General features: G+C 39.9%; 1 protein-coding gene across 1 annotated transcript; it reads right to left on the reverse strand.

Moving 5' to 3' along the window:
• Positions 1-28,124: 28,124 nt before the first annotated feature.
• On the reverse strand, positions 28,125-112,172 carry TBX15 (T-box transcription factor 15). The gene is made up of 8 exons (XM_070736157.1): positions 111,968-112,172; positions 74,844-75,057; positions 60,717-60,818; positions 59,533-59,704; positions 58,126-58,293; positions 53,598-53,662; positions 45,685-45,782; positions 28,125-28,915 (listed from the first exon to the last, which is right to left on the reverse strand). The coding sequence occupies exons 1-8, from the start codon at positions 112,170-112,172 to the stop codon at positions 28,125-28,127; spliced, it is 1,815 nt and encodes a 604-aa protein (XP_070592258.1).
• Between the last annotated feature and the right edge of the window lie 14,508 nt (positions 112,173-126,680).

Here is a 126,680-nt window from a genome sequence, read left to right on the forward strand (position 1 = left end):
TTCTTGCTTGTTCTGGTTCGGTGAGAGTTTGGGCAAGTCTACGGATCTCTGCGCCGCAGTAGTTGAGAAAAATAGCCCGTCTGCGATCGGCTCCGGCGTCCTGCATTCCCGCCGCCTCGAGGAAGATCTCGAAGGTGGCCATGTACTCGTCCCATGTCATTTTCTCGGGATCGAAGAGTTCCGGAGCCTGGCCGATCTGGATTTTGTCCATGTTGCACGCGAAGTTCTTCCGTTTGTTCGTCGCCAGTGAAGTAGACCCAGAGACAGGGTTTTGAGCAATCGGTACTTTTATTCAGCTCAGAGAACAAGTGACAGCTCAGCAAGGTAAAGTGACAATTCAGCGAGTACCGACTGACTCTGCCTGGAGAAACCGCTTCTTTTATACTTTTGCGGTTCCCGCCAAAGCTAGAGCCGGCCGCGTCTGAGCCAATCAGGAGCGACTTCCTGCTTGGGCTCAGACAGCGCTGGAAAGAGGAACAAACTATTTACAGAGTTACAAGGTAGCCATTTCAGGATACAACACTAGCCAAATAAATAGTTTTCAACTTTTATTTTATAATTTTTATTTTATCATTTCAATAATATGCAGAAATCTCCTTGTTCTTTTCCCTCAGTTATATGACTCAAGCAAGAAGTCAACCAGAGGAAATATTCTATCTTTGAGGTCAAGACAATAAGGTAACTGAAATTAAAATATGAAACTATTGAATGTCTATTTATATTTTTTTCACTTCTTTCATCACTTATTCACTTAGTCCAGACTTCCTCTGACAATACCACATTTGCAATAAAATGCGAGTTAAGGGTTTTTTGGGGGGAAGGGGAAGTGGGCAGAAACACAATAGCATTTAAATAAAGTATACAAATTTTTTGTCCCAGTCTTTCATAAAAAGGACAATAGATGGTTATTTGGAGAAGAACTGACTTCTGCACAATAAAGTCTTGGGCTTATTGGGTGCTTGGCCACCACGTTGTTCCCATAGCTGCCAGCTGCCTTTGCTTCTTCACTCCAAGCCCTCTCCTTCCTAAATTCAACACAAAGAGAACTCAGAGGAGCCAATCTCCAGTTATCCAGAGAAGCAGCACTGCTACCACTCAATAGGAAACACCGAGGGAGATGGAAACAAACAAACAAAAAAAGAGTTTCATGCTTTCAGATTTTTTCAGATTTGTCAAAGACTTTTCATCTCTACCAATTCTACCAGTTTCCCTACAGATTCTTCCATTTTAGGTATTTAACGTGCTTCCAGCTCTTGAGCATACAAAAAATCTTGCTGCATTTATCATATATAAAAGCAAAATTCTATAAGATATTTACATTTGTTTGTCCATAAAGTCCCCCCCCCCAAAAAGCCCTGTGGTTTCAATTGTATATTCACTTTTTAATTTTTTAATTTTTTTAAATACATATACAAATGTAACAATGACAAACAAAACAAAGAATAAAGAACATAAAACATAAATTTGGGGAATTTACATTCCCTGCTAATTCAGTTTCAATCGGAGAGTTATCCATTTTTACCTTATTTTTTTATGTAATGCTTTGTATTTTTACATATTTGCATATTTATCTTTGAACGTTATTTATTAATTTCTTGGATTATCTTTCAATGTAATTTCTTTTCTTTTATCCTGTCTTTCCTCTAGCCAATTATAAAAAATTTCCCATATCTTATAATATTCTGAGTCTTCTTTCCCTTCTAGCTTCTTTGACAGCTTATCCATCTCTGCGCAATCCATCACCTTTTTGATTACCATCCCTTCTTCTGGTATTCTATCGGATTTCCACTGATGAGCATATATTATCCTTGTGGCTGTTAGAACATGAATAATCAAATATCATACTTCTTTTTTGAATTTCTTATTAAAAATACCAAATAAACATAATTCTGTTTTTTTCCTCCACTTCTTTTGTAATTTCTTTTATCCATTCCCTCACCTTGTTCCAATAGTTTTTGACCTCTGGACATGTCCACCATTGATGATAAAAAGTACCTTTTTCTTTTTTGCACTTCCAGCACAACGCAGAGACATTTGGGAACCTTTTAGATACCGTAATCTTTCTGGTGGTAAGTGCCATCGATTGTATATTCACTTTTAAAATTTTGCCAAAATACATACTAGACCCCAATATATTCTAGCTTTGTAATTTGTTATACAGTATGTCCAATGACAATAAATTTGAAGTTTGATTGTACTTCCAATAACATTTCCAACAAATATTTGAAATTTCCTTATACTTTTTGACAATGTATCCTGTGTCACATACCAACAATACATCACTTTATAAAAATACTCTTTAAGATTATAATTCAATATAAATTTCAACCCTTTCCCCACATCCTCTCCCATTTGCCAAATGTACATTATATTCAAATTTTATTGCCCATTAGCATAGTACAAACATCACTTGTGCAGAGCCTACATCAAATTCAATTTTAGTTTTTTCAAATTCATAATTATTCTTATCCAACTTAAATAGTTTCATTACCCTTTTTATATACTTCAATAGTGCAAATTGTGCAATAAATGAATCCCAGTAAATTAAAAACCCAGTAAATTATAAATTACAAAGTTAAATCATCCACGGGCTGCAAAAATATAGACAATCACTAGAGGGAAGCAAAGAGTTGTGGTTTCCTGAGCTTTGTAACCCTGATGATGTGATAACCTTACAGCTTAGTTTTGGGAGGGGTTCAAAGGATCACATTCCAAAAAGAAAGACCATTCTAAACTACATAAGAACATAAGAAGAGCCATGCTGAATCATGCTAAAGCCCATCAAGTCCAGCATTCTGTGTCATACAGTGGCCCACCAATTGTCCATGGGGATCTTGAGCAGAAGGAGAAGGCAAAACCCTCCCTTTCCCTTGGCTCCCAACAAATGGACTCAAGGGAATCCTGCCTGCCTCAACCAACAGAGAGGTGGCACATGGACATCTGTTTCAATAACCACGGATACACTTGGCATCCATGAATCTGTCTAATCCTGCCTTGAAGCTATCAACTATGTAATGACATCAACGTAATGCAATGACCATATATGCATGCCTAGTCAAAAATAAACAATGGCATTGATCAGAGAAGCTGTTTGTTTATGCCTTCTCTAATTTATTTATTTATTGTATTTATATGCCGCTCACTCCAAAAGGACTCTTAGTGAAATCACTGCAGCTTATTCTGAAGAAATATGTTAAAATCACACTTTCTTCATAGAAGGTTAACACCCAAATAACAGCCTCTAGAAAGCTCCTCCAGGCAACCCCCTTTTACTAGGCTAATATAAAACAATTTATAGCAATTCTGTCTTGTTCTACAGAATGTTAAATAATAGAGAAGAATATTTGTAGCTCATCGTTGAAATGAGAGATTCTTGAAATTCTGTGAGCTTGGGGTGGTTAGAGTACAGCACTGCAGGTTACTTCAGCTAACTGCTACCTGTAGTCCAGCAGTTCAAGTCTCACCACTGCCTCAAGGTTGACTCAGCCTTTCATCCTTCTGAGGTGGGTAAAATGAGGACACAGATTGCTGGGGGCAATATGCTGGTTCTGTAAACCTCTTAGAGAGGGCTGTAAAAGCACTATGAAGGGGTATATAAGTCTAAATGACCTGACCTGACCTTGAGTGTTCTATCATAGGAAGTTTTTAAGGAGAGTTTGGACAGCCATTTGTCTGAGTGGTATGGGGTCTCCTGTTATTGGGTTCCTTTCTGGTTGTGCTCTGATGACGTTATCTAGTATGGGCAATGAAATGTCTGCAAGAAAACAACTAAACCTAGAGAGCACCAAGGACCCTTCAGCATACTAACTGTTATGGCCTGGTTCAATCTTACCTGATATGGGCTTGAGTTTCATAAGATTTAGCCCTAGTTAGCAATAGCACTTAGATTTATATTCTCCTTCACATTCTTTTATAGCCCCCTCTAAGTGGTTTACAGAGTCAAGCATGTAATAAGTTTGCAGTCTTACTATAGGAGAATTAAACACCGCAAACAGATTCAAATGGTATTGAGGATTGATTGATTGATTATGTATCAGATTGCATTTATGATTTTGCAGCATTTCTGAAATAAACATTCCATCATCTCCATCTGCCTCCATCTTCTGCTGGTTTATCGCATGTACTGTATTTTTTCGGAATATAAGACACACCGATGTATAAGATGCATCAAGATTTCAAAGAGGTAAGTAAAAGAAAAAAGCTTTTGTCCTCCTCGGCCCCAGGGGCACTCTGAAAGCCTCCCAAACCCTCTGCGCACCCTGTTATTTTGCAAAACTGGGGCCGTTTTTCACCCATTTTTGTGCAAAAATCGGGCATGCAGAGAGTTTGGGAAGCCTGCAGAGTGTTCTTGGGGACTGGGGGAAGGCACAAATGTCCCCATATTTGTGAAAAACAGCCCATTTTTCACCTGTTTTTTGCAAAAATGGGATGGGCAGAGGGTTTGGAAGGCCTCCTAGAGGCTGGGGAAAGGCAAAAATGGGGTCTGTAGAGTGCTCCTGGGGGTTGGGAGAAGGCAAAAATACCCCCATTGGGGATGTTTTTGTCTTGCCCAGCCCCCAGGAGCACTTCACAGGCCTCCAAACCCTCTGCGCACCCCATTTTTACAAAAAAATCCAGGCCCATTTTTCACAAAAATGGATTGTAAATCTCGCTAGGGATGTTCCTACTGTCTTTATCAAATTCTGCTGGCATTCATGATACCTACAAGAATAGCCTGCAATGTTACTTATGAGATGCCATCTCCTTTGGCTGGAAAAGCAAGATAGAAATGAATAAATGTGACATTTCTACCAGAGTAAAAAAAACTGTCTAATAGTCTTTATTGATTTGTTTTAGTTTATGATCTGAAGTCCTTTGCCTTAGTTGGCATGGTTTAATGGCAAAGTGAATGCAGCTGAGGATTATTTACTGTAAATCAAACCTGACATCCCCTACTTTGTTTTCTCAACCTGCATATTCCACACATTTCTTTTTGGTTTTGACAGAATCTATTTTCGCAAAGCTGCCCTAGAATAACAAGTTTTTTATTTTTTTAGAAGGTTTTATGGGTAGCCTTGTGGTGTGGCAGCTTGCCAAACAGTGAACATATTACAGAGAGTGTTCACTATTGGGTGGTTAATTTGACATGCAGAATAGAATAATTAGGCTCTTTCTGAACATTTTAGGCTCCCAATATTATTTCTAACACTTGCTTTCATATTTAAGCTATGCCAGTACAAAATTTGACTTCAGCCAATCTGATCTATCAAATAATCATTCTCTTTGACTCAATCAATTTACTGTGCCACATTGTGTAATATTAATTGCATCTTTACAGATCTATATGGATCTCATCAAACTGTGATGTATCATAGGCGGAAGAGAAAAAGTTGGTATGTGGAAATAAAAATGTCCAATATTGCGAATGAGCAACCCCTAATTCTTTAAAAGTGTGGAGGTGAGGTTTAGTATTGCCTTGATTTTTGATTGGTTTAGCCCTTTTCCCAGAACCTCCAGAAAATGAAGTTCTCTTAAAGAATGCTTAGAGAAAAAGCTTATGCTTATTTGATACACCTCTATGGACAATTAACCCTTTTCCTCCCCTTCCATACTTATCAATTGCTGGCATCTGTTGTTTTTTTCTCTACCCGATTACAGTTTTCTTCATGTCTATTTTCTAGGACCAAATATATAAACTGATTTAATCAGCAAATTAACAAGGCTACATGCCAATTCAAAATTTTGCAATGAATGGGTGATTGCAAGCCTTAAGGTTTTCAATAAGTTTCCTTTTGCATACCAGTACCGTATTTAGGAGTAAGGCTAATAGCTACTTTTGTATTAAAATGAGATATTACACATAGTCCCATTGTCCTCTTCATAGACTAGAGGTAAACAGGGAAAAGGCAGTGGGGTACTTGCTGAGGCGCCCCCATAGGAAACTTATTGTGAAGTTCTAACCCTGTGGCAGATGCCATGTTCATTATAGAACTAAAGATTGACAAGATACATCAAAGACCAACTCATCCCACTTATTCCCTAAGTGTGGGATTCCATAAATATTTTAGAAGTGGCTTAACTGATTTATTTACTAGTTATGGGCTACTATTGATGTAAATTAGACATCCTACTCAACTCACTTATACCGAGTAGTATAGAAATTTAAATCATACTATAACAGTTTAAGCACTTTCTCGACTCATCTCAGTGGCTAAAATGTTTGAATGACTTCTAGTCTTTTTTAGTAGTATTAGTCTTCTAGCTGAATTCTGTTCAGCTATTAAATATAGATTTCCAGTCCAGTTCACTCAAGCACACTCTGCTGGTAATATCTCCTGGAGTCGTTCTTTGGAAGATGCCTAGCATTGCTTCTGGCACAATTCATACATATGACATATAAGACTAAATGTTTGTCCAAAGAGCAGTGAGCCATTCCTTGGAGCATCACCTCTGCTCTCTTCTTTTGTTTCATTATTTCATTGTAGTTGGTCTTTTTTTTTAATGGTTGCCGCAGCCATGGATTAACCCTTAGGCAAAATAACCATGTGCTTAGGATACCCAGGTAAAAGATGTAACTCTATACCCTGTTTCCCCCCTCCCAAAATAAAACATCCCCTGATAATAAGCCCAATTGGGCTTTTGAATGCATGGCAATAAGGCTAAGTGCTTATTTCAGGGCTCAAAAAAATACAAGACAGGGTCTTATTTTTGGGAAAACATGGTAGCTATATCATGCCCTTAACTCTTTCACTGCCACATTCAAATTTAGTTTTCAGCACTTGCCTAATTTTAACATCTTATCAGACAAGTACTGTAAATACCAGGAGGCATCATTGCTGGGCTGCATCAGTCACCCTTAGTCTGGCTTTAATTTGCCTGCAGGGTAGTCCTTCCTTTTTACTGTTTATCTAGAAAAATAAAACATTAAAAAATCGGGATAGTGGATGTGACAGTACTTGGAAGTAGCAGAATTGAAGAGAAAAGAACTGGAAAAATCACGAAATACAAAGACCTGCCAGGAAAAAAAAAAGAGAATGGATGTGGCAAAAAGAAAACAAAGTACCAATGGTAATAGGCATCTTGGGTACAACCGGAAAACAACTAGAGCACCAGTTGAACAACCATTGATAAAGTCATCAGTCAATTGCAAAAGCAACTTTTACTTGGATCAGCATAGAATATAACACCATCAAACAACATCTACCTGCTCCAGGACCATGGGAAGGACACCACAGGTGACTAAAAATGACAAATTCATCTGGTTGGTGTTGCAATCAACAATAATATTTATTTATTTATTTTATTTATGTTATTCAACTTCTATGCCGCCCAATCCCGAAGGACTCAAAAGTATCAAAATACTTTCCACAAAACAAATATCATTTATTGATCTGATTGTGGTAATAGCTACATGTTTTAAAAACATCTATAATGCTCTATTTACTGTATGTTCTTAATCTTTTGAAGCATATATATTTTAATTCAGCTTTGTTTTCATGAAAGCTGGCTTTGAAAAATTGCATACATTACATGAGCAATGTCACAGATTTTTGTTTTAGTGGATTTTTTTGCATTTTGAATATTTTACACCCTGCATCAAAATGAGAGGCTAGGAATACTATAGGGGTGGGCAAGATGAAGAAATTGACTGCCAAAACCTGGCAGCTCGGATGTCTTTTCTCCACCTCCAGGTGAAGTGTACTTGGTAGATAATTTAGGGTTCGCACTTGTCATTCACGGTCTCTATTCCCTATCCCTGCTTTCCCTGGTGGTCTAATGTCAGCATCTTAAGCCTCACACCTTTTTTTCCTTGAGGAACCAAGGGAAGAAGACCTTGAAGTGTACATGATAAAGCAGAGGACCTGATGCATAAATCAGAAGGATTTTAGCATCTGATGACAAACCTAATTCCTGTCAGAAAAAAGCTGGGCTGACCCCTCCCAAACTGTCATCGAAGCTAGCCCATAAAAATCATAGCTGTCACCAAAGAATGCTTGGCCTCTCTGGAGCATGCCATCCAGGGGGATCATCTGTTATGTTCATGGCCAAATTCCCAGCCCACAAGCACATTTCTCTTGACATTTTGTCACATCTTTCACTGCTGCATCTGTTCCAGACTCTCTTACTCTTCCTAAATCACTTATTCTCTTTTTCTTCTGGAAAAGAATAAGGGCTCGCAAGATGAGCCCTTGATTTGAGAAGGCAAGGTAACGCTTGGCTTATCATTGTTAATTCCACTCGTATTTAGATTTGTGAATCAGCAGGTTTCTATAGGATCAAACAATTACTTAACAGGCCCAACTGAAAGATCTAAGATCTAATTTTAAGATTTTGTTTGTTTCCTTTTAAAAACATACTAATCGACTTTGACACTATCCCTTTCAATCTTAAGGATTCAAGGATAAGGAGCATGGACAGAGGTGGGCTGCTAAGGTGGAATGGTGATGTGTGCTTGGCCCCGTGGCTCTGAGTGCTAGCGGAGTCCAGCACAATTATGCTACTGCACCTGGGCAGGTAGTGAATTGCATGTGGACATGTCTGTATGCGATTTCGCTACCTGCTCAGGTGCAGTAATATAATTGCGCTGTACTCTGCTAGCACTCAGAGCCACGGGAGCAAGCACACATCACTGTTCCACCTTAGCAGCCCACCTCTGAGCATGGATCATACGGAAATGAGTGCAAAAAATCTTCCTAGTGCTTAAAACACCTATACATCCCTCCATCATATATAAATTATTATGTTACAGTGGTTCACAAGTCCTTTTTAGTGAGATGGTAAGTTGTTTCGTTAGAACTTCAGAATTTATATTGGGGTGAATTCTCATGAACAATAAACTAGTTTGTCTGGGATAAGTTCAGTCCAGGATCTTTCTTCATTATTTCTACATTTATATAAGAAAAAAAATGTCCTATAAAAGATGATTTTTTAAAATATATTTATTTTGAAATTTAAAAGTGCAAAGATAAAAGAAACAATTCAAACTAAGAATAAGAAGAAAAAATGTGCAAAAAGGAGGGAGGGGGGAAAATACATTATGCAAAATATAGAAAGAATTAAGTTCCCCTCTTCATCAAGACAAATTTAAATATGTTCAATAGCTTAACAACTTTTCTAGTATTTCAGCCAAAATGTTCATCCCATATCTCATGTTTATTTGGCAAAACCTCATCTTTCAATCATAATAAGCAAAAGTCTAGGAAGAGCTACCTGAAATAACAAATAACATTAAACAAGTAAGTCAGTTTTATAATTCTTTCCTTTCTTTTATACAATACTTTATCATTTTGTCAAAAAATGCAATGGGAAACCCCCCCAAAACTCTTCTTCCCATGTCTTACCTCATATGTATGAACACATCTTTAAAAACATATCATGCAGACTTACTAACACTCCATTAAATGTTACTGGGAGCAATAAATTGAAAATTAATATTTTTAATTTATTACTGTTAGTAACACATAATGGGAGAATCCGCTCAAATGTCCCACAAATTAACTTTTTTATCATCATCTCTTCATCTCTCAGTTTTAATAACATAGCTTATCACTTTCTCTAAAAATAATAGTTTCCGGACATGGTCTACCTCAAAGTCAACATACTGCAAATTCTTCTCAAAAAAATAATAAATACTTTCACTAAACAAAATATTTAAGTTGTACAAAACATAAGATTAAAAAGGCAAATTTCCATCCTCAGACTTAAATTTAGCTTCAACATAAGTATATCTTCAGTCTGAAAGCTATTAAGTTTAAAATCCACGTATTTAGAAAACAGATAACCACTTCTGCCATTCTTCATCTTGGCTGCATGCTGGCTTCTCCTCTGGGATCTTGTCTGGCAGAGAACAAGAGTAGCCTCATTCCTAAACTCAAGAGCGAGGATGCTGACAGGGTCTATGTAGAGGAGGCCAGAAGGACAGCAGGCAGTGTTAACGGGAAGCCAAGCAGCATGGGTGCTGCTGAAGCTGTGCACTCAACCTGCGCTGGTCACTTCTTCACTTGAAGAGGAAGAATTTAATCAGTTTGTATGAACTATGCCAAACCAGGTATGCACACCCTTCTGACTAATTTATCAACACCTTCAAGAACACAGACTAAGGTTGGAATGAACCTAGAATGAAATTTGTCCAGTGCACATTTGCTCTACATCTTTGAACTAATTTGCAAACTGAAACCCAGTTGCCCTTCAAGAGTGTGTACTTCTATGAATTTTTAGCTGAACTGCAATATTTATATCAATTAATTTGTTTATAAAATTTCAGATGCAGTTCAGCTGGGCATGGATGGATCAGAGTTATCCTCTCATAGATTCTGACATTTCTCCATTCCCATCATTTTCCACACTGTGATGTCAGTGGAAAGCAACATTTTCCCAGTCAAATCACCTCATCTTCTTTATGCAAGCAATAGATTTGTTGCCAGCCAGCTTCTTGTTCAATGATGAAGGGTAATGTCTCGAACTGTCCTAGAGATAGAGATAGAGACAAGAAATAGATAGATGATAATCACATCCTGTTGTGGCCCATCCGAGTCTTCAGAGAGGGGCGGCATACAAATCCAAATAATAAATAAATAAAATAAATCTGCATCCCGCACAGCTGGTCATGGATCCCAAGGATCGAGAGACAGGTGTGGGCTGGTACCCCAGGCCTATGTACCTGGCACCCAAGTCTGATAGTGAGGAGGTCAGAGAGGACGTGGTGTCAGAGGCTGAAATCAGGGCCTTATGCACCTGGATGACTCAGGAAAAGAGGAGGAGCCTCTTTTTGATGCTAGGGTATGCAGAGCTGCCAAAAGAAATGAGTGGCTAAGCAAGAGGAGGTCTCTGTGTGAATAGATCACTAGAACAATTGGCCACGCCCTTAGCTATTTAAAGTTGAGCCATGCAATGCTTCAGTGCAGAAGTCAACTTTTGTTATGTTCCAGATGTACGCTCAGATTTCTGTCTTGGGATATTATTATTTCAACGATGAATTACAAATTGGGGAGTTGGAATCATTATCTCTGGGCTTCTTGCCAATCCAAAGTGAGTTAGTTAATGAGAGCTGTGCGATCAAAGAAAATATCTGTGAATTTTTGGTTGCTGTTACTGCTGCTGCCTCTAATTTTCAGCTGGCACCAAACAGACTTATTTATTGCTTTGTTGCTGAATTTCTAAATCCAAACTTACCTGCTCCTAAAATATTAGAATGACATGCTTAAATCTTGTAAAATCATTATGTGTGGGCCTATTTCTTGGAGGGCTCGTCACTGGGACAGAACACATCCTACCAGAGAATGTTTCTTCAATTTACAATTTAAAGTGAGTTCTTCCCAGGAACTGACTGAATATGTAGAAAATATGTACAAGATGTTTACTCGAATTTGACACCATGATCTAAAACAGTGATGGTGAACCTATGGCATGGGTGCCACAGGTGGAGCCATATCTGCTGGCATGCGAGCCGTTGCCCTAGCTCAGCTCCAACATGCATGTGTGTGCTGGCCTGCTGATTTTTGGCTCTCACAGAGGCTCTGGGAGGGCGTTTGTGGCTTCCAGAGAGCCTCCCGGGGGGATGGGGAAGGGCATTTTAACCCTCCCCCAGTTCCTTGGAAGCTTTTCGAGCCTGGGGCAAGTGAAATACAAGCATACTGGGCCCACCAGAAGTTGGGAAACATACAGTTTCCACCCTCCAGAGGGCCTGTGGGAGGTAGGGGGAGTTGTTTCCACCCTCCCCAGGCATTAAATTATGAGTGTGGGCACTCACACATGGCACGCTCTTTCAGCACCCGAGGAAAGAAAGATTTGCCATCACTGTTCTAAAAGTTTAAGATATATCCTCTGCATGGATTTTTATAAGAATCTCATGGTGCCACAGAGGACAACTCGCCACAGGACAACTTTCTGTGGGACAATTCAATTAATCATTAATCATTTAACGTACTTTTATTATTGGTGACCACATTTTTGTGAACATTATTGCAATTATTGTATTTCTGGATTGACTTTATCTTATTATTATTGGGCATAGTTCTGTGTAAATTAGCTTAACTTTGTATTTCTTGAATCGTCCTACAGCCAGTTGGCCATGGCAAGTTGGCTGTGACAAGTTGGTCAAGATGAGTTGATCCTGGTGAGTTGTCTAATTCCAGCCACAGAGATTGCCAAGGATGAACGTCTAATGTCTCTGTAAATGTAACTCCAAGTTTTTTTCATTTTGTGGTTGATTCACTTCATCTGTTTTGAATGAAATCTGACATTGTATATTCTAGAAATTACATTCTTAGATATAAAATCTGTTGGGAAGGAGAAAGGGAAAATTTAGATTCTTATCCCAAGATTCAATATTTTCTAGCAACTAACTGACCTGCTTGATAGTGAATTTTAAGCAGAGTCTGCCCCATCATCCTTTAGAGTATTTCTTTTTAATCCTTTTTACATTGATTTTAAAACAAAAATTAAAAAAAAGAATATGTATCAAAAGAATATAAAATCAAAAAATTAGTTTTGGAAGTGTCATCTTTATTATGCATTATTGTATTAGTATACTTCTCTGCATATTGGTTACTTTGATATATCTTATTCCACTTTTTCATATAGTTCCATATTTTCCCCAAATAGGACAGTAATTATTATTGAATAACCTGTTTGTTTTACATTCTTTGGTATGTCAATGCTTAAATATACAAATACCTCCTAGACTTCTTTGTGGCAACTGAGAAGAATAGCAAAACAGCCACCCAACCAGGGGGTGGAATCGATGCAAAGCAGGATCAGTTGACACATCTTAATGAATTAATTAAGCAAGGTAAAAGATTATTGGGCCATCTGCCTTTGTCATTTTTTTAAAGGACATTTTAGTAAAATTAATTTGATGCTTTGAAGCAGTCTAAAACAACTCATTATTGTGTATATCGCCCACTGAAGTAAACAGGAATTGCAAAATAATGAATTTTAACTCTGTCTGGGAAAATAGTAAAACACATCTTAAAATATTTCATAACTTTTAAATTATAATGTTTGTGAGGTTAACATTATGCTGAATATTTGCAGTAATAGATTTTCAGCTCTTAAAAATACCTCCCGCTTTCTATATATATAGTGCCATTTCACAGCCTGTTTGCTGTGGGATCAGCAGCTGCTTCAATGTCATTTGAAAAAAGAAACTACTTGCTGGTTACATGATCGCAGCCAGGCAGTCAATCCAATGATATCACATAGCACATTTAACCAATCAGATCTGAGAAACTCATCAAGATAAATCCAAAGGAAGGCAGGGTGGCCAAAAGGGCATTTTCCCTACAGTTTCAAAAATAATATTCAATCTTTCAGCTGTAAAAGTTCAGATTCCTCCATCCTAACCCTAACTCCAGTTGAAATAAGTAAATTGGCAGAGGCTTTCCGGTCTATGCATGTCAGTATTTGAGAAAGAAGTTAGGAAATCATTCCAGCAGAAGAATGAGAGAGCTCCTTTTTATGTGTATTTTAAAAAGAAATGGGTTGATTTCCCTGGGTTAGTGATCCTATTTTTCTCTAATATCAGTTCACTATTTAAATGACCCCAAAATTAAATGGTAGTAGCTTTTATCAGTCTCATTGTGACAGCAGCTACCATTTTCCCTACCTATTTTGACTACCATTGCCTGCCAAATTTCTGCAAAGTGTATAATTTGCCATGGAAAGACCAGAAAAAGCCATTAAAGATTAATTTGAAATATTACTACTTTTAAGAAAGAAGAGTTGAAATGAGTTCTGTCCAGGGCACCCTTTGCTTTATAATTTTCATAAAAGCAAGTACTTTTTCAGCTGAGGATAGATTGCAACATGGAATTGGCTGATGAGAAAGTTAGTGCATGGTCTCATTGGTTTCCACTAAAGAGCATAGACAGAGTATGTTGGACTGGACAACAAATGGGAAGTGTTACTGACATGAAATGAACAGCCTGCAAGGTTCCAGCTGCACCAGTCCTGCCTGTTTCTTTTAAAGGAAAACATCCTGATTATTCTTTGTTTGTCATAAAGAGGTGGGGGGGTGAGACGAACTGAATTTGCACTCCATTACAGGATTTACAGTCAAGCTGCAGTACAAGGGAAGGCACTTCTCTCAGGAACTTGAAATGCACTTCTGTCATTTGAGTTCCATTTGTTTGAAACTAAAATATTGCTCAAATAGATCTTAAAAAACAAACACTGATGTCTTGAATTCCATCCAAGCTTTTACTCAGAACTAGTCTTGATTAAAGGTAACATTTCCTTGATTTTAGGTGGACTTCTTGGATATCTCCATGTAGTCTCCTTACACAAGGCAGACTGTAGTTTTCAGTTCTCTCAAGTTTTATGTTTTGAAAGGATAACTGAAAAAAAAATTGGAGCTTGGTGTTGTGAGAGTAGGAATCCTAACCCGTCCTCACCCCATCCCATTTGCCCATCGTGCTGCCTCCCGTAGCTGCACCTCCGGCTCTCCTTCCATTTCCTCTCATCTGGTGGTTTTCGGAATAATCTCATCCACCTGTTAAACCCAGGAATGTCATCTTGAATTTACAGCAGAGACTGGAAACAGGAAACGCCAGAGAAAGAATTTTAATTAAAGTCCTCTAATTGAATGCATGCTTCTCCACTGGGGAAAGCAGCTGGTCGGAACGAGCCCATGGTGGCACCAATTCTCCTCCTGTGTCGGTTTGGAAGAAATGGGTGGATAGTAGCAATGGGGGCAGGGGGAGCACCAGAAGAGGTTCCCAGAGAGGACATTGCCTGGATCCACCTCAAGAGGGTTAAAAGACCTTGTCCAATTTCAGCCTCAGTATGATTTCTATTTGCATAAGTGCTTGTGCATAACACTTGATCACAGTCCAAATTATACTCAGCTGAAAATATTCCAGGCTCCTAATAGCAATAGCATTTATATACCTCTTCACAGTGCTTTTACAGCCCTCTCTCTAAGTGGTTTACAAAGTCAGCCTATTGCCCCTAACAATCTGGGTCCTCATTTTACCCACCTCAGAAGGATGGAAGGCTGAGTCAACCTTGAGCCTGATGAGATTTGAACTGCCAAATTGCAAGCAGCCAGCAAGCAGCAAATGTAGCCTGCAGTACTGCACTCTAAACACTGGACCACCGTAAATATTAAATAATGTTGGGCTGACAACATGGAGGAATCTTCAAAATGGTTTTTCAACTGGTAGAGTATATTTCAATTGTAACCACCAATTCTTAGGTGAAGTGCATCTATTATCAGAGGCAATATACATCAGAAGTCTGGCTCAGGAAGGTTGTAGTGTTCCTTCCTCTGCCTAGACACAGAAATCTGAACTAAATGTGGTAGGTCTCAACTATTTGTCATTAAATAGCATTGGCTACTGGTCATTATCTAATTGTATTACTAAATTCTGAAATGTGTTTAGAGTCCTGTTACATGTAGCAATTTACAGAACCATGCCCAATTAGGTTTTTGAGTCATGGCAATTAGGCTGAGCGCTTATTTTAGTCTTTCAAAAAATATAAAACAGGGTCTTATTTTGGGGAAAACATAGTACTTTTTGATGTACAATCCAGTGCAACAAGGAGGGTGTAATTATAATGGCTAGTTAAAGGATCCAGTTTAATACTATGTTAAGTTATTTTTTAGCTTCTTCCACGGTGGCCATCGAGTGATGATGCTATCTCTGATGAAGACTGCAATCTTTTTGGCATGGGATAGGATTCCCCATGAAGTATTTGTGTGGAACCAAAAGAGAATTTGGTTCAGTGGTTCTCACATGACAAAGTTCATCTGTATCTAGGTCCACACTGTTTGAGTGTTTTCAATTCAGAGGCTATAAGCAATCCTATACCACAAAAAAGTGTAGGTATTCACATTCTAATGGGAATTGGAGGCATGGAAACTAAGAGCAGCATATTTGTCTGCCTAGAAAGGAAACAGAGAATGAAGGATTTTGACTTCAATCTCTATGACAAGTCCTTACAACCCAGACAGCTTTTGTCTGAACAAAAATGGTTTTTATGGGATTTTTTCAAAAAAACAGAGGTTGGGGCAGGGAGAAGCAAAAACAAAGAAAATCTAAGTTCAAAAGATCAGGTTTCGTTTTCATTGATGTTAGACTTGTAAGAGGTGCTCCATCAATCACAGTTGGCTAAAAACTCCCATTAATGGCTCCGAATGTTGGAGTTTTCCATATGGTTTATCTTTGCAACATTTGGGCTTTTTCACTTGAACCAGCATGTGAATCTGTCAGTGTCAGAACCAGATGCTGGGCTTCAGCTCCCCTTCCCATGTTCTTAGTAATCGTCAAAAGAAATTGAGGGAGAAAAGAAGCTCACAGAATTGGGGAAACTGAGAAGTTCATATGATAAACCACTGCTCTATTTAGATGCATATGTAGCTTATAGAATGTCTGCCTCCAGAAGATTCAGCAGGCACAGAGTCCTGCTTGAGAAACTAAACTACAAATCAGTCTTCCCCAGTTAACTGACAATAATCTCACCGAGGTGCCATCAGGATTATTGGGTCAATAATCTTAGTGCTGTTTTCCAAAAAAGAATATGGGATGTGTTTGGTCCAGTGGTTAAGGCATCAGAGTAGAAACTGGGAGATTGTGAGTTCAAGTCCCACCTTAGCCATGGAAGCCAGCTGGGTGACTTTGGGCCAGTCACATTCTCAGCCAAACCCTCCTCACTGGGTGGCTGTGGGGAAAGAAAGGGTTAATGGGGTGTTGGATACGTTCACCATGTTAGTTAAAGGCAGGATATAAATTTTGTGTGTGTGGGTGTGTGTTTAACACAGCCCATATGTATATAGCTAATTAGTAGCCAGGTTTGAAGTAAAAGTGAAACAAATCAATGCCCTATCAATTTTGTTGCCAAATCTGTAAGAAACTGGTGCTGATTCACAATGTTCTCTAACTTAGCGGACTTCAATCAATATTGATTGCACTTGGTTCATAGCCTCAGAGTTATCGTTTCAAGCTTTTTCACCAATTCAACATTTGTGCACTATTTTGGAATGTTTATCTTTGAGAAAACTGAAAATATCTGAAAGATTGTCAAAGAGAAAAAGCTCAAGCCCTTCTTTGCAGAAACTGAGTTAAAAGCAAATTCTGATTAAATATAAAGAAAATATTCTCTACCAAAAAGAGAATTTCTTGTACAAAGGACAAATGAAATATTTCAGGACATGCTAGGGATTGATGTGTTATTCTATTTTTTTCAAACATTTCTTAATGTTTATTCTAACACTTTTAACCAAAGGCAACAATATAGTGTCCCAAACTTTCAATGTATTGAAAAAGTAGCTTTTTACATAGACATGATCATGTTATAAATCAGTCAGGTATTTCTAGAGTCAAATTAAACCAGGCATTTCAGGAGTGACATTTGACATAAGCAATCTGCACTGCAGTCAGTAGAATCTCAGAATGTTCTATATTAATATTGTATGCATTTTTATGATACTATATTATTTGGAACTTTCTGAATCCTTCACAAGTTCAAACAATGCACATGAACAACAACAGGTTATTTCTGTGCATGTTGAGAAAGTGTCAACAGAGCAAATTATATTGACATATAGTCATTTACTTGTTAGGATTGCAGAAATAACAATTTATTAAATTTATTTAACTTATATTATTAAATATCTGATCATGGTTCAGTTATTAGTTCTTTGCAAATTGGAAATTCCTCTATATATATTTTTTAAATGCCCTTTTTAATATTTCCTGCACAAATCATAATAATTAAAAAACACAAATTTCTACAGTTTCAAAAACGATTAAAGGCTCATATCTGTCTTGTGCTGTTGAATAGCAGGCACCGAAAAAACCAGCAATTTTGTATATTTTATTTCTTTCTTTATTTATTAGATTTGTATGCCGCCCCTTTCCGTAGACTTGGGACAGTGTAAGAAAAAAAAGTTAAACAACATTAAAAAATATTATCTAACATTAGTTCCTTATTCCCTTGCTATGCTTTCTTAGAAATTGCAAAGTAGTAATTATTATAAGCTTATTTTCTACTATACATTATTTTCTACTAAAGCCAACTTGTATAAATATTCTGCAAAATCCTGGAGAATAACCAGGAAAAAAAGCCATCTCAATTAAAGCTGTAATCTGTGTTTCATGAGTGTTATTCAAAACTTTACAAAAAAAATAAGGAGTTAATAGAAAAGCATTAAAAGGTCATTTTTTCTCTCTAATATTTTGTTTGTATAACAAATAAATACATTCAATTCCGAAATATGAAAAAATATGTTTGTAGATATATATATATATATATATATATATATATATATATATATATATATATATATATATATAAATAGGTAGTAAAAATTATCTAGCATACTTACTAAGTGATGTGGAAAATATCATGAACTTAATGTACATCCTAACTAAACAAAATGTAGTTGTTGCAAAGAGGTGACAATTTAAGATTTTTTAGCAAACCGGGAAGCTTTAAGTTTTAACAGAATCCTACAGTTTAATCCATCTTATATAATATAGAAGTTTATCTCAAGAATGTCCTCCTCTTATTGCTTAATTTATATTTGGAATTTTTAGCATGTTAGAGTAGGCAGGTGTGGATATTTGCAATATTATTCATTAAGTGAAGCAGAATTAAATGATTGGTAATTATAGATGGCACACAATCTTCCTATTCCCTATTCAGATTAATGAACTTTTGTCTTTGGTGTCTGGTGAGTACAATATAGGTAAATTGCAGTGAAACAGACCTGGTCTTTAGAGAGTATTAAGAAGCCAAAATCAACTTTCTCTAGGCAGTTTCACTTAGGTAGAAAGGCAATAATTTGCCTTGGGCTGAGAATATTTAGTGTCATATCTCATAGAAATAAATTATTTTGAATTGTTGGGTCTCCCTTGAATAGAATACCTAGGATAAAGTTAATGTTTAAAATTGGTAATGCCTAGGATACTTGACTGTATATTCCTAATGTTTTTTTCAGAGGAAGGTTGAAAGATTTCCCCCCATTTTCATATAGAAAGTTTCAATTAGAAAACAAGATTTAATTTTCTAAAGTTAAGTTAATGTAAAGTTTTTCTTAGAATAGTAAATGGTAAAGTTTTCCTACTTGTCCTCATGAGCCATTTGACCTTTTCCTTTTGAAATTAGCATATTTGGTATACCTTGAGTGTTGGATGAGATTAGGCTCCAATTATCTTGACATATATGAAATTTTCTCTTCTATTAGGTACCCTAAGGTAAGGTAAGTGGCAAACCAGATAAAATTATTATTATTAATATTATTATTATTATTATTATTATTATTATTATTATTATTTATTAGATTTGTATGCCGCCCCTCTCCGAAGACTCGGGGCGGCTCACAACAGTAATACAAAATCAATATAACAGTGAGACAAATCTAATATTAAAATAAAATATATCTAAAACCCCAACAATTTAAAACTATACAACACATACATACCAAACATAAAATATAAAAGCCTGGGGGAGGATATCTGCCTTCCTGCCTTCCGTAAACTCCTTAAAACCCACCTTTGTCGTCAGGCATGGGGGAATTGAAACATCTCCCCCTGGGCATGTTTAATTTATATATGGTATGCGTGTGTGTATGTCTGTTAGTATATGGGGTCTTTTAAATCTTTAAACATTTTAAAAATTGTTGGATTATTTGATTTGTTGTTACATGTTGTGAGCCGCCCCGAGTCTTCGGAGAGGGGCGGCATACAAATCGAATTAATAATAATAATAATAATAATAATAATAATAATAATAATAATAATATCTCAATTCCCCCATGCCTGGCCATAAAGGTGGGTCTTGAGTAATTTGCGAAAGACAAGGAGGGTGGGGGCTGTTCTAATCTTCAGGGGGAGTTGATTCCAGAGGCCCTGGGGCCTGCCAAATGACATTGTTTGGTCGACAGGACCCAGAGAAGGCCAACTCTGTGGGACCTTATCGGCCGCTGGGATTCATGCGGTAGAAGGTGGTTACGGATATATTCTGGTCCAATGCCATGTAGGGCTTTAAAGGTCATTACCAACACTTTGAATTGTGACCAGAAACCAATCAGCAGCCAGTGCAGACCACAGAGTGTTGCAGAAACGTGGGCGAATCTAGGGAGCCCCACGATGACTCGCGCGGCTGCGTTCTGCACGATCTGAAGTTTCCGAACACTTTTCAAGGGTAGCCCCATGTAGAGAGCATTGCAGTAATCGAACCTCGAGGTGATGAGGGCATGAGTGACTGTGAGCAATGACTCCCGGTCCAGGTAGGGCCGCAACTGGTGCACTAGGCGGACCTGGGCAAACGCTCTCCTTGCCACAGCCGAAAGATGATGTTCCAATGTCAGCTGTGGATCGAGGAGGACGCCCAAGTTGCGAACCCTCTCTGAGGGGTCAATATTCCCCCCCAGGATAATGGACGGACAGATGGAATTGTCCTTGGGAGGCAAGACCCACAACCACTCCGTCTTGTCTGGGTTGAGTTTGAGTATGTTAACACCCATCCAGGCCCCAACAGCCTCCAGGCACTGGCACATCACTTCCACTGCTTCGTTGACTGGACATGGGGTGGAGATGTATAGCTGGGTATCATCGGCGTATTGATGATACCTCACCCCATGCCCTTGGATGATCTCACCCAGTTATTAATGTGACAGTATATACTCTTTTTTTCATCTCTTTCAATTGTGACAAGATAGGTGCGACTTGCAATAGCATATCAACTCCAGCCTGATCTTTATGATCATTTTTAATTGTAAGAATTCCAATATTTTTTTTATTTTAAGAGTTCCAATATAGAAATACGAGGGTCACCCAGAAAGTAATGCAACACATTTTTTCTTCAACAATTATTTATTGAACACAATGAAACTTACACATAAGAAGGAATTATGTTTCTTCTACACTCCCTATTTTTCCACGTAATCTTCGTCCCGTTCTATGGCCTTCCTCCAGCGAGACACAAGGGCGTGTATGCCCTGTCAGTACCACTCCTTGTCCTGGTTACAAAGCTATGGAGCTCTGGCAAACTGTCTTCTAATGGCCTCACCCTCTGTGCCCAGTGACTAACCGTACTTCTGTCAACTGCAGATTCTCCATAAACTGTACACAAACGTTTGTGAATGTTCCCAATAGTTCCTTTCTCCGCAGTGAGAAATTCAATGACAACATGCTGCTTGCAATGTATATCACTTACAGATGTCATTTCAAAATACTACTGCAGCTACACTACCTGTCTGAAGAAATGCAAAATTTACACATGCACTCCTGAAATTCCAATAATGTATATCTAAACTTTCGCATTTGTACCATTACTGTAGGCTGAGAAAAAAAAAAGTGGTGTATTACTTTCTGGGCGACCCTTATATTTAGCATAAAAAGTACTGAGTGGCAGTATCCTCAAGTAATGTATCTTTTAACGTTTAGATATTTGCTCCAGAACACTTTCAAGCAGTAAGAGATTTAATATGTTATCTGCAGAACAATATTCACAATATAAAAATGGTTAGGAGAATACACCAAGACAGATGTTCAGGATGACATGAAATGAAACATAGAGTGATTATCACCACAAACATTTTAAAGAAAGACCATTTAGCACATATTTTTATATTGACTTAAAATATATCGGGTTTGGTTTTGCTGGAAACTTGTTTTAAAAAAGAAATGGGTGGGTTTGTAATTCAGCATGCAGGTAAAGTAGTAATACGCTAAAGTTGCTCAATTTGGGAAATAAATTATTTTATTATTTTTTTCAAAAGATGTTGATTTTGTGAGTGAGTATGTACTTATAAGTATACAGTATATCTACAGTTTGGAAATGGTTGTAATCAATATAAATGGAGGGAAAACATTTCATTCTCACAATTTTACAATAGCATGCAGTCTCAAATTGTTACTCTGGGATCTCATTGATAAGTTTGGAATACGTATCTTAATCATAAACCATTTTTATATTACTAAATACACTCAAATTAATAATTATTGTATGTGAGCCATATGCAAAGCTGATATGATTCTTTTTATATATGCATTTTAAATTTAATATGTCGGATGCATTTCTTGTTCTTTTTGGTTTTGGAAAAGATGAAACTAAAATGTTTGTTATGATTTCAAAAATGTATTTGAACAGATAACCACCGTCTCTTTCAACAGGGACTTCATAATTGCTATATTTCCAGAGCAGCACAAATTAGAGGATTATTTCCCACTGTGAGACAGTTGGCAGCCCAAACGGGAAACACTTGAGCAGCAGGTGGCTCAGAAATGTTGCCATGATACCAATAGTGTGAGGAGTTCTAGTGTTGCATCAACACTGCAGAGCAAAGTAGCAAACAGCTGTATAGATTGAGCCCCTCCGGAGGTGGGGGGGGAGACAGTTGCTTTCCCCAGCTAGACAGGTCAGCTGGGTTTCTTTCTCTCCTGCTCAGTTGTAATACAGAAAGGAACTCTGTATAACTGCAGGGCTTGGGAAACTGAAAGTTCAGCATTCTACAATATGCACTGCGTGGCACTGGCATCTGTGCAGAAAATATACACAGCAACAGCAATATATAGCTCAGACTAAACCTCTGACTTGGCTGTTTCAAAAGCAGGGTCCAGCGGAAGACAATGCAGTAAGCACATATCTGCATATCTCTAGATCAGGGGTGTCAAACTTCATTTCATTGAGGGCCACATCAGGGTTGTGTTTGACCTTGGAGGGGCTGGGGGGCATGGCTGAGCCAAGATTGGCATGGCCCCCTGCCAGAAAATATGTAGTTTGGGGAGACGTGTGTGCCCCCTCCAAGGACCCTGTTATCGTCTGGGATTTATTTATTATTTGGTTGGTTGGGGTTGCTTTATTTATTTGATGCCCAACTCCTTCCAGACGCTGAGCGGTCTACAACAATTAAAAACAACACAAAAAAATTAAAACCCTTGAGAAAAAAAAGGCATTAATTTCTTCCTTGACCGGAGCTAGATGGCACTACTCAATGGCCCCAGGCCTGTTGGCAGAGCCAGGTTTTCACGACTTTCCGGAAGGCCAAGAGGGTGGGGGGGTATGGACCTCCAGGAGCAGTTGATTCCAGAGAACCGGTGCCGCCACAGAGAAGACCCTCCCATGCGGCCTCACCAACCCACATTATCTGGCTGATGGGACCCGGAGAAGACCATCTCTATGGGTCCTAATCAGCCGCTTGGAGATATGCGACAGATGATGGTCCAGTGATTAATTGTTTGACTCCGTCTTCTTTGTGGCAACCCCTGAGATATTGGAACACTGCTATCATGTCTCCCTAATTCTTTTTCCCCCCCATTAAACTGGACATACCGAGTTCCTGCAACCATTCTTCATATGTTTTAGCCACCATTCCCCTAATCAGAGGTGGGCTGCTAAGATGGAACAGTGACATGCATTCACCCTCGTGGCTCTGAGTTCTAGCAGAGTCCAGTGCAAATATGCTACTGCACCTGTGCAGGTAGCAAAATCCTGCACGGAGATGGAGGTGTGCCCATGTTTCGGTACGGTTTTTTGCTTCCGCACATGCTAGCACTCAGAGCCACGGGATGAGCACACGTCACCGTTCCACTTAGCAGCCCGCCTCTGCCCCAATCATCTTTGTTGCTCTTCTCTGCATTCTTTCTAGAGTCTCAACACCTTTTTTACATTGTGGCAACCAAAACTGAATGCAGTATTCCAACTGTGGCCTTACCAAGGCATTATAACGATGTCCATGAAGTACTGAGTTGTTCACAATCTGCGATGGTTCTACTTATGAAAGGTGTAGCAAAATTCTAAGCATGGGAAATTGTTTCTGTATTTTAAAAATGCATCAGGTTGTTAATAAAGTTTCAAAATTAGATAACTAGCATTGTGCTGGGAATTGATTGACCTTTTTAAATCTTACCATCCAATGAGATGTTGGAGATCATTTGTGGCAGGATAAAGTAATGCAGTGTTTCCCAACCTTGGCAACTTGAAGATATTTGGACTTTAACTCCCAGAATTCCCCAGCCAGCATTCGCTGGCTGGGGAATTCTGGGAGTTGAAGTCCAAATATCTTCAAGTTGCCAAGGTTGGGAAACACTGAAGTAATGAGTGTGAAACTATGGAAGCTAATGCTCAGCACGCTCAAACTTGCTAAGAAAAGGAATGGGCAATTTTCAAATGGGAGCAGAATTGCCTCATTCTGTTGTCACTACAGAAATGTACAAGAGTTAATGATGTTTTTTGTTTTTGTTCAGCTTCTGACAATGCTTATAGAAAACTGCAGTGGAGCTGAGAAGCCAAAAGAAGACTGGATGCTTGGATAGATTATATGGTGGGAAATGTTATATACAGCTTTGGTTCACTGCTTCTGTTTCCCTTCTAGGCCTGGGAGAAGCATTAGAGCAAGTATTTAGACATCATAAATAACTTTGTTCTATTTGAGCTGTTAAAATGTTGGCAAAAATGAAAAATGGTAGCTGAAAACTGAATTAAAAATCTCCCAGTAGTGCCATTGTGGAAGCAAATGATGAGGGGAAAATCCAGATATTACAGCTGCATGCATGGCAAGAATTTCAGGGTGTTATGCTTCAACTTTAACTGAAGATATACAGTGACATATACAGGAGGCTCAATGGAGTCTTTATTCATCTTGCCGTGTCACAGAACAAGTAAAGAGGGTCCCTTTGCCATTTCCCCACACATACCAAATTGGTCCCTGAGCACACTTTGCAGGAACCGGAACATCCTATTTTGCAATTAAGAAGCAAAATACCCAGCAAACTTAAAAATGTTGCTAAGGGATTTTCTCTTGAATTAAGTTTACACCAAGGCTGCATTTTTCGGGCTGTTGAAAGCTGAAATCAAAACAGACACTGCCCCCATGGCTATGCTAACTTAAGTAAGTAGTTATTCTGATTCTTGGATAGTCCTGAGCCAGAAGAAAATGGATGCCTGATCTGGAGATCAGAACAAAGACTCCAATATACGTCAGCCTTCTTTTTTGGATGGCCTACACAGAGATGTCAGTGAACTAATCCAGGATGTTAGCCTAGCTGTTTTTAGAATGTTTACAATAGTTTCACAATTCTACTTGGGTCAAATACTGTATGAATATTTCCTATTTTGCATGTTAGAAAAATAGGGAATGTAACTGAGTAAACGTAGCTTACAGACCACCCTGTAAACTAGCATAATGTTCCTGTAGCTTTCATTTCATTGGCTGCTGTGAAAAAGCCCTAAGTAAGTGTAGGCACCAAGGCCTTAACAAGCAGGGACCAAAATACCCTCATTGCTTGCAAGGTTACTAAAATGGAAAAAGAAAAGAAACCACAAACTTCATTTCTTTGTAAATTTGTTGCTGCCCTGTTCAAAAATGATCAAAGATTCCGTGTCAAAGAACTTCTTGCGGGGGGGGGGGGAGCCTTATTATTACTTTATTGTTGTTATTGCCAAGATCCTCAGCTTATTTCCAGTTGTTACCTCATTTTTTTACATGGACTGGACTTGGAAACCTATGCATGGAAATCAGGCAAACTTCCACTACTCAGTTGCCTTCCTTAAAACAAGTCATCCAACTGTTACTGCCAAGATAGAACAGACCAAAAACTACATCTGGACATTCTTTCATAATATTTATTCATCTACCATAGAGATCACTAGTGCAGAGTGGACTTCCCTTGCTGGCTTTGAGAATGGGGTTCTTCTCTGTCTATATTGCTTTTCATGTGGTTCTGTTTGAATTTTGGTGGGTAAAAATATATAATGCAGAATTTTCTGGGGGGGGGGGTTGTTTTCATTTAGGAATGGCTCACATTAAAGGCAAAGTTTTAAAATAAGTCTCACATCTTTTAATGTGAGGAAACAAGTATGCAAAATAGGCAGCATCTATCTAGGCCCCAGTTCTATAATTATATTAAGGCTACCTTTTTAAAAAAGATAGTAGAATGAATACATAGATGGATGTTTCTCACCCTTGGCAACTTTGAAATGTGTAGACTTCAATACCCAACATATCCCAGGCAGCATGGTACTTGGAAATTCTGGGAGTGGACTTAGCCTTCCATCCTTCCGAGGTGGATAAAAATGAGGACCCAAATTGTTGGGGGCAATATGCTGACTCTGTAAACTGCTTAAACATGGCTCTAAGCACTGTATAACGATATGTAAGTCTAAGTGCTATTGCTATTGCTATTGAAGTCCATACATTAGAAAGTTGTCAAGGTTGAGAAACATTGGTATAGATCAATGATTGCAAACCTATGGCACACATGCCACAGATGGCATGCAGAAGCATATCTCAGGGCATGCGAGGTGTTGCCCTATTTCAGCTCCAATGCGCATGCGTGCATTGGCCAGCTGATTCTGGGAGGCCATTTTCGCTCTCCCCAGGGTCCAGGAAAGTCTCCTGAAACCTGGGCATGGCAAAAAAGAGCCCAACAGGATGTTCAGAAACAAACTTCGGGTTGACCTGTTGGGCCACTTTTTGCTGTCCCCAGGCTTCAGGAGGCTTTCCTGGACCCTGGGAAGAGCGAAAAACAGCCCAACAGGCCTACCCAAAGTCTGGGGGCTTCAATGAGGCCTGTGCGCATGTGGGGGAGGCAGCACACATGTGCAGGGAGAGGCATTGCATTATGGTTGTGGATGCACATGAGCATTCTTTTGGAACCCGAGCCAAAAAAGTTTTGCTATCACTGGAATAGATGAATAGGATAAATACTATGCTCTAAAATTTAGTCAGAAGCCATCTAGCCTGCCTAAAACTTGTATCAGTGGTAGCTCTCAGCTATCAGTTAATTTGCCGGCCTGAAGAAAACTGGACTCATCTCACTGTGAACAGTTATTGCCATTTTGGTTTTATAGTATATCAATTTTATTTCCTGATGGATAAAACACAAAAAGGGCAAAAGTTTATTTTGTATAAGATCTGTGCTTGGCACCAAGAAACAGAGTTCTCTGCATAAGGCAAATCTTCATACATTTTCTTTCTTAATATATATTTTACATACACTTTTATCACCCTCTTTAATATTCCTAATACTGTACTCCCCACCCGCCCACAAATGCTAGAAACATATTAAATACATTTATCTACAACACATCAAAACAACCTCTCTACTGCAGTTCCTGTATTCACGTTATTTGGCAATTTCATTTTCACACTTTAACTTAAAAGATCACTTTACTCTTTTTTATTGAGCATCATTTGCTTACTTAACTTTCCAACAGATTAAGAAAAAATAATATTAAAAAGAGAAATATTTGAGAAAGGCACTTATTTCTTGGCCAATTTAGCAGACAGAACAGGCCTTCTGTTGTAAACTCTTCCGCAAGGAGGCTTTTGCCTGTCCACTCAACACAACCCCTGACTAAGAGAAATTCTTCCTTTATAACTACCTCCTGGGGAAGATAAATGTTTTGCACATGACTTGCCAACTTTTTTGCATTTTATATAAGCCCCTGAATGTTCAGTTGAGCACAGCTTCCCCTTATTCCTTTTCAAAATGAGATGTGGGCAGCAGTCTTGCCTGTTTCCAGGTAAACCTGCTATAAAAACAATTCCCTGCCTGCATACATCAAGAAAATCTCTCAGGGCTAATGGGCGTTTCCTCTCCTTCTCTTCAGGCAAAGAGGAAAAAATACTGTTCTCTGGCAAGAGCCAAATACCCCCAAAAGAGAAAAGGCAAAATTCTCTCAAGAAGAGACATTCCAGTTAGATAAAATGTTCACCAAGCTGAGTGAGAGATGGCTATGAACTTGAACTAATAAATGTAGATAACAAGAAGGCATTTTGGTAGTTGTCTATTTCTGATAGTGCAGTTATATAGGACAGCTTGAATCTTCAGGGATTGGTGCACACATTTGGGAAGCTTCAAAAAAAAAAAAGGCAGAAACTGTTGGGAACAGTTCACACCCAACTTAGAATTATTGCATATACTGTAAAGCACGGCCCCTATTTTTTGTAAACAGTTTTCTCTATTTTTAAAATGTGTCCATTGAAAATGGAAGCTATTTAGTTCCACATGGCTTTTGATTCCAGTCTGCACGATTCAGCTCTTTGAAATATAGCTATAATTGGCTTAGGTTCCATTGAGCGTTCAAATACAAGCCCAGTTTAAATTTGAAAAGCAACCGGGACGAAACCGCCAGTACATAAAATGAAATAAAATTGTTCACAGTTTGGCCAGGGCGATGGCTCTGAGCACCGTCTAAACCATGTGCATAGATATTTGTGAAGATGACCCTGTGACAGCCCCATACTGCCGATTCTCACAAGTGCTGGCTGTAGGCTGGCTGCCGTTGGGGGGGCTGATCACGTGCATGCTGTGATCCATCCCTGCTGAAAGATATTGCCTCTCTCCAAAGGCCCCGCTGGAAGGAGCAGAACAAAGTAAAGTGCTTTGTGTAGTGGCCAGTTTTTCAGGGCTTCCTGCCAACCTTGGAGAAGCTGAGAAATTGTATCCGTACAAATTATAAGGGTTGTGAAGGGAAAAGGCATTGTAGGAACTCTGCTGCATGTGGCCACCGCTAAACATATGGGAGGAGGAAGAAGAAGACGTGGAGGTGGGGTTGCCAGCTTGCATGACATATTGGAACTGAGAGGTTGGGAATGATCCCATCTGGCCACCGTAAGCTTCCATTTTGCCATTAGTGGGCAGGGCAGAAGGAGCAGGCATTCCTGAGATCAGAGTTGGAGTCCGCTGAGGTATGAAGTTTTCCGACGGCTGGGCAGCAGCAGAAGACCCGCTCTGGAGCCGGCTGTATCCACTCTCACTCAAGCCTGGGTAGCTCTGCAGGGCCGCCATGTTGCTTCTTGCACACGGTGGATACTCAGAGAGATTCAGGTTACAAAGCTGGCTCTCTCGGCAGCCAACGTTGAAAGTGTTGGGGGTCAAATGGAAGGCTGGAGGAGAACAGGATGGAGACAGGAGGTGGGAAGATGCCGAGGGTGAGGGGGTCCCTGTGCTGGAGGTTGTTGGGGAAGTGCCTGTGCTGCCCCCTAGGAAGACAATACAAAAGAAAGCAACAACTTAAAATGGACTTCCATAATGTGAACAACACTTATTTCATTTTCCACTTTTCCTCTAATAATTTGCCGTCTTAGTTATCCCAATGGAAAAATATGATCTTTTGTCCTAATTTCAAATTCATTCCAAAAGTGCTTAGGTAGCAAAAAACTGCAAAGCAAACAAAAAAAGCTCTGCTACATTTGTTTTTTCTTTCAAAAAATGCCTCTGAGCCCCAGATGAGCTCCATAAGCTTTATGAGAAAATGAAATAATGTCCAACTACTTCCCAGGGCTTTGTGTGTGTGTGTGTGTGTGTGTGTGTGTGTGTGTGTGTGTGTTGTATATATATTACAAGAAGCAAGCAGGGATAGTTGAAAATATCCAATAGAAGAGGTAGATAGTAAACTGCATTTCAGTAATACGGCATTTTGTCATCTGGACTTCCTCTGCAAACATTTATTGAATATGATTTAGCTTTACTAGATAAATGATCAAAGCAATAGAAACTGCAGTTTAATGTTTCCAAATGTAAAATAATGCACTTGGGGAAAAGGAATCCTCAATCTGCATATTGTATTGGCAGTTCTGTGTTTGCAAAAACGTCAGAAGAGAAGGGTTTAGGGGTAGTGATTTCTGACAGTCTCAAAATGGGTGTGCAGTGTGGTTGGGCGGTAGGAAAAGCAAGTAGGATGCTTAGCTGCATAGATAGATGTATAATAAGCAGGAAGAGGGAGATTGTGATCCCGCTATATAGAGTGCTGGTGAGACCACATTTGGAATACTGTGTTCAGTTCTGGAGACCTCACCTACAAAAAGAGATTGACAAAATTAAACGGGTCCAAAGACGGGCTATAAGAATGGTGGAAGGTCTTAAGCATAAAACGTATCAGGAAAGACTTAATAGTCTGGAGGACAGAAGGAAAAGGGGGGACATGATCGAAACATTTAAATATGTTAAAAGGTTAAATAAGGTTCAGGGGGGAAGTGTTTTTAATAGGAAAGTGAACACAAGAACAAGGGGACACAATCTGAAGTTAGTTGGGGGAAAGATCAAAAGCAACATGAGAAAATATTATTTTACTGAAAGAGTAGTAGATCGTTGGAACAAACTTCCAGCAGACGTGATTGGTAAATCCACAGTAACTAAATTTAAACATGCCTGGGATAAACATATATCCATTCTAAGACAAAATACAGGAAATAGTATAAGGGCAGACTAGATGGACCATGAGGTCCTTTTCTGCCGTCAGTCTTCTATGTTTCTATGAATAGGTAACTTTTCCATATCCTCCTTTTTCAAAGATTCCTCAGAGCACACTTTCAAAATTTGAAGTAGGCTTTTTAAAAAGCCTCCCTTCTTATGACTCTGTAGCAATCCCTTAATTTAGAGTAAAATTGGGGTGACTGGATGAATGAGCATTTATTGGCTAGATGTCTTTCCTGACACCACACAGAGTTTGCAGCAGTTATTTTGTCTTCGTGCTGTAGGAGAGAAACATCTGCTGCCACCTAGGATTGAACTCTCAACTTCTGGATGGGAGGCAAGCGTCTTCACCACTAGGCCACCACACTGCTCTCTCTGGATGTCTGTCCATAAGGGAAGTATCACTAGGATGGGGATTCTAAAGCATATGGCAAATCATACTATATCCACCTGAGCAATTCTTCGAATGACCCTTCACAAATGTTGCTATTTTGTTCTTCACACATCCTTCTCCCCTCAAAAATCTAGTCAAGAATGTCCTCCCATTTTCATTGATGATACCCAAAAATAACAAGCCCAGATTCTTCTCCTCCCATGAAATCCTGCTTCCCATTGTGAGACCTAAGCTTCTGTTCAAAGTCAACTGGATTCCTAAATAGCAGAATATTCTCATAGACTTAAGTATCAAGTATTGCTTTATGTCCCACTTGTTATAAAGATTAAAAATAGTTTATAATGCAGCGTATAGAAAATAAACCACCTCTATTTTCTAGTTTTGACAGTACCAGCTATACCAGAATACCAGTCAATGTATCTTTAAGAATTCAGCTTAGATGTACGGATATGAAACTTTATGTTTTTCTTACTGAAGAGTATAAGAAATATGTGTCTTTCCTGCTACCCAGTATTCTGCTTTCTGTGTCCTGGGAATCCTTTTAATTCTTGCACTGCATTTTGGATATGTTTATTTTTAAGGGAAAACTTGCTTGGGCATCAATTTTTGTTTGCCTAGACTACAACATCAATATAATGTGATAAAAGGAAGCAGAAGTCAGCAGCTAGTGCCTAACATCTCCAGAAAATAAGAATACCAGACGACGTTGATTGATTTCACTTCTGTCATCATCTTCTGCAGCCTGGACAATGTCTCAGTGCTGAAAGTTGATTCAATTATTTGAAGGGTCATCCATCCCTGATCATTGGAGTCCCACCAGAAAACCACATATGAAGTGCCAAAAATATTTATGGAATCTCTGAGGACAGCAGGGAAAGTGGCATGCAACAATATTTAACATATTTAATAGGAGTGTGTAGGGCAACAATGTTCAACACTGCAAGACATTTCATTTCACTGAGGCATTTGGAAACAGACTGCTACTTAATAATAGTAGCAATATATTAAATTTGTATGTCATTTGACTCTCAATGACTCTGGGCCATGGGTGGGCAATTAATTTTCCCACGGGGTCACCTGAGAGACTTGGACTGTTGTGGAAGGCCAAATCAACAGGCTGAACTTAATTCTGTTCAATATAAATTTTATTGCTTTATTACTGTTGTTAGTCACAAAGTCATGTCTAACCCATCATGACCCCATGGATGATGTTCCTCCAGGCCTTCCTGTCCTCTATCATCCCCTGGAGTCCATTTAAACCCATGCCAACTGCTTCAGTGACTCCATCCAGCCACCTTGTTCTCTGCCACCCCCTTCTTCTTTTGCCCTCAACCATTCCCAGCATTAGGCTCTTTTGCAGTGAGTCCTTCCTTTTCATTAGGTTTTTGCTTTATAAATTATATGATTTTGTTTACTGTGAAGGTGCATATGCACACACACACACACACACACATATATGTCACATGTTTTTGCTGAATTTGAAAATTAAGGGAGACTAGGATAGATCTATTTCAGCCTTGTTCTGGTCTCATCAGCTAGCCATACCCTCACTGGGACTTGAACTTGCAGCCTTTGCCTTGTAAGGCAGAGAATTACCCTCTAGGCTACAGTATCCAATCCCTTCATCTCTGTACCATAATATTGGCAAAAAAGGAGCTGTGATGTTCCTTCAATATACAAGGGTGATTCGACACAAATAACATGTAACCCTTCCCTGGTACAAAATAAGGCCGAAATAGATGTATCCTAGTCTCCCTTAATTTTCAAATTCAGCAAAAACATCTCTCTCTCTCTCTCTCTCTCTCACACACACACACACACACACACACACACACGCATGTATCAGATGTTTTTGCTGATTTTTTTAAAATTAAGGGAGACTAGGATAGCGCTATTTCGGCCTTGTTCTGGGATATATATAGCCTTACTGGGATCCCTTACTGGGATATATATATTATGGTACAGAGCTGAACGGATTGGATACTGTAGCCTAGAGGTTAATTCTGTGCCGTACAAGGCAAAGGCTGCAATATATATAGGCTGGTCCTTTTGGCCTTGTGCTGAGGTGCTGTTTACCCTAGCAAAAGGCCAAAAGGACGAGCCTGAAGATGGCGAGTGGGACCTTGTTGAAACATCGCCAGCAATCTCTGAGACTTACATGGGAAGAAACCCGAATATGCACAGGAAGCAACATTTTGTGAGAGGATGCGCATGTGCAAGAGAGATTTTGGTGATTTTTTTTAACCATCCCAGGCTTCAGTGAGGCCTGTGTGCATGTGTAGGGGAGGATTGTGCCCCTGCACAGGGAAGTGCGGGGCTGCACAGGCATGGCAGAGGAGCTAGCACACGGACTCACACCCTTTTGGCACATGAACCAAAAAAAAGGTCTGCTACCACTGCTCTAGCTTATCTATATACAGTACAGCATACAATATACTATATACAATAGATCTGTATTCATCTATATATCTTTTGGAGATTTGATCCATTCAGAATCCATCATTATCCATCATTTTTAAATTTAGCCATGCTCTTTTTCAGTTAAATATTTCACCAAATAAATTTCTTATAAAGCAGAAATGCGCCAGATATGATTTACCAATATATTTCTAGTCTTTTGTTTTCATTACTGGATTTCAAAATACCTTGTCCAATTGCTTCAGCTTTATCAGCAATATTTTTTTTTTCTCAGCCATATAGTGTGAATTATTTAAAGGCAGACCTGTCACTTGTAATATGACTTATAGTTCATGTCAGTCCATCAGCCTTTTGAAATTCCCAGTCCAATTATTATTGTCTTTATTAATGCATGTTGTTTTGAATGTCTACACACTTGAAAAATTCCCCACAAATTGCTTCAATTTCAGTAAGGCACAAGTCCCGTTTTCTTACTCTTGAATCAACATTTAATTTCTTTTCTGTATTATTTATTTATTTATTAAACTTCCATGCCGCCCAATTCCAAAGGACTCATTACCTTTAAAGCCCTATATGCCTTAGAGCTAGACTATATTTGAGACTGCCTTCTACCACATAATTCTCAGCAACCAATAAGGTCCCACAGTGTTGGTGTTCTCCGGGCCCCATCAACTAAATAGTGTCAGCTGGTGGGCCCATGGGGAAAGGCCTTCTCTGTGGTTGCCCCACCTCTCTGGAACCAGTTACCTCCTGAGATCCAGATAACCCCCACTGTATTGGCCTTCCAGAAAGCGGTAAAGACCTGGCTTTTCTGACAGGCCTGGGGTCGTTTATCTTATGGTAGTAACCAATGAGATCTGACCATGAATGGTGGTTTAATTGTTTGCATTGTAAATTGTCTAAACTGTTTTAGAGTTTTTTGTACTATTATTGATGTTTTATATTTTTGCTGTGAGCCACCTAGAGTCCCTAGGGAGTTGGGCGGCATAGAAATTGAATAAACAAACAGACAAATAAATGATTGATTGAATGAATGAATGAATGAATGAATAAATAAATAAATATTAAAAAAAAACATTCAGAGCAAGTTAGCAATGAAAAAAACTCTGCAAAGACCTAGGGCTTGGAAAACAATCTTCGCAGAGAGTAACAATGAAAGAGTTTGCAAGCTGGGAAGAGCTGGGAAGGTTAGCACCTTGTTAGAGCTGGGAAAAAAAGCTTTGAAAAAAGCTACATTTAGAGTATAAAACGAACCTCTTTTAGGAAGGAAAAGGGTGTATCTTATACCCCGAAAAATACAGTATCTACTTTTTATGCTTCAGCTTTTTTTAAAAAAGCTGCATACAGAACATTTATTAGGTAATTAACAAATCCTTTGCTTGTAGAACCAATCTGAACTTTTCCTATTTGTATTGTGTGGGAAAGAAATTCCATACAGTGTAGAAATCAAGAAAATATGTTATGGAAAAATGATAGAGTATAGAATTACTGGAATTCTGATATATTTTTTTTTACATAAATTCTCTTTATTGGACAGAATAAAACAAAGCCAAATATTTTTAACTATGAGAATTTGGATCATATTCAACATGATTTTTAAAAATCAGTCTAAATTGTTTAATCAATTTTTGGCACTCTCTAACATAACTGAACCCCATAAAATCTAATTGCCATCTGGGAGAAATTAATTGTACATCTGCTTTGTCCCAATGTAAAACCAAGTTGGGGGGGTGATTATATCATTTTTGAAAAGTGGGTTCTCTAATGCCTGGTATTCTGGAATTTCACTATAGTTCTGAAAGAAGGAGCATGAAAAATATTTATTAGTTTAAACTCACTTCTTGTAAAACATTTTTTCCAAGCTAAAAAGATACAGGTAGTCCTCAGTTTCCAACCATTCATTTAGTAACTATTTAAAGTTACAACAGCACAGAAGTGAGTTATGACTGGTCCTCCTCACTCCTGTGACATCATAGTTTCGCCATGATCATGTGATCAAAATTCTGGCATTTGGCAATTAACATACATTTAGAATGGTTGCAGTGTGTTGGGGTCATATGGTAGCCATTTCAGACCTTTCAAGCAGGCTTCTGGTAAGCAAAGTAAATGGAGGGAAGCCGGATTCACTGAAAGACCATGTGGTTCACTAAGCCAGGGTTGTCAAATTCAAGGCCTGGGGGGGCCAGATCCAGCCCACAGGATGCTTAGATCTGGCCCACGGGGCTGCCCTAGAAACATCAAAGGACCAGCCCACACTGCCTCTACCACCAAAAACGGAGATTGGGAACTCCTCTTTTTGGCTGCTACGGCTTCGTGCCAGTGAAAACAGAGCTCGGGACTGTGGGGTCCTGGAGCCCTGGGAGATTAATGGCCAGGTTGGGTGCTTGCCCTCTGCTGCCTAGGGCACTGCTCTCTGGGATTCTCCACATGGCCTGAGAGGAACAGGGAGGCTTCTCTGGAGGACAAGGGTTGAGCGCTCTCCCTGGTCTCACTTTCCTCCACTGGAGACAGTAGATTCCCCCAGCTCTGCCTAGGCTGCCACAGGCACCCGTGATGGCCACACCCACCTCGTCCCCTGAGGTCAAACACAATCCTGATATAGCCCTCAATGAAATTGAGTTTGACACCCTTGCACTAAGCAAATGCAATAGTTGCTCATTTAATAACTATGGCTAAAAAAAGGTCATAAAATTGGTTGCAACTCACTTAACCAACATCTTGCTTTAGCAACAAAAATTCTGACCTCAATTGTGGTCATAAGTCAAGGACTACTATAACCATTTTGAACTGGAAAGGGGAGAAAGAAAACATGACTCTGGGTGCCAATCCGTTCTGTTGAGGAGTAATCCACAAACTTCAGTGACAATAATGCCTTGGGACACTGCATTACTTCTTTAGGAAATCCTATTGTTCATGAAAGTTTCAGAGTGGGGGGAGAAAGGTAATTATGATTTTAGTAATCTTATAATATTAATTACTTAGCAATAATATTCTGATTACATTTACATATGAAATGCTTCTTGCATTCCAAATTTCCAACTTAATGAGATTACAGTGATACCTCTACTTAAGAACGCCTCTACTTAAGAACTTTTTTAGATAAGAACCAGGTGTTCAAGATTTCTTTGCCTAGAACCATTTTCTACTTAAGAACCCGAGCCTGAAAAAATTTCCCAGGAAATTTGAGAGTGGCATGAAGGCCGGGCCGGTTTCTTGCCATTCCCCCTGGGTTTCTCTCTCTGGTCCAGTGTATGGGAGGCGCGTGTTCCTCCTTGCTGCCTCAGAGTCCCTCTGAAAAATGTGGAATGCAGCTGCGCGAGCGGTCATGGGTCATCCAAGATACAACCCTGTTTCGTCAACACTCTGCTGCCTGCGCTTTTGCTGATTAGTTTCCAGACACAATTCAAAGTGTTGGTGATAACCTATAAGGCCATACATGGCATCGGACCAGAATGTCTTCTGCTGCATGAGTCCCAGCAACCGGTTAGGTGCCACAGAGTTGGCCTTCTTCAAATCCCGTCAACTAAACAATGTCATCTGGTGGGGCCTAGGGGAAGAGCCTTCTTTGTGGTGGCCCCGGCCCTCTGGAATCAACTTCCCCCAGAGATTTGAACTGCCCCCACCCTCCTCGCCTTCTGCAAGACCCTAAAGACCTATCTATGTCACCAGGCATGGGGCAATTAATGTATCCCCTTTTCTGAGCATTAAAAGTTATGTGTGGTTGTGACTGTATTGTATTGATTGCTTTTTAATGATAGCGGGGTTTTAGTCATAGTTTTTAATTATTAGATTTTTACTATACTGTTTTTGCTGTTGTGAGCCACCCCGAGTCTTCGGAGAGGAGCAGCATACAAGTCTAATAAATTATTATTATTATTAATTATTATTATTATTATTTTTAAAGCCTTAACGTTTCGGATTTTTTTGATTCCCCTCCCCTCCCCTTTTTCCTTCGGCAACGACTGTCCTCCTCCTCTTCTTCCTCCTCCTCCCACCCAAATTCCGAGTTTTATTTCTTTCCTAGTGGATTTGCACACATTATTTGCTTTTACATTGATTCCTATGGAAAAACTGCTTCTACTTACAAACTTTTCTACTTAAGAACCTGTTCATGGAAAGAACTAAGTTCTTAAATAGAGGTACCACTGTATGTTGCTTGAGTTCTATTAATGTCATTAAAATCCTCTGACAGTCTCTATTTTTTTCAATAAATAAAAATATATTTTTAAAAGACAAAAAATTTCTTATAGATCTATCATCTTCCTTTCCTCCTAAAATGCAATTTATGGGGTATCTGGGAAGCTGTAGGTCACTACTGCATAAGTGCAAACATAGTCATATGGGTCAATTAGTTGGGAAAATTAATTATATGCTGTTAAACATGTCCCGGTCCTCTGTAGTATTTTAGAGTTCCATAGAAGACATATGTTCCTCATTTAAATCACACTCCTGTATAAGCCCTAGCATGTCTGGCATCAAGAAAGTAACTTTTAGTAGTAATTTCAATTGAAAAAAATAACATGGGGAAAAAGAATTACTCCTTCTCTGAGGTAGGATTTCTGAATCAATGTGGTACCAATGAAGTAAACAAATGGGATGTTAGTTATGAAATATTTATACCCTATCTAGTTTGGCCTTAACAATTTATGTAGTTTTAAGGATCCTGCTGAAGCTATATACAGTATATTCATTGCATAATAATACAAAATATTTCCAAGGTGATCAGCAAACAAATATTAACTAATATGTAATGTAATTTCCATCTGCATTTGTCAAACTGTTGTGACACCTTCCCAGCAATTTCAAAAGTGAAATTGAGACCTTTTTCTACAGTAGTCATTTTTGTGATTTTAAGAGAATATTAATTGTAATTTTGTGCCAGACTTCCTCTCTATCTCTTTTACAAGGAATTGAAGATATTTTCAAGGCTGTAATATGATGTAAAAAAAATTACAATAAAAAGTTTTATTGCTGCCATTTTTGATATATTAACAGCTTTTAAATGTCCTGCTATTCTTTTATGAGGTTACTATATAGTTACCATATTATATTCTCTTATGTTCATTTAGGCCTTACTGTATATTCCATCTGTTATTTTATCATACACCAACCCAATACTTTTATAGAAGAGAAGTATATTTGTGTTTGAGGGCACAGGTAGTTTGTATAATTTTATACCAGGAATTTGTATAAGAATTCTAGCATGTGATATGAACCTCCATGAATAAAATCTGTGTAAGTTACTATTTGGATTATCAAATGGCAAGGCTTCTAATGTTAGAGCCCCTTGATAAAACTGAAGGTGCAGAAAGTTAAACAAAGAGTTGTTCCCAGCTTCCCAAGAAAAGGTTGGTCTACTGCAAATATTGACCAAATGATAACCAGATCTGTGAAGAGCGAATACTCTAGAACAGTGTTTCCCAACCTTGGCATCTTGAAGATATCTGGACTTCAACTCCCAAAATTCCCCAGCCAGCCTTTACTGGCTGGGGAATTCTGGGAGTTGAAGTCCAGATCTCTTCAAGTTGCCAAGGTTGGGAAACACTGCTCTAGAAAATAGAAATAAAAACAACCTACCTGTTACAGAGGAAAGAGTTGAAAATAACAGTGAAATTTAAGAGAGGACACAGGCAAGTTCTTTGCATAGTAGTAGAAACTAGGTGTACAAGTATAGGTTAGGGGGAATCTTAGTTTATCAATAGTACATTAAAAGATACTATAATAGTTGTTGATAAACTGAATATGGATCAATAGCAGGGGTGGGTTGCTACCAGTTCGCACCAGTTCAGTGAACCAGTAGCAGCGGTGGCAGGAGGCTCCGCCCACCCACCCAGACATCATGAAAAACGCTCTGCGCAGGCGTAGAGGTATTGCATGCCCACGCGCTCCCACTCCTAAACTGGTAGCAAAGATAAGTGAAACCCACTAATGATCAATAGCTGCAAAAAAGACTTGAGCAATCTTAGGCTCCAAGAGCAAACATGAAAATATCAGCAGAGGTTTCACTTTCTTCTGCATTGTCAGGAGCCACTTACAAAGACAGTATTGTCCAGCTTGGCATGCCACAGTTTAACAAAAGTCCAAAGATGTCAGACCAGGTTCAAAGGAGAAGTAGGAAGAGGATCAAAAGACTGGAACCTGAACGTGTTTGGGTAGATAGAAGATAAAGGGAAAGAAGAATGAAAGAGTTTCACATTTAAAAATGGCCAAGCCTGTCACAGCTTAATACAAAGGATGGTAGCAATATTGCTGAATTACAGGAAGAAGGATTCCAATTGAATATTTAAAAAAAAATATTTCCTAGCAATAGGAAGAGACTGATGTGGAGTCTGTCTTTCTCAGGATTCACGCAAAAGCTACCCAATCACCTCTTGGGGATATTTGAACTTAGATTCTTATATTGAGCAGAAGATGGACCTGGATAATCTAAAAGACCTGAAAGTTTTACTATTATATGGGGAATAAGAAGGGAAATAATTGGGATAGGGTGTTTTTTTTCCAATTTTTGAGCCCCATTTGGGTGTAAGCAGTGAAGAGCTACCAAAAGTTTTACTACCACAATGTGGCCGTGGCTTATGCATTTTCTTTCAACATCTTTCAGTGAAAATTGGGTGCTCTTGAAAGGAGCTCCATTTTCGCTACACCACTGCAGTCCCCCCCCCAATCCGGGCAGTAGCCCACCCCGGGTGTAAGTCCAAAATGTCAAAATGTGTATTTGCAGTTAGAAACAGCACTTGTTTATCAGTCATTTGAAAGATTGGTTAATATTCAGAACAGAGGGGGGTTTCAGCGGGTTCTGATCAGCTCTGGAGAACCAGTAGCAGAAATTTTGAATAGTTCGGAGAACTGGTAAATATCACCTCCGACTAGCGCCGCCCCATCTATTCTCTGCCTCCCAAGTCCCAGCTGATCAGGAGGAAATGGGGATTGTGCAGTAACCTTCTCCTGGAGTGGGGAGGGAATGGAGATTTTACAGTATCTTTCCCCTGCTATGCCCACCAAACCACACCATGCCCAGCAAGCCACGGCCACAGAACTTGTAGTAAAATTTTTGAATCCCACCACTGATTCTTTTCCCTCAATTAGAAGTGGAAATATTGTTTAGAAGCTCAGGCTCATGCAACAGGCACTTCGGGCAGCAAGCAGTTGCTCTTTTAAGACTAGCAACTCTCTGCTTTTGGATCTACTGAATTGTGCAAGATTTTGTAGGAAAAAAGCAAGACATCTGGAGAATCTTAAGATTTCCTCTTTTGCAATTACTCAGCCTTCAGTATAATTGCATGCAAAGTAAAAGGGATCCATTTGGTAAGTGAATAAAGTCAAGATTTTAGCAAGCGAGTTCTGAACTGGAAACCACATTTTGTGCATGCCACCTTTGCTTGAGCAGCCAAAACAACAGTTGCTAGTAGCCTGCAGGGAACTAGCTAGTCACATGGTGTTGGCTTCCTTCCTGGTTTTTCAGCTGCCAAATTACATTTAAAGCGGCTAAAAATACATTAAATATTTTCCTTTCCTTATATTACTTGACTATATCAGCAGTTGCTGTAGCTGCTATGAGCATGTTATTTGATAACCAAGAGGAGGACAGAAGGTTATCAGTGCAGATATTAATACAAGGCACATCTAATCAAGGGTGTAAATGCCACAAGTTTCAAGTCCAAGGATACTCCCAAAGAAATGAGGAGTTAAAATCTGTTCCACACCAATGATTTATGCATTGAGATCTCTTCTACAATCTTACTGCAAGGAGAAAACAAGCTACCCAAGATACAAAAGATATATTCCCTTGTTGATTCTTGCTTTAAAATAGCTCTTGGAAGGTTAAGGAGAAAGTTACATATTTTTTTAAAAAATGCATGCTGTTATCTAGACCTAAATTTCGTCCCTTGCTATTAATTTAAGAAACTTATAGAAAAAATGTATACTATAAAGGGCACTTCAACAATAGCAACCCTCTTTATTATGACCTTTGACCAGCACTCTTTCAAAAAACCCATGATCAGAAATCATCATAAAAGAAGAGAACACCACATCTAAGTCACGGTTTGTGCCATTGTATGGCTTGGTGAAGGTATTTGGCGATCTGAATTATGAGTCAGTGTCCCTTAAAAAGTCATATATGAAAAGTTTGTACGACCCTCAGTTTTAGAAATAATTGGAAAACATGTCTCAGACTATCATATAAAAACACCATAAGTAGATGAAGGCAAGAGTTTTTGTCTCCTTAGAATCACAAGGACAATGTTTCTGAGAATAAGGCGTCTCATGAAATCTTCCCACCGATAATGCAGAAAGAAGAGCATTAAATTATCTAGGCCCTCGACAATCAGGATTCAGACCTGGCTACAGCACGGAAACTGCTTTGGTCGTGCTGATGGATGATCTCTGGTGGACCTAGGATAGGGGTTTATCCTCTATCCTGGTGCTCCTTGACCTCTCAGCAGCTGGTATCCTTCTGCGCCGACTGGAAGGGTTGGGAATGGGAGGCAGCGTTCTATGGTGGTTCTCCTCCTACCTCTATGGTCAGTCACAGTCGGGGTTACTGGGGGAATCAGAGGTCAGCTCCTAGGTCCCTGCCTTGTGGGGTACCTCAGGGGTCAGTTCTCTTCCCCCTGCTGTTTAATACCTACATGAAACCGCTCGGTGATATTATCTAAGGGCATGGGGTGAGGTACCATCAGTATGCTGATGATACTCAGCTATGCATGTCCACCCCATGTCCAGTCAGTGAAGCAGTGGAAGTAATGTGCCGGTGTCTGAAGGCTGTCAGGGTCTGGATGGGTGCTAACAGGCTCAAATTCAATCCCGACAAGATAGAGTGGCTGTGAGTATTGCTCCCAAGGACTCATCCATCTGTCCATTCATGGGGGGAAATTGCTGACCCTCTCAGAGAGGGTTTGCAACTTGGTCGTCCTCCTTGATTCACAGCTGACTTTAGAACACCATCTTTCGCTGTGGCAAGGGGGGCGTTCACCCAGGTTCACCTGGTGCACCAGTTGCGGCCCTATTTCGAGAGGGAGTCTTTGCACACAGTCATTCATGTCCTTATCACCTTGAGGTTCGACTACTGCAATGCTTTCTATATGGGACTACCTTTGAAGAGTGTTTGGAAACTTCAAATCATCCAAAATGCAGCCATGCGAGTGGTTATGTGCCTTTCAAGGCATACCCATATTTCTCCAGCACTCCACTGACTGCATTGGCTGCCGATTAGTTTCCGGACACAATTCAAAGTGTTGGTTATGACCTATAAAGCCCTACATGGCATCAGACCAGATTACCTCCGGGACTGCCTTCTGCCGCATAAGTCCCAGCAACCGGTTAGGTGCCACAGAGTTGGCCTTCTTCAAATCCCGTCAACTAAACAATGTCATTTGGTGGGACCTAGGAGAAGAGCCTTCTCTGTGGGGGCTCCGGCTCTCTGGAATCAGCTCCCCCTGGAGATTCGAACTGCCCCCACCCTCCTCGCCTTCTGTAAAAGCTTAAAGACCTATTTATGCCACCAGGTTTGGGGCCATTAGACCCTAGCCCCCTGGCTGACTAGTGTAGTATGTTTTGCTGTGTGAATGGTAATGAATGATTTTAAATCTTATTAGAATTTTTAAAAGTTTTTAATATATTAATTGGATTTTTAGATATGTATATGGTATATTGTTTTTGACATGTTGTGAGCCGCCCCAAGTCCTCAGAGAGGGGTGGCATACAAATCCAATTAATAAAATAATAAATAAATAAAACAAATTCTAGGAAAAGCCCATGTAAATTTACTCAGGGTTAGATTGTATAAATAGCCTGCTATATATGACAATAAATTCCAGGAACGGTAATGGTGAAATCATTGTCATAATCAATGTTCTTGGTTCGTTACTTTACCATTAATTGGCCTATACATTCAAGATAAAGGCTAAATTATGAGCCTATATAATTCCTCCATACATCAACTACCGAATTCCTCCATATCAACAAGATTGATAGCTGTCTATCATTAACAGAAGCAAAGTCCTCTAGGATCAAACACAATTCTAAGAAAGGAACACCCATCACCTAGGCATCAGCAGCATAAGTATCACAATAAATGGCTTGGAAATAACACACCCACATATTTCAAGGAATGCTGTATTGGAGTTGGGTAGTACTATTACAGGAATAGTTTGTTCTGATATGCCAAATCAGAGAGGGATTTAGAGATTTTTTAGCTTTGATTAACTATCATATTTATATATAATCAAGCAGGATATAAGGGAGATTCTAGTCTTACAGGGCATGTAACAGCAGAAGGGCATCACTGGGAACAGTCAAAAATGCCAGTGGGTTGGGTGTTAAATTCCTGAAGTAGCTCCATATAATTGAAAGAGGGGTTCCAATTGCACAGCTCACACATGTGTCGTAATTGAGCAATGAGGGACTGACCTTTTCATACATCTGAATAAACTTTGGATTGAAAAAAATACTCTTTGAATAACAGATGGACAGATCTAGAAAACCCAGCTTGGACTCTAGTAATTTTAACTAAATCCTGATTTCCCCCACCTCCTCCCTTGGTTATGTTCTATCCGATCCAGAATGGAGGCACAGTAGGGGACATGGGAATGGCTGTTGTTTCTGGCTATAAAAGTGCCAAGAACCTTGCTAATCAAAAGATGACCGTTCTGGGTGCAGCAAGATGCCAGTTTGGTTGTACTATACTGGGCTTTGGTTTGCACTATGTCAGTTCATGTTTCGTAATGAGTTGGGTGGACAAAGGTGAGACTAGGTAAACTTTCTGAATGAATTAAAACTAAAAGAGGAGCACTCTGTACACTGCAAACTGAAGATCTCAACTGCAGTGAAAATTGTATGTCTATATACTGCAAATGCAATATGGTTGTTTTTCGGATTCCCAGTTTAGATTCTCTTTATTCATTACACTACCCTTAAATTGCCGTCTCTGCAGTTATATTGCTATTAAATTAAAATATTTCAAATTCTGCACATGTGCAACAATGCCCTGTATGTTTCTGATAATTTATTTCTGTTGTTTACAATATAAAATAAAATATACAGAAGGAATTCAATAACCTTAATAAAATAAACAATATTCTGCAAGAAGATCCATTTGGAAGTGTTCTTGGCACTTTGTATTCAAAGGCAAAAAGATGCTTTGGAACACTGAAGTATACATGTAGCCGCTGACTGCATTGCTTAGGTCAACTGTGCCTTTTCCTGCATGGCTCCCACAGTTCACCACCCTAGAAACAGGCACATTTGATCCAAAATATTTTTTGGTATTTGAATCCACAACACTGCAAATCATATGTACTCTGAGACAATAAAGTTGGTCTTTCCCACTTCCTTACCTGAACTACAGTAGGCTGAAAGATTTTGTAGAGATTTTGGGGAGGAAACCAGAATATACTATTCTTCCAGGTAGGATCAAATTCCTAATGGCACTAGATTGCTTTCAGGTCTAATAATCCTCTCAGAGCCAAAATAGTTTATCTGTGCTACAGATTTCAATTATTTTAATATCATTTTAATTTCCTGGTGACTTATTTTAAATGTAGACTTTTCTGCAATAGTGTGTCAAATTGCTTCTCATAATTGCTTTATCTGATTTTGTATTTTAAATTATTTAATTGCAAATACTAACCTAGACCTCCATTTTTGAAAAAGTCAGTATATATAATGTTTTAAATAAGCAAAAAGAATCTGGGAAGTTTGCTTTTCAGAAAATGCTTAACACCTGCAACGGAGGTGTTTCCTTGATACTCAGGAATAAATCGTAATAATCTTAACAACTTGCTGAAATATTCTTAAAAGCCACAGGAAAGGGGAAAAAAGCTAAGTTTATTCCTGCCCTCTTACCACTCAGGAGAAGATAGGGATCCTTTAACCAGTTTTAGGATTTTCCAGTGACTGTTTCGAATCTCATCCCTGAATATATTATACCTTTTAGGAATGTAAATCCTGGAGGGATATTGTGACAAACAGAGTGGAAATATTGCCAGTTTCCCCAGGAAATATATCAGCAGAGGTTTATTTCAGAAGTGGCCTTTGCTAAAGGCAGGGATCATCTAACAGTGCTCCATGTTCCTTGGCAGTGACAAGAAGAAGCCAGGCCCAGCAGGGAGGCAAGGTAGAAACCGTAAACATACAAACAAGCAACATCATCAGAGAATTATAGGTGGCATAGGATGGGAGGTAGCAATAGCTTCGGAGAGGGGCAGCACACAAATCTAATAAATTATTATTATTATTATTCTTAATTATTACTTGGAAGAACATCCATTGATCAGCTGAAAAAAAATTATGCACTCAATCTGGTGATTCATTAGACAGGTTTTTACGAAGGCATGAATCTCTTCATAAATCAAGTAATATAGGTTCATATTTTTTAGCATTGTTGACTCTAACCAGTTCTTAAATTTTAGGCAGAGGAAGGCTTTCTGGGTTAGGCCAGGGACAATAGGTTGTGCCTAACTGGGAGTTTAGCTTGGAAACATCTGAATAGAAAGTATGCGAAACAACAGACCTCCCTTTTACCATAGTTAAGAATAGCCCCTTTGAATGGCTCTAAAAGCTCCGTGTTACAATCCCCCCCCCCATTTCTGAAACTAGTAGCTGGACTATTCTGTATTATATCTTTGCCTGACTGTCAAGAGACGTAGGAGTTTCGTGAATTCAGCTGGATGCCAGATGTTGCTTATGACATTCTGAGGCTTTTCCATTGCCACCCGTCTGCTGCCTCTTATAAAAGCGTCTCACCTTGCTGTTTTTGCATGGTGGTGAAATCTTCAAAGGTGAGCGTGCGCACAGGGGGCCTCCAAAATGCATATGTTTCCATAATGGCCTCCAGGCCGGTTCTGAAAAATGAAAAGAGAGAGAGAGAGAGAAGAGGAAGGGAAGGTTAAAAACACCAATGAAGTTGTATTTCTCCTTTAGCAAGTAAGGAAGAGCATGATTTTCTCTACCAACTCGACAACTGTTAATTTTATCGTCCTACATTTCCAATGACACTCTATCCTTCTTCCAAGTTTCCTCTGGAAAATGAGAGAGAATTGGGGCCAATTCATATGTGAAACGGCCCCAAAAGATTAAGTCTGAAATAAACCGTCCACCTGAAGCAAGATAAAAAATTCAATACAGGGGGGGGATGTGGGGGGGGGACGAGGAAGTTGGTGATGTCCACAGAGCAAAATCAAGAGCCATGATGAATTGAGAATATGGTGTTCAGGATGGCTTCTTTATGCTAAATAACAGTTGGGAGAAAGAAGTATTAAGAAAAGAGAGAGCAACTCACTTTCTGCTATTACTCAATCATTTATTGTTTGTTTTTTCCCCTCTCCTCTGTCTTCTTTCTTTTGGTTCATTAACTTTGAGAACATGCTTACCTTCCATTTCTGGAGTTCTAGGTCTCTAAAGGCCCTTGGCTGATGAAAAGTCTGGGGGAGGGATTTTGCAGCTAAAAAGGAGTGGAGCTAACATTCCAAAGTTACCCCGGAAGCAAGTAAAACATAGGATTTTTCTGCAGTTAATTTAGGAGTGGAGAAATTGCCAGGGTGTATTAGCTGCTAAATGTCTGCAAGTAGCAATTGAGAATAGGAGTATAGAATGTTTCATCACAAATCTTCTCTTTCAGTAAAATGACCACCCAGAACTCAACGAGAAGAAGTTAGTACAAAAAAAATGTTTAGACTGCTAAAGATAACAGAAGCCATTATAACCAAAGTTCATGCAGTGGAAAGCAAGAAGTACTACAAAAACGGCAATGCAACAAGACTTGGATTTGTTTCTTTTCAAATATGATTTATGTGAAACGAGCATAAGCACACTCATATGATAATATAGAGTTTGCCAACATTTCTCCTTTGCTCAGATTGGGAAATTACAAGAGACCATCTCATCAGAGCCTGCTGGTGTGTGTTTTTTAATTTTCCATACATTGTTTCCACTTTTTGTCTGAAAAATGCAGCAAAATATAAATATAGCCCAGATGATTCAGATGTTCACAAAACCCAATTACATCATGTCACTACTAAATCTACAAGAGAAGTTCAGAGTCTCCATGGAAATTAGTGAATATTTGGATTACAAACCAAGGACAAACCTCTTTTATATATCTTGGCTGATGTATACTATTAATCTCTTGATTAAGATACAACACACACTCCAATGCTGGTGCCTATTCTATGACAAATTCTATTTTTCATGCTTTTATTGATGATAGCCTGAGATGAATGGAAAAAGAGAGAAAAATATGCACAACTCTAATTTGGTCTCTATTGTTTGGTTTTCATGGAGCAGGGGGAAGACATTGTAATAACAGGTACTATAAAAGGATCTTGTGGTACAAAAATGGTGAATGATATTTGATATTTTTCTTTGTTTCAGTAATGCTTTCCATATGGTCCTTCTCCCCTGTTGCTAACAGCTATCATTGTTCTCTGAAACCTCTGACACTTTCAAACATATCTGATCAGAAATAAATGCCATATTTCCAATGCATTCAATGGGACTTTCTCCAAGACACTTGTATAAAGATTGGACCCTAAAAAGTCTTTTTCAGAATAAAATGACCCATAAAGCAGCACATGTACATTGGCAAATATGCCTTTCATTTACTGGAGTGCATGTAAGTGAAGCTACAATTATAACATGTCAGCCCTTCCCAGATAAAAAGGAGCTTCTGATGAAGGAGAGCTTCTAAAATGAGATTGAAATGAGTTCAAAGAAATAATTGACAATAAACGTTTTTACAAAATGAAGAATTTGAGTATATGAAGCTAAAACTAAATATTTGTGAACAAGATTTAGAAAGTAAGGCCACAAGGAAAACCAGTTTTTAAGCTTGCCACCTCATTTATTTTTGCTTTTTTATATTTCACTAAAATCCATGTCCATTGTTTCACACAATGGCCTTTTGCAACAAAACAAAAAACTGAGGATTGTTGCTTAATAAGAATGCTATTCTAATAAAGCACAGGACACACTCATACAAGCCCTATTAATTCTGCCTTAATACTTGAGATTTATCTCTAATATTCAGTGTTTGACTTGCACTTAAAAATCTATTACTATGGATTGTTTGTTATGAAGGCCCAGCATCACATGAGGATTTGTATTTAAATCCTTTAGCAGGTGACCAGCATATTGCTTAGAAATAATTTTGGATGCTCCAAAGGGAAGCCAAGCCAAATCTTTGCAGAAAACTCAATAACCAGACAGGGGCCATAGATGTTTTTGTACTTGTAAGAAAATCATTTCCCAATACTTTGTAAAGTTTCAGTTTGACCTTGCAATGTGTTAGCAATTGTACATTCAGTGTGATACTTCGTTTCACAAAAGTATGCTCTTTTACTTAATTTTTAATAAATACTTTTCCAGATGTTTGTAGCAAAAAAGCAAACAGAATTCACATTTCATTTACAAACTATGTTCAAAATTATTAAGATAAATTAGAGGTAGACGTGGGGAAATAGATAAAGGGGAGATGAATGAGAAAGAGCTGGTGTGGAAAAATGATGTTATTCCCACTGGTGAACTACAATATAGCATAATCCAGCTCTTACTAAAATGATATGACTTTAATACAAACAGGTTTTACATCACCAACGCATTCTTCTAGATGGACACAGCAGGATGGAAAACTAAGGTCAGGGAGAATTTTTAGCATCAGCTCTACATTAATGGGAAAGAAATTGGAAAAGCCATTTTTACTTTATATATTAAGGCTGCACTGCTCCCATATTTTTATAATTATTTGTGTTACTTATTCTGCACTTTAGATTCATTTCTCTGTATGAGTTTAATGAAATCATTTCACTGAATAAAAAGCCATTGCTCACATATGAAAAGAGGCTCTAAAAATAAATGAGAATGAATTCCAAACTTTCAAGAGCCATCAGTGACTGTATAGGAAATTAAGATGACATTAAATCTATGCTGTTAGTAAAGCGGAAACTGAATTCTAAGACTGAATTGAAGCCTGATGTGGATGGAATTGCATTCCCCAGGAAAGACTATTCAAAGTCTACATTTCTTGATCCATAGGCATCATTTGATTTGCAGATGGCAATGAGAACATTTTCTCAACTACAGCTAGTGTTGCAATTGTAGAACTTCCCAAAGTAGACTGGACTTAGTGGTTAGCTGTCCCTTGGCTTATAATTCAAATGCTGTAGTGCATTTTCTGGGGCTTCTCTTGAAAAGTGTCCACAAATTGAAGTGGTGGAAAATATGGCAGCCAAGGTCAGAAATGACATGGTGCCTGCTCTAAAAGATTTAAACTGGCTCCTAATAGTTGGAATAGATTGATTGCCTACTAGTTTTGACCTTTAAAGCCCTTAACGGCTTATGTTCTAATTACCTGAACCAACCCAATTACCTAACTTAGACAGAGATGGTGCTGAGAAAAAGCCTCTGTTGCTGGAAGTTTGGCTGTTGCTATGAAAAATATATATATACACATTTGGCTCCAATTCTGCCAGAATTTAGGAAGAGATCAGTAATGTGTGTCTTTCATCAAATGTTAAATTATTTTAAAGATGGATTTTGGTTTGGATTTTTATTCAATTGCATAAATATTAATCATTATGATTCATTTTTAATGCTATGTACCTCCTGACGTATTTGGATAAATATGGTACAAATTGACAAATACAGTATTTTTTTGGAGTATAAGACACACCTTAGTTTTGGGGGAGGAAAACAAGGGGGAAATGTGCCTCTGCCTCCTAGCAAAGAGAAAACAGCACAGATGATATACACTGTTTGCTGTGTATTTCTGTGCATGTGTGCCTGACCCATAGGAATAGCAAATAATTGGAGAAATGAACATTATGGCAGTATATCAATCCCAGAATGTTATCTTAAATGTAATTACACTAACTCCTCCCAATTATTGAAATAGATCTACTCCAAATATGACAAAGCAGTTTTTAACAAATAAGTCTAATAATATGAACATTCTATAAACATTTATAGTTATTGACAGACCTCCTTGCATCCAGTTTCAGCAACTGATAGGCACAGGAAAATAAAATTCTGCCTCTGTCTCTCAGCAATTGCCTCCTTGCAGCTTTAGTTTCACTTTAATGTTAGCACATGGGCTTGCCTGCAGCTTCAATCAGCTGCTGGTGGGGAGACCAATAATCAGTTGCTTGGGTTAATCAGTTTCTGCGCTGTTTGTTGCAAGGAGATAAATTGCTGGGAGGCAGAGGCCAAAGGATGGATGTGGGTGGGAGGGTGTATGTATGTTAGGGTGGAGCTGCATTCGGAGTATAAGACGCACCCAAAATGTCACCCTCTTTTGGGGGGTAAAATGGTGCATCTTATACTCCGAAAAATACTAAATGAATAAAAATTATTCTGTTACCTAGTGTTCTTTAACATTAGGCAATTACTGATCTGTACATCACTTAGGGACACTTTATTCTTCAAACAATCAATTGTTTAGAAAGCACAGGATGTAATGTGGGAACTCTGTGAATCTGACTGGCCTTCTCTGACTGCCAGGGAAGAAATACCAAGTCTAGGACTAAAGTACACTAGGTCTCTTCCTTGGTCTAGAGTGCACAATCATGCACTTCTTATTTCTTTTAAAACCGATTTATGAATCTAAATATTTTATCCTAACAAGTTTTATTTATTTTAGAAATCCATTTGGCCACCCACTTTCTGTACCGTAACTCACAATAAAAGCAGTAAAAACATTTAAAAAGCATTGACAAATCAATGTTGAGAAACACCCTTTGGTGCCCTAAAGGGAACTGGAAGCCTCTTTCTATTGAAATTCTTGGGGGAAGTATTCAATTTAACAGGGTTGTGTGGAATAATTGGACCATATGAACAAACTACAGCCATACCATGAATGCCAAGTACACACTTTATAAATGCTACGCTTATCTAATAAAAAATAAAAAAAAACCACACACTGAGAGCAAGCAGACTTCAACTCCCTTTCAGCAAAGGAAAAAAACAGATTGCTAAATAGAAAAGGATTGATGGAAAAAAGAAAACGAAAATATGTTCTCTTTTTGATTCAAGCTACTAGGCAACACAGTATCAAGAATAGAGACCTTCAAATTTCTAGGTTTGACCATATTGCAAGATCTAAAATCGTCACCAAACATCAAAAACATCATCAAAGAACCACAACAAAGAATTTTCTTTCTGCACCAACTCAGGAAGCTCAAACTGCCCAAGGAGCTGCTGATACAGTTCTACAGAGGAATTATTGAGTCTGTCATCTGCATCTTTATAATTGTCTGGATTGGTTCTGCAACCCAACAAGACCGACACAGATTTCAGAGGATAATCAGAACTGCAGAGAAAACAATTGCTACAAACCTGCCTTCCATTGAGGACCTGTATACTGTACAAGTCAAAAGGAGGGATATAAAAATATTTACAGATACCTCACATCCTGGACACAAACTGCTTCAGTTCCTTCCCTCAAGATGACTCTATAGAGCACAGAAGAACTAAACACAAGAACATTTTTCCCAAACACCATCACTCTGCTAAACAAACAATTCCTTCAACATTGTCAAAATATTTATTAAGTCTGCACTACATTAATCTTTTCATCATTTCCATCACCCATCTCCCCCCACAACTGACTGTATTACTTGTATCCTTACAATTTATATTGATTGGTTCTTAATATGATTGGATTGCCTATTTTTACCTGGACTATCATTAAGTATTGTACCTTATGATTCCTGACAAACTTATCTTTTCTTTTATGTACACTGAGAGCATATGCACCAAGACAAATTCCTTGTGTGTCCAATCACATTGGGCCAATAAAATTCTATGTTATTCTATTCTTATATTTCACGCTCAGAGAGCATGACCCAGAGAAAGAGAGAAAGAAATTTAAAAGGAACAAAAGTTGGTAATGGAACATAAGAGTGTAGTGTTTTACATCTTTGTGATCCTTGGTTCCCTCTATGTAGTCAAATGAATTTTTATGGTTCATTTTAAGTTAGGACCAGCTGCTAATATGTTAATGCCTCTCCTGACTGCTGCTTCATAGCCACAAAATCTTACTTTTAATGAAAAATAAATTAAATGGTGGAACTTCTTTGTGGCAACTTCCAACTGTGAGTCTGAGCATATGTAAATACTTCTGTATTGGTAGAAATTTTGCAATTAGGAAACGACTAAAGAATAAAAACCCAGACTTTTAGTGATTTTTCAAATGGCCAGACATAAAATGGTGGCAACTGAAAGAAAAGAGAACTTGAACAAAGCTGTACTATATGCTTAGATCTGTTGATTTGCAAACATGGTCCCCTTCACTCTTAAAAAAAAATGTAATTGTAAGTGACATGAAGTATTAGGGGAAAATAAATAGGCCATAAGATTATAAAAGGTGCAAGATCAGCATGTTTGTTAATTGTTTATTGGATAGTAATGTATAACTATGTAAAGTTTGATATGATTAATGGTCTATGTCTTGATGTATACATGGAGAGTATTAAAAAAATTAAAACTTTTTCAAAAAAATTATGTAATTATTGTTTGTCTCCTGAGAATATCCTCAATTTACGACCATTTATTTAACAATGTTTCAAACTTATAATGGTGTCAGATAAAATTACTTCAAATTTACAACTATTGCACTACCCCCATGGTCATGTGATCACAATTTGGGCACGTGGCAACTGGATCACATTTACAACAGTTGCAGCATCTTGCAGTCATGTGATCATAATCTGCAGCCTTCCCAGGCAACTACTGACAAACAAAGTCAGGTAGGAAAGCCAAATTCACTAAACGTCCATGTGGTTTGCTTAATGAACATGATAAAAGTGGTCATAAAATCATGTCCAATCACAGGATAACCATATCACTTAAAAATCAAAATTCCACATTGTTGTTGTAAATCAAGGTGTTAGCAGGCTTAAGATATCATTGGAACTGCTTAATTGTCAACCTCTGAGTGCCTGGGCATTGCTGCAGACAGCATCTGATAATTTTTGAAAACCCTTGAAGAATTACAAGCTTTGGATGGCTCCAGTGCCATCTTGGTTCTTTTTCTTCACAGAACCCAAGCCATTCAAATGCTTCTTGCCTGGGACCCGGTTTCATTTGGCTCTCTTTGATAATCTTAAAATCTTAAATATTTCACTTCAGTTTTGTATCAGCACAGCATTCAGTTTCAGTTACTTATCCTTTCTAATATGATATTATATACACAGACACACAGACACAAACACACACATACACACACACACACATGAAAGTTTTAGCATATTCAGGTTTTTTCCCATGTAAATTTCAGAGAATATTATATCATATCATATCATATCATATCATATACACCGAGAGCATATATTATATTATACAGTACACTGAGAGTATATGCACCAAGAGAAATTCCTTGTGTGTCTAATCACACTTGGCCAATAAAAAATTCTACTGTGTACTATTCTCTCTTCTCTTCTATTCTATTTGACAATAATAACATTATTACCGGTTCACACGCACACGCTTATGTGATACTGTGCATCCACAGAAACGTCCCAGGTGGGTGGGCGGAGCCTCCCGCCGCCAATGCTATCAGTTCTAAGAATCAGTCTGAACCAGGAGCAACCCACCACTGTCTTTCATCCACCGACTTACAAGAAATTGGCATGCTGAGAAGGGAAGACTTGAAGGAGTTTTCTTACCTGTTTCTTCCAGAATCCCGGAACCCTTTGGCAAATGGGTTTCGGTCAATTTTCAACCTGGTAATCTGAGGAACAGAAAATGATTTAGATTCCATAGTGAATATCTTATTCATCACTGTAAACTTTCACCAAACTTTTCTTTCTTATTGCATTGCCTATATTGATTTTATGGAACTCTGCTTGCCCCTTACTTTCTCCTTTTACTGTTTCCTTATTGATGAAATCTAGCACCAACTTCTAGGATAGGGACTTTGAACAGTGCTATGTATATAATAACTACACTGCTACAAGGATAACAAATGCTGTTTCAGATGGAATGTTAAAATAAATTTCATCTCCCAAATGAGCATTTGTAATTTTGCATTTCTTGACAGCTGAAAAATTTACAAGTCATCCATGTATTTAAACTGGAGCTCAATCACATCATGAAGAAAGATATAAACTCTCTAGTGCAGATGATTTGTTAATACATATACACAGATGTTTTCCAAGTGAATCAAAAGTGCAGGAGGCAAAGGTCAATACATCTGGGTGTGATAGACAGCAGGGCTAACCCACATGACCCATAACCTCTCTTTGGTCCTTTAATGCAAGAAACCCAGGGTGGAGGGAGTGGAGAGATTAACTCCAGAATGTAACTAAAATGATATGAAATATGTTATTCCATTCTGAATGATATGAAAATATATTCATTCTATTCTTAGACATTGTTTTTCAAACATGCAAGACTGCATTCAAGCTGCTTTCTTGCCTTGCCGAAATGAAGTTAAACATGTTTTCCAACTAAATTAAAAACATATGGTCTCTGCTGTCAACTAATGCTTCAGACCATAACCAATGGGTTTTTTAGTGCTATATTTGAAATACAAGAGATTCATTCCGTAGGTCAGGGCAACCTCCTCAGACAATTGCAATCTTTTGTAGTTCTCAACCCTGCAATCTCTTATCCAATGTAGTGATCTCAACAGCTATTGAAATTATAAATTGTAAAAAATATTTTCTTTATATTCGGCAAAAACCATTCAGTATTTAAGATGGATTAATGGATGGACAGATGACAAACAGATAATCTTGATATTCCCATATTTACAGGTGATTGTCAACTTCAAAACAGATGAGACCAGCCATAGCCGTCTTCCCTTATCCCAGATTGCCACACAGTATGGGAGTGGGGAGAGGATGGAATGTCAGATCAAACAATAGCAACGGATCATCCCATGGGAACCAAGGTCATCTCAACGGGTGCTGGCCAGAGACTGGAAAGAGTTGCCAGAGAGATGCCAGAACACCTAATTGGGCAATGTGACCTGTGACAATGACAGAGGAAGTTATCTATTCTTTAATTATACTAAAACCCCAGGAGATGGTTAGAGTTGGTTTTGCTTTTGTGTGTGCTCAGTAAAACAGTTCTTTGAGAAAAATGTTCATCTCAGAGTGCTGACTTGGTTGGAACTTTGTCAGTTGGAACTTTGACAAGTGATCTTATAATTTATCCAATGGTTCCGATTTATAACAAATTTTGTTCTTACAAAGAATGCAGCCTCAGGAATACAGTGAATTCTTCCCACCTGCCTTTTCTTTCAAGATGTTATCCCCCCCCCTTGCTTTACTATATTATAAATTTAGATGACCAGTCTACTGCTCTATTGCAATGGAACCATAGTTACTATTTTTCCTATTTCCAATGAAAAGCAAATTGTTAACATATTTCTTCATTCATGAATCATAATTTATAGATCCATTTCCCAATCTCATTGATAGGTTCATGGAAAATATTATCAAAAGTCAAAAATTCAACTTTGATTGATATTGTTTAATAATATCATCTGATATTAAACCACATAAGCCAAAGTGAAATGCAATTGCAGTTGCCAGGAGTTAAAAAACAAAACAAAGAGTTGGCCTTCTCTGGGTCCCGTCGACTAAACAATGTCGTTTGGTGGGCCCCAGGGGAAGAGCCTTCTCTGTGGTGGCCCCGGCCCTCTGGAATCAACTCCACCTGGAGATTAGAACTGCCCCCACCCTCCTTGTCTTTCATAAACTACTCAAGACCCACCTATACCGCCAGGCATGGGGGAGTTGAGACACCTTTCCCCCAGGCTCTTTATATTTTATGTTTGGTATGTATGTGCTGTTTGGTTTTTTAAATATGATAGGGTTTTATATGCTTCTTTTTTAATATTAGATTTGTTTCGCTATAATATTGTTTTTTATTATTGTTGTGAGCCATCCTGAGTCTTCAGAGAGGGGCGGCATACAAATCTAAAAAAATATTATTATTATTATTATTATTATTATTATTATTATTATTATTATTATTAAACCAGTGGAGGGATCCTGCCAGTTTAACAACCAGTTCAGTGATTGTGCACTTCGCTGCATGGGCATGCAGTTTTACAAAAACTTACTTTCCACTTTACTGCTGGTGAGAAAAACAGCTGAGGTGCAGCAATTCGCTTTGTAGCACGAATCACCTGAGAAGATATAGTTAGTAAAGCTGCACGGAGTGTGCAGGTGGGCCCACTTGATCTTCGGAGCGAACCAGTTCACTCCCAACTGATCGTTGGAGCATCCAGTTCACCGAACTGGTGCAAACCAATAGAATCCCATCCCTACAAAACACATCCAGCTCAACTATATTCCAGGGTGAGAAGAACTCTCCCTTGTTGAAGTACATGTATATCATGCTCTACCAGAACAAGCATAAAGTTTAAGTTACAGTATGTGATATTAAATCCTAAGGGAAATTAAGTCTTAAGTAAACTTAACCCTTTAGAAAGTAAGTAACCTTTCCTTTATTAATGATTTGTTTCATATGTGAAAGGAATGTTCCTGTGCTAGCAAACTGGAGGTCTTAAAAATATCATGATCTGAACATGTTTCAGCTATTCAGTAGTGAGATTTGAATTATAGAACAGAGATTTATGCCACCTAAAGTCACAGTTTTCCCTTTGAAACAGTTGAAATATTAATAATACTGCTTGATTTGGCTTCCATTAATTTTCTTTACATTGTGCATCATCAAATATAAATTTGACTTCAATTTTATAGGGAAAAAAGGAGAAAAAGTTAAAGTTTACCACTGGATTTTATGTTTTCCAGAACATAAATTGGGAAATCAGTTATGTCCATTTTTTATTTAGATAATCTGTGAGATGGCCTTGAGTTTACCCTTTTATAGCTGATGAGAATATGTCCATTTGCATGCCTGCAATCTGTTTCCACATTCCATCTATAAGTGGATGTAATACCAAAATGGCTTCAAGATCAGTTACTTATCTTCCTCTCACCTTTTTTTTCCTTTTTTTGTTTTGCCTAATTCCCTTTTGTTTCTTTACAATCTAATCTTAAATAAACCTTTAATCTGATTCAAACCCATGAAGTTGTAAACTCAGATTGAATAGCATGCTCTCATGAAGCTTGCCAACCACACAAGTTGTAAGACTAGGATAAATGAGGAGATGTCTTTTTCCAATCCTGGCTAGGATGGTCTTATCGCCCCACAAATATCTCTGTTCCTTGGAGGAATATTATCTGTCAACTAGATACAGAAGAGAGAGTCAGAATGTGGGGCAAACATAGTACAGATTACTGTGAGTGGCCCATGGCTGGCTCAGCTGGTCACGGATTTTGAGGAGAATGAGCCAAGTCTGTTTGGGTATCCTAGGCCAGTGTTTTTGCCAGCTGAGTCTGACAGTGAGAGTGAAGGGGAGTTAGCATCTGGGGGATCACCAGAGACTATAGAACCCCTAGCTATGGAAATCTCTGAGTCAGAGGATGATGGGGACATCAAGGACCCAATCTTAGACACTAGAGTTAGAAGAATGAGAGACAGGCATGAATATCTCTATAGATGTAGATTCAGATATTAAATATCTCTATGGACGTGTGGTCATCCCTAGCAGTATAAATAGAGAGGCTCATGGGAAAGTAGGTGTGGAAGATCAACGTTCCTCCAATAGGAAGCAAAGATTTGCAACAGAGAGCAGTTCCTAATCCTCCTGGATTCTGAAATCCTGTCTTTGAATGGAGCTTAGTGAGTAAACTGTCAGAGCTGAGAATTTCAGGACCTTGCTGATAAATGCTGAATTGGCAGTCGGCCTGGCATCCCAATGATCTCATCACTGTTTTTTAGCATTTTCTTCATAAAAACAAATTGTATAAGGTTGCCTTTGCATCCGAGTCTTAATTGTAAATTAATTATTGGTAATTAACTGACCAGAACAGAACACAGATCTACTTTTTTAATTTTAAAATAGGAGCATATTTTTTAAAAAGATACTTGTTCATGAATACTAAGCATTTGCTAGCTCATTTTTAAGATCACTGATCAATCTTTTTTTTTAATATATTCAAAGACAGCCTTCACAAAAAAAAGCATTAAAACAATTTAAAAACAAAATGATAATTAAAAAAATTAAGATCACATAAATAAAAGGGTGTCAAGGAGCACACCTTCTTGCTGTAAAGGCAGGATCAACACAAGTGCTGTGACAGGAAAGGGTTTGAAGAGTTGCTTTTTTATTACCTGTTGATTTTGATAAGCGGTAACTGTGGTGAAGACGGTCTCTGGAAAATGGAAGGTTTTCACCCCATCGCCTGTGGGAACTGGTTTCGTGGGAGACAAGTCACTGCTGAAGTCTTTGCAAATAACATGGACGCGTGGCTGATATTTATGCATTGAATGCAAGATTATCTTTTTAAAAATCAAGCAAGAAAAGAGAAAATCATTTGAATGCATTATTTTCAAAACAAAGATTTGGAAATCAATAAATAAGAATGACACTTCAAATCATACACTATTGATCCATCCTTAAGAGAGAGCGCAAAATTTGGAGCCCTGCTTTTTGAAGACTTCATTGCAGGAATGAATGGGATGAAGCTGCTATCTAATTTGGGCTGACAATATCTGCATCTTCACGATAGAGATAGTTTTATGAAGATAATCTCTGTAGAGGGCTTTTGAGGGACCCCATCCCCAGTTATATCTAACCATCCCCTCAGCTCTGAAATGAAAAGGCATATTACAGGTCCTGTCTATAGTGTTCCAGGTAACATATTTTTAAATTAGTTTTTTCAATTTTTTTAACATTAGATTTCTATCTATATACTATTGTGTTGTGAGCCACCCTAAGTCTTCGGACAGGGGCGGAATACAAATCTACTATAATAATAATAATAATAATAATAATAATAATAATAATAATAATAATAATAATAATTGGACTCAGAAGAAGAGCCTTTTTGGCCAGGCATCCACCCTGAGGAACATCATCCCCATCAACACTACTGATTTTCTTTAAATCCTTTAAAACTTGGTTTTGTCACCAGGCTTTGGGATCCCATGGAAATGGGGACCCTGTGAAATGGTTATGTTGTATGCAAGACCTTGAATCTACTCTCTTATGATTTTGATTATGTTTTTCATCGTACTGGATTTTAAAATTAATTAAATTGTGCTACCACATTATTTAAAAGATAAATAAATGTGTTTGATAAATAATCAGATAAACTAGTTATCTAGGTAAGTAAATACTTCATGTGTGTTCGTAAGTACCTTCAGATCAGTGGACTTTGGCAATTGCCTGGAGAAGTCCCTGTAGTTTTCTTAGCAAGTTTTCAGAGATGGTTCGCTCTTGCCTACTTCCTATTGTTGAGAGAAAGTGGGACTGGTCCAAAGTCACCCAGCTCACTTTGTGCCCAAAGTAGGATGAGAACCCCTGCACCAAATTGGTTCTCTGCATGCATAAATTTAAACATGCAGCAGAGAGTGGAAGAGGAACGTACCCCAGTAGAGGTAAGAAAGTGGCACTAATGTTGTGTACAGACACTATTTGGAGAATGTAGAAGAGTGAAACAGGCAACAGTGAGAGCTAGAAAGGGCAAAGCTAAATGGACCTCTACTGAAAATTGAATGCAAATCCTTGTGACTCACATGGCCTTGATCATCTAGCTCATTGTTGGTCAGCTTGAGTTTATCAAAACTGACAACTTGCCGCATCCAGGTGTCTCCAGATGCCAGTGAGTCAGGGTGAATATAGACCCTCGGAGGCACAGGGGAGTCAGCGTTTCCCGCTACCATCCACTTGGAGCTGTGATACACATACCTGGGAGAAGTAAAGATGGGAGGGAGAAAGCTGTATTACTTAAATATCAAATCCTCCCCTATTCTTTATATTATTATTATTTCTTTGTCACCCATCAAAAAGCATTCAAGATGTCAGATTATTTGCAGAGGAAGGAAACTATACCCTCTGTCTGTCTGTCTGTCTGTCTGTCTGTCTGTCTGTCTGTCTGTCTGTCTGTCTGTAATGGGACCCAGGTGATACCTGGAAATACTTCCTCACTTCTGCATCTCTATTAATCCTCCTTTCTGATTATTACCCCCTAAATTTTTTGCACAATTGGGCAGGCTAATTGGTTAACTTTACGAATACCAGGTGACATACTAGGAAATATTTCATCATTTGCAGACAATTCTTCTACTTTACTCTGTAATCCAGGTGCTTGTGTTTCTCAGTCTAAATCAGAGGTCTTCAAACTTGGCAACTTTAAACAGCTGGCTGGAGAATTCTGGGAGTTGAAGTCCACAAGTCTTAAAGTTGCCAAGTTTGGGGACCTCTGGTTTAAATCATGGAAATCATGATGGGTAAGAAGTATGCCATGTTTGTCATATCTCTCAGGATTGTTTCCCCATTCTTTCTCCAAATCTTTCCTAGCAAATGGGCTCAGCATTGCCTTGCTTGAATTCCTACTCTTTTTGAGAAAGCTATTCAATATATATATATATTTAATCTGCTTTTTTCACTCCTTTTCTCCAAATGTTTATATTGTCTTATTTTCTAAGACTAGGTTTAGAAAATACCAATGTTCTTATTTTTATGGTGAATAATAAAATATGTTTAGCAGAAAATACAAGGCATATTCTCATGCTTAGGTAGCTATTTTTATGTTAAACATCAATGATCAATTTGGTCCAATACTCAGGAGAAAAATAATTTCTCAGGCAGATGAACATCATATCCAGGAAAAAGATCTGAAATAAGATACTGTTTTATTATGAATTCAGGAAAATCTTGTTCTAACTTCTAAGCATTTCCCAGCTAAGCTAACCTTTACCTGTATCTCTTGTTATCCACAGGTACAATGTCCATGGCTATGTAATACTGCTGGTGGGGGTCCAGTCCTGTAATCTTCACTCTCATTGCAGGAAACATTCTCCTGCAAAAAAGAGGGAGGGGTGAGCAAAGAAATATGATTGCAATAAGAGTTCCCTTTGTTGAGACAGCAGTACCCCAAAATTAAGAAGTTATGTTTTAAGCTACCTAGAGTCACCTTGAATTTGACCCCCTCCGAGAGACCTCCACAACTTGGGCATCTTTGTTGATCCACAGCTGACATTGGACCATCATCTTTCGGCTGTGGCGAGCGGGGTGTTTGCCCAGGTCTGCCTGGTGCACCAGTTGCGGCCCTATCTGGACAGGGAGTCTCTACTCACAGTCACTCATGCCCTTATCACCTTGAGGTTCAACTACTGCAATGCTCTCTACATGGGGCTAACTCTGAAGAGCGTTCGGAAACTGCAAATTGTGCAGAACACAGCCCTGTGAGCAGTCGTGGGCTTGCCCAGACATGCACATATCTCTCCAACACTCCGCAGATTGCATTGGCTGCCAATTGGTTTCTGGACGCAATTCAAAATGTTGGTTATGACCTATAGAGCCCTACATGGCATCGGACCAGAATACTTATAGGGCTGCCTTTCCAGGTCCCATCAACTAGACAATGTCACTTGGTGGGGCCTTCTCTGTGGTGGCCCTGGCCCTCTGGAATCAACTCCCCCTGGAGATTCGTACTGCTCCCACCCTCCTTGCTTTCTGTAAGAGTCTCAAGACTCATATATGTTGCCAAGCTTGGGACTATTAGACTTCTGCGAAAATTATGTGAGTTAGTGTATTGAATGAGTATGAGTAATTGGATTCAGGATGCTATATATTGTTATTTCATATGTATGCCACCTCGAATCTTTGGGGGCGGGTGGTATACAAATCTAAAAAAATAAATAAATGTTGTAAGCCGCCCCAAGTCCTTGTAGAGGGGTGGCATGGCATAAAAGTCCAATTAATTAATTAATTAATTAATAGTAATAATAATAATAATAATAATAATAATAATAATAATAATAATAATAATACATATATATATACATACATACATACATGCACACACACACACACACAAGTAGGTAAGTAATTCATGGAATGTATTAAGTGAAAAAACTATATATTGATCTTATTGCTGCATCTTGTCCATTATTTTGTACTACTGTACAGTTGTAAAGATTCCAAGGTTTTGGGTCAGAATGAAGATTTTGGTCTAGAGACAGAAGTATGCATGATTTTCATGTTTTTTCTGAACATCTTAGAAGAATGTAGCAAGCCAAGGCCAAATGGAATGATTCAATTTATTTATTCACACAGTATATTTAATATATTACCTATTAATTGATATTCTGGCTTTTTCTTTATTCTGCCCTTCCATCTTTAATTACATTCTTTTTTCTTTTGGTGGGTGGATGAAGCCCACTTTTGATGGTCTTGTCATACTATCTAAAACTCAATGCAGCATCAGCCAGTACTGCTTGTTTAATCACCCATATTTTTAACAGGTTTGACAATTCAGTATGGAACCATTTAATGCCTAGGCATGTTCTCACTTTGATATTTGTACATCAGGAGTGGGTTTCAGCAGGTTCTGACCAGTTCTAGTGAAAATTTTGAGTCATTTAGAGAACCTGTAAATATCACCTCTGACTGGCCCCATCTATTCTCTGCCTCTCAAGTCCCAACTGATTGGAAGGAAATGGGGATTCTGCAGTAACCTTCCTCTGGAGTGGGGAGAGAATGGAGATTTTACAGTATCCTTCCAAAGCCACACACCCCAAGCCTCACCCCCCCCCCAAGCCACACCCACAGAACCGGTAGGGGAAAAAATTGAATCCCGCCACTGTTGTACATCTTGAAAAAATTGAAGACCTAAGGCTAGAATTATTAACTTGATAATTAATCATTAATTAAATTACTGTATTCTTATTTAAATATACATGAAAATTAAATTAAAACAAATGTTCCCGCTTCTTGGTCTTGGCCCAAACTACTGTTTGAAGTAGAGCCCTGGAAATTTTATTCTATGTAAAATCATGTGTACTCCTCAACTTGAAAAGAATAGTTACAATATAGCAATTGTTTGCATTAATTGCTGTTAATGTGCATCAATGTGCTGTTTTAAGGTATTGTCTCACTCTTTTCTCTTTCACAAATGCTCTGTCCATCAGAAATGAATGATAAACAAATATCTGCCTTGTTTTATCAAAAAGATGCAGTTGTCCTATTCGCTAGTTAAAAACAATTGGTTTATGAGGTCAGTATTGTGCATACACACTGTTTTGATAACTGGGTTTCTGCAATTAACTTAAATCCCTTGTCAGCTTCATGTGTGGTTTTCTTACAAGGAAAGAAAAGGGGGGAGGGATTTTTTTCCCCACTCAGTATAACAATTCTTCTTTTTAAAACATTAGTCCTCCAGGTCTTATTCAGTAGACTTCAGATGCAATACATAAAATTGTACTTCAGAGTTTACCTCCCAATAACAGGCAATGTTTCTGAAGCAATGCTGGCAGCTGAGGTGATGTACATCATTTGTATCATCTATCTAATCACATAATATTTTGCATTAAATAATAATTTGCAGCGAAGATATTTTTCAGAAATGATCAGATATAATCTTTTCACCTTTCGTCTGCATTTTCCCCAAACAACAGGAATAATGAATGACTGGCAGCTACGGTAGGTGGAACTGTCTTTTGCATTTTACTGCTGAATAACAGGGGAATGAACATAAAAAGATGCTGACTTTATGTCATGTCTTGCAAAGGCCAACTAAAGCCTGGAGCAATATGCTTGCTCAGCAAACCTGTGATAATCTCACGTTCTTTCTGTGTGGTCAGTGTCATTTTACATGACATAAGCAATTTCTCTTACCCCAAGCAATACCTCAGTGATAGTTATATGAAGAATGAGCCAAATTGCATCCAAATGATGTGACTGTTCTCACAGTCAAAACCCAATAAATATATAAATGGTGTTAATTTTCACCACTCTTTTTTGGCTTTGTGACTATTTCTCCTGCAGGATGCAAGGAAGAAATGACTGTATTTGCAAGTCCTGTGGTTTGACAAGCTTGCTCCAATTTTAATTTTACTCCTACTTTTACGCCTGCTCCCCTGCACACATCCCCTCCATCTTAGCTCATTTGCAACTTTAGTCAGTATATTACAGGGCCTTTTTATTATTTTATTTAAATGCCTTCATCCTAGAAACTCTGAAGTCACACTTAGTCGGTTGATTTGATTCATTACTGACAACCCTGTGGGTAAAGAAAGATTATGTACATGTGCCCTTAATAGCTTCATTTGATTTGAAACAAAAATACCACTGTGACATGTGATATGTGAAATGGGTAAGAAAACAGGGTCGTGCTGAGTTTACCTTTATTTCAGCACCCAACTTCACACTACTCTATCTGTGTTGTGTAATCTGACAGTGCTTGCAGTTATTCCTCCCTCCAAAAGCTTTCATTAGGTCAAAAAGAATAGGTCCCTTTTCCCTACTGAACAGCGCTGTGCATGTTTATAAATGCATTTGAACAAAATTAAAATTAAGAGGGTTTATTTAAACAGATGATCTCTCCTCACTCTCACTTCTGATATTGATATTCAATTATCTGGAATAGAACATTACCACCACCCCCTCCATTGAATATGAAGTCTCAAGGCACTTTGGGGCCTGATAGGTAAAAAAAAGTAACAAGGGATGCCAACAGTTACGGAGTTTACAGGACGAAAAGCCTGTTCTGAATGAACTAATATCAATAAAGAAATTTACCTATGGCAAGCAGGGAACCAATGATTTTGAGCTACTATAAGAAACAAATGTTCTAATACTGTGATGGCACAAAAGGACCTCAGGCAGTGAAAGGCTGCAAAAAATTTTATTACCACACTGTGGACGTGGGTTATTTTGTGAGTGTGGCTTGCCAGCCATGTGACCAGGCTTGACAATCATGTGACTGGGGGTGGCTTAAAGGTCATGTGACTGACTTAAAGGTGGCCAACTTGACATCACTCACGTCAAGGGTTTGGCTTCCTATCTTTTTACTATTACTGAACATGCAAAATATACTGTTTAATTCTATGTATACATGCCATATGAGTACATACATATTTACACACAGGCACATCAAAATATACATTATCTACTATATAAACTGTACTTGTATGTACACACATGCACAGCTCTTCTAAAATGATACACATTCAACCTAATTTACTATGATAGGAAAAACCTACCCAGAGCCCAGAAGGAGAAAAAAGAAAAAAATGCAATTTTTTTTCTACTGGTTCTGCATACCTGACCATACCCGAAGGAGCCCATCACTGCCATCAGGTTTTTGAACTTCCGGTAGGCCTGGTGGGATGTTTTTTCACCATCCACAGGCTCCGGAGGCTTTCCTGAAGCCTGGGGAGGGCGAAAAATGGCACAACGGACCTACTGGAAGTCTGGAGGCTTCAGTAAGGTCTACACACAGGTGCATGTGTGTGTGTGTGCATTTATGCGTGGGAAGGAGGGCATTGCATTATGGGATAATGGCATCCGATAATGGCATTTTTGGCACCTGAGCAAAAAAAAGGTTCACCATCACTGCTTTAATAGGTACTCTTCAAAGCTGGTGGTGTCCTCTTTTTTCTTTCCTTTTCACTTTGGAATCAAACTAAAAATATCCCTCTGCAAAGAACCATATTTACTACTAAAAACTGTGCTCAACTCAATATTAAGAACCAAAATCTCACTATGTTATTTTGGAAAGATTTAACAGGTTAATCTTCCTTTATAAATACCTCCAAGGAAGTACAAGCCACCACAAACCCACAAAACCTCCAGCAACTCCCAAGTTACCTATTGAAAATGTCAAATCTAATCATTGACTCATTTTTATTGAGGGGAAGGTTTCCAGTGTCTATCCTAACTTTTTTCCCAGATAAGTTCGAATGAGAATTTGACACAGAGTTATTTTTTAAAACAATTAATAAGTAGAATATAGAACTTAGAATGATAGGGTTGGAAGGGACCTAGTGGGGGGGGTCTTCTACTACAACTCCCTGCTCAAGCAGGAAATCTTATAGAAATTGGGACAAATTATTGTCCAATCTTTTCTTGAAACCCTCCAGTGATGGAGCTCCCAGAACTTCTAGAAGCAGGCTCTTCTGCTGATTAATTGTTGTCACAGTCAGGAAATTTCTCCTTTAATTTACTTTACTTTAAGATCTCTCTTCGATGATCTTCCACCCATAATGTCTTGTTCTGCCAGCAGATACTTTGGAGAATAGGAGAATAGAATAGCCCCAGAAATCCTACTGCACATTAGAACATCATCTTTACTGTCTCACAAACCATGAAGGTCTTCAAGCTCTTTAAAGCAGAGGTCTTCAAACTTGGCAACTTGAAGACTTTTGGACTTCAACTCCCAGAAATCTCCAGCAACATAAAGCATTTCACCAGGCCTTCTTTTCCTTTTTTTACAATCTTGTCTAAAGGAAAAGTTTTAAACAATTCAGAGAAGGGACTGAGGTTTGGAGGTGTGCAGCTTTGTGACTTTGAATCTGCTGCAGTAACAAACTGTTCATATTCCAATATTCAATAGCTGACCACAATGGTTGTTTTACTGGACTTAGATAAACTGAGACTGGTTGGAAAATACATAGTAGAGAAATGTTCTTTTCTGACCACTTTAGGAAGATGTGTAAGAAATTTACGATCTCTTGCTCCACCTAGCTGTTGTTTCTTCCATTTCACTCCTTTCTAGTTTGGGCTTTTCAGCAACAGCATGAGGTTGTGGTTGATAATTGCCTCTGTCTTGTTTTTTAAGGACCACTTTCAAAAACATTTAAAAATCTGTCTGTTTCCAGGATCATTGGCAGGAAGAGACTTTTGAATTTCCATCTTGAGAAAAAGGATTTATATGTCTGAGACTGATTTCTGAACTGAAAATCTGAATGCATCTTTTCAGGGTAAAGAAATCATTTCTACATTGGCTTTTATTTATATTGCAGAATGTTGTACTGTTTCAGTAGACATTGTATAGATCCTCTGGTATATTTACTGTATAACAATAAATATACGAGCATATAATATCAAATCACCAATATAATAAATGTCACTATGCCTTCCTTAGGCAGGCAACTATTCCATTCCTCAAAAGATTTGATAACATCTTCTAGGCGTTAATAAACATCCAGAAAACCTTAACAGAAAAGCTACTCTTGCCTCTGGAACAAACTTTTTCAAAGAAAGAGAGGTTTTTCAGAGAAATCCCACTTCCATGCCCCTTCCCATTAATTCTTTTGATAGGAGGGGATTTCAGTCAGTCAGTCAGTCAATTTTGATTGCCATCTGACTCAACCAAATGATTCTGGGTGGCTTACAATTCTGAAACAATTTAAACAATTTAAATGAACATTAAAACAACAAAACAATCACAAAATAAATAAGTACAAATAGCAGCCATGATGATTAATCAACCAACACTAAAACCAAGTAACAGGGTCTTTAACACACTCCAAACCCCAGCCGATAGCCAGGTTTTTAAATCTTTGCAAAAAACCAGTAGGGTTGGGGCCATTTCCATTCCCTGAGGGGGGAACAGTGTTTAATAAGGCAGGGGCTACACTGGAAAAACACATCTTCTAGTTCCCACCAATTGACAGTCTTTAACAGATGGGATCTGCAGCATGCCATACTTGTTGGGTTGGATTGGACGATTAGAAAATTTTGAAAAAAGACAGGTAACTCAGGTAACTCATACCTGAGCCATATTAAAAGTAATAACCAGCACCTTGAACTACTCCCAGAAACACACTGGCAGCTAGTGCAGCTCATGGAGCAATAGTGTTATGTGCTGTGTAGCCAGCACCATTTATTATCTGTGCATTTTGCAGTTGCATTTTGCACCAGTTGAAGTTTCCAAATGCTCTTCAAGGGAAGCCCCATGTAGAGCGCATTCGAGAAATCTTCATCTGAACATCTTTGTTTGTCTGTATTAGTTGGGGAGATCCTATTCAGAACTCTCAATGCTGAAAATACTAAAGCTATCCAGTTCTTGGATATGTTTGCCACTATGAACTTATGCCCTAAAGATAATGACTATTTTGAATTAATGCCAGTTCCAGAGCTATCTTCAAGGACATCCCCATCCACAATGCACTGAATGAGGCTAAACTCAAGGTGGTCCTAGCATGTGATTCCTGCACTGTGAAAACTTTATTTATAAGCAAGTCTAAATTGCAAAGTTGATTCTCAAAAGGAAATGTACTCCCTTGCAAAACAAGCTAAAGTTCCAGAGTTCTTCAGTCTTGGAAACTTTAAGGCTTATAGATGTCAACTGGCTATCAGCATAGCTGGCTGGTGAATTCTGGGAGTTGAAGTCCACAAGTCATAAAGTTGCCAAGTTTGGGGACCCCTGAGCTAAACCTTCCTCTCTTCCACTCCCTTTCATAGAAGAATGGAATACGTGCAGGATTATATCCATCCAGTTTGCATGAAATTGTATAAAAGAAGCTAAATGTGAATATAATGGGACTAAACACAGGTTTCACTATGTGCCTCTCTTGCTGCTGAAAGGGTCCCAAATTTGCCCACAAAGCAACATTAGTTATGAATCCAATTATGTTGACAGAGCAACAAGTCCTGTGAATCTATCAAACATGCTCTGCGTTACAGTTGATCTAATGCCAAGGAGCACAGGGGATGCTGAAAGCACCAGGTGCAAAGAGCCAGCTGGCCCCGAAGCCTGGGATCACCACTGTCCAGAATCTCAAGAGATTACAAAGTACTGCAGAACAGAGGAGGGGGACACATGGAGCCAGCTGCAATCAGTTTAAGAGGCTGGGAAAGTAGTGCAACATCCTGACCTAAGTGAAGTCATGGGAGATTTGCTGTAGAAGTCGATTGGTTAAGGTTTTTAAGCTATGGCAAGAAAATCTTCATGTAGTTGATATGCTGCATGATAGCAATATACAACTTCCGTACACTGTGCTAGTAAAAATGCAAGGGCCATACCCATGGAATACATAGAGCACTTAAGGGGCCACAGCCCTGAGTAGCTGCAGCCCCACATCATAATCTTCAAACCAACATGTAAGGCTGCTTCACCCAGCTCCAGTTATAAAAATTGAACAAAGGGCAGCAGCTAGCAACCCTGTATGCTAATGATTACCTTGCAATGAGCAGCAAACATAAAATTCAAAAAGAAGTAAATGTTGTTTGTGTGATGTATATTAATTTGCATACCAGCTTCCCAGTGGTGGGTTTCAATTTTTTTTTTAATTTTACTGCCAGTTCTGTGGGTGTGGCTTGGCTTGGCTTGGTGGGCATGGCAGGGAAGGATATTTCAAAATTCCCATTTCCTCCCAATCAGCTGGGACTCAGGAGGCAGAGAATAGATGGGGATGGGACTAGTCTGAGGTGGTATTTATTGGTTCTCCAAACTACTCAAAATTTCCACTACCGGTTCTCCAGAACTGGTCAGAACCTGCTGAAACCCAAATCTGATTCTAACCAAATACTAAAATAGCTGCCCAAATTGAAGGCATTTCTTTATGTTTTGAATCCTGCCATATTTTCAAAAAGCAAAGAATAGTGTACCTTCCTGACTGATACTCAGAACAATTCTGGCTGGTAGGTTAAATAGAGATATAAGATCATCATACATCCCTGACAATATTATGGCTTGTTGATCATGATAGCATGAAGACTGTTGAGATAAACAGCAATAAATATAATTTAGGTTTAAAGGCTATAAACTATTTAAAAAAAATAAAAAATTGTTAACTCAAAAATCATAACTGTTATAAAATTTTGTTCAGTTAATTGTTATTAAATTTTACTGTAAAGAGCCAGAGGTAAATAATTTGTCAAATTGAGCATGTTTCCAGATGATGCAGCATTGATTCATTCCATGCAACATTATAGTGGGGGTTTGCCATTTCAGGATAGTGTGTGTGTGCGCGCGTGGGGGGGTATTTTTCAAATTCCTAATTCAGCATTTCTTTGTAGTACGGTTTAAGCAGAGGATTTTGTTATGTTTCCTGATTTTAATTGATGCTGAATGCCATTTAAAAGGTCTTTTGATTTTTAAAACTTAACAGTTATATATGGTTTATAAAATTAAAGTGGTTCCTTAAATGTGGAAAATGTGGCTAGCTACTTCTATTGTTTGTTTTCAGTAGCATATTGTCATTAGGGGATTCGCCTCCCAGGTTTTTAAGCATATACCAAAAACAAGATTAGCGACAGTTGTTTGTATCCCACTTAAAGGCTTCAAAGGGCTTCAAAAGAGAAGGCTGGATTTAATAATTTTCTGACAATATTGACTGTCAAAATGTTTCTGAGCACATCTCATTTATTTGGAACTTGAGATTCTTACTACCACCGCAAAGATCATCTCACAAGCCACAAAGACAATCTACAACTGGTCTCCCTAGTCAAATTCATGAAGTAAACCAAAAAGGGAAGAAAAATAAAATATTGTGGAGAGGAGGATTTCTATCACTGGGTATTGCTCAAGCAGAATAGCATTCTTTCTGGGGTTTTCTCTGTCCAAGGTGCTGATTGCTTAGAAAATAAACATTAATTTGCAATTATAAAGGAAGCTGGGTGGAATACACAACTTTATTTGGGAAGATCAGAGACTTTTCCTGAAGAAATAAAAGACCTTTCTCTATTATAGCCTGTTATAGTCTACTGTAATATTCCAATTCCTTAAAAGAAACATTGGCAGTGGGATGTGGAATTTGTAGAGGGCTTCTACCCATCAGTGCTGACACAGCTAGGTATGGTATGGTGTTTTTACAAAATAACAACAGAGGCAAAAAGCCTATTTAATCCATGAAGTCTGAATAGGTTGGATGAAATGAATGTCACTCTTTTTGACCTCTGAGACATTATATAGTGTCTGAATCAATGTGAATGGAAGTTGCCCAGCTGCACATCGTGGGCTTCCCCCTCCCTCTGCTATGTGGCACTTTATTTTTCTCCATATGCAAGAAAATATAGGACTATATCTTAAGTGACATCTAGTTCTGCCTTAAGGAATCCAAATCTGGGGGGTAGAGTAAACATTGGCCCTGTCAAGTATAATAAAAAAATAATTTACTGCTATGCAGAAAAAAAATACTATCCTTTTAAAGCTGAGGCAACTTTATATAAGATAACATAGCTATATCATTTATTGTGTCAAAATGTTGTGTTCATAGCAGGAAGGGCATGGAAATTCATGCAACTAGTTACAATAGAATAATGCAAGTTAGGTAATGACATAAAAACATAAGCAGTGCCCTGCTTGGTCAGTTCCATGGTCCATCTTATCCAGTAGTCTATTCTCACTGTGACCAACAACTGCACAAAGAAGCTCACTAGTTTCCCAGCAGGTGGCCTTCAGAGGCAGTCATGCTCCCATCAAAAGTAATAGCCATTGACCCCCATGACGTTTGCTCTATCCAGCTTATTTTAAAAAGGTAAAGATTTCTCCTGTCTGATAAGGAAGGTCTGACTCCAGGGGACAGGATTTATCTGTTTCCTAACTGAGAGAGCCAGCATTGTCTGAAGATGTTTCCATGGTTGTTAAACTGAATGTAAACATGACTGGGATAAACATATATCCATCCTAAGATAAAATACAGGAAATAGTATAAGAGCAGACTAGATGGAACATGAGGTCTTTTTCTACCGTCAATCTTCTATGTTTCTATGTGGCTGGCTGGCTGGTTGGCACATGGAAAGCTGTTGGGTTCCCATTGAAGTGGTACCCATTTATCTATTTACATTTGCATGTTTTCAAACTGCTTAGGTGGGCAGGAACTGATTCAGGAGCTCTCCTATCATATGGTACTTGGGTCTGGGACTGCCAACCTTAACAAGCCCAGCATCTTAACCATCTTATGAAGCCAGCCAAACTGGTAGCCAGCAGCACATTGTGTGGTAGCAAATTCCAAACTTGGATGGTTGTAGTATCTTGGGAATGAAAAAATAACTTATCCTTGCTCATTTTATTCACATCATGGATAATTTTGTATATCTCAATCATGTTCCCTCTCATTCACCTCCTCTCTGGACTAAAAAGCCCCAAATATTGCAATATTTTTTCATAGGGAAGCCACTTCAGATTCTTGATCATCTATTTGCCTTCCTGTGCAACTTTTCTACCTCCTTATAGCCTTTCTGAGTGGGGTGACCAGAATTACACACAATCTCTCTAAAGCAGACATACATAGATTTATATAAGACCATTTGATATTGACATCTTCATTTTCAATTCTGTTTCTTATGCCTAACAACGTGGGTTTTTTTTAAAATGTAGTGGATGTACACTGTGTTGACATCTTCAGTGAACTTTTGCCATTACTAATTTTAGGTCCTGGATTTAAAAGTCAGCTGTCTCAAGAAGTTGCTAACAACAGAGCTTTCTATGTCCTGATCAGTTTATATTTTACCAATAGAATATTCATTTCCTTAACTGTTAAGTTTGTGGCTTCCCTTTTTAATTAAAAATGGAATTTATTTCTAAACACTTAAGAGACTGTTTGGGAATAAAAATGGGATTGAGGTTGAAAATGAATCAACACTACAAATTTTTGACTGCCAAATCCTTAATTCTACATTCTCATTCATCAATTTTGAAGTCCAAAATCTCCAAACACTCCTGAATCCTTGACTTATGACCATAATAGAGCCTAAAATTTATCTTGCTCAGACCTTTGTTAAGGGAGTTTTACAACCTTTCTTTCCACAGTTGTTAAGTAAATCACTGCATTTGTTAAATTAGTAACATGGTTGTTAAGTGAATATGGCTTCCCCACTGACTTTTCTTGTCAGGTTACAATAGGTGATTACATGACACTGGGGCACTGCAACCATCATAAATATGAACCAGTTGCCAAGTATCCAAATTTTGGTCACATGACCATGGGGAAGCTGCAACAATTGTAGCATGAAAAATGCTCATAAACCACTTTTTTCAGTGTTGTAACTTTGAACAGTCATTAATCTCATTGATTTCTTTGACTATGTCACAAAGTGTTGAATCAAGGTGGTGCCGTGGATATTGCCTATCTGGACTTCAGCAAAGCCTTTGATACAGTTCCACATAAAGAGCTGATAGATAAATTAGTGAAGATTGGACTTAATCCCTGGATAGTTCAGTGGATTTCAAGCTGGCTGAAGCGTAAACATCAGAGAGTTATTGTTAATGGCGAGTATTCTGAGCAGAGACAGGTTACAAGCGGTGTGCCACAAGGGTCTGTTCTGGGTCCTATTCTTTTTAATATGTTTGTGAGTGACATAGGGGAAGGTCTGGTAGGGAAGGTTTGCCTATTTGCTGATGACTCTAAAGTGTGCAATAGGGTTGATATTCCTGGAGGGGTCTGTAATATGGTAAATGATTTAGCTTTACTAAATAAATGGTCAAAGCAATGGAAACTGCAGTTTAATGTTTCCAAATGTAAAATAATGCACTTGGGGAAAAGGAATCCTCAATCTGAGTATTGCATTGGCAGTTCTGTGTTAGCAAAAACTTCAGAAGAGAAGGATTTAGGGGTAGTGATTTCTGACAGTCTCAAAATGGGTGAGCAGTGTGGTCGGGTGGTAGGAAAAGCAAGTAGGATGCTTGGCTGCATAGCTAGAGGTATAACAAGCAGGAAGAGGGAGATTGTGATCCCCTTATATAGAGCACTGGTGAGACCACATTTGGAGTACTGTGTTCAGTTCTGGAGACCTCACCTACAAAAAGATATTGACAAAATTGAATGGGTCCAAAGACGGGCTACAAGAATGGTGGAAGGTCTTAAGTATAAAACGTATCAGGAAAGACTTAATGAACTCAATCTGTATAGTCTGGAAGACAGAAGGAAAAGGGGGGACATGATCAAAACATTTAAATATGTTAAAGGGTTAAATAAGGTTCAGGAGGGAAGTGTTTTTAATAGGAAAGTGAACACAAGAACAAGGGGACACAATCTGAAGTTAGTTGGGGGAAAGATCAAAGGCAACATGAGAAAATATTATTTTACTGAAAGAGTAGTAGATCCTTGGAACAAACTTCCAGCAGACGTGGTTGGTAAATCCACAGTAACTGAATTTAAACATGCCTGGGATAAACATATATCCATTGTAAGATAAAATACAGGAAATAGTATAAGGGCAGACTAGATGGACCATGAGGTCTTTTTCTGCCGTCAGTCTTCTATGTTTCTATGTTTCTATTAAATGAATGGTTGTAAGTCAAGGACTACTTGTAACTTTATCATGGACATTTGCTGCATTTGTATACTGTTTATCCAAACTTGTAGACTCATAGCATTCAATAACTTAATCACTGACAATCAGTATAGATGTCAGAAGTTGGTCAGTTGCACTCTTGCATTCAGGGTAGGCACTGCAAAGCTCCCAATGTTCATTTCGTAGAGGCATTCTCACAAATATTCATTAGAATTTTTTTGCAAATAATTTCAAGAGCATCTACATTGACAAAATATTACTAAAATTTTGAAATAATGACATTTGTGTGTGTGTGTGTGTGTGTGTACATGTACACAGCTCAAAAAAATAAAGGGAATGCTTAAACAACACAATATAACTCCAAGTAAATCAAACTTCTGTGAAATCAAACTGTCTACTTAGGAAGCAACACTGATTGACAATCAATTTCACATGCTGTTGTGCACATTCAGCTTTGTACAGAACAAAGTATTCAGTGAGAATATTTCATTCATTCAGATCTAGGATGTGTTATTTGAGTGTTCCCTTTATTTTATATTTTTAGCAGTATATGTGTATGTCTATCTGTTTCTCAATCACAGTGGGTGTGACCTGAATCTGATAATTATTTTCATATTGCTGCAACTAGAATTAAGAAATGAATTATAAAACGCTTACTGCACACAGAGAAGTTGACCTTCCTATCTTTACCTGCTTTGAAACCTCTGGGTGATACAGTCTCTTCACCACTCGCAGGGAAAGATACGGGTGTTAAATTATAATAAAGAGGAGCACTCTAGTTCTACAAAAGTAGTAGACCCAACAAAAACTGCAGATTTTCTAAGCCAGCTATCAATAAACAGCAGATAGGATGCCTTACCTGCCTGCTTTGGTGATGATCATTTCGGTGCCAATGTCATGGAATCGCTTCCAGAGATCAGCACATTGCAGTTCCACTTGGATCTCCTCCATGGATGAGGCAGGTAAAGGCTGAGAGAGTGAGTTGTTTGATGTGAGGTCTGATGGGGAACCGAACGAGCAGGATGTCCGCTCTGCCAGCACTTCAGTTTCGGATCCTGTGCTCTGCTCTGAATCTAAAGGCAGCAGGAGCAGAAAGGAGAGTCAAACCAACTTGAAACCTCTAAAGTTCCTCAACGTAGGATGAGATAAAATGAAGCCATTTGAAGGGCCCTGGGGAATTAGAGGAATGACATCTTTTTCATTCGAAGAGTGTTGTTGATGTTGTGTTGTAAGTTACAATCCGGCTTCTGGTTTTCAGTTTCCAACATGACATCTGGTACTTTAATTAAATTTTAAAGCTGTTGAATAAAACTGCCCACAGTTAAAAATATAAATAGTAACAAATTAATCTGGAAACAGGAAAATGCAGCCTGCTGTTGTAGGCTGAGAGAAATGGGGGACATGTGTGTGTGTGTGTGGGGAATCATTCAACACTGGAGAAATAATGTTGTATTTAATTGTATGTTTTACCACATGTGCTGTTTATGTGTTTTGAATAAGGGATTTTTTCCAGATTTCTAATTTCATTGTCCTCAAAAATAATAAAAGCTGTCCTTTTGTTTTTGGTTTCAAGCAGATATATGTTATTTGTTCCTATGTTATAGTTCTTGAGCAATTATTTTCCCTGAGAAAATAACAACATTGGGTTATGGATGTAGAATCCCTGTAGAGTTGAAGAAAGCAAGCATGTGGAAGAAATTACTGCCAAAGTAATTGTTATTTCAAAGAACACCTAGACTTTTACAGGGTCTTCAGATATAAACATCTGGACCAAAATGAGAGAAAGCCAAAAATCTGGAGCTGAATTAAAGACATTTCTCAGGCTCAACCCTTTTTATTCTGAACTCATTAGTTGTGAGGACCCAAGGGAGGACTTGCCTTGCAGGGCTTGCCATTGGAGCTTGAGTTGGCTGGGATGCAGGTCACAGGGAATCCCTGGCATCGCTCTTTTTGTCATGAAAATCCACTTCAAACTGAAGGGCCCAAATTAATTGTGATTTTCAGCAGTGTTCTTCTTTGTTGGTGCTCCCATTACTCCATATTACCATCATCCCCTTCTCATTTTAATGCTGTCTTGGTATAACTGCTATACGGTCCTTTTAGAATTAGGTGTTAGTTATCTTACAGTGTTAGTTATCTTACAGATCAAATGTTATTTATTTATGGTCATCAGACCATCAGTAAAGCATGCCCTCTCCCACTCAAGGATATTCTGGGGCCCTTTCTGTATAGCACTATAGGAATAGCACTTAGATTTATATAGCACCTCACTATGCTTGTACACACCCCCCCTCTAAGTGGCTTACAGAGTCAGCCTATTGCCCCCAACAATCTGGGTCCTCATTTTACCCACCTCGGAAGGCTGAGTCAACCTTGAGCCTGGTGAGAGATAAACTGCCAAACTAAAAACATTAAACATTAATTGTAGAGATATAAGAGAAAATGCCTGTGCAGTATTCAAGTCCTCCCATTTCCTCTAGTGATATGAGCTGATGTAATAAAAGATAATTCTCTGAGAATCATATTACAGAACGACCGACCCTGTAGATTGGGTTTTAATAACAAATGTTGGAAAGAGTAGAATATTGAAGAAATCAACTCAGTAAGTATCGCTGGCAACAATATAATTGGCTTGGAGAAGATGCTGAGTTGCAATTCGTGGCGTTCATGTGAATTGTGCCAGAGTCACATGTAAAGGAAATGTAAGCTGTCCAGCACGCTCCTCTTAAAAATATTTAATGTAAGGTTTTCAGCAAATCTGATTTCCAAACAATAATGCTTGGCCTTTATTCAGCGTGCTCAAAATGTTTCACATCTGTTATCTACTTGCCATTCAGAAAGATAAGGCAGCATTACTGTAGATGGAGTTTAAGGCTCTTTCGCATGGCATCCTTCAGCTGTTTGCCTCCCATAAATAAACCAGCTGGAAATGAAGCCAGCTTAAGCAATTTCTTCCCAGATGTCAATCCCTTCCTCTACTTTGGACATGGTGATGGCCAGTTGTCCTCTTGCTGAATAGTGATTAACACAGCTCCTAATTGGTGGACTCTCCTGTTTCTTTAACCCCTCCAGGAGGTAAGGCACCAACTGCTTTCCTTGCCATGGGAGGGTCATGCAGGCCACAGCCTTCAAGCAGGGCAGTGGACAGAACATTCAAAAACCCATCCCAGAAATAGCAGCCAACATTAGCAGTTCACCCTGTAGCAAAGCAACTATTATATTGGCCTGATATGTGAAGGGTCTCTGGTTAGAAGCTGAGTAGAACAACCTACTTTTGTTCATTACTGTTTTTCCTTCGTTAAACTCTCCACTTATTTGCTGTTCTTCTTTACCAGTTCGCAAGTGAATACAGTGATACCTTGTCTTACAAACTTAATTGGTTCCGGGACGAGGTTCTTAAGGTGAAAAGTTTGTAAGATGAAACAATGTTTTCCATAGGAAACCCCACCTCTGGACTTCTGTGTTTTTGCGATGCTGCAGGGAAATCCCAGCATCACAAAAACGAGTGCTTCGCTGGCAACAGAAGTCCGAAGATGGGGTTTCCCATGGAGGGGAGCCTCAGGGAAATCCCAGCAGCCCAAAAACGGGTGCTTCACTGGCAACAGAAGTCCGGAAGTGGGACATCCCAGTGGCAGCGGTGGGTTTGTAAGGTGAAAATAGTTTGTAAGAAGAGGCAAAAAAATCTTAAACTACAAACTCCCGGGTTTGTATCTTGAAAAGTTTGTATGATGAGGCGTTTGTAAGACGAGGTATCACTGTATTTTCACATTTGTCAATCTTGCCTCAGTTCCCAAATAGGTAAGTATTGCAAAAGGGCTTAACCCTAAATTTATCTGGGGCTCAGAGACACATAGGTGGGGGCATGAGGGAGTAGAAGGTTTCAATATTTGAATGGTCGACTAGTGAACTAATTATAAAATAACAAGCAAAAAGTAGATAGAAAAATAATTCAAAAGGGAGGAGATGGTAGCAACCCATTTTGTGTTATAGCAGCAAATGCGCAGAGATTAAGAAGCATCCTTGGAAAGCCCAAGACATGGACCTTTATTTAAAGCTACAGCTGCTGGTGGAATGGATGAGTGTAGACAGGGGTAGGCTACTGCCCGAACAGAGGGGATTGCAGTGGGGTATTGAAAATGGAGCTCCACCCCAGAGCACCCAATTTGCATGGAAAGATGTTGAAAGAAAATGCAGGGCGTCCTGAATAAGCCACAGCCACAGTGTGGCGGTAAAAAATTTTTTAGCCCTTCACTGAGTGTAAAGTAGTGCTCTCATTTTATAAACTAGTGCATCATTCCTGCCCACCATTGATATGTAAATAAAGAAAATCAAAAGTTCATTTTGATGATGTTAACTACAAAAGTGCATAAGAGGCTCTATTCACACTGCAGATTATGTGGATTCATCCCCCTCAAAGCATTTATCTAAAACAGTATTTCCCAACCTTGGCAACTTGAAGATATCTGGACCTCAACTCCCAGGATTCCCCAGCCAGCATTCGCTGGCTGGGGAATTCTGGGACTTGAAGTCCAAATATCTTCAAACTGCCAAGGTTGGGAGACACTGATCTAAAACACAGAGAGTCCAGTGGACGAACCAGCCATCAACTCTTTTTCCATCCATAAGGGGTAAACACCCATTCTGATGCAGTCCAGGAAAATACAAGCAGAAGTTACATTTCCTGCAAGCTGGGGTGAGTGGGTTGAGGACAACCTGTTTTGGCCCTCCAGTGGTGGGTGGTTTGTGTTGGGGCAATCTGGATCTGCCTGTGATTTAACCAGCTGGGAGAATGAGATTTTGGACTCTCTTTTATAGCTGTATCACTTTACAGAACAATCCTACGCAGGGCATGCCTTCTCAGAAGTAGGGCGCTTTCTGATCATCAAAACAACCCACTTCTGTTGGGTTTGCTTGGATGACACCTGTCTGGAATAGATATAATCCTGGCTTGAGATTATTATTATTTTGTCTCCACCATTATGGTGGTTGGAAACTTAGTCCAATTCCAGGCATCTAAAAACAGAGAGAAAGGGCCACCCAGAGTCCGAAAGGAGTTGGGCAGCTCACAAATCTAATACATTAAATTAAATTTTCAAGAGTTAAATCACATTCCTTTTATTATTTATTACTTCCATAGTGGACAATAAAAGTGAATTTAAGTACAGAAACAAAGACTGAAAATCCAGGTGCAAGAAACACATTGCAAAAGTTCAACCTTTTAATCACTTTTTTAAAGCCTCGTGTTAAGGTGCCAATTCCTCATTTAAAAGCAACTATGGGTTGAATGGTCAATATTAAAGGAAGAATCCCCTCAAACAGATTCTCAAAGTTCTTGTTCCTCCATATCTCAAAATATGTGGCTTCTCCCTCCTTCAGGAACTTTGGCCTCCTCAACAAGGGACCATTCTCTGTGGCCCCTTGAATAAATAGAATTGATGTCACCAAATTTTTCCATAATACAGTACCTTCAACCAGTCATTCAAGTCACAAAGATTTAACAAAATAACAAACACAAAAACCAGGCATTTCTTACTTTCATAGTTTATGAAGCAGAGTTTGCTTTGTATTCCTTTCACAGTTACTGCTGTTCATTCTTCATATTTTGGAAGGCTGAGTCACTATGAAGCGGTATGTAAGTCTAAGTTCTATTGCTATTGCTATATTTTTCCTTGGGTATTTGGAGCTTTATTGTTACTTGCTTGCTTTTTTACATTCATATATCACTCTGCATGAGGAGAATTTAGCTAAGAAGAATTAATTACAATGTCATTTGAGTAGAATAAATTTAACTACAATTAAATTAAATTGAATTGAGTTGATATCCTGATTCTGTCCAGTTTGGTATTCGAAACCCTGGAAGCCAGGAGTAGATTCTTCCCAGTTCAGACCAGATTGCCTGAACCATTAGTGACCCGCTGGTGACCTGACAATGACAGCACAAATCCAGTTAGGTTGGTGCCGGTCCATGGGTGCTGCCATCTCTCTCTCTCTCTCTCTCTCTCTCTCTCTCTCTCTCTCTCTCTCTTTTTGAATTTTTTGGCAATTTTTCTCCCTGTTTTGAAGGTTTTTCCTGTTCTGCTGCTTGTAAAAGGGCCCTCCCACCGGCCCCAAAGTTTAAACTGACCTTTATTACTTCGCAGGAAGCACAGCTGATCAGCTCCTCAGCTGTGTTTCAGGCCGATTCCATCTACTGAGCATTCACAGAAGCCAAATTGCACGAAAAAACTTGCATGCATGCAAACAGAGCCTGCATGCGCAGAACATCACGATGCAAACCAGTGGTTAAGGTAAGTGGAACCCACCCCTGAGCAATCCAGAGGAGTGTGGCCCTTGGTTAAGAACGATTATCCATTGCTGATTTAAGTAGAAACTTACCATCAGACACCATTTGGACTGACTCTGTAGTATCATCATCTATCACCCGCAAAATTTACCCTTACACTATCCACAGTTGACCTCACTCAAATCCTAAGAGGTCAGTAAGGGGCGTGCATAAGTGTGCCAGTGTGCCTACCGTCCATGTCCTAATATTTCTCTATTATTAGTACCAATATCATGTTTATAAACCTTGTTATATCTTTATATACTACCAATATGTATTTGACTGACTGACTGACTAACTAACTAACTAACTAACTAACTAAATAAATAAATAAATAAATAAATGTAAGAGAAGAAGAAAGGAGAGGCATAAATAATCTAAAACTTCTCTTTGGAAACACTGAGTGAGGCAATACACAGACAGAATATTTCAAATTAATATATTTAAAAGCCAAGTTTTAAAGCTTTTGAGAAAAGCCAACAAGGTTGGGTCCATTCCAATCTCAGAGGGAACATTCCACAAGGCAGGGACTACAGCAGAAAAAAACCCCATCTTCCATTTTCCAACAGCTGACAGTCTTTGACTGACATGATCTGTAGCATGGCCAAACTGTTGGATGGGATTGGACAAGTAAGAACTCTTAGAAAAAGAGATAATTTGGTCCTCAGCCATGTAGGGATTCAAAAGTAACAACCAGCACCTTGAATTGCACCAGCAACCATCACCAACCCCCACGCCCAGGAGAATACACAGGAGAAAATAAATAAATCTTGTGAAAAGGGCAACATTCCCATCTTATCAACTTAAGGTTACCAAATTCAGCAAAAACTGAAATTCAGCAAAAAAAATCATCATTCACTCCCCACCATAATCAAGATATGTTTTCAAACAACACATTTGCAGGTATATATTTAAATGCAGAAATAAAAATACTGTAGTTGGACAGTGGTTAGATTGCAGAATGACGGGCTAACTTTACCCACAGCCTGAAGTTTGATCCTGACTGGCTCAAGGTTGACTCAGCCTTCCATCTTTCCAAAGTTGGTAAAATGAGGACCCAGATTGTTGGAGGCAGTATGCTGACATTTGTAAATGGTTCAGAAAGTCATTAAAACACTATGGAGCAGTGTATAAATCTGCTATTGCTATAGAACAGTGGTTCTCAACCTGGAGGTTGGGACCTTTTGGGGGTCGAATGACCATTTCACAGGGTCGCCTAAGACCATAGGAAAAGACAAATTTCCCATAGTGTTAGGAACTAAAGTTTCTATTCTGATACCTTGGAACAAATTTTTACAATCTGATCAATCAGGTGTTTACAGTGTTGGCTTTTCTCAAAAGCTTTAAAACTTGGCTTTTAAATATATTAATTTGAAATATTCTGTCTCTGTATTGCCTCACTCAGTGTTTCTAAAGAGAAGTTTTAGATTATTTATGCCTCTCCTTTCTTCTTCTCTTACATTTATTTATTTATTTATCTCTCTGGCCTTCCTGCCAATCAGCTTAAAGCTCTGTTGGGAGAATTGGTGCTAGACTTATGGTTGGGGGTCACCACAACATGAGGAACTGCATTAAGGGGTCTCAGCATTAGAAAGGTTGAGAACCACTGCTATAAAACAAGGCACAGAAAAAATAACAATAATGATATACTGAAATAGACTTGCTTCTCAACACTATTCATATATACAACTAAGATATTGCAATGGAGTTTAGACTGGACAAATTGAAAACCCTTGTCATCAACAAGAGGGAAATAATGAAAATTGAAGGAATCAAAATGCCCTATGGAGTCTGGATGAACACAATCACTAAAAATACCTGGGTTTTCTTCAACCTCATAACATCAAGCATACTGAAGTCAAGAAGAAGCTTAGCCATGAAAACATTATGAGAGTGAAGAAGATTTAAAGTTCAAATTTAATAGAATGTAATGGAAAAAATACCATCAAAGAAATTAGTAGCCAGGCATTATATGTACAGTTGGAATAGTGACTGAACACAAACAGAACTAAAAGTCCTAGCTAAGAAGATGAGAAAAATAATGACAATGAATCACCCTTCCTCCATGCAGGGATGTGGACAGATTCTACTTACCAAAAAAGGTAGATGGACTGTTGTAAGTATATTAGACAGCTGAAGAAGAAAAAGAATACTGGAAGAATATCTGAAGGACAGTGAAGATGATGAATTGAAACTATTACATACCACTAATTCTGAAAAGACCTGGCCTACAATAAAGACCAAATGAAGGTTAGAAAAGAGAGGTGGCAAATTATTACATTAAAAAGTTAGCAGGCAAAGAAGATAACAACAGGGCCTGGCAATGGCTAGGAGCCGGAAAGTTTAAGAAAGAAATGGAGGGTCTAATTCTGACCGCAGGTCTAAGAAATGCATACAAAGCCAGAATTGAGAAGATAGCAATGGACAGCAAGTGGCACCTCTGCAAAGAATCTGAAGAATCAGTGGACCTCTGGGTTAGCTGCTGCAAGATCGTACAGAATGACTGCAAACAACAGCATGACAAAGAAGCAACAATGGTGCCTTGGAATATTTATACAAATATCACTTCCTTGCAAATAAGAATTGGTGGACTACAAAAATGGAGAAAGTAATAGTGAATAAAGAGGTTAAACTCCTCTGGGACTTTAGTAGAGAAACAGATAGGCACTTGCCAAAAATAACCTAATACCTAATAACTATTAATAAGAAATAAGAAAAAGTCTAGTAGACCTGCCAGAACCCAGAGCCACCGGAGTAGAAGAGAAAGAATAATAATAATACAAAATACAAACAGCTTGCAAATAGGAGTAGAACCACTGTGGCAATCAATCAATCAATCAATCAATCAATCACCAATAGTGATAAACTCATTCAGTACAATCCCCAAGCACCTGGAGAAGCAGTTGAACTGCATCAGCATTGACAAAATCACCATTAGTCAATTGCAAAAAACAGCCTTACTTGGAATATCTTACATCCTGCAGTGATATTTTTAAAACCAACAAACTACAACATCTGCATCTATAACAAGTCTTTGAGAAGGACTCCATAGTTGGATACAAATGTCAAATCTAATCAAAGCCTCTGACTAACTGTGCAACCAACATAGTAACAGAATAGATAACTATTGGTTAAAAGTAAGCCTTTCTTAAATCAGCTCCTGTTTACAAAACTATTGTTCATAATTAGCCATTCCCTCACAATACACATATATCCACCTTTTTTTCAAGAGAAAGAAAGAAAGAAAGAGAGGGAGGGAGGGAGAGAGAAAGAGAGAGAGAGAGAAAGGAAGGAAGGAAGAAAGAAAGAAAGAAAGAAAGAAAGAAAGAAAGAAAGAAAGAAAGAAAGAAAGAAAGAAATGACAGCTGTACGGAAAAAAGAAGAAAAGAGAAGTGGAGAAATAAGATTAGATGGAGATGAGGGAAGCAGACAGGAAGTGGGGGGAGTGAGTTTTGTTTAGGCATTACAAAATTATGCTGGCTAGGGAATTCTGGGATTTGAAGTCATAGTTGCCACATTTGAAAAACACTGCTTTTTAACCACCAATGTCTGCATCTACTTGTAGCTCTTGTCAATGGCTTTATTTTCAACAGCTCTTTCTATTCTAACAGACTCAGTAGACTATAAAATGGATTTCAAGTCACAAGTTTATTCGTGAGGAAAGCTGGCCTTCCTATAATAGAAATGTGTGCTCTTCTCCCTCTGTTGTCTGTTTATTAGGAAGAATGATTTTTACTGTCCTCAACTTGTGCCCATTCATTTAGCTACTGTTTGAAGTTAAAACTCTGCTGAAAAAGTAACTTATGACTAGTCTTTACACTTAATGACCATTGCAGCATCCCTGTATTCACACAATCAGAATTCAGGTGCTTAGCAACCAGTGTGTATTTACGACAGCTGCTGTTCCCTGGAATCATGTCAACACCATTTGTGACCTTCCCAGCTGGTTTCTGACCCGCAAAGTCAATGGGAAAAAACAGATGTGTTTAACAACTACACCATTCATTTTATGACCATAGTGATTCTCTTAATGACTATGACAAAAAGGTTACAACTCACTTAACAACCACCTTGCTTAGTAATAGAGGTTCCGGTTCCAAATGCAGTCATAATTTGAGGACTTCCTGTTTTAGTCTATAAACTCCCGAATAATTTATTATAAATAAACAAATGGCTGAGCTACAATATTTCTCAGGTAAAATGCAAATGCATTTCATGTTGTGGGAAATGATTGGCACTCCTCAAAACTGTTAAAAAACTCCTTATTTTTCAAATGCCTCACAAAACAATTTTACCAAAACAGATGCCGTATCTGTAAAGCATGCACTAATATTATGTTTACTCTTTATTACTTTTTAGCTTTAAAACATGTCAATAGGGCAGTATCAAAAGGCTGATCATAATTCTGGACAACTGCTGTCATATTTTTTATAATATTTAATTTGGTTTTATTTTTATTTATTAATACTCTTGATTCCAAATGTGCCCCTCCCCAGATTCAGCCCTTAGAACAGTTTTCTACATCTTTTGACAGTCATTCTTTGTATTTTCTGCCACAGAAAAATGCAGGTACAAAAAGCCAGTTGAAAGACACATCTGCTCAGTTCCCTTGGCCTACACTGCTTCATTTTTTTTCACTGTGAGATTTCAATGGAACTGAAAATATCTCATAAGAGAGGTTTTGCAGCATGCTGTCAGCAATTTACAGCTGCCAAAACTATATCAATCAAACCCCACTGGAGACTTTTCCTTCTTCCAATCAAGAGTTGTTAAGAAGAAAGGAGGGGGCTCATAACACACACACACACACACACACACAGAGAGAGAGAGAGAGAGAGAGAGGGAGAGAGAGAGAGAGAGAGAGTCTAGCTTTCTTCAACTGAAATAGCTCCATTAGATGATATTCATAAAAAATCAGTAACATATTATACATAAAATATGTTGTAAAATATGCAGCACATGTTATAAAAATAATTTTGGATCCTTAGTTCAATTAGATATTTCATACACAATTTTCCATCTGGCTACACTGTATGATCTGTATAGCTGATCTGATTGCATACAATATGCAACAGAATTACAATAAAAGGTGGCTGCCAAAGGGGGATTTAAATGAACCATAATATTTTTGTTTATTTCCGATGATATGATATGTGTTTATGTGTCTGTGAACATGTGAAGACTATTTAAAGGATTGACTTCGCTATGCAGCCAAATGATTTAATATCTGATGGTATGCGGGTAAGTAAATAGAGATGGATGGTTCTTTATAGAAAATAGCCAATTGCAAAACCCACTTATCCCCCGCCCAAGCAATTAAAGTATTTTTAAAAGTTTTTGAACTCTACTATCAATTGACAAATTCCTTTCTCAGATTGATCCTCTGTCAGGTCATGATTAAATATTCAACCTAGTTTCCATTTAAAACAACAACAATTGCTTGACAAGTACAAGAAGCACTCTAGAGCAGGGGTCTCCAACCTTGGCAACTTTAAGACTTGTGGACTTCAATCCCAGAATTCCTCAGCCAGCAAAGTTACCAAGGTTGGAGACCCCTGCTCTAGAGCAGTGTTTCCCAACCTTGGCAACTTGAAGATATTTGGATTTCAACTCCCAGAATTCCCCAGCCAGCAAATGCTGGCTGGGGAATTCTAGGAGTTGAAGTCCAGATACGTATCTTCAAATTGCCAAGGTTGGGAAACACTGCTCTAGAGAATACTTACCAATGTCAAGATAACATGCAAACTCCCCCAAACATGTACTTGAATAAATTACACAGACCTACTGTCCAAACTGAAGCTTCACCTGAGTCTAATAAAACCCCTGGAGTCTTGAGATGACTGGGGAGTTATAAGGACAACAAGATAATTTTCTTTACCCTCACAATGGTTGGAAACTGCTTCAAACTGCAAAATCCTGACCTACCAGTCTATTTCAATCTCCATATAAAGTGATCTGTGTGCTACCTTCATCCTGGGATGTTAATAGGAAAAATCTTGTTTGAGTCACTGAGAGTTCAGAGGTACATACGGCCAGAACAGAAGATAATATTATTTTTGTTTTCTTTTTATTTTATGATTTCCTTCCCATTGCCTGCTATAAATTGGAGCTAGCAAAGGCTGATCAACTACTGGGAATAATAGTAGTGGTGAGATTCTATGCCAAATTTGTGGAGTAATTAGGTGGATAATTTCTCTGGGATAAAGGAGAAATTTATTTATTTATTTATTTATTTATTTATTTATTTATTTATTTATTTATTATTTATTTATTTATTTATTTATTTATTTATTTATTTATTTATTTATTTATTTATTTATTTATTTATTTATTTATTTATTTATTTATTTATTTATTATTTAGATTTGTATGCCGCCCCTCTCCGCAGACTCGGGGTGGCTCACAGCAAAGTGAAAAACAACTTACAACAAATCTAAATTACTATTTAAAAATATTTTAAAAACCCCATTTTCTAAACAAACATACCTACAGACATACCATTCATAAATTGTAAATGGCCGGGGGAGATGTCGCAGTTCCCCATAATTTTTCATCAGTGGGATAGTCTTTTAGAAATGATAATAAAACCATTCTGGAAACAGCCCTACAGGAGGAGTTCTGCCATGATGTTTCTTCCTTGGGACACGATTGAAAAATGAAAAGTAAGAGAAAATAAAAAATAGTGGAGATGTTTATTCAATGGAAGAGATATGTTTAGATTATCTATGCCACTCCATAATTAAAATGCTATAATATTTTGTTTGCGGAGAGGGGCGGCATACAAATCTAATAAATAATAATAATAATAATAATTATTATTATTATTATTATTATTATTATTATTATTATTATTGTCTTCAAAATTCTCTTCTTTGGAAGAATTTCTAAGGGATATTTTCTTTCATTGGAATGAATTCACAGCTGCTAGGAAAAACAGAAGAATTTGTCTGCTTAGATTATTTATAGATTTCTTTTGTTATGTTATGTTTGGATCAGTTTGGGAGTATGTTGTTTGAAGGGTTTGGGATCCTGAGGATCCAAAGTTTCCTTAAGTGGGATTAGTAAATGAAAAAAAAAAGCTATCAAGAAGAGCCTCTGAATAATTTCCTCAAGGATTTCTTGTAAATGTTGAATGGCCAAAACTTCACAGACCAATGAATAAAATACAGAATATATTCTATCATATTACTAGCGAGGCTCTTCCACAAGGAAAAGCTAGAGCCACCATGCTTCTAAACCCAAATACATTGCAATAACCGTCCCAAAAATATGATAGAACCATATATCCTGCATTCATCACCTGGTATCAGCTCTCTACCAAGATGGAAGTGATTGTCTACCTGTACAGTTTCCAGTCATGGCCATACATATCTAGAAGTAACCCATGAGTATCCAGAGAAATGTAGTGAAGGTCACAAGGGAAATGGAAAATATTTATATGCAGAATGTCCCAGAATTTAGATTCAACATCTTTGTGTTTCAAAAGGGTACAATATAGCAGGAGAGAATCACTGTCACTTTAACTAGGTGGTGAGTAGACTGTTTGTGGCCTTGACCTTCTGTGCAATCCTCTATAACAGAGATCTCCAACCTTGGCAACTTTATGAGGCGTGGACTTCAACTCCCAGAATTCCTCAGCCAGCATAGCTGGCTGAGGAATTCTGGGAGTTGAAGTCCACGCCTCATAAAGTTGCCAAGGTTGGAGACCTCTGCTCTATAAGAAAGAAGCAACCACTCTCTTTTCCCCACGGCCACAGAAAGCTCCACCCTCTTTCCCCACTACCAACTATCAGCACAATCATTTTGTCAGGCAGGAAACAGATCGCTGCTTTCCTGCTGCCATTAAGGAAAGGAAACCAGACAATCTGGTCCCCACCCGCTGCTTGATTACCTGATCAACTGAATGTGGGGACCAGATCAAGCATCCTGTTTCCAAGAATGACCCACATATGGGGAGCACTCAAGCTGGGCAGGAGAAAGACAGCAACTTTCTCTTTTGTTTTGTCCTTAGCACCTGGTTGCCCTTGAACTTTCACTTTTATTTCTGATTAGGTAGCTAATCAAGGCAGCTTCGTGTGTTGTTTAAGTGAGTAAAATCTGAACCTGAAAGATGATGAGGAAAAAACATCTAAGGAACCTATAAAGCTTTCTAATTGCCCAAAAGATAATGTGACAAAAGGGGAAAATTTTCCTTTAACATAATGTTATTTTTCATAAGCATGAGACCTCCTATTTTAACTCAGAGACATTTGGCTGTTCGGAGAGCTTCTGCAGCCTTTTGTAGATGGGTTTTGCTAATCTTGCCTGCTCTGCCCCCTCTCCTCCTCCTCCTCCTCCTTGCCCAGATGGATAGACCAGGGAAAACACAGCAGGGTATTCTTCTGATTTTGCATTTGGCTGGTTCGCATCTTGCAGTGTTTATAGGCTTGACGTGACTTTTCCAGCAAAAAATTGACATGGGCAAGTTCCCCACATTCCCCCCACCCCACCCCTCTTCTCTTTCATCCAAACCATACACCAGACGTTTCTGCTTTCAATATCCTAGTGCATTTCTGCAATGGGCTTGCAGGGGGTGGTAAAATCAATACGTAGGGAAGTCACACCAACCCACTAGGAGACGCAAAACTTCCCTATTAAATTACAGCACCAGGCTCTGGTGATCAGATATGATTTCCTCTTTGAAGACCTTTTTAGTCCTGAAGATTGCAAACAAGTTTGTACTACTCTTAACATGCAATTTTTCAAGCTATTAGGGATTTTAAAAACTCCCAGTCTCTATCCCTTTTCCCAGAGCCTTCCCATTCATACTGGGCAAAGCTGGGGAAGCAGAGCTCAAGGAACACATGGCATTTAACACAAGCAGCAGGTCTACTATTTATGCAACAGAGTTCTGTCTACTGCTAGGCAGGGTGCTTTCTGAGCCCTGACCAGAAAGAGATAATGGAAACCTAACTCTAGTGTCAAAAAGCGGAAGTGATATCCAATAATTACTATTCAAAAGCAGTTCCTTAGGGCCATCCAAGTCTTCAGTACCCAGACCCACATTTTAGATTTAGACAATGTTACAAGTACAGTGGTACCTCTACTTAAGAACGCCTCTATTTAAGAACCTTTCTAGATAAGAATCGGGTGTTCAAGGGTTTTTTGCCTCTTCTTAAGAACCATTTTCTACTTAAGAACCCGAGGCCGGAAAAATTTCCCAGGAAATTTGAGAGCGGCACGAAGGCCCAGGCAATTTCCTGCCATTCCCCCTTTAATCCCGGCCATCTCGGGCTTTTCTGGGCTGCCAGAGGAGCCTTTCAGTGGCACTTAAGGAGGCTTTGACAGTCCAGAGCGAACAAGGCATTTTCCTTTCTCTGGGTGCTTGGAGAGAGAATAAACCTCTGCCAGCGCCCAGAGAAAAGAAATGCTCCCTTCGCTCTGGGCAGAGACTATCCTCCTCCTCTTCTTCCTCTTCCTCCTTCCACCCAAATTCCGAGCTTTTATTTCTTTCCTAATAGGTTTGCATGCATTATTTGCTTTTACATTGATTCCTATGGGAAAAATTACTTCTACTTACAAACGTTTCTACTTAAGAACCTGGTCACGGAACGAATTAAGTTCTTAAGTAGAGGTACCACTCTATCTGTTGAAACAATATTGTGTGAAGCATTTGAATTCTTGAAAGTGGCACAATAGCACCACAAGGAAGCCTCTAGTATTTATTGTCAGTTCTGGGCAAATGTCAATTTTGCCAGATCTATAAACGTGTTTTAACCTGGCAACTTCCTGCCTCTTTATTTGTTCATACACATACACACACACAAACATATATGCACACACAGATGAATATACAACTGACAAATTTTCTCAATTTAAAGAAAGAAAGCCTATTGTTTGCTTACTTTCCAATTAATTTGAAGCTGGACGTGGAAGATTTCCAGACATATTGCAAATAACCTGGAGCTCAGCAAGGTGATCCCAATTTATTTTCTGCCACCTTTCATTTGGTGCCTACTTTTTGAAATTAAGAGTTGAAGAATGATAATTGAGAAGCCAGTTCAAACCACTGGAGATGCTGAATGTCCCTCAGAATGGAAAAGATCTGACTGACCTAATCAGGGTCACTCAGTGGTTACTCAGTCACAACGGCTCTGTGCTATTCCCAGCAACAGAGGCGGCGTGGCTCTGAATACCTGCCACTGGGGAACGGTAGCGGAAGACAGCTATCGCCCTGGTGTCCTGCCTGAAAGCTTCCTGGATGCATTCGTTGGGCCACAATGAGAAACAGATGCGGGACGAGGTGAAGCATTGGTTTGATTCAGCAGGATTCTTCATAATTTCATAATTCAATTCATTCAGTGGGAATGATTTTATACACAAAAAATATTTTATTGTGCAATGTTTTAGTAATTGTTCTTTAAATCAAGTAATACAATGGTGTCTTCACATATTAGATCAGTGCAGAGGAACAATTATTCTTTTGAGGTTTTAGAGTAGATTAATATTAGTGATGTTTCTATGTGTCTCAGAAAGTAAAGCTTTCCATCTATCTAATCTTTCACCAGCTATTAATATAAGACTGAACACAGTACCCAACTTGACTGGGTAGGCCTTGGGATGAAAATAATCACATGCTTAATTGAAATAGAAATGTTCATTGCTAAGTATAATTTGAATACAGATCTGCTTCAGTTAAGTAATTGTAAAACAAGAGCCTAAAAGAAAATCATATAATAATATTTAAAAGATTCCCAATGTAATTATGCCATTAATATACCTGAAAAATATAATTCTTAGTCCATAATCCTTATTATTTGAAGGGATAAAGGGGGAAATAAATGTTTAGAATGCAGTCCTTGCCCGATTGGATATTTTAGAACTTCTAAATAAATACTTTCAGCATTAAAGAGATTGAAATTCTGAGGCTTGACCCAATGGGCTCAGTGGAATACAACTTTAGAGGAAAGTGCCGTACTAGATCAATTATCAAATGTGTAAAGACCAAATTCCCTGAGCATTCTCCTATGTAAGGGTTGCAGAAATCAGTAATTACTATAAATGATTGCTACATAATTTTGATTTAATATTTAACATAGAGAACGAAGATCTTTCCTTGAAAAACAGATTAAAGCATTTTTTGATTGAAGGAAATGTGGGCACAAAACTCTGTAAAGTTTAAAACCGGGAAGGAATTTTTAAAAAATACCTTGGAGATATTCCTATTACCAGGAAGGAAAATGTATTACTCTGAGTTGCAAAAATCATTTTTTAAAAGACTAAGGAAAATACACATTTCCTAGGATATGAATTTAGTGGATCAAAGATTACCTGTTCAGAGGCAAGCTATGCTATGAATATGTATTAGAGAGGGAAACAAACAATAATACAAAGAGAGGGAGGGGGAGAGGGAGAGGGAGAGAATTTCAGGTAATTCAGTATTATTGATGTAAATACAACTTGCATTAATCTATATAGCACTACAGTGTTTATTTGTTTACCTGTTTGTACCCTCAAAAGTTAGCCAAACAAACATTGCATTATATCAAAGTCTGAATCAAGCTTGAATCTAATTTAAATAATACATAAAAATTCCAAAACCCATTACTCTCTGTGAAATCGAAATGTCCTTGATTTGCAAAGTCATGCCTATTTTAGAATGCCCACAATCACGTGAGTGTGATTTCCAACACTCCATGCCAGCTTCCCATAAGTAAAGTCAATGGGGAAGCCAGGAGGAAGTTAGGAGTTTCTCCTGCTGCCTCTGGTTTTGTTGTTGTTGTTGTTGGTTGTTTACTGTGGTCTGCTTAGATAAGTAAATTTTGAGTTATTAGTGAAGTTCTTTTGCCCTTAGAATTAGTTTTCTATTTATGATCATGGTACCATCTAACATTGGATTAAAAAAATGGTCAATCAAAAATTTAATATTAATTCTGGTCACATAACACTGCAATACCCAATGAGTCACAAGGTTATCAAATAGACTAATATAAATGATAGAATACATCCATATATTGAAAACATGGAAATTCTTCATATTTTGTATCATTTACACTTCTAAAAAGTTGTCCACAAAGCTTGCAGGTTGTAATCCCTGGAAAAAACTAATGTGGTGGACACAGTAGCTGCTGAACCAAAAATACAAAATTATTTTTGCCACTGAACAATTTTTCCTTGAAAATACAGCCCTATGGACTCAAATTCCATAGATTGGTCCATCCTATCTGAGTGTTGGCATTTTAAAATCCAGGGGCTTTTTAGCCAGCCTGAAAGCGCAGGTGGAAGAGCAGTTGTCCAAAATATGCAAGGAAATATAGTCTAATAATATGTTCTATTACCACAAAATCAAAACATTTTGACTTGCTATTTATTAAGAAAAAAAGAAGCATTAACAAGGGTAATTCATAATATGCACTACATAGTGGATACACATGAAAGACACTTCAAAGTCACAAGCTAGGAGACAGCACAGCAGGGAAAGGAAAAGAGGAAAAAATATCACCAACTTCCCTGTGAAAGAGGAAACTGTGATTTCATTCAGACCAATAGTAAACATGTGTGCACACATATACATGTGCTTGCACACACACAGTTATAAACACATTACATCTTTTTGAGCCAATTTGAATGAATGAATGAATGAATGAATGAATGAATGAATGAATGAATGAATGAATGAATGAATGCCTCCTCCCACCAAAATAAGATTTCTTGTCTAACTCTGGATGCCTGGTCTTATGCAATATGACAATGATCTAATACCCATGAAAGGAAAGATAACCAAAATATATCCCAAATGCACTCAGTTTAATGTATTACATGGCTGTCTGCTCTTCATGGCAGAATTTAAAACATAATTTAAGCATTTTCTTCAATCTTTTGAGTACATTAATTCAATGCATACCAATAAACAAAGAACTATGAAATCTAGAAACCATATCTTTTAATGCAGGAAAACATGGTTCATCTAATTTGTATGCCACCCCGAGTCTGCGGAGAGGGGCGGCATACAAATCTAATAAATAATAATAATAATAATAACAACAACAACAACAACAAAGGGGCACAGAAAAAAAAATCTGTGTAGATGGAACAAAATATCCTGACCCTTTAGTTACAGTTCCAAATTCTTGCTGCAGCCCTCTAAGCAAAGGAGACATTGATGCCTGAGTAAACAATGCTCTCTACTGATATAAAATACCTCCATAGTTGACCACCTTCCAACACTGACCACCTCCTTAATTTGACCTAATTTTCGTAGACCAGACATACACTGTATGTACACAATAGAAAGCCAACCTCTCTCTACTGACCATCTCTATAAGTTATATCTTGACCAACTGCCCATGCTGTGTGGGGCATGTCAATTTTTTCAACTTTCAATTTCCAAACATTAGCAGTGCTCAACAGTTGTGACAAGGCTTGGGGATTGTAAACATACTTTGATTAGTTTAATGTAATTTAGATTGTGCTTGGTAAGTAACTACATAAATATTATAACTTTCAACATTTTGTTTGTTTATTTCATTAATTTATTCTCTATAACTTGACCAGTTGAGTCCAGTCTGCACCAAGGACAAGAAAAGTGAAATGCAGACTAAGTAGCAATGAATTTCTTTCAAGAAAAATATCAAATACAATATCTCTGGGACCGCCTTCTGCCGCACGAATCCCAGCCACCGATTAGGTCCCACAGAGTTGGCCTTCTCGGGGTCCCGTCGACTAAACAATGTCGTCTGGCGGGTCCCAGGGGAAGAGCCTTCTCTGTGGCAGCCCCGACCCTCTGGAACCACCTCCCCCCTGAGATTAGAACTGCCCCCACCCTCCTTGCCTTTCATAAACTACTTAAAACCCACCTCTGCCGTCAGACTTGGGGGAACTGAAATATCTTCCCCAAGCATATACTGTTTATGTATGATATGTTGTGTGCATGTTTTTTAAATTATGGATTTTTAGCTTTCTAATTATTGAATTTGTATTATATATTGTTTTCTGTTGCTGTTGTGAGCCGCCCCGAGTCTGCGGAAAGGGGCGGCATACAAATTTAATTAATAATAATAATAATAATAATAATAATAATAATAATAATAATAATATTTTTGAATTTAGCAGAAAAGGTGATGACACTGATGAGTGTGGAGTCTTTTTCAAGGTGACTTGTTATGAGGTGTGACAAATGTAAGAGTGGAAAAGTTTCTAAAGAGCGTTTCACAGTCCCACTGTGTGCTAGCTTAACCGGAGGGAAGCTAAAATCTGGTGATTGGTAAATCAAGAAAGCCACACTCATTCAAGAACCTGCAGCCCCAAAACATTTCTGTCACCTGGAAATCTAATAAATCTGCATGAATGACTGGTGGCTTATTTGAGGAGTGGATAAGAGGTATTGACCGAGAAATGAAGAAGAGGAAATGGCCCGTTCTCCTTGTAGTGGAGAATTATCCTAGCCATCCCCAAGTGAATCATCTTACAAACATGAAACAGAAATGTTTGCTTCCAAACACTACATCAAAAGTTCAACCTCTCATCCAAGGCATAACATTCAAGTTGCAATACTGACCCCAGTTTCTGAGTGGGTCATTGCTAAAATACAAACCCTAGGTTCCATCTGCAGAAGCAAAACCCTAATCCTAACCCTGACCAATCGATATTGACCAAGGTACAATCCAGCAGAAAAGTGATGGAAGCAACTGATGAAGCAGAAGAATTAAGTGAAATTGCAACCTGTCATCTGCTATTGAATGTATGACATTCATCAATAAAAGCTGTACAATAAAATGAAGCATGTGTACGTATCAGAACAGATGTTCCATATGTTGACCACCTCCGTATGTTGACCACTTTTGTTCAGTCCCTTGTATGGTCAGCTTTCTGAAGTTTTACTGTATAATAAAATAATAATTGATTGCTATTTAACAATACCTTAAATCTGCTGCATGAGGCAATCTGTCATGTCTTCGGAGAGGGGCGGCATACAAGTCCAATAAATTATTATTATTATTATTATTATTATTATTATTATTATTATTATTATTATTATTATTATTATTATTATATGCCTAACTAGACTAGCTGTGTGACTAGCTGTGTTACAGCCCAATGAGCAACACAGGTAAAGCAGAAATGCCAGAACATTGTTAGAAGCAGCTTTTGAAAGATGTCACCTACAAAATCAACAGGTAAAACATTAACTATGCAAAGACTTCTCTCTAATAGTTTAAAGGGTGCTGGACAGTATTGTGTACACACACCCACACACCAAATTTTGTACTAACCTTTCATCATGGATAAGTCTAGCTAAGATTTTCCTCCATTACTGTACAGCTTCTCCCAGCTTTCACTACTGCACACGTTCGTGGTCTAGTATGTCTGAAGAAGTTCACATTATTAAATGTTTCTGCACTTTTAATATACTTGTGAACACTTAGGATGTCAGGAAAAACCTTGCTAAAAATCCTATCCCTGTCATCCAGTTCAGATCCATCCTTAGCCCAATCACAATCATCACTAGGAATAAATAACAACTTTAGGGAAATCATTTCAATAAGAAAAATTATGGAGTCCAGTTAAGAGGGCTGCAAAAGCACTATGAAGCAATTTGTAAGTCTAAGTGCTAATACTATGGTTATGTTCCTTTTGTCCTTTGAGGCTTTATTCAAAAATTTGCAAATACTATACAGTATTTCCAATTTCCAAATGCAAAGGAAAAAGCAGCTATGAGTGGACACAGCTGCAAATACAAATCTCCCACCCCATCTCTCAAACTGTTTTGCCTGGAAGAATCGGTCAAAAATTCCAGGCTTCTCAATTGATAGTGAATTAGTAATACTCATTTTTATATGAGCCAATTAGAGCAGGAATCTCCAACCTTGGCAACTTTAAGACTTGTAGATTTCAAGTTCAAGGAGTTGAAGTCCACAAGTCTTAAATTTGCCAAGTTTGGAGACCCTGAATTGGAGAGCCTATTACTGCAGATTCTAGTCTTGACTTCCTATAAAAATTATGTTCTAGCAGGTACCCTTTTTAAAAACATTCCCAGCCTACATATTCTTGGGGGGCAGGGGAGGTGCATAACCTAGCCTTTTCTCGCTGAACTCCCTCATAAAGTAATTTAAGCCTTTTAGTAGTCATAACAGTGCCATTTGTCCATTTTCCTGAAAATTTATCATAATGAAGAAATGGTCTTAGCAGTTCAAAGACATTAAATAATTCACCCAATTCAGAGAAAATTGCAAAACATCATTGAGTAAAAAATATCTATTATTCAATTTGTAGTGCTTTACTCTTTTTGTCCTTTGGTCATTGCCAACAAAAATAGTCATTTCAAAAAAGAACATTTTGCTTTAACTTGTAAAAAGCAGCTAAAACCTAGTTTGCTGCATTTTTAACACTTCAGAATGGGAGCCAGAAGGTGACCTTGAAGAATAGGGAGCTGTCAGCATATTTTAGGGTTAGTTTCATTAAACTAGTACTAGTTAAATAGGTTGAATCAAGCTTGTAGAATTCTCAGTCTATTCAATCCAACCCAAATTCATTCCATTCAATCTTTATTTTGAAAGTTAAATTCAACATTGCATTGCTATTGAATATACTCACTATTGAGTATATCTTAGTATTTGTTACAGAATCAAGGAATTTCCCACTGAGATTTTTTGAGATTTTTAAAAAAATGTCTGCAGATTTTCCAGTCTCTTCTTCTGGCTTGATGCTTCTAGAAGTCTGGCCTTTAATTTCCTTCATTCACATTTCACTGAGAATTCAACAAGGTTTAAACAGTACTAGTTTAATTAAACTAACCCTAAAATATGATGACATCTCCTTGTTCTTCGAGGTCACCTTCTGGCTCCCATCTTTTCAACTTGTTCACCAACATTCCCACTATCAGAAGATATGATATTTTAGGGTTTTCTAGTTACTATGCATCATCCAAGTATTTATTACTAGATCTTGCTACAGTGCTAAATTTGTCCACATTCTAATAACTATATTTAAAATGATTGTGGAGAGGCACAGCTACTAGGAAGCTATTCCTGTGACTTTATGACTTTATTATTTATCTAGTAGTAGATGCTTGGAACAAACTTCCAGCAGATGTGGTTAGTAAATCCACAACAACTGAATTTAATCATGCCTGGGATAAACATATATTCATCCTAAGATAAAATACAGGAAATAGTAAAAGGGCAGACTAGATGGACCATGAGGCCTTTTTCTATGTTTCTTCTATGTTTCTATCCAAATATTTTAAATGTTTTAATATTTAACATTACTTAAACATTAAATTAATAAAAGGATGCAAGAAATGTAGAATCCAAAAAGCAAGCAGATGATGGAACCAAAATTCATTGAAGGGAACCCAATATTGGTTTTGAATCCCAGTACATTCAAGGCACATAATGTGGATACCAACTGCAGTTATAGTCAGATTTTACCTCTTTTATCTCTGCTGCAGATTGTCGTTGAACTGTATGTAGTCTTAGGAAATCTATATCATGAATGTTACAAACATTTTTTTTAAAAAAAATTGGACATCACATTTTTTTTCAAATGAAGAACGTGCAGGATTATTTGTATTACGTACTAGGCATTGATTAGCATAGACTTCTTAACCTGTAGGCTCTCAATATTAAATAGTTTTCCCCATTTTGAAGAGACAAAAAAAATTAATGAGCTAGTTGAACTTCTGCAGACTTAAAGCACAAATTTCATCTCTTTTCTTCTGAGATCCTTTTAAAGAAAAATAAATCTATGAAATTCAGCCACATTCTCCTTAGTTAATTTCACACCATCCATGATAATGGTTCTGTGTGGCCCTCCCCAGGCCAAACAAAGCAGATGAAAGAAGCCAAAATAAAGTTCATACCCCATTTTACAGGGAAACGCACTACATCTCCTATTGCTTTGTGTTTGTCTGTTTTCATCTTATGGACAAATTCATTCTTATGGAAGGAGATCAATTCCAAAATAATGGCGATGAGGGACAATTCATTTTACTCTTTAATAATTGCTCAGAATCAATTTTTCATTTCATTTAATACCATATACTATACTTGACGGGTTTGCCTCAATTATCAACAACAAAAAGAAGGGGAAATTAAACTGCAGGCTTAACTTGCTTAATGTGAATTTCCTTATCTGGTAGTCTTCTCTGGAAAGCAATCTAGAGATGGAGATAAAATCCTTTGCCAACAAGTGGGCTTTTTCTAAAAATAAAATATAAATATTCACCAAGAAATTCCATTTTTATTTTGACAACTGTATTTCTAATTTAGTTTGGTTTTTTTTTAAAAAAAAAGTCTTAAAAGGAAACATTAATTAAGAACAAAATAGTTGCAAATGTGCTACTTTTGCATTACAGATGTATCAAAAGTAAAACTCCCATTTCTGGATCCAGATGGAGCCTTCCATTTTCTTAAGCCCACCCCCCAAAGTCTTGCTGACATTAGTAGAACTTCACTGGTGTGGTTAAATGCACTATTAGCCAAAGAGCAAAGGATGGCAGAGCGAGAGAAATATGCTTGAAGTTACTTAAAAGTCTGCATCTATATTTAATGCAGAATGCTGTCAAAGCCTTTTTAATTATGCCTGCACTTGAAACTTAAATGGATTCAGAAAGATGTATTAAAGAAAAGCTGTGATCGCTAATTTTCAGGCTGCAGGCTGCAGTTAAAGATCTAAACAAATCAAGTAATATAAAAATATAATCTTGAACCAGTTTTTATATGGAGGCATTTTTAAATATGCAAAGCGCTAAACAAAACCATCCTAAATGGTTAAGTTGTCCGTAGTCTGTATCCTGATTCATTGAAGCAGTCGCTGGAGTTTAATATGTAGAGATAGAGGTCATGTGGATGTTGTGTGCAGCAATCTGCCCACTCAAACTGGCCTCTCTACATGATCTCACCTAGTTCACATAACCAGAATGATGTAGGACACTATCCCTGGCTGGTGCATGATCTCAACTAGATTTAACAGGTAAATCCACAGTAACTGAATGTAAACATGCCTGGGATAAACATATATCCATCCTAAGATAAAATACAGGAAATAGTATAAGGGCAGACTAGATGGACCATGAGGTCTTTTTCTGCAGTCAATCTTCTATGTTTTATGTTCTTAAGGATTGGCGAGGTGAATTCACCAATAAAAATGCTGTTCCTTTCTTCTACGTTTTTCTGCTTGAAAAACTCTATAAAAAGCAATAGTCAGACATCTTAGAATCCTTCAATGACTTGTCTCTAACTCCATCAATAATAAAGTTAGGTAACTAGCCATCTATGTATGATTGAGTGAGTCTACCCTGCTAAGCTATGAAGTTTTTTTCTGAAGCTTAAAGGCTTTTCTCCCTTCTTTCCAATTTGTAAGGGAGGGGGGCGGGGTGGGCTACTGCCCGGACGGGGGGAGGGGGGATGCAGAGGGGTATTGAAAATGGAGATCCACCCCAGAGCACCCAATTTGCACTGAAAGATGTTGAAAGAAAATGCAGGTGCCCTGCATAAGCCACGCCCACAGTGTGGTAGTGAAAATTTTGGTAGCCCTTCACTGGAGGGGAGACTTTATTTGAAGAGGACTATCCATGACAACTGAGTGATGATGCTGGAAGGAGGCTGAGTTAAGCTGATGTAATAAGAAAACTTGTGCCCAAATGTGAAAAGAGAATCATGGAAGACAGTTTGGAACTCATATTCTTGAATCTTGCTTACAACGAGACTTCTTTGGAATAGCCTAAAATCCCAGTCCAGACAGTATGTCAAATCCCACTTCTTTCTGCTGCTACATATGTAAAACAATCATATTATGTGGAAATGGATGATTATTTAAAACAGGGGTCTCCAATCTTGGCAACTTTAAAGCTTGTGGACTTCAACTCCCAGAACTTTGCTGGCTGAGGAACTCTGGGATTTGAAATCCACAAGTGTTAAAGTTGCCAAGATTGGAGACCCCTGATTTAAAACATAAGTAATCTCTTTAGTCAACACATACTAAGCTCTTTTTCTGCACCTCTTACAGCCTTGAGTGCATTTAGCAGGAAGCTATTAATTTTACCCACCCAAAACGCAACCCTGTTATATTTTTATGGCAGTATAAAAAAAAGGTTGGCCTATTATAGAATGATATCAAGGAAATGCTCATGTGGAGGGATAGGCTGGAAGAATACTAGGCATGTGTGCCATATTTTAGATATTTTGTAGGAAAAAATTAACTCAATAAACAACAGTAGATCTCAACATCTTTTTTCCATGGTGTTCCTACTGCTTGTAGGGGCCAATTCCCCTGCTCCTCCAAGAGAGACTATTTTTAAAAAGGCACTTTTTATTCACAATCTCATTTTATTCACATCCAATGCAGCCTCATTCTGTTGCAGGTGCATAGTATCCCCAATGTCTTCTTTCTGCAGAAAACATGTGTAAGACATTTCTAGTCATAGAAATTTTTCTTTGAAAAGTGTTACAGATTCCTAAAGACAAATCTGCTCCCAGACAGAGCTAAATTCCATCTTTTCTAAAGAATGAGTGACCAAATCCAGAGTTTATGCCTAATGGCTTATGGTTCACATTGACACCCTTCCAGTATATGTTACCAATAATGTAGCATGTATTGGGTTAATTAATCCTTCTCTTTATGTCTTAATAATCTAAGACATAAAGAGAAGGATTAATTAACCCAATACATGCTACATTATTCAAGCATTTATAGAGCTCTTGATGAAATAGAATATTTATGATAATAAAAGAGGATAACTCAATGATTGCATGAAATTGTAAAATTGGTTTCACTAATTAATTGACTAACTAACTAACTAACCAACCCATTTTCCATCATCCCCCCAATTCTCTCCATCATCCCCATCATTTTCTCAGGTTTCTTTCCTAAGAAGGCATACAGGGTATTCCTTCTCCAATTCTTCTCAGAACTGCAACCCTCTGAGGTTGGCTAAGTTTGGGACTAGCCAGTGGTGGGATTCCAAATTTTTGTTCTGTGGGTGTGGCCTGGTGGCCATGGCAGGGGAAGGATACTATAAAATCTCCATTCCCTCCTTACTCCAGAGGAAGGTTACTGCAGAATCTCCCTTTACGTCTGATCAGCTGGGACTTGGAAGGCAGAGAATAGATAAGGGGGCAGGGCCAGTCAGAGGTAGCATTTACCAGTTCTCCAAACAACTCAAATGTTTCATTACTGGTTCTCCAGAACTGCTCAGAACCTGCTGAAACTTACCTCTGGTCCTAGCTCAAAGGAGGGAAATGTAGATTTGAAATGGATAGCAATTCATGTTCTGGAGAAAATATTTTTGAAATGAATAGCAAATAAATCTCAGTGTGTAGATTGTGTAGATCACTGATACATAAAAATTTTAAAATATTGAAAGGCTACAGGTTAAGTAGCCTTTCAATATTTTAAATTTTTATTTATTTATTTATTAGATTTGTATGCCGCCCCTCTCCGTAGACTCGGGGTGGCTCACAACAACAATAAAATAATTCAAGACAAATCTAATAATTTAAAAACATTTTTAAAAACCCGTTACTAAAGCAGACATACACACAAACATACCATACATAAATTGTATAGGCCTGGAGGAGATGTCTCAATTCCCCCATGCCTGACGGCAGAGGTGGGTTTTAAGGAGTGTACGAAAGGCAAGGAGGGTGGGGACAGTTCTAATCTCAGGGGGAAGCTGGTTCCAGAGGGTTGGGGCCGCCACAGAGAAGGCTCTTCCCCTGGGACCCGCCCAACGACATTGTTTAGTCGACGGGACCCAGAGAAAGCTAGCTCTGTGGGACCTAATCGGTCGCTGGGATCACCACAATCTACACACCGAGATTTGTTTGCTATCCATTTCAAAAATATTTTCTCCTGAACATGAATTGGCACAAGATGACTTATTTTCCACTGTCGTTATTGTTAGTGGGTAAAAACTCAAGTTTGTTCTTGGAAATTTCCACGTTAGGCTGCAAAAACCATGGTGTCTCTGACACACTGGAGAGCTAACGCTGTCAGCAAACAGAGGAACTGGCCTGATTTGATCCAGGTCAGCTTTCTATCCAGTGATTTCTATCCATGGAATTGCTTCTGCCAGCACAGCATGACTTCCCTCTGCAGCCCATGACGTAGCCCATGAAATATTGCCTAGGGAGGTGGACAACCTCCAAAGAAGACCAAGTGGGTCTGGGAGGCTGCAGGGAGGAGAGCAGATGTTCACTTATTATACCTAGGATAGTAGTATCCTATAGTATACATAGTAATATCAGTACAGCAATTTCCTATACTGATGGTTAACTCCTCTTTGTTAGAACTACTTCAAAATGTTGCTGCAAGTAATTGAGGAAAACATATAATAGGTGATCTTCTGTGAGCAAGACAGCTTGGTGTAGTATACTTATACCACTGGTATACTTGCACATTCTTCAGGCGTTGTGTTTTGTGATTGCTCCAAAGACGGAAAGTTATTCATATTTGTCACTCTCTGATAGTTTGCCCTTCTGTGCCATGCTCTTTTTTGCATCACACAACTTCTCAGTCTCCTCCACTATCTCCAAAAGTTCTACATCTTTTGCAAAGTTTCTTTTAACCCTCAAAGTGAAATTGGAAAAATGTAGGCATGGGTTTTCTGAAATGTTGCCAATAAAACAGTTATATTGAAGGCAACTGATAAAAGGTCAAACGCCTTTTCAAAGAACATAATATGAACACAATACTTGTAGGCATAAAACCAAAATACAAAATGAATTAAATTTGAGAAAGGGTGAAACACAAGAAATAAACCGAAGCACAATTTATATGAATTAAGGGAAGCAAGGATGTTGCCATATTTCCTTATGAGGGTGTGCTAGGGACTTGATTGTGTTAGAAGACATTAGGACTGGACCAGTGTTTTTGTTATTTCAAGACCACATATCCAAAGAATGGTACTGTGTGAAAATAAATAACAAATTAAAATGACTGAATATGCATAACAACAACAACAACAACAAGCACTTTGAGTGCAACCACAGGGCACTGGTTGGCAAACTCCCCATCAGAAAACATCTATCTATCCCTGGTCCTTGGGAGAGATTCAGTAGACCAGAGGTAACTTTAAGACTTGTGGACTTCAACTCCCACAATTCCTCAGCCAGCAAAGTCCACAAGTCTTAAAGCAAAGCTAGCTGAGGAATTCTGGGAGTTGAAGTCCACAAGTCTTAAAGTTGCCAAGGTTGGAGACCCCTGCAATAGATAGATAAAAAAGCCAAATCTAGTCTAACCATCTAGCTGACTTGCAACCAATTATAACAGCAATAATCTGTTCAAATAAGCTTCTGAGGGGGGGGGGGGGGAGGGATAAAACAAATGCTAAGCTATTTTAAACTGACTTTTCAGTTTTGGGTTTCAACCCATGCCCCACATCCTTTGAGAATCCATGTTATCAAATTAATGTGCAGTAGGCAACTAAAGCACCTTGCCCCCCAAAAAACTTAATTTTAGACAGTGAGGTTCCAAAGTCTCTTGGGAAAGCAATTGAAAAAGTGTGAAAAGCACGATTTCTGCAAGAAGAATCCATCCTGAGAAAGCTAATAGAATTAGAATTAGAATAATTAGAATTAGAATTAAGATTAGGATTGGAATAGAATTCTTTATTGGCCAAGTGTGATTGGACACACAAGAAATTAGTCTTTGGTACATATGCTCTAGGTGTACATAAAAGAAAATATATATTTGTCAAGAATCATGAGGTACCACACTTAATGATTATCATAGGGGTCAAATAAGCAACCAGGAAACAATCAATATTAATATAAATCTTAAAGATACAAGCAACAATTTACAGTCATACAGTCATAAGTGGGAGGAGATGGGTGATAGGAATGGTGAGAAGACTAATAGTAGTAGTAGTGCAGCCTTATTGAATAGTTTGACAGTGTTGAGGGAATTATTTGTTTAGCAAAGTGATGGCAAACATTTCCTTCAACACTGTCAAACCAAGTCTGCCCTATTACTACTAATTATCAAACCCTCGTTGCAAACCAGTAGTCAGAGGTTGAACGTCGCCAATTAAATGCTGCTCTCTTTCAATTTGCAGCAGCTAAGGAACGACTTGGTCGATCTCCTGAACCACTTGGAGGGCGGCGCCAGGTTCCTCCTCTTAGCAGCCTGGTGGGCAGGGAATCCAGGTCCGCTGAACGCAAAAGTAGCTTGCCTGCAGGCCCCGTTTGGAATGCCCCCTTGCTCCCTTTCCCCATGGGAGCAATAAACAAACAGAAAAACAGGCCCCGAGCACTTTTCGGCAACTGCCCGGGACCACCTGCTACTCCCCGAGCAGCCTCTGGCCCGGGATCCTGGGGGAAGAGCCAGAGGCCAGGCGGAATGGCCCACCAGCTTTATAAATATCCCTTCCGCAGCTGCTTGGAGCGGAGGTGTCAGGCTGACAAGCAAGGGAGAGAAATGCGGGCCCGCCTTGTAATGTGGCGGAGGCTGCTTAGATCGCCGTCTAAGATTACCCGCCTGCACGCACGCTTATATTTTACAACTCTCCTCTCGGGCCGCGACAGCTTTTCAGATGTTTGGAGGACAATTTGTCACAGGCGGCCATTATGCATTCATCAGGGGTTAACAAAACTGGCTGTTTGGAAAGATTAGACCGCAGGCCACCCAAAAGAAAAATCAAAATAAAAAGGAAAGGGGGGGGGCGGCATGGGGAAACTACTGAGCCAGCTCACCGTTCCAATTATTTAATGGTTAAAATTGCCCCCCCCCCGCCCCTCCTGACCGAGCAATGGAACAACCAAGCTCAGCTTAAAAGCATTCTGTCCCTCACAGCAGTTATTGCATTTGGCTCGGGAGGGGGAAAGTGGCTGACCACTCCACCCATTCCCAAGAACCTACAGAGTGAAAAAAAATAAAAATAAAAAAGAGATTCTTCTCCTTCAAACAAATCTTAAGCTGCAAAGTTCTGGAGCTTGGTTGAGCCCAAGCAGTTTGCAAAGTTTGCAAGCCCGTCTTCCCAAGAACCCTACTGTGGCTGTGCCTGAAATGTTAACTCCGCTGGAAGGATAGTTTTTTACCTATAAAATTTTGTTTCTGAGTTTTTTCCCCCTTATTGTCACAACAGAAACATCAACTATTGTACGGCTGGATGGGAAATCCTGAAATAAACATTGACTAGAAGGGCGTCCTAAAGCAAGCCAACGATAAAATCCGCAATAACCGTGTAAAAGTGATGTCATAGTATTAAGCAGGATATTAGAATCCAGTTAATTCAATTTTGGTTTTTGCCTTAAAAATACATTAAAATGTTATATTTCCATTTTCCATATGTGGAGGCATCCCAAAATATCCCCATCCATCAAGACACCCAGATGTGCTTCGCAATTTGACAGCCTTTTCCTATTCATAATTTCTTTGCGTTAAAATTCCAGATTAAAACCTAGGAGGAAGTGTAATTAAGAAAATAATTTTTAAAAGAACATACTCCAATAAAGAAGAGATTGGACTGCCATATGTCTGGGATGGTGTAGGCAGGGTCTCCTGCACCAGCAGGAGGTTGGACTACAAGACCCATAGGATCCCTTCCAAAACAAACAAACAAAAAAAACAAAAAATAATAATAAATAAATAAATAAATAAATAAATAAAGCTGCAATCCAACAAAAATATAGATATATTTTTGCTGCCGTTTCTGAAGGACTGTGATAAATTGCCTAATCTATCTGCATGTATGCATGCATCTATATATAACCCTCTCTCTATATGTGTGTTCATATACTGCTCAAAAAATTAAAGAGAACACTCAAAGAGCACATACTAGATCTGAATGAATGAAATATTCTCATTGATTATTATATATATCAATGTATATACACTGCTCAAATATATATATACAGTATATATGTATATGTATATATATATATTTGAGCAGTGTATATACACTACACAGGCATACATGCAGATAGACTAAGAGATTTGTCACAGTCCCTCAGAAGCTGCAGCAAAAAAATCTCTTTATTTTGATTACCGTTAGGTTGCAGCTGCATTTGAGTATGTTCTGTTTTTTAAATTCTTTTCTTAATTACACTTCCTCCGCAACTAAGGCGGCGCAATCATCCCGCGGTTTAATTAACAAATACAATTCTAATGTGAAATAAATCGAGATAAGCTATAAAGCAAGTATAAATAAACAAAGGAGGAGTACAAATAAACAAAGGAGGCCTCTATAAATGCTCCACAGGCGAATCTTCCTTCCATTCGGCTTCTGCCCTCTTAGAAAGTGAAACCCAAGGAGCTCCTTAGTGCCAGGTTGAATCTATTACAGTGGGAAAGCGACGGACCCTTTTCCAGACGAATCGGCCCTTCTTCTCTACGGGTGTCTGTTGGAAGAACGGCTCGAAAAGATTCGTCGCTTAAGACCGGGCTCGGATACACTGGACTTTTGGGGTGCAGACTTAGTTCTAAATCTAATCTTGGGGACGCATGTAAAGCAAGGGCTGGTGGTGGCGACAGGACCAGAGGTGGGCTGCTTAGGTGGAAGATTAAAGTGTGTGTCCGCGCGTGATTTCTCTACCTGCCCAGGTGCAGTAGCACCATTGCAATGGACTCCGCTGGCGCTCAGAGCCACGGGGACGAGCACACCTCACATTTCCACCTTAGCAACCCCACTCTGGATAGGACCCACTTTATGGAACCCCCGCAAGGCGTCTCAGCACCTTACAGGAGATCAAAGGGGGCCCTCCCTCCGAGTTAAAGATCTGGCTGCGCGGTTCAGAATAACCAAGCCAGGCTTCGCAGCCCTCCGGCTGGGGAGACGTGTTGAAATGCCATAAATCAGGAGAGCGGAGGTGTCGGGTGTCCCCGATCCACAAGAACGGGGAGCCGTTTTCCTTGCGAAGAGGAGACCTCTACGAGAGCGCCGCTCTCCAAATTTTGTCTTACTCCGGTTCGCACCATCGCGCAGACCCCCCACAGGGTTTAAATCCCGGTAAGGAAGGCTATGGCTAGTTGAAGGGAGCAAAAGAGCTCGAAATAGATTTCTACTAGTCTCCCTTCCTTTTCACTTATCAGCAAAAATATGTTACACACACAGACACACACACACACACACACACACACACACACTATTGAATTCACACTAGGAATTCATTGGGAGAGATGCGATTCCCGGGGCTACTCTGGATATTTCTTCTCTTGTACAGTATTTAGAAATGTTATTCGGAAATTTTATGGGCTCTGGCCGCCAATCTTACATGAATAACTATCTAGACAACCAACATTAGTCAATACTAATAATATTATTATTAATACTAATACCACTACTATTATCACTACCACTACTACTACTACTATTACCACCACCACCACTACTACTACTACTTTTACTACTACTACTACTACTACTACTACTAATAATAATAATAATAATAACAACAACAACAATAATGCCAGTGGTAATCGGCACACTGACTGCTGTGCCAAAAGACCTCAGCCGGCATTTGAAAACAATAAACATTGACAAAATCACGATCTGTCAGTTGCAAAAGGCCACCGTACTTGGATCTGCGCGCACCATACGAAAATACATCACACAGTCCTAGACGCTTGGGAAGTGTTCGACTTGTGATATTGGGATATGAAAACCAGCATGTCATTTGCTGTGTATTACTGTTTTTTTATGATGATAATGATGATGATGATGATGATGATGATGATGATGATGATGATGATGATAATGATAATGATAATGATAATAATAATAATAATAATAAGTCGTTGCTGTTGTTATTATTGCTATTATTGTTGTTGTTGTTGTTGTTGTTGTTGTTGTTGTTATTAACATCCGGCTATATATGTGATCAACCATAATGATTATTATCTCTGTAAACAAAACAAACATTGATAAGACAACTGCCAGCTCAATAGGTCGAGATCCCGCCTGAAGGGAAAAAAAATCACGGCCTGTGTTGGGCGCTCGAGGCTGGCCAGCGTTTCCTACTAGAGCGAACGTTCCCGGGCAGGAGGAGCAGACTGAAGGCTCTTCGCTTTCGGAAGGGCTTCGGCCGCTTCTATTCCATTTAACGCAGCCGCAGGCAAGTCCCCTTCTCCGGGGAGATGCTGAGCACCAGAACCCGGGGAAAGCCGCCTTCCTCCGGCCAGCCTTGGTTCCAAAAGCGCGGCGCTTCTGAAAAGCTGCGGGATCTTCGGGGAAAGAGGTTTTGTAGCCTCCCGGGTAGAAAATCCCCTGGCACGTCCTTCTGGTGTGGGAGGGTGCGGGGATAAGTGCGAAGTTATGATGAGGACCAACTCATTCCTCTGTAGGGTTTTGCTTCAAATATCCTTTTCGGTGGGAATCCGACCACGGAGTTAAAAACCCTCTTAGACGCCAAGAGATTTGGACACGCGAAAGGAAAGGCCTGGAAGGAGGCCGGGCGCTGGGAAATCCACAGAACAGGCAACTTTATAAGAGGCCGTCAGGCAATAGGAATGAGGATCTAATATAGAATTAACAGCCACCGGCTGGAACACGAGAGAAATCGGTTGAATCAAGACAAAAAGAAAAAGAAAAGAAGGAAAAGGAGAGAAAGAAAGAGGAGGAGGAGAAAGAGGAAGGAACAATATGCAACTTCCGACTTTTATATGGGTCCAGTAAATTTCATATGGGTCCAGTAAATTTCTACTCATTTTCATCTTTTATGTACACTATTATGCATCAAAGACAAATTCCTTGTGTGCACAATCACACTTGGCCAATAAAGTATTCTATTCTATTCTATTCTATTCTATTCCATTCCATTCATAGAATCCCAGATCATTCATGAAGGTTCAGTGAGCCTTCTATTTATTCTATACTATTCTAAAATAAATCATTGGCAAAAAAATAAATAAATCTCGATTATTTTTCTTTTCTCTAGGGAAGGCGGGCTTTCCCACCTCAGATTGACGGGAGACTTAAGGAACCCGACGGCTACCTCTAGTAGACTCGCCGTCGCAGAGCAAAAAGGCCTTTCGTCCCATCGACCAGGGAAAAAAGATTGGACTTCTGCGACAGCCAAGAAGAAGCTGTTTTCTTTTGGAGGGGGAAACGGAGAATTCGGCAAACTCCGGATGGTCTCAGAAAATGCCTCGCCCCAAATATAGCCCGTTGGTAGAAGGCCACCCTCCGGAGACCCGGACCCTCGGGAACTCACTCACCTGCCAGATGCTTGCCGAGTCGAGAAGGAAGGCCGTAGTGAGGACTAGCACCTTGATTAGTCCTCGTTATTCCCGTAGTAGAGGAAGCAAGACCAACCTGCCCGTCACCATCCTCTGGAGGCCTTCAAAGCACTCAAACTTTGGAGTAATAAATCACAAACACTCACGCGCCAACGCGCATGCACAAATACACCCACACACCCACACCAGGCTTGGCTGTTAGGCTTTCGAACCCAACCCACTCAACTGGAGTTCCGTTGGTGGAAGTATTGGACCCCACGGGGCCACCGGAAAGAAGAACGGCGGAACCCATTGCTCAAGGGAAGCGCGGTGTCAGGAGGGGTGGATAGAAGAGGCCTGGCTGGGCCGCTCCCTCCGAAGCCCAAAGGCGACCGAAGCCGACGGAACAAGGTTCTCAGGACAAATTTTGGAGGAGGTTTCCCCTATTACACCCCACTCACTCATTCCCTCCCTCTCCAGCACGAAGCTGCAGAAGAGGGTGCAAATTTACCTGCCAGGCCTTCTGGCTCTAATTTAAGTTCTAAGAAGTTTCCAATTTTATAAAAGAATGTCTGCCTTTGTGTCTTAAACTCGTCGTCATCAAAATCAAACTTCGAAAAGTTTGTTGGCTGAGCATCTGCTGAGGTTTTTCACTTTCACTTTTAAGCAGGTCAACTTGAGGTTTTCCAGCATCAGGTTAACCTGCTTAAAACTGAAGGTGAAAAACCTCAGCAGATGCTCAGCCAGCAAACTTTTCCAAGCTTGGCACAATTTTTCTAGCCTTTTAGAAAGCCCTTTTAGAGTAAGAGCGGCTTGGGGATCGTAAGGAACAAAATCACGACCGTCAATCCTCTCCCTCCCCCCCCCCCTGGAAATTCAGCGAACCCTCAAAGAAACTTGCGATCTGTAGATTTTCGTTACGACCAGGGATGAGATCTTGTTCCTTGGAGGCTAATTCTCCAATTTACAAGGCAAAGGCTGCAAGTTCAAATCCCAGTGAGAGGGTATGGCTAGCTGATGAGGCCAGAACAAGGCCGAGATAGATCTAGCCTAATCTCCCTTAATTTTCAAATTCAGCAAAAACATGTGACACACATATATACAGTATAAACATATTTTAAGCAGTGTGCCTACCGTCCCTGTCCCAAAGCTCTATTGTTTTCTATCATTACTTTTTTTAATATCATTAGCTACCTAAATGTTTGTTTCTACAAATTACCATCCTATTATTGTTTGACAAAATAAATAAATAAATTTAAAACTTCGAGATCATCGATGAGTTACATTGACGGGGGAGGGGAGAAAGTGGGAGATCTCGTCCGGCCTTGACCAAGCCCCGCGATCTACTCTCGACGGTTCGGTGCGGGTTCGCGGGCCTCACCCTTTGCCAGCTTTGAACTGGTTTGATCCTACTCAAGGCCGCTTTGGCGACCCGACGACGGCCCCGAGGTTTGACTGCCACTCTTGGGCGCCTCCTCGGCTCTTTACAATTCAGCGAAGCCTGGCAGACTTCGGACAACTGCTGGGCACCGCCGTGTCCCCGGCTGAACCTTAGCAAAGCTAGTAAAGGCGCGCCTTTGTGGGACCCCCTCCCCAGAGACAGTAACGCCTATAGGCCATTTCTCCGGGCCTCTTCTTTCCTGCCTTCCCAAGCCTGCAGTTACCGGCGGCTTTCCCCGAGTCGGGCCCCTTTTAATTCCAGGTGAGGTTTGCCTCGATGCTGGGCTATTCATAGCTAGGAGCTGGAGCTATTCCTGTCCAGGCGGGACGCTCCCGGGGAAGGAGCCAAGGAAAGAGAAAGGCGCCTCTTCAAGAAAAAAAAGCTTCTTATTATTTTATGAAAATTAATAAATAAACTTTAAAAAAAAAACAAAAAAAAAACCCCTCGCTTGTGCAAAGACAGGGTGCGGAGGGACGGGGCAAGCAGTCTTCGCCCAAGCCCCTTCCCCGGATTGGCACAGTAGCTAGAGCGCAGGCTTCTTCAGCTAATCGCTAATCGAAGTCTGCCAGTTCAGCAGTTCAAACCTCGCCCCCGGCTCAAGGTTTGACTCGGCCTTCCATCCTTCCCAGGGGAGTAAAAGGAAGCCCCAGATCGTTGGGGGCAAATACGCCGATTGTGTAAACCGCTTGGAGAGGGCTGTCAAAGCATTGCGGTATATAAGTCCGAACGCTACGGCTATAGTTATTAAACTCCGTGGATGAGGAAATGCCCATCAATGAGGGATTGGGGGAAGAGGGGGCTCGCCCGGTGGCTCCCGGAACCCAGCGGGATTCTGCTAGTGCACCTCGGCAAGTAGCGAGATCGCGCGCGGACGCGCAGGTGCGCCAAGAGCGCACCGGCGCGGACGCGCGCGATTTCGCTACCTGCCCAGGTGCACTAGCGGAATCCCGCTGGGCTCCGCTAGCACTCAGAGCCACGGGGGCGAGCATACGTCCCTGCTCCACCTTAACAGCCCACCTCTGCCCCGGTAACCTTTATGGGCCGGGGCCCCCAGTCGCCCTTCCGTCCCGCCTTGCGCCGCGCTCACCGGGGTTGAGATCCAGGCCCCGGGCAGGGTCTTCGGCGTCGGTCAACTGCCCGCCGTCGGGGCTGAGGCTCTCCACGGACAAATCCAGGCCTCGGCCGTCCCAGGCGCGGAGTTTCCTCTTCTTGTGCGAGCCGATCAGGGCCTCCACGGAGAAGGCGTGCGCTCGCGAGCTGAGGGCCACAGCCGAGCGCCTCCGGTCGCTCATCTTAGCCGCCCGGGCCTGGGGACGGGGGTGCCGGAGCCAGACGGCTGGCAAGAGGACGGGGCCGGGCCAAGAGACGAGCGGGGCGAGAGTGTCCGGCGGCCGCCTCCGGGCGCTACATGGGGGTGGAGTGGTTGGCTTGGCCGAAAGGCACCGCTCAGAGTCGAACTCTAGGGCTGCGTTTCATCTCTCTCTCTCCCTCCTCCCCCCCCCCGTCCGATTCTTCCCTCTCTCCCTCTGATTGATCCAAACTTCTGGGAAACTTTCCTCTGCCCCCCCGCCTAGTCCCGGCTGCGAGCGCCCGTCAAGAGCCGCTGCCCAATGGGGAGGTGGCGAATCCGGAGACCGACGAGCCAGCGAGGAAGGGGAGGGCCGAGCGCCCGCGGCCTTAACTCTTGCGGGGCAGGGAGCCCGGAGCCCCCACCCCTCTCTCCACTCGGGCCCAGATGCCTCGCGTCGAGCCCCCTCCTGAAAATACGCGGGCCTGCGCGGGGAGCGAACTCTGCAGCGCCTGGGATCGTAAGCAGAAAAAGATTAACAGTGTTATACTATCCTTCTGCTCTCCACCCCTCCACAGCTTATACCGTAGGTGGCTCACACATATAAGGAAGAACGGCGACTTCTCCAAAAATAAGGGCAAAAAAAATTCTTGGAGATGAAAAAAAAAGTACCTTTTCTAAAATGTCGCTCATAAGCGGGAGTCGCCACAATCGGCGCCCCTTAAAACTGAAACCGGTAAATTGAGTTTTATTTGCGCTCCTTTTGGTGGAAAACAGCAATTTTGTTAACCTTCGATTTAACCTTTTGAAGGATTGAAGCTGAAAAGAAGCACGAAGCATATAGGAAAGATTATAGGAATCTTTATCCTTAGGAAAGACTATAAACATGAACTGATTATACAGTACTCCAATACGTTTCCTAGCTATATGACTTGTGCAATCACGGCAGTAATTTTTTTAAAAATCGCATATACACTGCATGTATAATATTGTATGTCTTTATGGCTTTAACAAGGCCGTGGCACTGTAGGAATTTCTGATTTAGTAAAGATGACCTTTGAAGTTCAAAACGGAGTTTGCGTTTTATTTGTTCTAAATTCTCAGCGAAGCAAACCTGACACGAACGCGGTAGATAAAATGCAGTAAGGCCGCTTCACGTCCTATCCATCGAGCCCCATCCATAAAAGCGATTTGCAATGGCAAAGAAAACGCCGATTAACGACGGAACAAACGAGCAATTTTGGGAACGTTACCGATTATCTAGCGGGAGCTCGAGACGCACAGTTGGGGCTGCCATTTAGCTCTGCTGCAGTCTTTCCGGCGGCTCTGCTTTTGGACCCCCCGCTCGCTAAGGAAGACGGATTTTAAGGCTGAAACCAAGGTCCAGCTAAGCAAATTATTTATCTGTCAAGCTGCGCGGGACTAACTGGGCGAACTCATCACGACTTGGCTTGTGCAGTTGAAGGGCACCGCTTTTTCCCCTTAGCCAAAAAGGGCTTCCAGTTGTGATTTGTGTGTGTGTGTGTGTGTGTGTGTGAACTAACCGCCCCCTCTGTTGCTTCCTTGTTTCTTTGTTTTCAAGGAGTCAACGAATGCACAGGGTATATTTTTATATAGAGAATAAAGAATATACAATATATTGTATATTCTTTATTCTCTCTATAAAAATATACCCTGTGCATTCGTTGACTCCTTGAAAACAAAGAAACAAGGAAGCAACAGAGGGGCGGTTAGTTTTTGCACAGGAGGTGAAACGAGCAGTCGAAGCGAACCTGGAGCGGAATGGGCCGCAAGGCGCAAAGCGAAGCGGATTGACCGTACCCAGCGCCAACACGGCAATCGGGCCCCGATCAAAGTGGAGGCTGGCGAAGCAACTGCGGCTCGGGGGCCTGAGCACAAGAGGAAGGAGTCCCCCTTCGCCTCCCTCTTCTTCTGCGAACCCCCAAAGGCGCTGGAGAACGCGCGTCGCCCTTTCGCGTGAACAGCATCCACAGGCGCGCGCGAAGAACGCACATCATCAAATGCGTGGATCCGTTCAAATAGGCCAAAGCCCCGTCGAAGGACGAGGTCAGGAACCCGGAACCGGCAAGACACTGCCCGGTTCTGGAACGGTGCGCCGTATTGAACCACTATCTATCTATCTATCTATCTATCTATCTATCTATCTATCTATCTATCTATCTATCTATCTATCTATCTATCTATTCGATTGATTGATTGATTGATTGATTGATTTGTATGCCGCCTTCTCCGTGGACCTATTTCCCAGCCCGGCTTCTCTCTCTTCCTACTTTGGCGATGCCTAAAAGATGAGGAGGGAGGCTTGAGGAAGCCTTCAAGAGGCTCCCAAAGACTCAGCCAAAAAACGGCACAGGCTTTGTTCTCGTGAGGGAAAGAAATGGACTCTCTCTCCCACACACAAATACATTTCCCCCCCAAATATTTTACTTTCCATTTTGTTTAATTTTTTAAAGGGCCGTTTAAGCCCCGATTCTCCCATCCAGGCTTGATTTCTTTTAAAATCGTTTGACATTGTATTCTTTATTAAAATAAAATATTAATTTCAGATCAATGTTAAATGCTGCGGTCAAGGAGCAAAGAATTCTGACTGGTAGCTTGACAAACAGCAAGCGCGCTTTGAATTTTTTTTTTTTAAAGTTGGATCTTCGTTTAATGTTTTGAACACTTTAGGAGTAAATCCTGTGGACTTCGATGAAGCTCGGTATTAATAATATTTATCAAGGGAATTTCTCCCCCCCCAACCCCCCATGCGTGAAAGCTATTAACCAATGGAGTGGCTTCCGTGGAACGCCCAAAGGAGCCACAGGAGGAAGGTTGAATGGACTGATGCAATTCTCCTTGCACTGCATCCTGTTACCTTAAGACGAAGTCTATGTACCTGGCCATTTGTGTACATGGCAAAACTGCTTCCAAGGAGATGATACGCACCTGGTCACCTCTTTTTAGAAGAAAGTAGGAAGAGGGTCAGATTTGCAGAGAGACAGAGCGTTCTTTGTGAAGAGTAGAATAGAATAACAGAATTGCAAGGGACCTTCTAGTCCAACCCCCTTCTTAGGCAGGAAACCCCACACCACTTCAGACAAACCCAACAGCTTCTTAAAAACTTCCAGTGTTGGAGCATTCACAACTTCTGGAGACAATCTGTTCCACTTCTCTCTTCTCTTGATTAGTTTCCACCCATTGCTTCTTGATCTACACTCCGGTGCTTTTGAGAATACCTTGACTCCCCCTTCTTTGTGGCAACCCCTGAGATGGTGTCTTGTTTAGAAACAGAAGATTGAAGCAGAAAAAGACCTCATGGTCCATCTAGTCTGCCCTTATACTATTTCCTGTATTTTATCTTAGGATGGATATACAGTATGTTTATCCCAGGCATGTTTAAATTCATGCTTTATCCCATAAATGGAATAAAGCATCCCCAATCAAATTCTCCAGAATTCCAGGGAACATTTTCTCTCCCCATTCTCCCTTTCATTTAAGTGCCCTGAACTTTGTTGAGTTCTGCTTGTTTGTTTGTTTGTTTGCAGACACCATTTAAAGCAGAGGTCTCCAACCTTGGCAACTTTAAGACCTGTGGACTTCAACTCCCAGAGTTCCTCAGCCAGCAAAGCTTTATCCTTTGGAGAATGTGCCAGGGCTGCTGATGCCCAGGATCAGAGGGCAAATAGCCACACCATTTGTCTCCAATCTTCTCTGAAACTTCACTGTGGTTAATTTCCCATCTGAGGCTCCGCTTAAAACCAGGCAATGTGAATACTGTAAGGACACACACACCCCATTCACTTTGTGGGTGTCCTGTTAGAAATTGTCCCTCGATCAGGACAGGGCACTAAAGAGATTAGGTGGCTCAGTGGCTAAGACACTGAGCTTGTTGATCAGAAAGGTTCGAAACCCTGGTCTAGGTCTCCTGCATGAACAGGGGGTTGGCCTAAATGACCTCCAAAGCCCTTTCCAACTCTGTTACTGTTACCCAGCTCCAACAGATGGCAGCCTCTAGTCAGGCTGGATTAGAGGTCATTTCTCCTCCCCCTGTCACCAAGTGTTGCAACCACACAGGTGTGACCCTTTGCAAACAGAAGGAACCTTTTTGACCCTGATCTGCCATTGATGCCTGTCACTCAAGTATTCCCTCGTCCTAGCTTAGCAACTCCTACACATGCTTCTGCATTTCTGTCCAGTGCAGCCCTGAGAGATGGACATCCCAGACCTTTCCTTAAACTCCCTAAGGCCTGACTGATGGTCCATATAAACATATTGGCCTGTCCAGTCCCTGCTTTGTCCTGGCCCAGGACCTGTGCTTTCCATAATGGGCTGGTCTGTGGAGTGTGGACCTCCTAGCGGACAGGAAAGATCCCCTCCTAGAATCCCGGGGACTGGAGGCAGCTATTTGACCACGTTCAGCCTATGGGGTTAGCTGGAATTCTGCTGACGTCTGGCGTGTTGTTGCCTTTCTATGAAATGGCCATTAAAGAGGTTGGAAGAGCCAAAGCCAGCATTAGTTCAAGAGAGATTAATTTCTATCTCTGGGGAGTGACAGGTATGTCAGTTTTCCCCTGCTGGCTGGTGAAAGGGGGCATTCATGAAAACTGTAAAAAGCAGGCATAGCTTTAGAAAACACCAGCCACTGCCCCCCTCCCCTCAATTCCAGCCCTCAAGACAGGTATTATTAGCTAGCTAGCCAGCATGGGGCTGTTCTCCTCACGGCACCCGAGTGAATGATTTGGTCACAGGCAGAGTCAACGCCTCTTGCTGTTCAAATGGGTTGCTGAGTGGGTCTGGGGAGATGCTAGAAAGCAATGGGGGAAAGGCTTAGAAGGATTCTCTCCAAGGGCTGTTCAGAATATGAAGTGGTGGTGGTGGTGGTGGTCCTTTTACTTGAGGATGTGGATCCCAGATCCCTCTAAGGTCCCTGAGCCTAGGAAGCAAGTCTGAAGGAGTGACAGCCTCCTTCCACAGAAAGGTTCTTTGGTTACCTAAGCATTCCTGGGTTTGGTGTATCATTAGGACTGAAGCTTAAAAAAATTTTTTTTTGCAGCTTGCAGTAACCAACTACAAAATGGAGCTATTCAGTCTACCATGCTACCTCAGCCTGCTTCTTTCAAAGAGATTCACATAAGATAATTTCTCAGAGGCTTTTTTCTGATTTCTTTGGACAAGATGGGATCTGGGCAGTGAAGGGCTACCAAAATTTTTACTACCACACTGTGGACATAGTTCCCTCTAAGCTGAGCAGTGAGCAATCGCTCACTTAAAAATCATCATCAACTCATAGTTTTCCAAACCTGCCCAGAAGCCGAGAGGGAAAGACTGAGAGGGAAGGAGAGAGAGAGGAAGAGAGAGAAACAGAAAAAAGAGAGGAAGGAAAAGAGAAAGAAAAAGATTGGTAGTAAGGAAGAGAGAAAGAAAATCAAAATCTAGTTTGAAATGAGCTCAACTATTTAAGTGGCATTTTGATATTGATAGAGTTGCCCTATTATGAGCTCAGTTATAGACACACAGTACAGTATTTTATTTTGAAATTCTCTGAGACAAAACAGGGTGGGTTTTTTATTTGTTTGTTTGTTTGTTTAATTTATTATTTCTGTGCAGCCCAGTCCCGAAGGGACTGCCGCTCAGACACTATACTTTTCCACCCCCCCAAAAAAAAATTAGAGGGAACACTGACTGTGGGTGTGGCTTATTCAGGACACCCTGTATTTCCTTTCAACATCTTTCAGTGCAAATTGGGTGCTCTGGGGTGGAGCACCATTTTCGTACCCCACGTGCCCCCCCTCCTGTTTGGGCAATAGCTCACCCATGGGTCTGGGGGAGTTCCTCGTCTCTTGCTCTTTTGCCCCAAATGAAACCTTGTCACTTTAACCCAACCCCATGCCACTCTCCTTAAAACTGCCAGATGTTTGCAATAACGTGACCCTTTTGCCTCTAGGGACATGATACAAAATATAATGGCCTTTCCTTATAATTATTATTTTGGCTAACTATTCATAAATATATGATTTTTCTTCTCACCAAAGGGGGAAAAATCATGTACAAAAATCCAGTCACCAGAGTTTTCAATCCCATGCTCTGATTCAGCATGAAGCCAGCAATAGCAAAGTCTGCATTTTATCTTTGAGATAAATCTCCCAAATCTCCAAAATGGGAAGCTGAGAAAATACTTGAAGGTGGTTTTTCTCAAGAGCTCCATAGTTTTGTTCCCACAAATTCAGACGAGAGCCTTCCAACAATTGTCCAAAGTGTGATTATGCTGGAATTGATAAAAGGACATCTGGTAGGAGACAAAAATTCAGGGACCAAGTCACTCAGGCACCTTTCATTAATGTAGCCTATGTCAAACAAAGGTTACATTTTCTAGGGGGCCAAAATGACCTTCAATTCCATCTCAGGAAATTGTGTTCACTGCGATCCTGCCTGCTTTGCTTAAGCAGCTTCTGCATTTTTCCTTGGAAACTGGTCATCTAGTCTCAAAAGCTGGCCAGTTAGTTATGACTCAAATTCTGGCGCTTTCATTTAGCAGGTTGTGTTCTCTGGTGAAAGATGCTTCCAGTGCTTGACCCTAACTTTTTAGCTTTTTAGTCAATATGGGAGGAAACTAAGATGGTTTTTGTCTCCCACCGGAGGACAAGCCCTCTGGAGCTTGCATTCCTTTCCAGATCTATGTCAGTGAAATGTCACAAGGCCACATCATTCCATTTTCAGTAACTTCCCCGTGTAGGTACCTTGTATTACCTTGGCAACTTTAAGACTTATGGACTTCAACTCCCAGAGTTGGGTGTTGAAGCAAAGCAGGCTGAGGAACTCTGGGAGTTGAAGTCCACAAGTCTTAAAAGTTGCCAAGGTTGGAGACCCCTGGCTCAGACTATGACAGAGGCACAAGTAGCCTAACTGAACTCTCTCTCTCCCCCCTACCTTCAGTTCAGTTTCTTCTCTGGGACTTTCTCTGTCTTCACCAACGAGTCCCATCAGTGCAACCCTGCATTGAGGGAGCTCAACCAGTGGTGAAATCCTTTTTTTTTTAACTACCAGTTTTATGGGCGTGGCTTGGTGGGCATGGTAGGGGAAGGATATTGCAAAATCTCAATTCCCACACCACGAGCCTCGGTGGTGCAGTGGTTAGAGTGCAGTACCGCAAGCTGCTTCTGCTGTCTGTACTACTCAAAATTTCTGCTGGATTTCACCCACTGAGCTCAACCAATCTCATTGCATCTTTATTGTCACTGTTGTGCAGTGACAATAAAGATTTGAATTGAACCCACACACAAAAAAAGTGTTTCTGAAAGGAGAAAAGCCAAATTTTCCTTTTCCTGGAAATTAGAGAAACTTAGGCAGCAGGTTGAGTGCAGTACTGTGCTGCAGGCCGCTAAAGCTGACTGTAGATCTGCAGGTCAGCTGTTCAAATCTCATCACCCACTCAGCCTTCCATCCCTCTGAGGTGGGTAAAATGAGGACCCGGATTGTGGGGGCAATATGCTGGTTCTGTTAAAAAGTGCTATTGCTAACATGTTGTAAGCCACTCTGAGTCTAAGAAGGATGGCATAAAAACCGAATAAATAAATAAATAAATTGCATCACCACAACTCTTCGTTTGGAGAGCAGAGGTGAAGGTCAGCGCGGCCTTTCGGTTCTTGTCGAACCGACTGCTAAGCCCACTATCCCTAGAAGCAATAATCAGTTCTGATAAGAGCCGGGGTGGCGCACTGGTTAGAGTGCAGCGGCACTGCAGGCCACTTCAGCTAACTGCTAGCTATGTTAGGTTCAGCAGTTCAAATCTCACCACCGGTTCAAGGTTGACTCAGCTGTCCACCCTTCCGAGGTGGGTAAAATGAGGATCCAGATTGTTGGGGGCAATATGCTGATTCTGTAAACCGCTTAGAGGGTTTAAAGCACTGAAAAGTCTAAATGCCATTGTTATAGTTCTCCCGGTCAATGAAGGTTCCAGTTGTATGCGACTCCGCTCCAGTCCCGGCCATTGATTCCTCCAAATTTGATTCGGCTTCTGCATGGTTCATTCAGCAGACGCGCAAAGGCTTCTTCTCCGCGGCTTCTCACTCTCCCCGCTTCGCGCCGAAAGAAAAAGCGCGGAGCGTCTCTCTCAATTTAAGTTCGGTGCTCAACGACCCTTTGTGCTAGCAGACGTCATTGACCACGGGTGGGGTGGAGGTGGGAGACGGAGAAACAGGCAGAAATCAGATACATCTGCAGCGCTGCCCGCTCCCCTCCGGGTCAAGACCTCTGTTCCTCGGGTGGCGAGGGAGAAACGGGGTCGGCCACGCTTTAATTCGAGACGCCCGGCGAAGAGGAGCAAAGGTGGGAAACGAGAGGCCGGGCCAGAAACCCGGGCAGGCAGTGTTCGTGCTTCCTCGGGTGCTTTTATTACTGGCAAGAAGCAGAGGCAGAAACGGCGGAGGCGGGAGACGCCGAGGAAGCAGGGCTCGGAAGATCTTCTGAGCTGCTAAACAGGGGTCTCCAGCCTTGACAATTTAAGACCTATGGGCGCCAACTCCCAGAATCCCTCAGCCAGCAAAGTGCACAAGTCTTTAAAGCAAGGCTGCCTGAGGGAGTTGAAGTCCATAGGTCTTCAATTGTCAAGGTTGGAGACCCTGCCCTGTGATAAAGTTTTGTGTTCTTCGAGGCTCCCGAGCGGCGTCTGGAAAAGAAAAGGCGGTCTCTCTTAAACGCTGAGGAAGGGAAAGCGGGTCAGACTTCCCGGCCCAAGAGCTTCAGGGACGGAAATCTTCCCGGCGCAACGCAACGTCTCAGGCCTTCACGTTTTGGGAACAACTTTAACATAGAGTAACAGAAAGGCCCGACGTAAATCTACCGCCGCTGTGAGGATTTCGTTATTTTTCGGAGACGAGCGTCGCTCTGGAGCATCGATAGAGCACTTCCGGGCAGAGAAATAAATATACCTTTCCCAACTGCGCTCAGGGCTCTGCTGCCCTCGTGCGGCAGGCCGGTGTTTTGACCTCCGAAGCGGCGTCGACCGTCGCCCAAAATAAGACTTCTTGCTTCTGACAGCGCCAGAAACACCACGAGGCGGATCGGCGTTTGCCAAATACTTCGGCTGAACCTTAAGATTCTAAGGTGGGTCTGCATTTTTCCAAGATGTTTGGAAACGGAGCGAAAATGGAGCCCGGAGCTCTCGCTTCGGGCCTTTCCAACCACAGTTTTGGGGGGGGGGGCAACTTCCAAGTTTTGTCTACCGAGCTTCTTGTCCCTCTTCAGCTCAGCCTGTCAGAAAGAAAGGCAACAAAAGAGAGTTAGCCCATCTCACTGGTTGATTTCGGCCAGCCTACTCAATCCTTTGTCCCTACATCTTATCCCAGAATTAACCTCAAGGAGCTTCAACTTCATAAGGTAATAGGGAAATTAAATTTGTTCACAGCATCTCCACCTCTAAATTAATGAAAGCCACCTTTCAGTAACATTCCAGTTAAAATTCGAGTTCTAGAATGTTTAAAAACCAATTTTCCTCTGCTGCACCTTTGTGTTCTAGCAAGAAAAGGTGTGTAAAAGCACATCGTCTATGTCTGTAAAGAAACCATGTAGCAGTTTTAGATTGGCTCAGCCAGATGGTGGGGAGAAAAACAAAAGGAAAATGGATATTACTTAAAGAAGCCACGGGTATTTATTCTTGGGAAATTGTCTTTTTTTAAACAGTTAATTAAAAAAATGTTTTGCAGATTTTGTTCCGTTGTAGAGAATGGGAGGTCTCCCAATTATTTCCCGAACAATAAAACCTAACTAGTAAAAATATATATATATCGAATTTGGGCTGGCACCTCATCTCTTTTATTCAAAACACCTAAAAACGTGGATTCCCCCGCTTTTCCGTAATTGCTCGATTCCTAGATCAATCGAGCATCCTACTGGCTTGAGCCAAGTAGCTTTCCTGACTGTCCCAGCAGGGCGTCGTCAAGAGCGAATACCATTGAGAGCCGGTGCCTTATTTCCTCGAAGGCGAGGGGATCTTTGAGAGATCCTCTTTTTAAGGAGGTTCTCCTATGCAGATCGGTCCCGAGAGGGCGGGGAGGGGGAGGTGAAATCACCGCCCCCTCTAGCACTTTGAACGCACTTTTAACAAGTAGCCCCCACCCACCCACCCGGACCTCCAGCTGCCAAACACAAGTTGGCCTGAATGACAAACCAAGATCTCCCGGCACTTTTACCTATTATATCAGGTCTTCAAACTTGGCGACTTTTAAGACTTCAATTCCCAGAATTCTCCACCCAGCGTAGCTGCATAGCTCCAGTTTAGCTAGCTGGAGAATTCTGGGAGTTGAAGTCCCTCGGACTTAAAGTTGCCAAGCTTGGGGAGCCCTGGCCTATTTGAACGAAATGCGCCGATTCTCGTGAAACCGGTTGGCAGTTTCCTTTGGAGACTCGCGAGTCAAGGCGGCGAATCTCTTGGCTCCCAGGAGACGGAACGGGACAATAGACACTCCCGGGGGGGGGGGGGGTGCTTTCGCGCGTACTTTTGTTCTATTCCAACGTGTGGGGCGGCTCAGACCATGTTTCTCCCGCCACTGCAAGCCAGCTGATGGAATTTTTGCGGCAGGATTGCTCACCTCCTGTCGTAGGCGAAACAAGCCTGTCCTAGGTAGAAATCTACCCTGACGGAAGCAAATTGGCACCGTCTTCTTTTAGGCTGGGGGGTCAGTAAAGAAAGAGCAATAGCACTTAGACTTATATACCGCTTTACAGCCCTCTCTAAGCGGTTTATAGACAGCATATCGACCCCAATAATCTAGGCCCTCATTGTAGCCATCTCGGGAGGATGGAAGACTGAGTGGACCCTGGCAAGATTTGAACTGGAAAAACGGGGGGGGGGGATCTTGGATTGTTGTAGGGCTGTGATCTCCTGGTGGTGCCCATTCTCTTTCTTACAAGTCGCTCTGTGGCCTAGTCTTCCGCCATTTAAAAAAAATAAACGCATTGGCGTCCCCGGGAGATTGCCAGCACCTGTCTTGCGGGGCCTCTCTTTACACACACACACCCAGAAAACCTCTCTTCCTCCAGCTCGCCGCCTACCTCTCCCACACGCCCCGGGCAAAGACTGCCTTAAATGGGACTTTGAGAGGAATTCAGGCCGCTCGCCACCAGCGGCCTTGTAGGATCCCATATTATACACCGGATACCATTTTTCTTGACGGTGGCGTCCTTTTATTTCGCTCCCCCCTCCCCCGTATCTTACTTGGCCTTTACTCGTGAGGCGAGTTTTCAGGCCGTTCCCCCCAACTGAAATGCAGATAAATACGAACCAGGACAGAAATGACTGGTTAATTCGTAGGCCCAGCCGCACGGGGAGTTTTGTTTCTACTGCGCAGCTCCCTTGATAACGAAGGGGAGCCGAGAAACTTCCTTGCCGAGCTCCAAATGGTAAGTATTGGCTTGAAGAAGAGGCTTTGGAAAGGAGAGTTGCTTTCGGGGTCGGACCTTCGGGTCGCTCGCTGATTAATTTCTGCGCCGATGGATAGGTCAACATTGGAGCAGCGGTGCGCCACGTGCCTGCCGGGTGTCCGTCTTGCGCGGAGCAATTTTTCTTCTCTGCCAGACGCTTCGGGTGGCGGCAGGGCTGTGAATATTCTCCCCCACCGCGATTTCAACGAATCCTTTCAACCTAAAAGGATCTTAATAAACTCTAGTATTGCCCGGAGACGGACACCAGTGTGGGAACTTCCTGGAGGTTTGCAAAAGCAAAGCTCTCCAAGAAACGCGGGCGATTTCGAACCCTTTGCAGACTCCGGCCTGCGATCTTTTGCACCGAATAGGCCCAAAAGCACCCAGGGATGCGAGACCTCGAAGCAGATTAACTCCACTGTTCAGCCCGCAGGTCTCTCCCGGGTTTTTGAGGGGAGAAACTTCCTCTGGGAGTTTGCAAGGGGATGAGACTTATTTCTGTAAAGGCGCCAGGAGCGAGATTCTTCCATCTCTTAATACCGCGATTACAAGAACTAAATGGGAGCTGGAGACTCCCAAATCAGCACGGGGCACGCAAAGCGAGGACGGCCTCCAGCCCTTTGCAAAAAAAACCCCAACAAACAACACGCAACTCCTTCGCGGGGAAAGCAAAGCAGCAGCCGGTCGTCCCGTCGATCCTTGAACCTCGGGACTGGATCCCCCGCGTGGAAAGAGAGGAGAGGGGGAAAGGCCTCACCTGCCGGGAAGAGCTCTAGAGACGGCGGTCGGTCGGTCTCCCGGAGTCGAAGAGCAGCCTTAGGTAGTTCCAAAATAGTCCTTGGCGCAGCTGATTCTCCCTCCGGGAAGGCGACGCCGGGTTTCGACCATCGAGATAGAAACGCGCCTGGTGTGTGAAGCGTGCAGCTCTTCCAACGAGGCAGGAACCTTCGTGTTTTCTTTTTCTTTTGTTTTTTTTAAGCGATCCACCCTGGAGGACCTGTAGCCAGATTCAAATCGCTTGGAAAGGGAAGGCGGGTGACGCAGAGGGACTTCAAAACCGGAGCAGATGGAAGGAAAGGGAGTGGGGGGGGGGGGGAGACGGACTCTTGGCCCTCCTTTCAGTGGTGGTACTGTCGGTGATGGAGAGTCCTATCAGGAAACAGAAATAGGCCTGGTTTAGTCCTCGGAATAGAATAGAATAGAATTGTGTGGTACGACACTTAATGATTGTCATAGGGGTCAAATAAGCAATGAAGAAACAATCGTATCAATAAAAATCTTAACAAGTTACAGTCATACAGTCCTAAGTGGGAGGAAAAGGATGATAGGAAGTGCAGATTTAGTAAAAAAAGTCTGACAGTGTTGAGGGAATTATTTGTGAGGGAATTATTAGAGTGATGGCGTTCGGGAAAATCTTCCTAGCTGCCCTCTGGGGTGTTAGCAAATGTTCTGAATAAGGTAAAAGGGTGCAGCATGTCTTTAAAATATTGAATTAAGGCATTTTCATCAGGCAAGTATAGCCATTTATGTTTCTGTATTTTTATTAGTGGCAGCTTGAGACCCTGAGAAAAGGTGAGTGCCCTCTTGTCACCTACCCTTTCTTGCAGTTTTGCAGCTTTATTGTTATTTATTGCAGTAATGATACTTGGAAGTCTTTGTCATTTAATGCTAGTTCTGGTCTCAAATTGTATTAATGTTTGGATTGAGATAGGTCCTATTTTATGAGTGTGGAAACTGCTTCATTTCAACTGAAAATAAATATTAAAAACCTGAACCCTCACCTACAAATGTAAACAGATGCTGTGTGATGTTTTTCTGGACCTAGGGCTAGGACATTTTGAAAGGACGTTTGAATGCAATTAATAGGAAGCATGCTGTTCAGCTGAAAAACTGAATTAAAAATTCATTTTGCTATTAAATATTGTTTCTGTTTGCCTTATTTGTTTGTTGCTAATTAAAGTTGCAATTTATTTCAATTCCAAAACTAGTTTCTAGGAATGCAGAATTCAAAGACCCCTTGATTAAGCTCTTCAGAAAACATACTTAACAAAACTGATTAGGATTTTAAATCAAGTGTTGTCTTGCAGATAAACTAATCAGACAATCTGTGGTTCATTAACAGCTACTAAAAAGTTGCCTCTAGAAAGTCAACTGCTTCCCAGTCTGGCGTTGTGGACTTGGAAGATTTTGCGAAGTTCTGAGGGAAGGTTAGCGTGGCCTTCCACTTTTGACTGAGGTACTGGATGAAATACAGTATTGCCAGACTATTTGCTATCCACGTAAATAGTTAATTGTATGTTAGTCCCAGACTTATTGGCCTCAGACTAAAGATGGAGATTTCTGTTTTTGTTTAAAAAGTATTTACATATGTATTTTTTTTAAACTACATGATAACATATATTTGGGGATGCACATCTAGCAATATTATTTAATTCCAAAGATGGGGGCCTTTTTGCATTCCACTGACAATCCAGATTTTCTCTCTCTTTTTAAGGCTTTGGAAGCCAAGTCATTGTTCATCCAGAAAGATATTTTGGATTCCTCTCTCTTTCTCTCAGGGATGATGGATAGCCTAAAGACTGGAGCATGGGATTTTGCAAGTTGAACTAGTTTCTTTCCAGAAACTAGTTGCTCATTGATTCTGCAGCAACCCAATTGGAATAGGAAGGCTTATGGGGAGAAACCATTCCAATTTTGTGAAAGGGGGGAGGTGTGAGGGGACAGCCACTCTTCAAAAGAATAAATGAAAAGCAATGGAGGATGGGGTGCAAGGAAGACCAGTGCAGGTCTAATTCTCTGTTCCTCCCCTCTCCTCCCCCCCCCCCCCCACTATCCACACAACTCTGCAGTGACCTCATACCTGCATGGTTGCCATTAGAACTTGTGTTATGCAACTGTAGGCTAGAAAATAAAAATAATGGCATGGAATGACTGCTTTCGGAGATCAAAGCATGTATCTTGCTCAGTGCATCTGGAGCCCCAAATAGGGTGGAGCGGCAACAGTTGCTGGAGTTCAAAGAGATTTCCAAATGTTGTTCAATCCCCTCCCCTGTGTAAGCCCTCTAGTGCTTTTGCAGACAATGGACTCCAT

This window comes from Erythrolamprus reginae, chromosome 2 (assembly GCF_031021105.1).
Source record: "Erythrolamprus reginae isolate rEryReg1 chromosome 2, rEryReg1.hap1, whole genome shotgun sequence".
Classification (NCBI taxonomy): Eukaryota; Metazoa; Chordata; class Lepidosauria; order Squamata; family Dipsadidae; genus Erythrolamprus; species Erythrolamprus reginae.

Excerpts from the sequence above, each read along its gene's own strand:
- TBX15 (XM_070736157.1), bottom strand. The coding sequence starts at position 112,172 with ATGAGCGACCGGAGGCGCTCGGCTGTGGCCCTCAGCTCGCGAGCGCAC. Across the intron at positions 75,058-111,967 it reads GGGCCTGGATCTCAACCCCG|ATTCAGAGCAGAGCACAGGA; the intron begins GTGAGCGCGGCG and ends TGCTGCCTTTAG. Across the intron at positions 58,294-59,532 it reads AGCTAGATGATCAAGGCCAT|ATAATCTTGCATTCAATGCA; the intron begins GTGAGTCACAAG and ends ATTTTTAAAAAG.